This window comes from Lacerta agilis, chromosome 3 (genome assembly GCF_009819535.1).
Source record: "Lacerta agilis isolate rLacAgi1 chromosome 3, rLacAgi1.pri, whole genome shotgun sequence".
NCBI classification, from domain to species: Eukaryota; Metazoa; Chordata; class Lepidosauria; order Squamata; family Lacertidae; genus Lacerta; species Lacerta agilis.
Window position 1 is genome coordinate 79,547,603 of NC_046314.1, and position 143,428 is coordinate 79,691,030.

At 41.8% G+C, this 143,428-nt stretch overlaps 6 protein-coding genes and 2 long non-coding RNA genes across 8 annotated transcripts; 1 reads left to right on the plus strand and 7 right to left on the minus strand.

Annotated features, from left to right (window-relative positions):
• Positions 1-6,474: 6,474 nt before the first annotated feature.
• LOC117044632 (interferon-induced, double-stranded RNA-activated protein kinase-like) lies at positions 6,475-18,539 on the minus strand. The gene is made up of 11 exons (XM_033145440.1): positions 18,451-18,539; positions 15,784-15,880; positions 14,292-14,326; positions 13,825-13,896; positions 13,148-13,267; positions 12,762-12,890; positions 11,335-11,515; positions 10,384-10,518; positions 9,282-9,380; positions 7,518-7,580; positions 6,475-7,430 (listed from the first exon to the last, which is right to left on the minus strand). The coding sequence occupies exons 1-11, from the start codon at positions 18,537-18,539 to the stop codon at positions 7,323-7,325; spliced, it is 1,128 nt and encodes a 375-aa protein (XP_033001331.1). The 3' UTR covers positions 6,475-7,322.
• A 25,001-nt stretch (positions 18,540-43,540) lies between these two features.
• EIF2AK2 (eukaryotic translation initiation factor 2 alpha kinase 2) lies at positions 43,541-67,836 on the minus strand. The gene is made up of 16 exons (XM_033145441.1): positions 67,565-67,836; positions 65,097-65,237; positions 64,234-64,354; positions 62,463-62,644; positions 61,245-61,371; positions 60,744-60,826; positions 57,942-58,038; positions 55,790-55,913; positions 51,114-51,225; positions 50,438-50,557; positions 49,588-49,719; positions 48,116-48,296; positions 46,961-47,095; positions 45,862-45,960; positions 43,853-43,915; positions 43,541-43,765 (listed from the first exon to the last, which is right to left on the minus strand). Exons 2-16 carry the CDS (start codon positions 65,216-65,218, stop codon positions 43,658-43,660), a joined length of 1,806 nt encoding a protein of 601 aa, XP_033001332.1. The 5' UTR covers positions 65,219-65,237; positions 67,565-67,836; the 3' UTR covers positions 43,541-43,657.
• On the minus strand, positions 58,001-60,818 carry LOC117044071. Its single transcript, XR_004426265.1, has 3 exons — positions 60,744-60,818; positions 59,135-59,212; positions 58,001-58,038 (listed from the first exon to the last, which is right to left on the minus strand). It is a non-coding gene; the product is annotated as an uncharacterized LOC117044071 (long non-coding RNA).
• A 1,943-nt stretch (positions 67,837-69,779) lies between the features above and the next one.
• LOC117044073 (sulfotransferase 6B1-like) lies at positions 69,780-76,742 on the minus strand. The gene is made up of 7 exons (XM_033144462.1): positions 76,406-76,742; positions 74,336-74,454; positions 74,003-74,092; positions 72,932-73,058; positions 72,426-72,520; positions 71,692-71,848; positions 69,780-69,916 (listed from the first exon to the last, which is right to left on the minus strand). Exons 1-7 carry the CDS (start codon positions 76,602-76,604, stop codon positions 69,786-69,788), a joined length of 918 nt encoding a protein of 305 aa, XP_033000353.1. The 5' UTR covers positions 76,605-76,742; the 3' UTR covers positions 69,780-69,785.
• A 4,690-nt stretch (positions 76,743-81,432) lies between these two features.
• On the minus strand, positions 81,433-87,834 carry LOC117044074 (sulfotransferase 6B1-like). Its single transcript, XM_033144463.1, has 7 exons — positions 87,598-87,834; positions 86,492-86,610; positions 85,326-85,415; positions 84,869-84,995; positions 83,254-83,348; positions 82,008-82,164; positions 81,433-81,586 (listed from the first exon to the last, which is right to left on the minus strand). The coding sequence occupies exons 1-7, from the start codon at positions 87,797-87,799 to the stop codon at positions 81,456-81,458; spliced, it is 921 nt and encodes a 306-aa protein (XP_033000354.1). The 5' UTR covers positions 87,800-87,834; the 3' UTR covers positions 81,433-81,455.
• Positions 87,835-90,695: 2,861 nt separating this feature from the next.
• Positions 90,696-101,415, minus strand: RNF212 (ring finger protein 212). The gene is given in 12 exon segments (XM_033144464.1): positions 90,696-90,815; positions 92,248-92,447; positions 93,465-93,483; positions 93,486-93,536; positions 94,392-94,409; positions 94,412-94,454; positions 95,171-95,240; positions 95,933-96,000; positions 96,946-97,002; positions 98,341-98,415; positions 98,931-98,992; positions 101,162-101,415. Coding segments are annotated over 12 exon segments (843 nt in total). The 5' UTR covers positions 101,274-101,415; the 3' UTR covers positions 90,696-90,747.
• An 862-nt stretch (positions 101,416-102,277) lies between these two features.
• On the plus strand, positions 102,278-105,597 carry NANP (N-acetylneuraminic acid phosphatase). Its single transcript, XM_033144466.1, has 2 exons — positions 102,278-102,534; positions 104,648-105,597. Exons 1-2 carry the CDS (start codon positions 102,445-102,447, stop codon positions 105,368-105,370), a joined length of 813 nt encoding a protein of 270 aa, XP_033000357.1. The 5' UTR covers positions 102,278-102,444; the 3' UTR covers positions 105,371-105,597.
• Positions 105,598-127,492: 21,895 nt separating this feature from the next.
• Positions 127,493-131,903, minus strand: LOC117044077. Its single transcript, XR_004426266.1, has 2 exons — positions 131,822-131,903; positions 127,493-127,903 (listed from the first exon to the last, which is right to left on the minus strand). It is a non-coding gene; the product is annotated as an uncharacterized LOC117044077 (long non-coding RNA).
• Between the last annotated feature and the right edge of the window lie 11,525 nt (positions 131,904-143,428).

Genomic DNA, 143,428 nt, shown 5'->3' on the forward strand with positions numbered 1-143,428 from the left:
CTCAGAAGGGTAGTGGGAATGGGTGATAGGCTGATAAGTGTGGAAAACCTGTTGACGATTCTAAACGGCTGCAATTAGTCTTGCAGGGAAAGGTAAGGGGTGAGATGGCTAAAGATAGCTTTGTTATGTATAATGAGATAAGAATCCAATGTCTTTGTTCAAACCAGGTTTCTCCATGGTTTTAAGTTTGGTGATTAGTTGCAATTCAGCCACTTCTCTTTCCAGTCTATTTCTGAAATTTCTTTGTATTAAGACAGCTACTTTGAGATCTTTTATAGAATGTCCTGGGAGATTGAAGTGTTCTCCTACTGGTTTCTCTGTCTTGTGATTCCTGATATCAGATTTATGTCCATTTATCCTTTGGCGTAGGGTTTGGCCTGTTTGTCCAATATAGAGAGCTGAAGGGCACTGTTGGCATTTGATTGCATACACAATGTTGGAAGATGAGCAATTAAATAGTCCTGAGATGGTGTGTTTGATGTTGTTGGGATCAGTAATGGTGTTATCCGGGTTTATGTGGCAGCAAAGTTGGCATCTGGGTTTATTGCAGGCTCTGGTACCAGTGTCCATGTTGAGTCCTGTTTTTGTATTATTGTGGGTGAGGAGCTGTTTGAGATTGGGTGGCTGTTTGTGGGCGATGAAGGGTCTTCCTCCCAGAGCTTGAGAAAGAGAACTGTCATTGTCTAGGAGAGGTTGTAGATCTCTGATGATGCGTTGTACTGTTTTAACTTGGGAGCTGTATGTGATGACTAGTGGTGTTCTGTTATTTTCTTTTTTGGGTCTGTCTTGCAGCAAGTTCTCTCTGGGTATCAGTCTGGCTCTGTCGATCTGTTGTTTAACTTCATCAGGTGGATATTTTAGTTCTAAAAAGGTTTGCTGTAGATCTCTTAGGTGAGAGTCTCTGTCTGCAGAGTTGGAACAGATGCGGCTGTAACGTAGGGCCTGGCTATATACAATGGATTGTTTGGTATGTTTGGGATGGTAGCTAGAAGCATGTAGATATGTTTGTCGGTCAGTTGGTTTACGGTATAAGGTGGTGTCTATGTGTCCATCCTGTATTTTTATAGTAGTGTCCAAAAAGTGTATTTCTTGCATAGATTGGTTCATAGTTAGGTTGATGGTGGGGTGAAAGTCATTGAATGTCTTGTGGAAGGTGTCCTTACCCACAACAACTTCAAATTTGGTGAGGATCTGTTCCTTCAGATCAACGGCACAGCAATGGGCACCCGCATGGCCCCACAGTATGCCAACATCTTCATGGCAGATTTAGAACAACGTTTCCTAAACTCCTACCCACTCAAACCTCTCTTGTACCTGCGTTACATTGATGATATTTTTATTATCTGGACACATGGTCAACAGACCCTGGACACCTTCCACAAGACATTCAATGACTTTCACCCCACCATCAACCTAACTATGAACCAATCTATGCAAGAAATACACTTTTTGGACACTACTATAAAAATACAGGATGGACACATAGACACCACCTTATACCGTAAACCAACTGACCGACAAACATATCTACATGCTTCTAGCTACCATCCCAAACATACCAAACAATCCATTGTATATAGCCAGACCCTACGTTACAGCCGCATCTGTTCCAACTCTGCAGACAGAGACTCTCACCTAAGAGATCTACAGCAAACCTTTTTAGAACTAAAATATCCACCTGATGAAGTTAAACAACAGATCGACAGAGCCAGACTGATACCCAGAGAGAACTTGCTGCAAGACAGACCCAAAAAAGAAAATAACAGAACACCACTAGTCATCACATACAGCTCCCAAGTTAAAACAGTACAACGCATCATCAGAGATCTACAACCTCTCCTAGACAATGACAGTTCTCTTTCTCAAGCTCTGGGAGGAAGACCCTTCATCGCCCACAAACAGCCACCCAATCTCAAACAGCTCCTCACCCACAATAATACAAAAACAGGACTCAACATGGACACTGGTACCAGAGCCTGCAATAAACCCAGATGCCAACTTTGCTGCCACATAAACCCGGATAACACCATTACTGGTCCCAACAACATCAAACACACCATCTCAGGACTATTTAATTGCTCATCTTCCAACATTGTGTATGCAATCAAATGCCAACAGTGCCCTTCAGCTCTCTATATTGGACAAACAGGCCAAACCCTACGCCAAAGGATAAATGGACATAAATCTGATATCAGGAATCACAAGACAGAGAAACCAGTAGGAGAACACTTCAATCTCCCAGGACATTCTATAAAAGATCTCAAAGTAGCTGTCTTAATACAAAGAAATTTCAGAAATAGACTGGAAAGAGAAGTGGCTGAATTGCAACTAATCACCAAACTTAAAACCATGGAGAAACCTGGTTTGAACAAAGACATTGGATTCTTATCTCATTATACATAACAAAGCTATCTTTAGCCATCTCACCCCTTACCTTTCCCTGCAAGACTAATTGCAGCCGTTTAGAATCGTCAACAGGTTTTCCACACTTATCAGCCTATCACCCATTCCCACTACCCTTCTGAGTAATACCCCTCCCCACTCCCCCACTATATTTAAGGATCTGGTGACTTCTGTTTCAGTGTATCTGAAGAAGTGTGCATGCACACGAAAGCTCATACCAGGAACAAACTCAGTTGGTCTCTAAGGTGCTACTAGAAAGAATTTTCGATTTTGTATTGTAACACTGCAACTGTGCTGAAGTCCTGTTCATTTGGGAGTATGGATAGAAAGGAGCTACACACCAAGAAAATCTTATAGGAGCTGCATAATTGGCTGACTGTCAGCTGTGAACTTTTTTTAAAAAAAACCCACAAACAAATCTTTACACTCCAATCAATTATAGGAGTGGAATACTGATCTAGTGCAGAAAAGAGAACAGGAGGGCTGGAAAGGTCCAAAATGTGTATATAGAGGCCAAAAACAAGATCAGGACACTTGGATTAAAATCCTACATGTACTAATTTAGGAGTAAGTCCTGTTGACCTTGAGTGTAAATATTCTAAATATGCCTTTTACTGTTCACCAAACTGCTTAGTTTTGTAATTTTCGGTGTTTTATACCAAAGGTATTTCAATCCATTTTCCTAATGTCAGTGAAGGCTTAAAACAGTTAATGTTGAACTGTTCAGTAGCTATGGGTGTTTGTATCACTATTTACAGCTGTATACATTTGTTGTGTATGTATGTCTGCAAATTGGTTCAAATGTATAAATAATACACTAGGCACACTGAGAACCCCATACAGTTCTGAAAACAAAAATAACTAGCCCCACTGAAACAGGAGATGGCAACTGATGTTATTTTCCCTGGGCAGTTAGTTAGTTCATCTGATGTTGACTCCCTTTCTCCCTTTCTCTTCTGAGTTGGTTCTTTGGTTTAAAGGTTTTTTTAAAAATGCCTTTCTGGCTAAATTAGTTTATGGGCTTGAGTAGTTTCTATTTAAGGTTAATCCACTTTACTGCCCATGGAAAATGGCATGATCAAGCCAACATTAAGGTAAAGTGTGAACCAGGCCGCTAGCTTTACATGGAAGTAACCTCTAATGGACTCAGTAGCCCTTACACCCGAGTAAAAGTGTTGTATTTTTCAGTGGGGAAGTTTCAAGTAGATGAAATGCTCAATGGCTTGTCAAAGTGTTCGGTTTTGGCTAGATTGTGCCTCAAGTTATCAGGAGAAAGAACTTGTGACAGTACTAATGTAAGCAGAAGGGTAGCACATTAAAAAGGAAATAACATGTCTCCTTATAGTTTGATTCCTTTCCTTTATATACAATGTGATACACTGTACCTTCCTGGATAGTCTGAAAGTGGACTACCTGCCAGACTCTTATAATAATAATAATAATAATAATAATTTATTATTTATACCCCGCCCATCTGGCCGGGTCTCCCCAGCCACTCTGGGCGGCCTCCAACAAATATCAAAATACAATACAGAGTCACAAATTAAAAACTTCCCTAAACAGGGCTGCCTTTAGGTGTTTTCTGAATGTCAGGTAGTTGTTTATTCCCTTAACTTCTGACGGGAGGGCGTTCCACAGACTCTTATTAACAGTTGTATATATAGAACACATTTTTTTTAAATTTTTGCATTAAGCAGTCACAGTGTAGCACCCATAACTGGCTGCATTTGGCATTTTCATTACTAATTGTGCACAGGGCTAGATTTTACCAAGATTTGCACCCAAGAGGTGCCTCGGTTGAAGTTCATGGCCAAGATGCGCTTGAAGGGTAAGCAAACTCCATGCAGGCTAGTTCTAAGGGAAGCATTGCTGGCGAGATGTTTCCTACATACGTGTATGCCATGTAGCTTCTAAAAGAAGTGGGGACTTTTTAATGCACATGATTTATTAGGAAAGAGAAAGCAGCTATGGAACAGTAACATAAGCCATGCATACACAATAAAAACATTACAATTTCCCAAGATGTGAGAAATACATGCTTCGGTTGAAAAATTATATTGTAAAATGTGCTTCTCAATACTTTACCAGTGATTTAAAAACAAATTTAATATTCACTACAAAGTTCCATGAAAGAATTCAAGTTAACAATTTAGAATAGATTACGTTTCATCCAGAATCCTGTATGAATATTCTCCTCTAGTGTTGGATGATGGAACCGAAAAGCAGTTCCCTGTGAACTAGGTGCAATGGAATTTCTCAGGAGTGAGTTGACACAGCTGCAGCTTTTATGGTATAAAAAACTCATCAAATCCTAGCTGTTAGAAACATCCCTTTGCAATGAATTATTCACAGCACAAGCTACACAGATTTCACCATTCAAGTTATTTTCACATGGCTTGTAAAATCCAAATCAAGAGGCTATGAAAGCTTTGGACTGTTGCCTGGATGCACTTGTGGACTGGATGTGGTCAATAAAGTGTACATGAACCATGGCAAGACCGCGGCTCTTTGGAAGGGTGATTCCCACGTTTGGGAAGTCACTAGTTCTGGATGGGGTTGCATGTAGCTTGGGGATACTCCTGGATACATCTTTGTCACCGGAGATTCAAGCATCCTTTGTGGCTAGGAGTGCCTTTTACCAGCTTCATGTGGTTCACAAACTATGGCTATTCATGTACAGGAATAGCCTGACTACTGTAGCCCATGTGTTGGTAACCTCAAGGCTGGATTACTGTAATGCTGCTCTTTGTGGGGCTGACCTTGGGTTTGGTTCAGAAGCTCCAGCTGGGGCTCTGCTTGAGAACGCATTGTTAAACAACTGTACTGGCTTCCCATTACTGCTCGGGATTCTTGTGTGTTTACAAAATCCTGAACATCGGTCCAGGGCACCTCAGGGATTGCTTGGAACACTCTTATCCCAGCTCAATCACTTAGATCACCTGCAGGAGCATCTTTGGTTGTTCCCCAAGTTGGTGAGGCTCATTTGACAAGAAACCCCTTAGTCATCAGCCCAATCCTTTGGAATACCCTGCCAACTTTTAAACGCCTGCTGAAAAATGTTTCTGTTCCTCTCAGCCTATGAAGGCATTTAACAAGACATCCACCCACAATGGTTAGTTGATGTCTGTTTAACTTTTTATTGTATTATTATTTTTTGCTGTAAGCCACTTTGATATAGTGTGGTTCCTCAGTTTAAGAACAATTTGGTTTGCAAACTCCGCAAAACCGGAAAGAGTGTCTTGGTTTGAGAACTTTACCTCGGTCTAAGAATGGAAACCTAACTCTGGAAGGGCACCGGCGGCAGGAGGCCTCATTAGGGAAAGCGTGTCTCCATTTAAGAACAGTTTTGGTTTAAGAACGGACTTCTGGAACGGATTAAGTTCGTAAACTGAGGTACCCTCCCCCCCCTCTCTGTGTGTATGTGTGTAATGATGCAGTGGTATACAAATAATTTTTATGAATACAATCTATCCCGAATCATCATCATCATCATTATTTAAGTTCTGATTTCGATACCTTCCATTTTTTTCTAGGCTGTATTGCAGGAAAGGAATTAAGTATGACAGACAAACAGGTTTCCCTTTGTCATCCTTATGCTTGAAAGCCTAGGCTGGGAAAACATCACCTGACACCTTCAAGACTTGCTGCTCATCAGAGTAGACAATATTGATGAACCAAGGGGCCAAATGAGTATAAGGCAGCTTCCTATGTCTTACCAAACTGCAGCTAGGTTTTTAACACAGGCTTCCAAGCAGAGAGAGCTCCAAAACCCTGATTACTTCAAAAGCCTCATATTATGTCACTCTCATTATTTTCCTTTACTATTTATTACTAGTAATTGTTAAATGCATATGATGACCCATCAATAAAATAGGTGGAATTTTGTAAACAAACACTAAATCTTGCAGATAAAAAGTAAAGGAACTCTCCTGGCAGAAACCAAATAAAACAATTTGCAGCTCAGCTGAAAACCAGACCGTTGTTTTTTTTAAAACAAATATATATATATATACACCACTTGATTGTAAGAAAACCTCTAAGCAGTTTACCAAAAAATAAAAAATAAAATAAAACACTTTAAAATTCTCAATAAAAAGCACAGGTATTTAAAAATTGAAAAGTTGATTAAAATAACCCATTCCTAAAAAGAGAGAAAGCACATGCGGCTTCTACGTATCTCCCTAAACAAATGTGTTTTAAGCAGATGCCCCAAAGAATGTGATGAAAGCACCTGCCTGATGTCAACAGGCAGGGAGTTTCAAAGTGAAGGTGCCGCTGCAGTAAAGATTGATGTCTTATAAGTATTATGTGGCACCTGTAACAGTGCCGGTTAATGCAGATCGAAGCATTCTTGAAAGGCGATCTTTCCCCTAAGAGTAACACCTTGAACCTGGCCTGGTAGCAAATGGACAGCCAGTGCAGTTCTTTGAGCAAAGCTGTTCTGTGCAGAGGATCTTTTCTTGTGCACTAACAGCATATTGCGAATCAAGTTCAGGGGAAGCCCCCCAGAGTGCACTGCAGTAATCTAACCTTGAAGTCACCAATGCCTGAACCACTTGTGGTCAAGTTCTCTCAGTCCACGAATGACCATATCTGTCACAGCTTGTAAAATGGGGTTTTAGCTACTGAAGCTGAGCCTCACATGAGAGAGCAGGAGAGTTTTTTACAGACAACCACACATACAATGCACAGGTGTCTAGTTCTGGCTTCAGAGAAATTTTGCCTCCCCAAGAGCACCCTCCAGCTCCCCTCAAAGGCCACAGCGGAACATATAGGAACAGGCAATCCAGATTAAAATTTCCCAAGCAGTTGGTGGATCCATGTGCCACAGTTTTGATTCAGATGAGATTTTCAACATTAGCAACAGCAAAAGGAACCTTTAGACCAAAATTCTGCAGTTGTGTTTGGCCAGGTATTAGTTAACAAGTGTGTGGGCTATACTGCTTTTTCCTTAAAAAACGCAAAATGTCAGATGCCGATGGTCTCTGAGACGGCTCTTTTGAAAGGAGTTTCTTAATTAGGGATGCCTGCAAACAAAGGAGAGATTGTTATTCATTTGAAATTACAACAAGCATGGAAAAGACAACCTATAAAAATGTTTTGCCACAGTATACCTCTATTGGAAACTCCTTTGTAAATGGTTCTGGAAATTTGCCTTCTTTTATGTTCTTGAATATCTGAAAAACAATACGCAGTGTATTCAACTGTCACTTAAGAATACCTCGTGTGACGCTATTTTGACTGGCAAAGTTCAAAGCTGCCATTTTGACACAAACAGCTGCCCAACTTCCCAAACATGGAAAACTGAATTCCTTCCACATTTGTATGTAGGATAAAGGAACAGGAGTTGAGTGTGCATACACACTTCATTCTTCTTGCATGGAATGGAACATCCACTACCATGTAGTAATATAACTGATGCCAAAGAGGTTAAAGACTATTTCCAAAATGTAGCCTGGGTTCTTTTGGCAACAGGGACTCACAGCACTTACCGCAAACAGTATTTGAAGGTTCTGCATTTTATTACCCTGTTCTCCCTACAAACAAACAATGCCCCAAATTTCAAGGCAGTTGTAATAAAATTTGTAGCAGTGACACATGAAGGAGGCAACTCATGATTCAGTTGGGGTTCAACACATCTGGAATACTAAAACAGTTGAAGAACTTCCTAATGATTTAAGAGCCCTGAAAAAACCCTGATGTTTAGTGTCCAAAGACTTAAACATCCTTGTTCCACTTGTTTTGAAAACTATTGCTATTTCACTGTTACTTAGCTTAGTTTTAATAGAGAGAGAGAGAGAGCGCGCAAATTACTTTGAGATGTGTGAACTTATAAATAAAAAGCAGTATATAAAGGACTTAAATCAGGCTTCCTCAAACTCGGCCCTCCAGATGTTTTTGGCCTACAACTCCCATGATCCCTAGCTAGCAGGACCAATGGAGCACTGGCAGACTCTCAACGTCCTATGTCTCAATTCCATTTTCCAATTTAGTAAAACAACATTGCTTAAGGAACTGTTTGAAGGAAGGGGAGAATGGCTGGTTTGCATTTCCCATTCCTCAACAGGAGGAAAGGTTGGTACTGGGAGCTTAATAAATTTGGATTGAGGTTCCTTTTGCAAAAAGGCAAATGCCTCAGAAGCAGCCTCTTGAATTTCTGGAAGCAAACCTTTCCTTGAGCAGGTCAAGTTGGTGGCAATTCCTGAAAAGTTTTGGGTTTCTTTAGAAAGCAGTACTGGTTTTTTTTAAAATATAATTTGCTTGTCTTGCTAAAAACCGTGATGTTTGATGGGCTGGGGTGTAGTGGAGATTCTTGGTCTCAAATTGGGAAGGGGGAGGCAATGCATCTGCAACCCACTGCCTTTCACCCCCCTGCACAACAAGCTCTATCTGGCCTGCTGTCTCATGGTGTGTATCTGCGAGAGTGAGTGACAAGAGCAGCAGCAAGAAAGACAAGAGCAAAGCAACTTTTTGGCGACCTAGAATAGAAATGTACCATTTATACAAGCTGCATTTGTATCACGCAAAACAACTGCCAGCCTCAGTCTAAGGCAACAAACCTGCTTCCTGCGTGCTCTGTGCTAAGTGGATGGGGGAGGCAGTGGCCAGTTGGTTGTTCTCCCCAACAAAACTTCCCCTGTCCCCCTAAAAACTCTGCTGCTATTCCCCAGACTATGAAGGAAGGAGCGCCAAGAGGTCAGCTTTTCTAGACCACTGTCCATTAGCAAGAATGCATAGGCACATGAACATGCCCCTTCATCCTTCTGTCCTGCCCCTTTCATCCACTCCAACTGTTTGGAGCCCCAGTTGTGCATACATATTTTCTATACATTTCTGAGAAAAAAATATGTGACATTAAAAAAACTTTTCAGATTTACCTTGTGTTTCTCATGATCAGTTTGGAATGTGTAAAGCATTTCAAATAAAATTAATCCTAACGGAAAGATATCCACTTCCTTTCCGTAAGTGTTCCCCTCCTGTAGACAATGCAAACAAGAACACATTAGGTCATAAGAACATACTCTAACAGGAACTTCTCATAGAGCTTAATCATACAGGCCTTATGCACTTCAAAGCACATTTTGGCATATTATACTGAAAACTGAGTACAGGATCAAGGCAGTTGGTTCTTTCCCAAATCCTCACTCAGTCATTAAGCTAACAGAATGACTTGGAGATGGCCACTCCCTCTCAGTCTAACCTAACTTAGAGGGGTTGTTGTTGTAATAATGGGGTGGTGGTGATGATAAATGAATGAATGAATGAATGAATGTTTATTTGCATCAGCCATCAGCCATAGCAAAAGAACAACAATACGATACAAAAAGAATAGAAATAAAAAGTCAATTATATAAAATACATTTTAGGGTTTTGAATCAGTACAGTGGTACCTTAGGTTACATACTCTTCAGGTTACATATGCTGCTAACCCAGAAATAACGCTTCAGGTTAAGAACTTTGCTTCAGGATAAGAACAGAAATTGTGCTCTGGCAGCGCAGCAGCAGCGGGAGGTCCCATTAGCTAAAGTGGTGCTTCGGTTAAGAACAGTTTCAGGTTAAGAACGGACCTCCAGAATGAATTAAGTTCTTAACCCGAGGTACCACTGTAGTCAAATAGTGGATCTTATTCTGATTGCCCCAGCTAAAAACCTTGCAACCTTTGCTGTCACCTGCTCATCTTGATCTGCCAAGAGAAAGGACACTGTGGCAGTGGTTGGGCGACCCGGAATGGACAATAAAAGAGGGGTGGTAATCTCATTCCTCAAGTCATTATAAATAGCGTAAGCCAGAAGGGCATGCGCCACCGATTCGGTACTGCCATCTCCACAGGGGCATAAGCGTTTTTCGTGGGGGTGGTGATGATGATAATGATGGTGGTGACCACTATGAGTGTGTACTTGTGTACCCAGAACAAATTTACAACTGCCCTGGGAGAAAAGTGTCACTGCATACACATGGATCAAATATTAAAAGTATTACCTGTTCAGGAGCCATGTATTGTGGTGTTCCTCTCTTTTCTGTCCGCTGTAATGAAAGGTCATCTACACCTGTGGTTACCAGCCCAAAATCACCGATTTTTATTTTATTGTCTCTAGACATTAATATATTTATTGGCTGGGGGGGATAGAGAGAGAGAAACAAAAAACAAAATATTCAGATGTAAAAGTCATTCAGGGACATGAGTGGTGCTGTGGGTTAAATCACAGAGCCTAGGGCTTGCCGATCAGAAGGTCGGCGGTTAGAATTCCTGCGTCGGGGTGAGCTTCCGTTGCTCAGTCCCTGCTCCTAGCAGTTAGAAAGCACGCAGTCCAAGTAGATAAATAGGTACCGCTCCGGCAGGAAGGAAAACGGTGTTTCTGTGCACTGCTCTGGTTTGCCAGAAGTGGCTTAGTCATGCTAGCCACATGACCCAGAAGCTGTACGCCGGCTCCCTCAGCCAGTAAAGCAAGATGAGCACTGTAACCCCCGACTCATCCGCGACTGGACCTAACGATCAGGGGTCCCTTTACCTTTACCTTTAAAAGTCATTAAGCTCTGGATAAGTCACCATAGTCTACTCAACAGTTATCCCACAGAGTCTGAACCACCTCAGCTTATTTGCTTTTTAAAAAAAAATCTCTGCTTTTCAAGTACCCCTCCGGATGAAAACATCCACCTTGTACTCAAAGTATATTCCAGATTAAGCCCCACCCCCCCAATACAACTGAAATAATAAAATAAAATAAATGCATCAATTTATTTGGGATTGAAGAAGTGAAATCGTTTAAGATACTTTTTTTCTCCTGTGTTCTCCTTTATATGTACCCTCTCCCAAACACCTATGATAAGACTAGCTGAACTTTTCAGTAAGAATATTCCTAGCTAGCAGCTTCTGTTCATATTTCCATTTTATCATTCACACCCGATATTGAAATTGTCTCATCTGCATACCTTGAGATCTCGATGAATTAAGTTTTTAGAATGAATATATGCTACCCCTTCCACTATTTGCTGGAATTTAATTTTGACATCTTCACGATAGCTCTCCTTTGCATTTTCCTTACTAATCCAATTTTTAAGGGTTCCCTCTTCACAATATTCCATCACTATGAAAAGGCAGTCGGCTTCCACCCTGCAAAAAAATAAAACAGATGACTGATCCAAGCACCTTGATCACATCCTCGAGCTTTACTAACTCATCCAGCACAACAAGACTAAACAGTGCTCTGTAACTCTTTAGATTTGCCTGCTGTAACAGCAGAGTCATGATCCCAGTGGGTGCAAGCAATTTTATCCTCAAAACACTTTGCAAACAAGTCAGAGACAGCTACCATCAGTTTTGCCACCAGACTATAAGAGCCAGACTATAAGAGGCCCTGCACTACCCGGCAAAGCTATGCTGGATGACACAATGAGGATGCAAAATGGAAGCAGCAAAGCAGGGTGGATAAAAATTAATGATTAATTTTTTAAAAAATCAGATTTTTAAATTTTATTTTAATCGGGTTTTTAAAATAAAATGCTTTTGAAGGAAAAATATTTCTAAAAATAGTTTTTTATTTAAGTTACATTATAGTCCAAAGGCTATTCATCAGGAAATAAGGATTTGTTTTAAGTTTTTCACGTTTGCTCAAACTCAGTCTAAGTTGTTGTTTTTTTGTTTGTTTTTTTAATTGTTTAGCTGGTAAAATGTACACCTAGCCACTGAGGTCACTGAGCCAGAGTTGGATCCTAGCACCTTCATATTTCTTTATGGAAATTGGTTCTGGGACCAAGAGAATTTACCTACAGCTACAACTGTTCTTAAGAGTTAGGCAGTGAGCTGACAAGCAAAATATAATATAATATAATATAATATAATATAATATAATATAATATAATATAATATAATATAATATAATATAATATAATATAATATAATATAATATATAAATTAAAACATGCCAGTTCCTAAAGTGAAGCCACTGCCAAAATGCTGTTTATTATTTATTTCTTTAATTTGTCTCTAATTTTTTTTTTTAAAGGCCTCTAAGGGTCTTAGGGCAATAACATTCAACAATGCAAAATTTAGAATATGAACCCAATAAAAATGATCACCCACAAAAATAATAAACTTCAGCTAGTGGGAGGCAGTGGAGGAGAAAGCGAGTTGCCAGCCTTTGAGTGCTAAGCACCGGCCTGACAGCCAGCTGGCTCTAAGGCACTTCTGAACCCTATGCAAGTGATTCTGCCAGGTGGGCAAGATAACCCAATTATCAACATGTGATGTCACAAAGCTGATCTGGCCCATAAAGCCAAAATCTTATCCATCCCTGGTTTACACAAAAAACGACGATACATGGCACCTTAGAGAGGTTCTGAATACGCAGTGGAATTACCTCTGTTCACTATCACTATCCTCTGGCGATAGGATATTATCTTTCCCGATCCAACAATTATAATATCGAACAATATATTCATGATCAAGGTTTGCTAAGGCTTGTACTTCCTTTTCTGATTCTTCTCCTCTGGTTTGGGGAGGGGGAAGGGGGTCAGAAGGGGAAAAGAGTATTGTTAAAAATGTATGCAAAACAAACCCTAAATACATGCATTTAACCTGTGTGCATTCAGCTTTATGTGTGCTGCAAATTGAAATAAAAAATAAAAAGGGGGCAGGCAAAAGAGACTTTGGCAATGCCACCCACCATTGGATGCAATGCATTTTGACTATATGCGATTTTGGTTTTACATGTTATACCCAGAACGTAACACAAAGATAACTTACAGATGAAGCTTGACTCGTTTGACAGCTAATAATTGACGATCAATTAAATGTTTTGCCTTGAAAACGGTTCCATATCCACCAGATTTAATTTTCTGTATATCTTCAAAATCTTCCAGAAACCTGGTTCCAAAAATGAAGGCAAGTCTTAAGTGTTAAATGTCAAAATCCTTGAAAAGTGTTACAATGGCAATATAGCCACAACAATTATTAATTTAATGATGAAATAAAGGCACACAGCCAAGGTATCCAAGCAGACTAGGAGTGGGTATATTTGCTGTCATTCATGGAATGCACAAGGCAGCTATCAGTAATCAATAGTATAAAAAAAACAACCTAACACACAATATTAAAAACAACCACACACCACCACCATAGCTCACACAGAGAGAACAGCCACTCAATAAAACTACCAGCTTGTTAAAGGAGATCAGCTGTTGTAATTTGATCAGACCTTTTCACAACAGCAAATGGAAAGGTCTGTGTGAACTCGGACATGGACCAATGTTGTGTTAAAATCACCAGCTACCACTAACACGGACACAACTAGTTACATTTTTGTCAGTACTTCACAAACCATCTTTCCATGTAGTCTCAATTCAATTCAAACTTCAAAGGTATAAAAGGCGAAACTTATTAAAAATAAATAAATCAGCAGGACTTTTGAAGGCTACCCTTACTTTTCATTGATGGTGTACTTGCTTTGCTTTTGATTCAGCTTTGAAAAGTTCGGTGCCAGTGGCGTCTCTCTTCTTAGGAAATAAAAAAAAGTGGAAATGAAACTTTGTAACACTTAAGCACATCTGTAAGTTGTTGTTGTTCAGTCGTTCAGTCGTGTCCGACTCTTCGTGACCCCATGGACCAGAGTACGCCAGGCACGCCTATCCTTCACTGCCTCTCGCAGTTTGGCCAAACTCATGTTAGTAGCTTCAAGAACACTGTCCAACCATCTCATCCTCTGTCGTCCCCTTCTCCTTGTGCCCTCCATCTTTCCCAACATCAGGGTCTTTTCTAGGGATTCTTCTCTTCTCAAGCAAATGGGTACTTACATCTGTAAGTACCCATTTGCTTTGAGGTGTTAAACCATTTCCCCTAACCAATAAATCAACTGAATGAAGGGCATCCATTTCAAAAGATGAATACATACTTTTTAGGTCTCACAGCAGGACTTTTGGGACTTGCCTATGGCAAAATCAAGAAGAAACAATTAATGTTGAAGTTCTACCACAGTGCCAAATGCTTAAAACTTTAAAAAGACCACTCAAAATCAGAATGCAGTTATTGTCAGACATTAGAGTTCAAAAACAGGACCACTGCAGGTCATGAAAAGGTTTCCTGTTTCCTGAACCATACGAGGTCCTGGTTAGGCGGATGCTCCTCCTGGTTGGAACTCCACAGTCCTCAATTCAAATTTCCCTGATCTGAGGTGTTAAACAACCCAGGAAAATCAACCCCGTGCCACTAGCTGCTTTATAGCTTCTGCACTTTGCCCCTTAGCTAGGGATGTAGAAGTTCATTTGATCCATTTCTTGTAATGGACTGACTTGACCTGATGCTCCTGAATTTGAATGGAACAAAATACCCATTTGGATTACACACTTCTCCACCCTTTCGATGAAGTTTCGGTGTACAAAAATTGCACACGAGAATACCTATTTTATGCAAAAGATGTGTAGAAAATGCTATTTTAGAGGGGAATGGGGGCAATAGCATTGGAAAAACCATGTGTTTTACATTAAAAGTGTGCATTAAGGCAGACCATAGAAATACAGACTTTTTGTGTTATTCTTTTAAAAATTTCACACAAAGTGGAACCAAACAGACTACACTTGAGGGCCAGTAAACTGAAACTGGGGAAGGGCTGTAGCTGAGTGGCAGAGCATCATGCTTGGCAAGTGGAAGGTCCCAGATTCCACCTCCAGGTAGGACTGGGAACATCCCATCTGAAACCCTGGAGGGTTGCTGCCAGTCAATGTGCACAGCACTGAGCAAGATGGACCACTGGTCTAACTCATTATAAGGCAGGGGTCAGCAAACTTTTTCAGCAGGGGGCCGGTCCACTGTCCCTCAGACCTTGTGGTGGGCCGGACTGTATTTTGAAAAAAAATATGAACAAATTCCTATGCCCCACAAATAACCCAGAGATGCATTTTAAATAAAAGCACACATTCTACTCATGTAAAAACACCAGGCAGGCCCCACAAATAACCCAGAGATGCATTTTAAATAAAAGGACACATTCTACTCATGTAAAAACATGCTGATTCCCGGACCGTCCGCGGGCCGGATTTAGAAGGCGATTGGGCCGCACCTGGCCCCCGGGCCTTAGCTTGGGGACCCCTGTTATAAGGCATATTCTGATATTCCAATGGAATGGAATGAGCCCATCCCCTGATCATCACTGAGGGAAACAAGACTGTTGCCTGCCAGTTTTCCTTCTGTCTATTTCCTTGGTGTGCCACCTTAGGAGCCATTTGGCAGAAAGGCAGTATACTGTACTTAAAATTACATCAGACTGACCAATGTATTTCAATTCAGTACTGACCTATAAGAAATTATAGCGGGATTAATATTTTAGCACACACAAACAAGAACAAGTAGTTAATACTGTAATGGCAATAGAAAATAAGTTTTCATACCAGAGATGATGGAGGAGCTTCATTGAGCTGTATGGCATCAAGCTGATTAGCAAGTTTGTCAGCTGCATGGTTATAACTGGAATCACGATCTGTACCACTACAGAAATATTTTAAATGAATGTCAGCATTATGTGTTTAATTATCTGCCATTTATAGAGTGCTATCTTGAAGTGAAGTTTAGGGTGGGGAGGTAGCTCAGTTTTTTTTGTTTTGGTAAAGTATAAAAGCATTCCACCAAATAAAATATAGGCACATTTCTTGCATCAAAACCAGAAAGCATGCCCATTATGATGCCTGTGACCATAGCCTATTTACTTAAGCCTGCTCAACTATGCAAGCGAGACAAAGCATATGAAAAAACAAACCACAGTGTAACTTAGCATTAAAAAAGTATTTTCATTAAGGCCTCGGTTGTGCCCAGGCTCTCCTAGGTTATGTTTTTAGTTCACGTTTTTGGAAAAACTTGCTCTTTCACATTCAAAATCTCCTCTGCCTTAGGAGTGGGGACTGCTTTTCCATCTGAGGGCCGCATTCCCTACTGGGCAACCTTTGGAGGGCCACATGCCCATGGCCCGCAGCACCAGAGACAGAAGTTGGCAGATCAAGGAATGCAAATGTTACCTTGGTACAGGAAGCTAGTTTCTACCCACACATACATGCACCTCCATATCTTGCATCCAGACTAGTACAAGGCATCACCAGAGTTCAATGGTGTATTCCAGCCAGGCAGAAACACTGGGGGGGGGGGTGAAGCTGGGCCAATGTGGGATGTGGCCTGGGGAGATTTCCAAGAAGCCTGGAGGGGTGCATTTGATCCCCATGCCTGCTCTAGGTCATGCAAATAACCCAGGTCTTTCCTAATCTCGAACAACCAGAAATCCACTTCAGGGGCCATAAATGCTCTGAAGTCAAGAGAAGTCTGTTTGTATACTAGTGCAGGTCTTGCTAACTGGCCTTTGGGATCCTCTCCAGATGACACCCCTCACTAGCTCTGCTCCCAGTTCTTTTGCTTAGCTGAAATGTATCCTTGAACTACAGGAATCCTCATTTACCTGGACGCAAACCTTTTCATATGCTCCTCCTAATCCTTCCAAAAAGATGACAGAAACTGTAGACTAGATAAAGTCTGCAGACTCTCTCCTCAAGCACCATTTATTTCTCCACTTTTAAATTGCCAATGAAATGGTTCCTTACTTTGAATATATACCGGACCTCAGGAAAACTGCACTATCCGATTTGTTGGAAGCAACGTCCACAGCTTCTTGAGCAGACCTGAAATACAAGTTTCCAAACAGCAGATTTGAATTCTTTCAGTGTTTTCCTTCCTTTTGGTTTTAATTTATAACCAAAGGAAGAAAGGAACAAAAACAATTTAAGTAAAGAATAAATGATAAGAGTAAAACCAATTCTCAATGGTTGTCAAGTACACTTCAATACCTTTTAAGTTTCTATTTTAATAGTTTGGGTTATAAAGTTAATTAATTATTTTCCTTCACATCTGCATATCCTGTGGGGAAAACCATAGAGAGGATGAGGAGAGCATTCGCTTTACAGGGATAGATCATTTTCAGCAGATTGGTTTTCATAATTTCCATTATTCCTAAGGCTGATGAGCATACTGCCTGTCTTTTAGATTTCCATGCGATATCAATATATGACATATGATACAAAAACAATTTGGTTTGCCTGTTGTTGTTGTTCAGTCGTTCAGTCGTGTCCGACTTTTCATGACCCCATAGACCAGAGCACGCCAGGCACCCTATCCTCCACTGCCTCTCGCAGTTTGGCCAAACTCATGCCAGTCACTTCAAGAACACTGTCCAACCATCTCATCCTCTGTCGTCCCCTTCTCCTTGTGCCCTCCATCTTTCCCAACATCAGGGTCTTTTCCAAGGAGTCTTCTCTTCTCATGAGGTGGCCAAAGTACTGGAGCCTCAACTTCAGGATCTGTCCTTCTAGTGAGCACTCAGGGCTGATTTCTGTAAGAATGGATAGGTTTGATCTTCTTGCAGTCCATGGGACTCTCAAGAGTCTCCTCCAGCACCATAATTCAAAAGCATCAATTCTTTGGCGATCAGCCTTCTTCCCTAGCTTCCCTTTTATGTCCTATAAGGCTCCATTCACCAACCTTGTCCTCTCTATATGTTTTAGAGTACAATGCCCATCAACCCTGACAATCAGCCATGCTGCCTTGGGAGCCAGGGTCCAAAAACATCTGGAGAGCCACAAGTAAGCCATCCTACTAAATTAGATGCTGTTTTAAGCAGCTGTCAACAGTGCAGCTTCTAAGGATAGTTTGCTAACCTATCTGCAAGAGAGGGAAAACAAAGCAAAACAACACAGAAAATGCACTACTTTCTCCCACCCTTATAATTGGGATGGGAAACAAAAGCCTGGTCCTATGTTATGCTTTATCTCTTGAGTTGGAAAATCTTAGTGGACCAAGAAACTGAGGCGGTTAAGGAAGTGTTTCAATAGTACACAAGTAACTGGGCAGGACTTTACACAGGTGTGGGAAAAGGCTATCCAAGAAAACTGATCCTTTAATTTAGTTGCCATACCAATATTCCTGCCCTGTTTACTTTTTGCATAAAACACATCTGGAGGGCAGTGTGAATTTCTTCACTCCTCCCTGTCCCCACTTCCCAACATTCTTCATCCACTTACACAGGATTATGAGGTGGGCCAACAAAACCAAGATCCTTATAGTCCAATCGCAAATGGTTTCTCTGACAATACTCGTTAAGTTTCGCCATGTACATTCTTGGATTTCCTGTATCTTTCACTATCTCCCTCGCATTTTGCTTGCCTTCTCTCCCCCGCTATATGTAAGGCTTCATTGGACAGCCACTTTGCTTTCTTGCATTTCTTTTTCATTGGGATGGTTTTCGTTGCTGCTTCCTGTATAATGTTACGAGCCTCCATCCACAGTTCTTCAGGCACGCTATCCACCAAATCTAAATCCTTAAACCTGTTCTTCACTTCAACTGTGTATTCAAAAGGAATTTGATTTAGATTGTATCTTACTGGCCCAGTGGTTTTTCCTACTTTCTTCAGTTTAAGATGGAATTTTGCTATTAGAAGCTGAGGATCTGAGCCACAGTCAGCTCCAGGTCTTGTTTTTGCTGAGTGTATAGAGCTTCTCCATCTTTGGCTGCAGAAAATATAATCAATCTGATTTCGATGTTGCCCATCTGGTGATGTCCATGTGTAGAGTCGTCTCTTGTGTTGTTGGAAAAGAGTGTTTGTGATGATCAGCTTGTTCTCTTGACAGAACTCTATTATCCTTTGCCCTGCTTCATTTTGAACTCCAAGGCCAAACTTGCCAGTTGTTCCTTTTATCTCTTGACTCCCTACTTTAGCATTCCAATCCCCTATAATGAGAAGAACATCCTTCTTTGGTGTCATTTCTATAAGGTGTTGTAAGTCTTCACAGAATTGGTCAATTTCAGTTTCTTCAGCACCGGTAGTTGGTGCATAAACTTGGATTACTGTGATGTTAAAAGGTCTGCCTTGGATTCGTATCAAGATCATTCTATCATTTTTGAAATTGCAACCCAGTACAGCTTTCGCCACTCTTTTGTTGACTATGAGGGCCACTCCATTTCTTTTACGGGATTCCTGCCCACAGTAGTAGATATGATAGTCATCTGAACTGAATTCGCCCATTCCCGTCCATTTTAGTTCATTGATGCCTAGGATGTCAATGTTTATTCTTGCCATCTCGTTTTTGGTCACATCCAGCTTACCAAGGTTCATGGTTCTTACATTCCAGGTTCCTATGCAATACTTTTCTTTACACTGAAAAGAATCCAATTAAGAACTCTGGCCAGAAGTTTTAACCAAACAACATACGTTTACTCGTAAGTAAAACCAAATGTAATGTCAATTCTGTAAAGAATTACAGTCTTAAATCAAAATAGTTTCATATTGGAAATTTTCTTTAAGAGTCTTCTAGAAATAGATGTCAGAGCTTCTCCGATGCGTGTCAGATGTAAACCAGGGAGACCAGGACAGGGCCCCATTTCGGCATGGATGCCTTCTTCAGCTTATTTTATATAATAGAATTGTACGAAATGTATATGGTGTCTATTTCTTTGATTCCTAAGAGGATATAGCGTCTTAGAAGAAGTTTTCCTGTTTTCTGGCGTTAAGACTGTAATTCTTTACAGAATTGACATTACATTTGGTTTTACTTACGAGTAAACGTATGTTGTTTGGTTAAAACTTCTGGCCAGAGTTCTTAATTGGATTCTTTTCAGTGTATTTGGCAATAAGAACTCCAACCTCTTTTACGAATACTTTTCTTTACAGCATTGGACTTTCCTTTCGCTTCCAGGCATATCCGCAACTGAGCGACCTTTCGGCTTTGGCCCAGCCGCTTCATCAGCTCTGAATCTACTTGTACTTGTCCTCTGCTCTTCCCCAGTAGCATGTTGGACGCCTTCCGACCTGAGGGGCTCATCTTCCAGCGTCATATCTTTTATATGCCTGTTGTCTTTGTCCATGGAATTTTCTTGGCAGGGATACTGGAGTGGCTTGCCAGTTCTTCCTCCAGGTGGATCACGTTTGATCCAAACTCTCCACCATGACCTGTCCATAGCTTCCCTGAGCAATTCAAGCCCCTTCGCCACAAAAAGGCAGTGATCCATGAAGGGGTCCTGTGGCTTATTTAACTCAAAAAATTATTTTAATAATTCTTTTGCTTTTAACACTTTTTCATCATTCAGTATTCTCTCATTTAATCTCCATCTTCTGTTTTCTCTCTTTCTGTTCTCCAGCTCCAATGTTATCGGATTATGGTCTGAAATTGTCCAGGGTTGGATATTTGCTTTTTTAATTTTATTTACTAAATTAATGGAGATCCAAAATGCATCTATCCTTCCCGATGAATTTCTAGCCTCTGAATGATGTGTATTGTTTTTCTATTGGATTCCTATGTCTCCAAATGTCAATTAAATTTAGGATATCTACCATTTGAAAGAACGTGTGTGGCAATCTTCCTTTCTTAGTTTTTCTTTTTGTCCTATCCATTTCTAATGATGGCACCCCATTCAAGTCCCCCATAAGTATAATTTCTTCATTAAGATATTCTAGCAATCTTTCTTCCACTTGTTTATAAAAAATTGTTTTATTTCCATTGGGTGCATATAATCCTACTACTATTACCTGTTGTGTTCCCTTTGTTATCCTGACTCCTAAGATCCTCCCTTCATCATCTACATATATTACTATTCCCTTCTTTTTCTTTTTATCCAATGCTATGAATTCTTGTCCTAACCTTTTATTTATTAATATTCTCCTATGCCTTTTTGCCACATGTGTCTTTTGTAAACATCTTACATCCCACTTTAGCACATATTCAACCTTGTTCCTCTTAACCTTATCATTCAACCCATTAATATTCCAGGATATGATTTTCAGCTCCATTTGAGAATTTTTTATTTTATTTTATTAGTTATTTAAATGTGTGAGTGGTAGTGTACTTACCGTATATTCCGGCGTATAAGACGACTGGGCATATAAGACGTCGCCCAACTTTTCCAGTTAAAATGTAGAGTTAGTGATATACTCACCGTATAAGACAGCCCCTCTTACAACGCACACCAAATAAAAATTTGAAAAACATCAGATTTGATTTGATCCTCAGACTGCACGTGAAATCACCCTCTTCAGCAGGCCTTAAGCCTAGGGAAGCTCCAAGATTCCTTTATGAAGCACGTGCAGGCGGTGGAAGGGCTTCAGAGTGGACCAGTGGGTCTCCCTCCTCCTCCTCCCTCTCTCCCTGTGTGTTGTTGTGAGTTGCATTTTCCCCCCTCCCCCCTCCCTGTGTGTTGTTGTTTTTTCCCCCTCCCCTCCCTCCTCCCTCCCTGTATGTTGGTGTGTGTTGCGTTTCCCCCCTCCCCTCCTCCTCCCTCCCTGTGTGTTGTTGTGAGTTGCGTTTTTTCCATTCCCCTCCCTCCTCCTCCCTCCCTGTGTGTTGGCGTGTGTTGCGTTTTCCCCCCTCCCCTCCTCCTCCTCCTCCCTTCCTGTGTGTTGGTGTGAGTTGCGTTCCCCCCCCCCTCACCTCAGCTTTTTTGTAGATCAGCAGGAGCACGTTTGTGGGGCTTTTCTGGTGTTTTTTTCCCTTCCCCGCCAGCCCAGCGCCCAAGCGGCTCAGCCTTTTTTGTAGACCAGCAGGAGCACGTGTGGGGCTTTGCTGCTGTTCTTTCCCCTCCCCGCCGGCCGAGCGCCCAAGCAGCTCGGCCTTTTATGGAAAACCACCACCTCTCTGACACACCTCCTCTCTATTCCTTTTTATGTTTTTGCAAAAAAAAAATCATACTTCTTCCGATCTGATGGAATTCTTTTTGTCTTTGTATTTAAAGGTGATTCCCTCAGGGAATTCCCATCTGTATTTTACTGATTTTTTTGTTAATGCTTCAGTCAGTTCTTTGTAATTTTGTCTCTTTTTCAGGATCTGTTTGTGGAGTTCCCTAAAAATCCTCACATTTTTATTGTCCACAATCAACTTTGTTTGTCTTCTCTTAATGAGGATTTTATCTTTTAGTAATCTGGAATTAAGAAAAACCAGACAGTCCCCTGGTCCTTTAAACGTCTTGTTGCTTTCGTACCTTATTCTGAAGATTTTATCAATGTCCATCCACAGCGCCTCCTGTTGCACATCCAGCCAGGCTTGCGTTAGCTTTTGTTCTATGTTCTCATCTTGCGATTCCGGTAAACCTCTGAAGCGCAAAATCATCTCTTTTTGGTTCATCACAAGCAGAGCAATCTGGTCCAGCGAATTTTCTTGCAGCTCCTTCAGATCTTTGATTTTTTCGTTTACTGATTCTTGTGTCTTCCTTATTTCCTTGCATTCATTCATTAACTTTTTCAAAATATCTTCTTGTTTGCTGATTATGGTCTTAAGGTCTTGCACTGCTTTATCTGTTTCCTTGTGTTTCTTTGTTAAATCCTTAATTTGTTCTGAGAGTTCTTTGACCACCTTCACATTTTGTTCCATTTTGATGTCCATTGCATCTAATTTCTCATTTGAACTCTTGCCCACTGCATCTAATTTCTCATTTAAACGCTTGTCCATTTTAATTATCATCTCTTTTAAATCAGCCATCGGGTCCATTTCTGCTATTGATCGTCTTCTTGCTTGTAAGCCAGCTGTCGCTGTTATTGTGGTCTGTCCATTTCTCTGGCTCATATTGATTTAAGAACGTCTTAGTTTCCTTAAAATGTAAAAATAATAAAAAAGGTTCCTTAAACTTATGTGTTTGACTTTATATCCTTATGTCCTTATGTTGACTTCTTTGCTTTATGAACTGAATCTATTGTGCTGTGTTATCAATGGGAATCCCTGTGGGAACACCATTCAAAATTTCAATTCATTTCAACCTTATACAACCAAATCACTTCCCCCCCCTCTACAATTTCTTGCTTATCAGTTAGGATCACCCTGTTGTTATACTACTTCCTCCTCCTCTCTATACCACCTTAATCAGCACACTATATTTTTAATATATTCCCCCTTTACACACCTTAACTTAATACTTATTAAACTCTTCTCCTGTTATTTTATTCCCCCCCCCCAGATGGCGCACATATCCTATTCTTCTCTGTGGAGTTCAATTTTTCCCCTTTAGATGGCGCTCTTATCTTAAATTATTAAACCAGTCTCTCCCTCTTTCTCTTTCTCCACTTTCTCTTTGTCTTCTCTACCAGTTTCTTCTCATGCGGTGCTAAGTCTGCAACTGTCCTCCATTTTCTGTTGTTTCCTCCTTTGTCTATCTCTGTCTTTTGCTCTCCGTCTACCCGTTTTTGTGCTCTCTAGCTCTTCCCTTTTTTCACTTCCACCGCTCCCCGCTCAGCCGTTCTGAATCTTTCCGGACGCCTCGTTCTCACTCGCTCTCTCCTTCCCCCTTCTGCGCTCCCACGGCGTCCTGCTCTTCCCTCAGTGTCTTTCTTTCCCTTCCATTATCGCTCTATTCGACCCCCTTCTACTGGCTGTTGTCGGCACCTCTCCTGTTTCAGTTCTTAAAATATTCCTCTCCTTTTTTTCCTCCCTCCTTGCCGACTGGATGTTAGCTTATTCCTGTTTTGCCATCAACGAACAGGGTTTTATAAATGCATGACTTGTATCAATCAACGTACAGTGAGTCTCTCTCTTTTCTTCTTATACTTTAAATTCTGATTTTAATAAAAATATTTCCAGCCCTCCTTCCTGTTATAATTCTTTCCCCCCCCCTTGTTCCTTTAAAAACAGCGATTGTGCTGGGATCGCTCTACAGAACATCTATATGTCTGTTTTAATGGCTGAGGAGGGGTTGTGGTAGAGAGAAGGGTCGGCTGCAGTTCAAGGAAAAGGGATTTCCAGCCTCTGTTTGGGCTCAGGCCCCATTTCAAAATAAAAGCAAAGGAAGCCCTTGCAGGCAAGCCCCCCCCCATGTATTGCGTGGGTCTCCCTTTCCCCCCAACTTGTGCGATTAATCTTAGGCACTACCGCCGAGATCTTGTTCTCTACTTTAATGGCTATGGAAGCAAGGAGGAAGGAAGCAAGTGTTAAAAACAACAGTAACAGGGAAAGCCAATACAGCTCTACTCAAAAGTAAGCCCCATTAACAGCAGTGGGACTTGCTCCCAGGTAAGGATTGCAGCCTAAAGAACCTAGGGTGCTTTTTAAAAAAGGTGTGTTTTAATATACTGTCATTATCATTATGTTTTATTTTTAAGCTTCAAGTGATTTTTTTCCTTTGAAAACTCTTCTGACTTTTGCATCTAAAACAGAAGTTACATACACCCAAGGCTGTATTCAGAGCTTAGTCATCCGAAAGCAGAGAATTTGATTCTAAAAGAATAGTGTGGCTTGAGAGCATTAACCCCCCCCCCCCCAAAAAAACACCACCACCTTGAAGGATTGTATTTGCTATTTTCAATACTATTCTTGGAATGAATGATTCCCTGGCTCCCAGTGGCTCAGAAGGGCAGGGAAACCTGGTATATACCAGCCCCACAAGTCAGCCTTCAGGTGTTGTTCAGCTGCAACTCCCATCATCCCTGACTACTGATACTAGTAGCTAGGGACGATGGGAGTTGTGGTGCAACATCTGGGGATTCAAGTTTGAGAAAGGCACTGTCAGGTTTTCTGGGCATCTTAGAGTTAATAATGCAAGAGGCGTTCTGATCCTGGGAGTTTAGCCTTGCCCACTGTAATACGGGCACTTTTCCTTTGTCTAGAACAGTGTTTTTCAACCACTGTTCCGCGGCACACTAGTGTGCCGCGAGATGTTGCCTGGTGTGCCGTGGGAAAAATTGAAAAATTACTTCATATATAGTCCAGTGGTGGCGAACCTATGGCACGCGTGCCAGATTTGGCACACAGAGCCCTCACTGCTGGCACGCGCACCATCGGCCCACCCGCGCCGCTGTTGCCGCTTTCTCCCCAGGCTTGCGTCCACTGCCGAAGCCCTGAACTTTTTTTTTTTTTTTTTTTGCTAGTCGGCGGAGATTGTGTTCGGCGATTGATCTGCCCCTCAATCCGCCGCGTCAGCAGTCGTCTCCGACTGGGCACAACAGCGCTCGCTTCTTCAACCCCCAGGGCCGGTGTGGGGCCCCCGCGCGGGATGGAAGGCGAGGGCAGCCGGCTCCGGGCGGCATTCCCTTCTCCTGCCTTCTGCCCCCTTCCACTTCTGGCTGGGAGTCCGCTGAGGCGCCGCGACGGGCAAGGAAGCGGGGCTCGCCGGCTGGGGTCGCCTCAAGCTAGCGCGGCTCCGGGAGAGGAGAGGCCCGTGAGCTGACAAAGAGCAGCCGTCCTCGCTCGCCCGCCCGCCCGCTTGGCCTCCCCTTAGTCCGGAGCCCCCTCGGCTGCTCCCCTCTGCCCGCCTGAGGGCAATTAATAATGGGGCGAGGACAATGCGTCAGGCGCTGCCGTCACACACCCAAGCGCCCCGGCTGAATGGGCGAGGCTGGCACAAAAGGCGCCGCCGCGGAGGGAGCCGTCGGCGGCGCTGCTTCTCAAGGGCCCCGCCGGCCTCCCTCGCTCGGCCCCTGCGGCCCTCGCCTGCGAAGCGAGCCGCGCTTTGGTGTCTTTGTCGCCTTGGGAGCGGGGCGGCGGCGGCAGAGCAGGGCCGCTTCCCTTTTAACTGGCCGGCGCCACGCAGCCCCGGCCAGGTTGGCCCAGGCGAGGCGCGGGCGGAGGCTGCTTCCTTTCCAGGGTCCCCGCCGCCCGCCTGCCACTCTCCGGGCAGCTTGCAAACTCCCCGCTCCAAATAAGAACAGTTCAGGGGCGTGAGGACAACATGTGGCACAAGTCTTGTCTTTAAGCAGGTATCCGTATAAATATTGTTGTTATTAAAGGTGGGGCGGGAAATCGAGGCCTGGTTTTTAAGCCAGCTGGCCTGCATTCCCACGTAGTGTTCCTGTGCTTAGGGTGGATTAATTAATTAGTTAATTAATAATAGATGGGCGGCAGGCAGGGAAGGCTGGGGCTGACCGCTGTCTCCAGCTTGCAGGACCCGGCCAGGGCAACGGGATGGTCCAGCCCTGGGCAGCTCAGGGAGCAGTTTTCCTCCTTCATAGCAACTTCTTTACAGGCCAGGGGAAGTGTGATCTGCAGTGCCTCCTCAAACCCACAGTTGCCTTTTGCAGACCCTCCAAGTGAAATATGATTGGCCGGGGGGGGGGAGAAGGTCATCTCGCCTAGGGCGCAAAACACCCTAGCACCGGCCCTGCCCACTGCGCTGTGCGCGTGTCCCCCTGGTGCCCCGGCAGACGACGACGTCGGCGCTGCATGCCAACTCCAGCGAAGGTACCACCTGTCATCCACTTCTGTTCTCTCCCCCCCCCCAAAAAAAGCTCAGCAGAATTGGGGCGCCCACCCAAAAAAGCAAAGCAACCCCTGTGCGACCCCCCCAAAAAAGCTCCAAAACCTTGGTCGGCAGCTCCCCAAAAAAAGCTCAACAAGCTTGGGCACCCCGTGATAAACAAGTGGGTCCTGGTCTACAGTTTGGGCACTCGGTCTCCAAAAGGTTCGCCACCACTGATATAGTCAATATAGGCACAGAGTTAAATTTTTTAACATTTTCTAATGGTGGTGTGCCTCGTGATTTTTTTCATGAAACAAGTGTGCCTTTGCCCAAAAAAGGTTGAAAAACACTGGTCTAGAAAAGGGGAGGTTTGGTTTCACTTTCCCCTTCTCTGCTTCATTCTGCCTTATTGCTTTGTGTTACTGCTGAATGTTAGTTTGCTGCAAGCATGCAGCTCAAGTCTGTAGGATTTGTGTGTGTGCTACTAAATAAAGCCTAGTTTAGTTTAGTAGCACTGGCGTCTGTCAAGTTATTTCACGACGCCACGGAGAAGCAGACCTAAAAAGCCATCGTGACGCTGTGCTTAACTCTGCAATTGGAGAACGCTCGGGACGCAGCAGAAGTGTGCCTGGGCGCCATTGATGTCGGAGACGATCGTAAAGGTGATTGATTGCAGTGCCGGCCAGCAGCACTACTTGGGTCAAAGGTTTTATGACCCAATATCAACACTATTCAAAACAGGTTATGGCTTAATGGCTTAATTGCTTTATTGCCAAGAAGCTACGCTTTGATGGCGAGGCGTCCTGAGGAGATTGATTGCCAGGACGGGAGGTCTGCATGTCTGCGGGGCCGGCAGCCGATAGCCCAGCTGGAGGACTGTTTTGTGCCATGCTTTTGAGGCACAAAGCAGTGAAACCTCGCTGGTGAAGAGAAGCCGTTTTCCGGAGCTGGGAGCTGAGAGGCGAGTGCTGAGTTTGCAGCCACGTGAGTTACCTCAAGCCCCAGGGGGGAGATGGCGCAGTCCCATGAGAGTTTCGTGCCACCCTTTCCAAGGTTGGATGGGAGGAATTGGCAAGATTGGGCCAAGAAAATGGAGATTTTTCTGATTGCTAAAGATCTTTGGACTTGTACTCAGAGCCCACCAGTTCAAGCCCCTGCTGCTGAAGCTGCTGCAGCACTTAAGAAAGACCAGAGGGCTACTGCTCACATAGTCATGGGCATAGAGGAAGAGCTGATGGTGCACATAGACGCTGCCACTAATGCCCACCAAATTTGGGAGTGTCTTAAGCGTGTATTTCAAAGAACGTCAGCTGGTGCCAAACTTCATACAACTAGACAGCTGTTTGAGTTACGTTTGCAAGAAGGAGGCTGTGTGCGTCAACATGTGGCCAAAATGCTGGCACTCTTCAACAAGTTGAGACAGCTGAATGTTCCTTTCTCAGAGGAACAAAAGGTCTATATCCTTCTGAGCTCACTAGACCCCAGTTATGAGACTCTTTCCCTAACGCTGGAGTCCATGCCTGCAAGCCAGTTGAATCTGGACTATGTTACTGGGAGGCTGCAGGACGAACAGGACCGGAGGCAGAGAGAGAAAGGGAAAGCTGTTAAGGGGGGTTGCTTTTTGCCTAAGCCCAGGAGTGGAGAAAACGCTGAGAGCTCTGTTAAAGCTTTTGCAGCTAAGCGCTGTTATCTATGCAATTCTGATAACCATCTTCAGGCAGACTGCGATCAGGCTGACTTCAAAGATGGTTTCCATGGCAACCGGGAGATGAAAGGAAGACCACGTCGTGGGAGAAGAGGACCTTCCAGAGCAAGCAGAGGAGGGGCTGGAGCCCACTGCAAAGCAGCTGCATATGCCTTGGTTGGAAAGACAGTTGCTACCCCCAAGCTGCGTTGGTTAATAGACAGTGGTGCGGGGAGACATCTAGCGCCACCTAGCAGCCAGTTGCGGAACTGCAGGCCGATCCAAGATGCAACTGCAGTCACTCTGGCTGATTCAACCACAAGACCTGTTACCAAAACTGGTGTTATGTTCATGCCTTGTCTTAATGATGATATTGATGTGTATGTTTTAGATGGTATGAAATTTGGTTTACTTTCTGTTTCAGCTTTAGACAATGCAGGTTATCTGGTCAGTTTTGGGAACCAGGTATGCACCATCTCCAAAGATGGGAAACAATTGGTCCAGGTGAAAGGCCATGATGGGGTGTATATGCTGGAAACTGACAACAGCGCCACAGAGAGGGCGCAGGGTGCTGAAACAAGTAATGGCATCTCTGAGGAGACTCAAGCTCAGTATGCCAACTTACCCACGCATGATCAGTGTTTGCATTTATGGCATCGCAGATTCTCGCACGTGAATTGGAAATACGTGCGCAAACAGGTAGAGTGCACTGATGGTTGTAAAATGAAGGAGTGCTCCAAGTTTCTAGACTGTAGAGCTTGTAAAAGAGCCAAAGTGCATTCTTGCAGCTACCCATCGTCTGATAGGGTGACCAAGCAAGCTTTCGAGCTTGTGCATGCGGATCTCTGTGGTCCGATGGGGGTGCCAAGCATGGGTAATTCTCGTTATGTTCTTTGTCTCACTGATGATTTTAGTCGAGCAGGTTGGATTTTCACGCTCAAAGACAAGGGACAAACAGCGAAGGAGATTATAGAATGGGTGAAAGCAGTAGAGGTGGAGTTTGGAACCCGCGTGAAAGCGTTTCAGACAGACCGAGGCACAGAATTTACTGCATCTAAGCTGCAGGATTTCTTTCGTGCCAAAGGTATCAAGCATAGAAAAACTGCTCCTTATTCTCCTCAAGAGAATGGTGTTTCTGAGAGGAGGAATAGAACAATGCAGGAGGCAGTAGATGCTCTCTTGTTTGACTCAGGCTTGCCAAAATGCTATTGGGCTGAAGCCTGGAGAACTGTCTGCCACACTCTTAACAGGACATACAGTTCCGTGATAGGGACCACGCCCTACTTTCTACTTTATGGAAAGAAGCCCAAGGTCCACTATTTTCGGACTTTCGGGGCAGAAGCTTGGGTTCTTATCCCCAAACATTTACGTAGAAAGGGCAGTCCAAGATCACAAAAGTTGATTTTCTGTGGCTACGAGACAGGTTCGAAAGCATGGAGATTTGCTTTCCCAGATGGCGATCGTTCACGAGTCATAATCAGTAGGAGCGCTGAGTTTTGTGAGCAGCAAGGCTGGAAAAGGATTCACGGAAATCCTGAGGTGCTCACAGATCCGTTCAGCGATCTTGATTATGAAGATCAGCCAGTTACACCTGCTAGTCGTGCAGAAGGTGGTCAACCTGCTGGTGTTTCGGGCCGCATTCCCGAACACGACCAGGGTGCAGTGTCAGAGGGGGCAATCCCAAAGAGACAGGTGAAGACAGAACCAAGGAGTGCACCCACATCTCCAGAAGCAGCTAGGAGAGGCAAGCGAGGTAGGTCTCCAAGGTCCCCAACAGGGAAGCCCAGTCCAGGGGGACATAGCAAGCGCAGTAGGTCGCTTGGTGGTTCACCAGACGCCAGGGACTCCCAGGCTGAGTCTAGCACGTCTGGGTCAGGGGGCGAGTCACCGGTGGTGCCACGGCGTTCCAAGCGCACTACAAAGGGGAAACCTCCTGACAAGTTCCAAGCCACTAATGTTTGGGCCGGTTTTGCTCACTGCGAACCGGAAAGCTTCGCTGAGGTGCAGAGATTACCTCAGGCAGAATCCAGCAAGTGGCAACAAGCAATGGAGAAAGAACTTAGTGCCATGAAATCTCTTGGAGTTTTCACGCTGACCACTCTGCCAGCTGGACAGCAAGCTGTGAGCTGTCGCTGGGTCTATAGATTGAAACCCACTGCAAGTGGAGAGCCACAATATAAGGCTAGACTGGTGGCAAGAGGTTTCAGCCAGAGGCCAGGAGTGCATTACTCACAAGTCTATGCACCCACGTCCCGTAGTGAAACAATGAGATTGCTTCTTGCTGTAGCAGCGCAGAGAGGCGCAGAAGCTGCTCATTTTGATATTGATGTCGCCTACTTAAATGCACCGCTGCAGGAGGAAATCTATATGCTACCTCCTCCGGGTTTTGAGGGCGACAGGCCAGGTCTCGTATGGAGGCTACACCGCTCCATTTATGGTCTCAAACAGTCCGCGAGAAACTGGAATCAGTGTCTCGACCAAGCGCTGGAGAAGCTAGGCTTTAGGAAAAGCCATGCGGACAACTGTTTGTACATAAAAGGGAAAGGTCAGCAACAAGAATTGGCCCTGATCTTTGTCGACGACATTGTTCTAGTGGCCAACACAAACAAACAGGTGCAGGAGTTTGCAAGTAAGCTGAGGCAGCACTTCAAACTCAAGGAGTTGGGTCCTGTGAACATGTATCTAGGGGTTCAGATTCACAGAGACCAAGATGGCAGTTTTGTGTTGAACCAGAGTGCAAAGATTGATCAGTTACTCAGGAAATTCAATATGGCAGACTGCAAAGGTGCAAGGACACCAATGGAGACGAGTTTTGTAACTGATAACCAGTCTGTTGAAAAAAGAGAATTTGAGAACCAAGAGGTATATCAATCTGCTCTGGGAAGCCTGCTCTATCTCTCGCAGTGGAGCAGGCCCGATATCGCATTTGCAGTCAATCTGCTGAGCCAAGAGGCAGCAAAGCCCAGTGTGACGGCATGGAATGGGGTCAAAAGAGTCCTTAGATATTTGCAAGAGACCAAAGAGTTTAGCCTCACACTGACAGCCCAAGGTGATGAACAGCTTCAATGTTGGGTAGATGCTGATTGGGCCAGCGGCTCAGACAGAAAGTCAATTTCTGGAATAGTGGTAAAATTTGGAGGTTCTGTAATTGGCTGGAGATCAAAAAAGCAGAGTTTAATTGCTCTATCATCAACTGAGGCAGAGTTCAGTGCTCTTTCAGAAATGTGTCGAGAGCTTGAATTCTACAAGTGCCTAGTGCAGGAAGTGTGTGAGAAGTGTTACCTACCCATCACCATATGGGAGGATAACCAGCCATGCCTGAAGTTGGCTGAATCCGGTCAATTCAACGCACGAACCAAACATCTGGATATTCGGTTCAAAAATGTGCATGAGAGCGTTAGGACAAATGTGGTCACGCTGAAATATTGTCCTAGCGAAATGAATCTTGCCGATGGATTCACAAAGCCCTTGAGTTTCCAGAAACACGAAGTTTTCTGTGATGGGTTAAATGTTGGATGAAATGTATATATGCATATTCCCAGGATTGCGAACGAGAGGGGGTGTCAGGTTTTCTGGGCATCTTAGAGTTAATAATGCAAGAGGCGTTCTGATCCTGGGAGTTTAGCCTTGCCCACTGTAATACGGGCACTTTTCCTTTGTCTAGAAAAGGGGAGGTTTGGTTTCACTTTCCCCTTCTCTGCTTCATTCTGCCTTATTGCTTTGTGTTACTGCTGAATGTTAGTTTGCTGCAAGCATGCAGCTCAAGTCTGTAGGATTTGTGTGTGTGCTACTAAATAAAGCCTAGTTTAGTTTAGTAGCACTGGCGTCTGTCAAGTTATTTCACGACGCCACGGAGAAGCAGACCTAAAAAGCCATCGTGACGCTGTGCTTAACTCTGCAATTGGAGAACGCTCGGGACGCAGCAGAAGTGTGCCTGGGCGCCATTGATGTCGGAGACGATCGTAAAGGTGATTGATTGCAGTGCCGGCCAGCAGCACTACTTGGGTCAAAGGTTTTATGACCCAATATCAACACTATTCAAAACAGGCACACATCTGTATATGTACACACACATATATTCAGTTCTCTTTTCTGCCCCTGGTTAAAAACATTCTTATTTAGACAAACCAACCCAGATGTTTAGAAAGTTGAGGTAATTTTAATCAGTTTTAGTATTTTTACTTTTGTACATTTTAAAGTAGGGTTGTAATTTTTTCTTGCTTTTACTGGCTTGTCTTTTGTAAACCACTTTGGGTTTTTTTTACAATCAAGTGGTATATAAATTTTATAAAATAAATACACACACACACATGTAGTATAGTTTTTCATCATATCATAGAATGGTAGAGTTAGGAGGAATCCTGAGGGTCATCTAGTCCAGCCTCCTGCAATGGTGGTATGTGTGTGTGGAGAGAGAGAGAGAGAAAACGTAGTATTTCATCATAGATGCCTATTGTTTTAACCACTGTATGTAATTGTCAACTGGATATGAGTATATCTTACTCTTCTGCATAAGTAGGAATGCCAAGCAGAAACTAACAAGTATTATTCTTAATGATGTTTGATTGAACAAGCTCATTTTTAATCTAGAATGGAATACCTTATAGTTAATTCATTAATACAGTGGTACCTTGGGTTAAGTACTTAATTCATTCTGCAGTTAAGTAATTCGTTCTGGAGGTCCATTCTTAACCTGAAACTGTTCTTAACCAGAAGCACCACTTTAGCTAATGGGACCTCCCGCTGCCACTGCGCCGCCAGAGCACGATTTCTGTTCTTATCCTGAAGCAAAGTTCTTAACCTGAAGCGTTATTTCTGGGTTAGCTGAGTATGTAACCTGAAGTGTATGTAACCCGAGGTACCACTGTAGTATGAATGGAGGGGTGGGGTAGAGAGAAAAAGACCAAAACAATTTTCCAATCAAGTGGATGTCAACCCTATTTCAACCTTTTAACTCCCCTAATATTTACTTCCTTTGTTTTTATTTGATATAATATGCCTCACCCAAAGAGCGCCCCCCCCTTAAAAAAGGTTGACAACTCTGGGAAACAGGGGTGGGGGTGGGGGTGGCCAGAGGGACCTTTGCACCACGGCGCTGGGTATGCTTAAGATGGCCCTGCTTGCTGGGTTAGTTTTTAAATCAATTATTTCAGAAGGTCTAGTCCCTAAAAAAAGCTCAACAACTAAAAATGAACCGAACCCCTAAAAAACGGGGCATTCCTCATCCCCAAAAAAGGTCAACAACTTTGAGCTGAACCCCCCCCCCCAAAACGGGGGTAGATCACTGCCAGATTTTAATTCTGAAAGTAGATCACAGTCTCTTAGGAGTTGGCCACCCCTGGTATAAGACATGTAACTAGAATAAAAAAGTTAAAAAATTCAAGCAAATAATTGTAATAACTACCATAATAAAGCACTGTGAAAATTATATATAATTTTCCTAAAGTTTTCGTTTCATTCGCCTTTCCGTGCTGAAATGTCACAACCTGAACGACCATGGCTTGCCCCCCCCCCCCTGCTAGTTTTGATCCTGGGTACGCCCCTGGCTTGAGACTCATAATCTCAGGGTGGTGGGTTCAAGCCCCACGTTTGGCAAAAGGATTCTTGCATTGCAGGGAATTGGACTAGATGACCCTCGTGGTCCCTTCCAACTCGACAATTCTATCTATCCAGCCTAAGAGTTCAGATTAACTCAAACGTTGGTTCGCTTTTCTGTGACCTGGGACACCGTGAACCAACTGATAAGGAGCACAGCGCCCCGTGACTGGTGATGCTGTGGCCAAAACAAACTTCCAGGGGGAAAGCCAACCAGGGTCACCCGCGCCTTCCTCGGGACCCAGGCTGGCCAAAGCGGCCGCAATGCTCTTCACAGGAGGAGCACCTGCCCTGGGGCGCGCCCTTCTCCCTTCCTGCCCAAATCAAGGTGCGAGGCTGAAAAAAATATTGGGCAAAGAACCTTCCAGAAGTGCCTCTCGCCCTCCCTGTGGCAGCAAAAAGGTAACGGACCACACAGTAACTTCTTTTCTGCCCAGTCAACAAACGCTCCCCTCCGCGCGCCTATGCAAGGCCAGGTGTCGAGAGGGCGGCCACCTGCCTCTGCCCAAAGCCCACGTCCTCGGAAGAAGCCCCGCGGGAACGAAGACGAATCGGGTGGGATTCCTCCCGCCCCGGGGCGCCGACTTTGGGACGCCTCCCGTCAGCGGCTGCAGAACGGGGTCAGGAGTCAGGACCACCTCGGCGTACTCACCGGCGCCCCGGAGTGGTTGGTGGGCAGCGGCTTCTCCCTTCGGACAAGTCCGGGCAAAGAGCGGCGGAGCCTCCTCTGCAGGCGACTGGCTCCGAGCGGGAGACTCCTCCGTCTGCGGGAAGCACTGCTGCTCCGCTTTCGTTTCCTTGCAGCAAGCGGGCTCCGCTCCTTCCCCGGCACAGTCGGCCACCTCGGAGAATCGAAACTAAAACGCGCCGCTGGCGGTACCGGGAACGTGGCGCCGTTGGAGCTTCCGGCCCTTGTTTCCTCACCTCCCATCTTGGTCGCTAGGAGAGTCCTCCCCATCCTTGGTTGTTTTTTTATAACTTCTCTTCAAAAAGGGGTCAGAGACATATGGGGGGGGGCATACTTGACCGAATCATTGGTCATCCAACTTTATCTGACTCCCTTTCATAAAGTGTTATTTTGCAACGGTTATGGTAATGTCTTCGTTTAATTAAAGGTATGTTGCTTTGAAATCATGCTTTATAGCTTGACTTTCTAATGCAATGTTTTATTTTGCATTGTTTTCTTTGATGGTTTGATGTAGGTTGTAAACCTCTTGGAGATTTCTTCTTCTTCTCAGAGTTATAAAGAGGCATAGAAATGAATGGATGGATGTTTTGCCCAAACTGGCTTGAGTAATGGGATTATTAGGTGGTTTAATCTGGCATTGAGCAGACCCATTCCTCAATTTCAAGGCTCGACTAATGTGAATTATTATTATTTATTTGATTTATGCCCTGCCCTTCCTCCCAAAGGAGCCCAGGAATGCAGACACAGGGGAAGAAACAAAAAACTGCACCTGGGGTTCCCATGTGATCTCCTGTTCTGACGGTCGCACAGCTCAGTTTCCATAATGTCGCTGTTTCATGGGCCTTCAAATTCACACCCAAGACCATGAACAATGATTATCATGTATCAGTACAGCTCAAGCCACAGTCCTAACCCCAGTTAACCTGGGAGTAAGACTCATTGAAGTCAATGGGATGACAGACTAAACATGGTTAGAACTGTGCTTCACATTTTACCATATACATATCTGATACAAGCCTTGAAGGGTTGTAATGTACAGTATTGGAATGGCACTGTTAGCTCTAACTGCAAAGGAAGCTAGAAGAATGAGTCCCAGAATGTAATTGTGCTAGTAACTGGGTCAGTGAGAATTGGTTAATAAACCTGTCAGTGTCATCTAATAGCAAAGCCACATTGATACAAGGCTTACTTTAAGAAATGATTTACTAGAGGCTGAAATTTAATACGTTTATCATTTTTGAGCTGAGCTTGAAAGAGTGAAGTACAGAGAAGTGCCTCTGAGCATGCACAGAATGCCTTTATTTCCTACTTCAGGTGTGGGGGAATGTTTGGCTTTTCAGATGTTGCTGCAAGCACAGCCAATGGCTAGGGATGGTGGGAGCAACATCTGGAGGGTCAACGATTCCCCACACCTGCCATACTATCATAGCTGTCAACCTTCCCTTTTTTGCAGTGGGAAACAGCGCTGGAATAAGGGAATTTCCCGCAAAAAAAGGGAAAGTTGACAGCTATGCATACTATGCCATGGAAACTTTCTACATTTGTTGTTACTGTTCCCCTCAAAGAAGACCATTCAAACATTCAGGACCCTCATACACTGCCTGGTAAGCTTCTATCAGGAGTTATACCTTTGCCAGTTGCTGTGAGAATTAAATGCATCTGCGATTCTACATCCAGCCCATAGATTTAAAGCACATGGCTTCCTCTCAAAGAATCCTGGGAATTGCAGTTTGTTAAGGGTGCTGGGAATTGTAGTGTGGTGGGGTGTAAACTATAGTTTCCAGGGTTCTTTGGGGGAGCCATGTGCTTTAAATGTATGGCATGCATGTAGACAGTTGTGAGATGTGGGACTAGGATCGCTATCTTGGGGGGCTTGGCTCCACAATATGATTGAGAAGGTAAAGCACGTACAGCATATCTTCTGAAGTAGGACATAGCCATTAAAGAAGAGATCACCGCCCCAGAAGTATTTCATAGCAGATCTTCATGCTCTTCCCATTTAGTATGTTAGGAAATTGAGTACATGATTTTAAAGCAAGAAGACTGAGAACATTTTATTTATTTTCTGTTCATAAATGTCTCCAGCACTTAAACATTATTTTATTCTTTTCTAGTGGTTTCAGCCCGTTAAAATAACGGGCGCTAGAACATATGTCTACCACCCCCCGACCTCCCGCTAAAGCAGGCTTTGGCAGGGGGGCGGGGCGGGCAAGAAGCGGCTTCTCCGCGAAAGCAGAGAAGCCGCTTCTTGCCTCTCCACCCCCCCCCCCGACCTCCCGCTAAAGCAGTCCCCTGGAGGCCAAGTGGGTGGCACGAAGCCCGGCTGGTGATGGAGCCAAGCGCGGGAAGGTACAGCGGCGGCAGCAGCAGCGTGGCCTTCCTCCTCGGCCTCCCCAATCTTCTGGAGAGCCGACGTTCCATTTCAACGGCCCTGCTTCAACTGCCGCCGCTGCTCCCAGCCCGATGTCTCTCCGTCCAATCCCTGTGTCCCTGGGGCACATGCGCAGTAGCGCAAACCCAGAGACACACGGACTGGACGCAGAGACACTTGCATTTTATATATATAGATAAAAAGGCTCCAGATGATAACCTCCAAATCCAAGGTTTAAAATTTATTGGTCATATTTTAGTTTTGCACCCAGTTTAGTTCCTGCTAAGCACTCTTCAAATGTTGCATCCATTTCCCGACTCTGAGCCTCAGTGAACAAAGTCTTCCAATCACCCACAGCACCTATTAAGAAACAATGAAAAATGAATCTCACTATATATTACTTCCTATATAGAGGTTCACACATCGGATTTATGGTTTTGGAAAGTTGTAGCAGATGGGTGTATTGTCATGCTTCTCATCCTGCAAAGCTATGCACACTTTCTTGGGAGTAACCAAGGAAAAGAATTACTAGCATGCATCAGAATGGGCTGTGTGGAGATGAGAAGAGTGAGTGACAGAAACATTTGAGGGGTATTGAGTACGTTTCCGAGCACAATTCAAAGTGTTGGTCTCTAAGGTGCTACTGGAAGGAATTTTTATTTTGTTTTGTTTTGACTATGGCAGAACAACATGGCTACCTACCTGTAATTTGAGGGGTATATGTGCGCATGTGCGTGCAGTTGCAAGATTTTCTTTTTCAAATATTTCTGTTTCTTTTAACATCATCATCATCATCATTATTATTATTATTATTAAAACATAGCTTTTCCACCCAAGAAGCCTAAGAGATTTTTGAGAATTAAAAGAAGCACACACAGACAACCACGAAATATATTATATTACAAAGTTACTGACATGTTTTTAAGGCAAGATTTTAAAAATATCATTCTCACTTCCTTGTAATGCACCGGCTACTCTTCTAGTAGCTATATAAGAATTTAACATAATTATAATTTCAGTATATTCTAAACTTTTAGAACTCTCAAACCATCTCGCCTGCTGCAGATGTCTCCTATCTCTGCAGCAGGTGAAAAAACCTATTCTTTTTTTTTGGGGGGGGGGTGGAGTCTGACACCAGTCAAGAAAAATGCAAACACGAGGAGGAGTAGAAAAGCTTGCTTTGATCTGTGGATATTTTCTGTTGTCTTAAACCAATGGGAAAAGATAAACAAAATTGGAAGCTTATCCCTGTCAAAATGGTTCTGGTTAAAGAAACGTAATGTAGTAGTATTGTAAATAATAGTGTTGTTTAAATTACACAGTGAAGTAATTTATACTGTGGCTAATTTGTTTACAGTTAGGGCACTTAGGCATTATTTCTGTCCCAACCTACATGGAAATAAGCCCCACTGAATTCCAAGTATCCCAGTGTGCAGTCCTGTGCTTGTCTACTTAGAACCTTTTAAGTTCAATAGGATCACCAACTCCCTGATCACTTGGACCACTATTCACAAATTTAACTGTCTTGTTGATTACTGACATAACAAAACATGAGCTGCCCTGGGCTCATGGTTTTTATGCCTCTTACTCTACATCCGGCTTCCTCAAAACATCTGGAGGGCGAAGGTTGAGGAAGCCTGCTCTAAATAGTTGGATATCATTGGTAGGAGAGATTGCTCACCTAAAGGTACTCCACCTCTGCCATCTTTGGAAAAAGATAAAGACATTGATCTTGAGTTACTACAAGACTTGATGGAAGTTGATATTGATCCTTTAGATATTGACTTAGAGAAAGACCCCCTTGCAGCGAAAGTCTTCAAGGTATGGCATGCATGAGTTTTCAAAAAAGTTTATATCTTTAACACAGTGCAACTTTTCCCAAAGTTATCTCCTTAGTCTTGTATGTGTGATACAGAATGAACTGCCAGAGACAGAGAAAGTCTCAAGATGCTGATTAATTTTTATTAAATGCCCATGGTGTTTCTGCCAAAAGGCTGTCTTTTGGAGCTTCATCTACTTTCAGAGATTCCTGGAAACATAGTCCCTCATCATGATGTATTTGGATGCTTTCTTCTTCCTCTTCTTCTTCTTCTTCTTCTTCTTCTTCTTCTTCTTCTTCTTCTGTACTGTGACTTAATTTGAAAACACTTTAGAGGACACTACTGTCATTTGCTTCTCTGCAGTGCCTAGCAAAACACATTGCTATTCCAATTTATTATAACTTCTAAAGTACCATTTATAATCCTACTTCAAAATGTAGCAGTTGACTGTCAGCTGTGAACTTTAGGTACTCTTTTTTTAAAAAAACAACACAAACAAATCTTTACACGCCAATCAATTATAGAAGAAGTGGAATACTGATCTAGTGCAGAAAAGAGAACAGGAGGGCTGGAAAGGTCCAAAATGTGTATATAGAGGCCAAAAACAAGATCAGGACACTTGGATTAAAATCCTACATGTACTAATTTAGGAGTAAGTCCTGTTGACCTCGAGTGTAAATATTCTAAATATGCCTAAATATTCTAAATATTCTGAAGAAGTGTGCATGCACACGAAAGCTCATACCAGGAACAAACTCAGTTGGTCTCTAAGGTGCTACTAGAAAGAATTTTCGATTTTGTTCTAAATATGCCTTTTACTGTTCACCAAACTGCTTAGTTTTGTAATTTTCGGTGTTTTATACCAAAGGTATTTCAATCCATTTTCCTAATGTCAGTGAAGGCTTAAAACAGTTAATGTTGAACTGTTCAGTAGCTATGGGTGTTTGTATCACTATTTACAGCTGTATACAATTGTTGTGTATGTATATGTCTGCAAATTGGTTCAAATGTATAAATAATACACTAGGCACACTGAGAACCCCATACAGTTCTGAAAACAAAAATAACTAGCCCCACTGAAACAGGAGATGGCAACTGATGTTATTTTCCCTGGGCAGTTAGTTAGTTCATCTGATGTTGACTCTGCCAGCCTCCCTTTCTCTTCTGAGTTGGTTCTTTGGTTAAAAAGGTTTTTAAAAATGCCTTTCTGGCTAAATTAGTTGATGGGCTTGAGTAGTTTCTATTTAAGGTTAATCCACTTTACTGCCCATGGAAAATGGCATGATCAAGCCAACATTAAGGTAAAGTGTGAACCAGGCCGCTAGCTTTACATGGAAGTAACCTCTAATGGACTCAGTAGCCCTTACACCCGAGTAAAAGTGTTGTATTTTTCAGTGGGGACGTTTCAAGTAGATGAAATGCTCAATGGCTTGTCAAAGTGTTCAGTTTTGGCTAGATTGTGCCTCAAGTTATCAGGAGAAAGAACTTGTGACAGTACTAATGTAAGCAGAAGGGTAGCACATTAAAAAGGAAATAACATGTCTCCTTATAGTTTGATTCCTTTCCTTTATATACCATGTGATACACTGTACCTTCCTTAATAGTCTGAAAGTGGACCACCTGCCAGACTCTTATTAACAGTTGTATATATAGAACACATTTTTTTTTTAATTTTTGCTTTAAGCAGTCACAGTGTAGCACCCATAACTGGCTGCATTTGGCATTTTCATTACTAATTGTGCACAGGGCTAGATTTTACCAAGATTTGCACCCAAGAGGTGCCTCGGTTGAAGTTCATGGCCAAGATGCGCTTGAAGGGTAAGCAAACTCCATGCAGGCTAGTTCTAAGGGAAGCATTGCTGGCGAGATGTTTCCTACATACGTGTATGCCATGTAGCTTCTAAAAGAAGTGGGGACTTTTTAATGCACATGATTTATTAGGAAAGAGAAAGCAGCTATGGAACAGTAACATAAGCCATGCATACACAATAAAAACATTACAATTTCCCAAGATGTGAGAAATACATGCTTCGGTTGAAAAATTAATATTGTAAAATGTGCTTCTCAATACTTTACCAGTGATTTAAAAACAAATTTAATATTCACTACAAAGTTCCATGAAAGAATTCAAGTTAACAATTTAGAATAGATTACGTTTCATCCAGAATCCTGTATGAATATTCTCCTCTAGTGTTGGATGATGGAACCGAAAAGCAGTTCCCTGTGAACTAGGTGCAATGGAATTTCTCAGGAGTGAGTTGACACAGCTGCAGCTTTCATGGTATAAAAAACTCATCAAATCCTAGCTGTTAAAAAGATCCCTTTGCAATGAATTATTCACAGCACAAGCTACACAGATTTCACCATTCAAGTTATTTTCACATGGCTTGTAAAATCCAAATCAAGAGGCTATGAAAGCTTTGGACTGTTGCCTGGATGCACTTGTGGACTGGATGTGGTCAATAAAGTGTACATGAACCATGGCAAGACCGCGGCTCTTTGGAAGGGTGATTCCCACGTTTGGGAAGTCACTAGTTCTGGATGGGGTTGCATGTAGCTTGAGGATACTCCTGGATACATCTTCGTCACCAGAGATTCAAGCAGCCTTTGTGGCTAGGAGTGCCTTTTACCAGCTTCATGTGGTTCACAAACTATGGCTATTCATGTACAGGAATAGCCTGACTACTGTAGCCCATGTGTGATGGGCTTGGATTACTGTAATGCTGCTCTTTGTGGGGCTGACCTTGGGTTTGGTTCAGAAGCTCCAGCTGGGGCTCTGCTTGAGAACACACAACACGGCATTGTTAAACAACTGTATTGGCTTCCCATTACTACTCGGGATTCTTGTGTGTTTACAAAATCCTGAACAACATAGGTCCAGGGCACTTCAGGGATTACCTGGAACACTCTTATCCCAGCTCAATCACTTAGATCACCTGCAGGAGCATCTTTGGTTGTTCCCCAAGTTGGTGAGGCTCATTTGACAAGAAACCCCTTAGTCATCAGCCCAATCCTTTGGAATACCCTGCCAACTTTTAAACGCCTGCTGAAAAATGTTTCTGTTCCTCTCAGCCTATGAAGGCATTTAACAAGACATCCACCCACAATGGTTAGTTGATGTCTGTTTAACTTTTTATTGTATTATTATTTTTTGCTGTAAGCCACTTTGATATAGTGTGGTTCCTCAGTTTAAGAACAATTTGGTTTGCAAACTCCGCAAAACCGGAAAGAGTGTCTTGGTTTGAGAACTTTACCTCGGTCTAAGAATGGAAACCTAACTCTGGAAGGGCACCGGCGGCAGGAGGCCTCATTAGGGAAAGCGTGTCTCCATTTAAGAACAGTTTTGGTTTAAGAACGGACTTCTGGAACGGATTAAGTTCGTAAACTGAGGTACCCTCCCCCCCTCTCTTTGTGTGTATGTGTGTAATGATGCAGTGGTATACAAATAATTTTTATGAATACAATCTATCCCGAATCATCATCATCATCATTATTTAAGTTCTGATTTTGATACCTTCCATTTTTTTCTAGGCTGTATTGCAGGAAAGGAATTAAGTATGACAGACAAACAGGTTTCCCTTTGTCATCCTTATGCTTGAAAGCCTAGGCTGGGAAAACATCACCTGACACCTTCAAGACTTGCTGCTCATCAGAGTAGACAATATTGATGAACCAAGGGGCCAAATGAGTATAAGGCAGCTTCCTATGTCTTACCAAACTGCAGCTAGGTTTTTAACACAGGCTTCCAAGCAGAGAGAGCTCCAAAACCCTGATTACTTCAAAAGCCTCATATTATGTCACTCTCATTATTTTCCTTTACTATTTATTACTAGTAATTGTTAAATGCATATGATGACCCATCAATAAAATAGGTGGAATTTTGTAAACAAACACTAAATCTTGCAGATAAAAGTAAAGGAACTCTCCTGGCAGAAACCAAATAAAACAATTTGCAGCTCAGCTGAAAACCAGACCGTTGTTTTTTTTAAAACAAATATATATATATATACACCACTTGATTGTAAGAAAACCTCTAAGCAGTTTACCAAAAAATAAAAAATAAAATAAAACACTTTAAAATTCTCAATAAAAAGCACAGGTATTTAAAAATTGAAAAGTTGATTAAAATAACCCATTCCTAAAAGAGAGAAAGCACATGCGGCTTCTACGTATCTCCCTAAACAAATGTGTTTTAAGCAGATGCCCCAAAGAATGTGATGAAAGCACCTGCCTGATGTCAACAGGCAGGGAGTTTCAAAGTGAAGGTGACGCTGCAGTAAAGATTGATGTCTTATAAGTATTATGTGGCACCTGTAACAGTGCCGGTTAATGCAGATCGAAGCATTCTTGAAAGGCGATCTTTCCCCTAATAGTAACACCTTGAACCTGGCCTGGTAGCAAATGGACAACCAGTGCAGTTCTTTGAGCAAAGCTGTTCTGTGCAGAGGATCTTTTCTTGTGCACTAACAGCATATTGCGAATCAAGTTCAGGGGAAGCCCCCCAGAGTGCACTGCAGTAATCTAACCTTGAAGTCACCAATGCCTGAACCACTTGTGGTCAAGTTCTCTCAGTCCACGAATGACCATATCTGTCACAGCTTGTAAAATGGGGTTTTAGCTACTGAAGCTGAGCCTCACATGAGAGAGCAGGAGAGTTTTTTTTACAGACAACCACACATACAATGCACAGGTGTCTAGTTCTGGCTTCAGAGAAATTTTGCCTCCCCAAGAGCACCCTCCAGCTCCCCTCAAAGGCCACAGCGGAACATATAGGAACAGGCGATCCAGATTAAAATTTCCCAAGCAGTTGGTGGGTCCATGCGCCACAGTTTTGATTCAGATGAGATTTTCAACATTAGCAACAGCAAAAGGAACCACTACCTTTAGACCAAAATTCTGCAGTTGTGTTTGGCCAGGTATTAGTTAACAAGTGTGTGGGCTATACTGCTTTTTCCTTAAAAAACGCAAAATGTCAGATGCCGATGGTCTCTGAGACGGCTCTTTTGAAAGGAGTTTCTTAATTAGGGATGCCTGCAAACAAAGGAGAGATTGTTATTCATTTGAAATTACAACAAGCATGGAAAAGACAACCTATAAAAATGTTTTGCCACAGTATACCTCTATTGGAAACTCCTTTGTAAATTGTTCTGGAAATTTGCCTTCTTTTATGTTCTTTAATATCTGAAAAACAATACACAGTGTATTCAACTGTCACTTAAGAATACCTCGTGTGACGCTATTTTGACTGGCAAAGTTCAATGCTGCCATTTTGACACAAACAGCTGCCCAAGTTCCCAAACATGGAAAACTGAATTCCTTCCACATTTGTACGTAGGATAAAGGAACAGGAGTTGAGTGTGCATACACACTTCATTCTTCTTGCATGGAATGGAACATCCACTACCATGTAGTAATATAACTGATGCCAAAGAGGATAAAAGACTATTTCCAAAATGTAGCCTGGGTTCTTTTGGCAACAGGGACTCACAGCACTTAACGCAAACAGTATTTGAAGGTTCTGCATTTTATTACCCTGTTCTCCCTACAAACAAACAATGCCCCAAATTTCAAGGCAGTTTTAATAAAACTTTGTAGCAGTGATACATGAAGGAGGCAACTCATGATTCAGTTGGGGTTCAACACATCTGGAATACTAAAACAGTTAAAGAACTTCCTAATGATTTAAGTGCCCTGAAAAAACCCTGATGTTTGGTGTACAAAGACTTAAACATCCTTGTTCCACTTGTGTTGAAAACTATTGCTATTTCACTGTTACTTAGCTTAGTTTTAATAGAGAGAGAGAGAGAGCACAAATTACTTTGAGATGTGTGAACTTATAAATGAAAAGCAGTATATAAAGGACTTAAATCAGGCTTCCTCAAACTCGGCCCTCCAGATGTTTTTGGCCTACAACTCCCATGATCCCTAGCTAGCAGAGCCAATGGTTAGGGATGATGGGAATTGTAGTCTCAAAACATCTGGAGGGCCGAGTTTGAGGAAGCCTGTCTTAAATGAACAACTCCTTCATGCCACACATTAAGCCTGCCACTGACCCTTCATCACATTCATAAATCAAGTGAGAAAAATGCCTGAAGGGAGAGTTAATGATTACAACAAAAATGGGATATTTCTCATTTTCATTTTTAAAAAGTATTTGGGAGCAGAACGAGATACATTGGTAGGACTCCATAACAGCCAGAGCACTGGCACACTCTCAACGTCCTATGTCTCAATTCCATTTTCCAATTTAGTAAAACAACATTGCTTAAGGAACTGTTTGAAGGAAGGGGAGAATGGCTGGTTTGCATTTCCCATTCCTCAACAGGAGGAAAGGTTGGTACTGGGAGCTTAATAAATTTGGATTGAGGTTCCTTTTGCAAAAAGGCAAACGCCTCAGAAGCAGCCTCTTGAATTTATAGAAGCAAACCTTTCCTTGAGCAGGTCAAGTTGGTGGCAATTCCTGAAAAGTTTTGGGTTTCTTTAGAAAGCAGTACTGGTTTTTGTAAAATATAATTTGCTTGCTAAAAACCATGATGTTTGATGGGCTGGGTTGTAGTGGAGATTCTTGGTCTCAAATTGGGAAGGGGGAGGCAATGCATCTGCAACCCACTGCCCTTCACCCCCCTGCACAACAAGCTCTATCTGGCCTGCTCTCTCATGGTGTGTATCTGCGAGAGTGAGTGACAAGAGCAGGAGCAAGAAAGACAAGAGCAAAGCAACTTTCTGGCGACCTAGAATAGAAATGTACCATTTATACAAGCTGCATTTGTATCACGCAGAACAACTGCCAGCCTCTAAGGCAACAAACCTGCTTCCTGCGTGCTCTGTGCTAAGTGGATGGGGGAGGCAGTGGCCAGTTGGTTGTTCTCCCCAACAAAACTTCCCCTGTCCCCCTAACAACTCTGCTGCTATTCCCCAGACTATGAAGGAAGGAGCGCCAAGAGGTCAGCTTTTCTAGACCACTGTCCATTAGCAAGAATGCATAGGCACATGAACATGCCCCTTCATCCTTCTGTCCTGCCCCTTTCATCCACTCCAACTGTTTGGAGCCCCAGTGGTGCATACATATTTTCTATACATTTCTGAGAAAAAAATATGTGACATTAAAAAAAACTTTTCAGGTTTACCTTGTGTTTCTCATGATCAGTTTGGAATGTGTAAAGCATTTCGAATAAAATTAATCCTAACGGAAAGATATCCACTTCCTTTCCGTAAGTGTTCCCCTCCTGTAGACAATGCAAACAAGAACGCATTAGATCATAAGAACATACTCTAACAGGAACTTCTCATAGAGCTTAATCATACAGGCCTTATGCACTTCAAAGCACATTTTGGCATATTATTCTGAAAACTGAGTACAGGATCAAGGCAGTTGGTTCTTTCCCAAATCCTCACTCAGTCATTAAGCTAACAGAATGACTTGGAGATGTCCACTCCCTCTCAGTCTAACCTAACTTAGAGGGGTTGTTGTTGTAATAATGGGGTGGTGGTGGTGATAAATGAATGAATGAATGAATGTTTATTTGCATCAGCCATCAGCCATAGCAAAAGAACAACTATACGATACAAAAAGAATAGAAATAAAAAGTCATTTATATAAAATACATTTTAGGGTTTTGAATCAGTACAGTGGTACCTTAGGTTACATACGCTTCAGGTTACATATGCCGCTAACCCAGAAATAACGCTTCAGGTTAAGAACTTTGCTTCAGGATAAGAACTGAAATCGTGCTCTGGCAGCACAGCAGCAGCGGGAGGTCCCATTAGCTAAAGTGATGCTTCAGGTTAAGAACAGTTTCAGGTTAAGAACGGACCTCCGGAATGAATTAAGTTCTTAACCCAAGGTACCACTGTAGTCAAATAGTGGATCTTATTCTGATTGCCCCAGCTAAAAACCTTGCAACCTTTGCTGTCACCTGCTCATCTTGATCTGCCAAGAGAAAGGACACTGTGGCAGTGGTTGGGCGACCCGGAATGGACAATAAAAGAGGGGTGGTAATCTCATTCCTCAAGTCATTATAAATAGGGTAAGCCAGAAGGGCATGCGCCACCGATTCGGTACTGCCATCTCCACAGGGGCATAAGCGTTTTTCGTGGGGGTGGTGATGATGATAATGATGGTGGTGACCACTATGAGTGTGTACTTGTGTACCCAGAACAAATTCACAACTGCCCTGGGAGAAAAGTGTCACTGCATACACATGGATCAAATATTAAAAGTATTACCTGTTCAGGAGCCATGTATTGTGGTGTTCCTCTCTTTTCTGTCCGCTGTAATGAAAGGTCATCTACACCTGTGGTTACCAGCCCAAAATCACCGATTTTTATTTTATTGTCTCTAGACATTAATATATTTATTGGCTGGGGGGGGGATAGAGAGAGAGAAACAAAAAACAAAATATTCAGATGTAAAAGTCATTCAGGGACATGGGTGGTGCTGTGGGTTAAATCACAGAGCCTAGGGCTTGCCGATCAGAAGGTCGGCGGTTAGAATTCCTGCGTCGAGGTGAGCTTCCGTTGCTCAGTCCCTGCTCCTAGCAGTTAGAAAGCACGCAGTCCAAGTAGATAAATAGGTACTGCTCCGGCAGGAAGGAAAACGGCGTTTCTGTGCACTGCTCTGGTTTGCCAGAAGTGGCTTAGTCATGCTAGCCACATGACCCGGAAGCTGTATGCTGGCTCCCTCAGCCAGTAAAGCAAGATGAGCACTGTAACCCCCGAGTCATCCGCGACTGGACCTAACGGTCCTTTACCTTTAAAAGTCATTAAGCTCTGGATAAGTCACCATAGTCTACTCCAGTGTTTTTCAACCACTGTTCCGCGGCACACTAGTGTGCCGCGAGATGTTGCCTGGTGTGCCGTGGGGAAAATTGAAAAATTACTTTATATATAGTCAATATAGGCACAGAGTTAAATTTTTTAACATTTTCTAATGGTGGTGTGCCTCGTGATTTTTTTCATGAAACAAGTGTGCCTTTGCCCAAAAAAGGTTGAAAAACACTGGTCTACTCAACAGTTATCCCACAGAGTCTGAACCACCTCAGCTTCTTATTTGCTTTTTTTAAAAAAATCTCTGCTTTTCAAGTACCCCTCCGGATGAAAACATCCACCTTGTACTCAAAGTATATTCCAGATTAAGCCCCCCCCCCCAATACAACTGAAATAATAAAATAAAATAAATGCATCAATTTATTTGGGATTGAAGAAGTGAAATCATTTAAGATACTTTTTTTCTCCTGTGTTCTCCTTTATATGTACCCTCTCCCAAACACCTATGATAAGACTAGCTGAACTTTTCAGTAAGAATATTCCTAGCTAGCAGCTTCTGTTCATATTTCCATTTTATCATTCACACCCGATATTGAAATTGTCTCATCTGCATACCTTGAGATCTCGATGAATTAAGTTTTTAGAATGAATATATGCTACCCCTTCCACTATTTGCTGGAATTTAATTTTGACATCTTCACGATAGCTCTCCTTTGCATTTTCCTTACTAATCCAATTTTTAAGGGTTCCCTCTTCACAATATTCCATCACTATGAAAAGGCAGTCGGCTTCCACCCTGCAAAAAAATAAAACAGATGACTGATCCAAGCACCTTGTTCACATCCTCGAGCTTTACTAACTCATCCAGCACAACAAGACTAAACAGTGCTCTGTAACTCTTTAGATTTGCCTGCTGTAACAGCAGAGTCATGATCCCAGTGGGTGCAAGCAATTTTATCCTCAAAACACTTTGCAAACAAGTCAGAGACAGCTACCATCAGTTTTGCCACCTCCTTCGAGCCAGACTATAAGAGGCCCTGCACTACCCGGCAAAGCTATGCTGGATGACACAATGAGGATGCAATGGAAGCAGCAAAGCAGGGTGGATAAAAATTAATGATTAATTTAAAAAAAAAATCAGATTTTTAAATTTTATTTTAATCGGGTTTTTAAAATAAAATGCTTTTGAAGGAAAAATATTTCTAAAAATAGTTTTCTATTTAAGTTACATTATAGTCCAAAGGCTATTCATCAGGAAATAAGGATTTGTTTTAAGTTTTTCATGTTTGCTCAAACTCAGTCTAAGTTTTTGTTTTGTTTTGTTTTTTTAATTGTTTAGCTGGTAAAATGTACACCTAGCCACTGAGGTCACTTAGCCAGAGTTGGATCCTAGCACCTTCATATTTCTTTATGGAAATTGGTTCTGGGACCAAGAGAATTTACCTACAGCTACAACTGTTCTTAAGAGTTAGGCAGTGAGCTGACAAGCAAAATATAATATAATATAATATAATATAATATAATATAATATAATATAATATAATATAATATAATATAATATAATATAATATAATATAATATAATATAATATAATATAATATAATATAATATAATATAATATAATATAATATAATATATAAATAAAAACATGCCAGTTCCTAAAGTGAAGCCACTGCCAAAATGCTGTTTATTATTTATTTCTTTAATTTGTCTCTAAATTTTTTTTTCAAAAGGCCTCTAAGGGTCTTAGGGCAATAACATTCAACAATGCAAAATTTAGAATATGAACCCAATAAAAATGATCACCCACAAAAATAATAAACTTCAGCTAGTGGGAGGCAGTGGAGGAGAAAGCGAGTTGCCAGCCTTTGAGTGCTAAGCACCGGCCTGACAGCCAGCTGGCTCTAAGGCACTTCTGAACCCTATGCAAGTGATTCTGCCAGGTGGGCAAGATAACCCAATTATCAACATGTGATGTCACAAAGCTGATCTGGCCCATAAAGCCAAAATCTTATCCATCCCTGGTTTACACAAAAAACGACGATACATGGCACCTTAGAGAGGTTCTGAATACGCAGTGGAATTACCTCTGTTCACTATCACTATCCTCTGGCGATAGGATATTATCTTTCCCGATCCAACAATTATAATATCGAACAATATATTCATGATCAAGGTTTGCTAAGGCTTGTACTTCCTTTTCTGATTCTTCTTCTCCTCTGGTTTGGGGAGGGGGAAGGGGGTCAGAAGGGGAAAAGAGTATTGTTAAAAATGTATGCAAAACAAACCCTAAATACATGCATTTAACCTGTGTGCATTCAGCTTTATGTGTGCTGCAAATTGAAATAAAAAATAAAAAGGGGGCAGGCAAAAGAGACTTTGGCAATGCCACCCACCATTGGATGCAATGCATTTTGACTATATGCGATTTTGGTTTTACATGTTATACCCAGAACGTAACCCCAGCTTAAGTTGAGAGTGGCCTGTACCGTAAAGAAGAAAGAGGATTATTTTTAGACCACTTTAAAAAAGGGGGGCTTCTGATTTGGAATGCTTAGGTCGACTGAATAGAATTTACTTGGATACAACCATATTTATTCTAGAGCCCAGCAACAGAAAGGCAAATGGCATGTCCTTAACCCAGTCACTTGTTCATGAATTAGCACAGTGGTTGATGGACTTCAACTCCCATCAGCCCTGGTCATCCAGGGAAGATGGAAGCTGGGGTCCAACAACATCTGGATGGCACTACATTGACTACTCCTGCATAAGCAACTAAGCCACGGTTGAGCCTAACTCTTTTAAATGTTGATTTACAGTGCCCCACAATTCCTCTAAAATTAGTACTAAAATAACTTCACATGTGGAAAACAGCACAAATTGTTAAAACTTAAATTAGCTTAATTAAAATAATAAGCAAACACAAAGATAACTTACAGATGAAGCTTGACTCGTTTGACAGCTAATAATCGACCATCAATTAAATGTTTTGCCTTGAAAACGGTTCCATATCCACCAGATTTAATTTTCTGTATATCTTCAAAATCTTCCAGAAACCTGGTTCCAAAAATGAAGGCAAGTCTTAAGTGTTAAATGTCAAAATCCTTGAAAAGTGTTACAATGGCAATATAGCCACAACAATTATTAATTTAATGATGAAATAAAGGCACACAGCCAAGGTATCCAAGCAGACTAGGAGTGGGTATATTTGCTGTCATTCATGGAATGCACAAGGCAGCTATCAGTAATCAATAGTATAAAAAAACAACCTAACACACAATATTAAAAACAACCACACACCACCACCATAGCTCACACAGAGAGAACAGCCACTCAATAAAACTACCAGCTTGTTAAAGGAGATCAGCTGTTGTAATTTGATCAGACCTTTTCACAACAGCAAATGGAAAGGTCTGTGTGAACTCGGACATGGACCAATGTTGTGTTAAAATCACCAGCTACCACTAACACGGACACAACTAGTTACATTTTTGTCAGTACTTCACAAACCATCTTTCCATGTAGTCTCAATTCAATTCAAACTTCAAAGGTATAAAAGGCGAAACTTATTAAAAATAAATAAATCAGCGGGACTTTTGAAGGCTACCCTTACTTTTCATTGATGGTGTACTTGCTTTGCTTTCGATTCAGCTTTGAAAAGTTCGGTGCCAGTGGCGTCTCTCTTCTTAGGAAATAAAAAAAAGTGGAAATGAAACTTTGTAACACTTAAGCACATCTGTAAGTACCCATTTGCTTTGAGGTGTTAAACCATTTCCCCTAACCAATAAATCAACTGAATGAAGGGCATCCATTTCAAAAGATGAATACATACTTTTTAGGTCTCACAGCAGGACTTTTGGGACTTGCCTATGGCAAAATCAAGAAGAAACAATTAATGTTGAAGTTCTACCACAGTGCCAAATGCTTAAAACTTTAAAAAGACCACTCAAAATCAGAATGCAGTTATTGTCAGGCATTAGAGTTCAAAAACAGGACCACTGCAGGTCATGAAAAGGTTTCCTGTTTCCTGAACCATACGAGGTCCTGGTTAGGCGGATGCTCCTCCTGGTTGGAACTCCACAGTCCTCAATTCAAATTTCCCTGATCTGAGGTGTTAACCCAGGAAAATCAACCCCGTGCCACTAGCTGCTTTATAGCTTCTGCACTTTGCCCCTTAGCTAGGGATGTAGAAGTTCATTTGATCCATTTCTTGTAATGGACTGACTTGACCTGATGCTCCTGAATTTGAATGGAACAAAATACCCATTTGGATTACACACTTCTCCACCCTTTCGATGAAGTTTCGGTGTACAAAAATTGCACACGAGAATACCTATTTTATGCAAAAGATGTGTAGGAAATGCTATTTTAGAGGGGAATGGGTGCAATAGCATTGGAAAAACCATGTGTTTTACATTAAAAGTGTGCAATAAGGCAGACCATAGAAATACAGACTTTTTGTGTTATTCTTTTTAAAATTTCACACAAAGTGGAACCAAACAGACTACACTTGAGGGCCAGTAAACTGAAACTGGGGAAGGGCTGTAGCTGAGTGGCAGAGCATCATGCTTGGCAAGTGGAAGGTCCCAGATTCCACCTCCAGGTAGGACTGGGAACATCCCATCTGAAACCCTGGAGGGTTGCTGCCAGTCAATGTGCACAGCACTGAGCAAGATGGACCACTGGTCTAACTCATTATAAGGCAGGGGTCAGCAAACTTTTTCAGCAGGGGGCCAGTCCACTGTCCCTCAGACCTTGTGGTGGGCCGGACTATATTTTGAAAAAAAATATGAATGAATTCCCACAAATAACCCAGAGATGCATTATAAATAAAAGCACACATTCTACTCATGTAAAAACACGCTGATTCCCGGACCGTCCGCGGGCCGGATTTAGAAGGCGATTGGGCCGCACCTGGCCCCCGGGCCTTAGTTTGGGGACCCCTGTTATAAGGCATATTCTGATATTCCAATGGAATGGTGTAACGGACCAACCCTGTACCTGGGTGTGAGCAGGAGCCCAGCACGCGAAGTGTTAACACCCACTCTAGATGACTGGCAGCACAATCGCAGAGGCGGGTCTTTTCCACCTTTTAAAAAAGGGAGAATGGCAGTTGGGGCGGTTGGTTGGTGGTTGTGGGTCAGGGAGTGAGGGTGAGAGGGAGAGCGGGTTGGAGGTTAGGCTTAGGTTAGGAAAGGAAAACGTTTATTCCTGTTTAAAGTTGTATCCAAGCTGATGTACCTAATTGAAGAACATTGTAACCGCATTCTACCTTAACTTCCTTGATATTAATGTTACCTCAATAAACATATTTTGTTTGTTCAAACGTTCGTGGACTCTGGCAGTGCGTCAGTACCTCTAGAGGTGTGGTTGAGGGGAAAAGCACATAGAGGTTTCCTTGAGGAGAGGGGACGGGTGGCTTATTTTCCCTAACACACAGAGGACTGGGCAGGGAAGCCAAAGGTGCCACGCAGTTGCCAGTAGGAAAGGGCAAGCTGCAGCAGTTTGGGAACCCAGGGTGGGAGAATCCCAAGGTGGCAGGAGTTTCACTTTAAGAACGTGGAGAACTGAGGTACCCCGAGGACTTCTCTCATAACTTTCATTGTGGGGATTTCATTTTAGTCGTCGGTGAACCCTAGGGAGAGACACAGTCAGGGGAAACGTTTTACAGTTGTGAGGGCTCTTGGTGGGACACTGAAAGGGCTCGTCACAATTAATCGGTGGCAGCGTCGTGATTCGAAATTCAACACCCACACGCCTGTTTAGTTGAGAATCAGACGACTGTATTTTTTCTGTCAGAAAAATGGCTCACCTAAGGAAAGCTAGGGAAGCTAAGGGTGATGAGAGACCCGATGAGGCAGAAACCAGAGAGAATCCTAACGCAGAGTTAGAGATGATGAAAATGAAATTAGAGATGGCCAGAATTGAAGCCGAAAAAGAGAAAAATAAATTTGAAGCTGAAAAGGAACGAATCGCTTCAGAAGAACGGGTACAATTAGCTAAAGTAGAGGCCGAAAAGGAAAAAGAGAAAAATAAATTAGAAGCTGAAAAAGAGAAATTGGCTGCTGAGGAACGAATGCAGTCAGAGAAATTTAAAATTGATGCCGAAAGAGAACTTCAGTTACGTAGATTGCAGGTTGAGGAATTGAGAGTGAGGTCAGAATTGCCTCAAAGTCAAGCCTCAACTGACGTTGCTTCGGTTAACCAGAAACGTTTTCCTAAGTTTGTGAAAGGAGACGATGTCGAAGCCTTTCTTTTTAGTTTTGAAAGAGTGTGTGCTGAGTTCAAGATTAGTGAAAATAACTGGATGATGTACCTCAGACCACAATTATGTGGGATTCTAAGTGAAATCTACTCTGACATGAGGGAGGATGAGTTATCTGACTATGAGAAGTTTAAGCAATTGGTAAAAGTGAGATGTGGGTTAACGGCCGAACAAAGCCGAAGGGCGTTTCGTGAGGTAAAACGAAACCCTAAGGAAACATTCTCTCAGTTAGCCAGCCGACTCGATAGATTGCTGGACAGATGGATCCAGGGGAGTGGAGTAACAAAATTTGAGGAGCTCAGGCAGTTAATTTGCTTGGAACAATTTTTTAAACAGGTTCCAGCCAATTTACGTTGGTTTTTGAGGGACAAGAAGTTACGAACAGTCTCTCAAGCTGCCGAGGTTCTAGATGAACTAGAGGTCGATTTTAATGAAATACCTTACACAAAATCACCTCAGAAGTTCAAACCGTGGAAATCTGGTGAAGGCAAAAATAAACCAGAAAATTTTCCTGTCAGAGAAGTTGGTGTTGACAAGACAGGGAACAAAAAAATCGTTTGCTATCAGTGCAACAGGGAGGGGCACATTCGCTCCAAATGCCCTCTACTGGCCAAAGCGCAAAGTACACCATCTACAGCAAAGCCAGTAAAATTGTTAATGCAGGCAGAGCCTGGAAATGGCCCTCAGTCCGTTTCAGAGGAGGCGAGTAACTTGCCAGAGTCCGCCTCCAGAGTCATGCAGGTCTGGAGTGCAGAACCAAATACAACTCCAGATTATTTGGAGCCTATACGATTAAATGGCAAAGATATGTTTGGGTTGAGAGACACTGGCGCGCAGGTTTCTCTTGTCAAATCCCAATTTGTTGAACCTCATCAGTACTTACCAGGACAAAATTTCAGTCTGAGAGGAATATGGGGTCCTGAGTTCGAAGTCCCCACAGCAGAGGTTTTAGTTCAGTACAAGAATTATCAGGGCAAGTGGAAAGTGGGTGTATGGGATCGTTTGGAAAATCCAGTTTTGATTGGGAACGATCTGGCAAACCCCACACCACAAGTTAAGGTCATTACCAGAGCACAAGCTCAGGAAATGGCTAATCAACCACCTGCCTGTTCTGAGACACCTCTGAATGCTGAGGAGAGTGACACGCTATTGGAAATACCCATTGCTCAAGAACACAGTGCCCAGTTCTTAGAGGAGCAGAAAGAGGATGTTACCCTTAAAGAATTATGGGAGAAAGCCCAAACCTCAGACACAGAAGTATCCATTGAGAACCCCTGTGTTTTTAAAATTATCGAGGACAAGCTTTATAGGGTAGCCAAACGAAGGAAATCAGCTGCTAGGTGGGAGGAGCAAAAACAATTAGTGTTGCCCATGAAGTACAGGATGCAGGTACTTCAGATGGCGCATGATGCACCTACCGCGGCTCATTTGGGCATAAACAAGACCCGAGATCGAATCCAGGCAAGATTTTATTGGCCTCGGATGGGAAAGAACATCAAAGAATATTGCAGGTCCTGTTTGAACTGTCAACTAGCTGGGAAGAGAGGCGATAAAACAAAGGGTTTGTTGCAACCCATACCTGTGATACAGGAACCTTTTTCGCGTCTAGCAGTGGACATCATTGGTCCTCTGGCCAGAGCTACAAAGAGGGGTCATAGGTACATTTTATGTATTGTGGATTTTGCCTCAAGATTTCCGGAAGCAGTTCCTCTAAGGGACATTGAGTCAAAGACTGTTGCCAAGGCACTTTTATCAGTGTTCTCACGTCTAGGCTTTCCAAGGCAGATCTTAACTGATTTAGGATCATCCTTCACAGCCAAATTCATGGCTGATCTTCTGTCCCTGTGTGGTATAAAACACCTTAAAACGAGTGCTTACCATCCCCAGGGCAACGGCTTATGTGAGCGATTTAACTCTACTTTAAGCCGGATGTTGAGGACATTTTCGTGCAATCACCCAGCGGATTGGGACGAGCGTTTGCAACACTTTTTATTTGGCTATCGAGAGGTTCCCCAGGAAAGCACCGGCTTCAGTCCTTTCGAGCTGTTGTTCGGCAGACAACCGCGAGGACCTCTTGACCTGATGAAAGCAGCGTGGACCGGTGAGGAAGACATCCACAGCACCGACGTGGTTTCGTACGTCCAGGAGCTGCAAAGCGACCTAAAGGAGCTACAGGATCTGGCTGGAGACAACTTGCGGCAGGCCCAGCGGCGCCAGAAGCAGTGGTATGATGCGCATGCCAGGGATCGCACGTTTAAGCCAGGTGACAGCGTTTTAGTTCTCCGAACAAGGCGGCACAAGAAACTGGAAGCGTTTTGGGACGGCCCATTCAAGGTCATCGAGAAACTGTCCGCTGTTAACTATTTGGTGGAGCTGAACCATGAGGAGAATCGCTGCAAGGTTTTTCATGTAAATTTGTTGAAGCCCTATTTTGACAGGGAAAAGTTAATTTTAAAAGTAACTGGGGAAGTTAAAAGTGGGATTCAGTTGTCTGGGTGGGGGAAGCTGCAGTATGGAACCACAGTCACTGAGGTTTCCTTTGATGATGCTTTAACCCCTGAACAGAGGGAACAATTGAAACATGTGTTGGCCCAGTATGCCAAAATCTTCTCAAACATTCCGGGGAAGACAAATGGGGCAGTTCTTCGCATTGACACCGGGGAGCAGGCTGGCCTGATGTCAGAGGAGGTCAGGGAGATGCTCAGGTTGGGTTTGAGCGCACCATCTCATAGCCCATGGTCGTCACCTTTAATTTTGGTGAAAAAGGCTGACCATACTTTCAAGCCAAATCTACGGGGGAGACATTTTACTGTGTTCACTGAACACTCCCCACTGAAATGGCTTAACCAAATGAAAGGGACAAACAGCAAGCTAATAAGGTGGAGTCTCCAACTCCAGGACTACACGTTTGACATCAAGCACGTGCGTGGCAAGGATAATGTTATTGCTGATGCATTATCTCGTTTCTTTTAAAGAAGAAAGTTATTTGTTTGTGTATATTTCAGTTATAAAACAGGTATTTTGATCATTTGCTGGTTTAAAGATGGCAAAATCCTAAGGGTGAAAGTTTGTTTTCATTGTGTTTTTAAAGAAACCCTGTTATTGAGACTCTTTGCACCGGCATTACTATCCTTTAGGTAGTGAATGCCTATGCAAATTCTCAGAGGTGGGGAGAAATGTAACGGACCAACCCTGTACCTGGGTGTGAGCAGGAGCCCAGCACGCGAAGTGTTAACACCCACTCTAGATGACTGGCAGCACAATCGCAGAGGCGGGTCTTTTCCACCTTTTAAAAAAGGGAGAATGGCAGTTGGGGCGGTTGGTTGGTGGTTGTGGGTCAGGGAGTGAGGGTGAGAGGGAGAGCGGGTTGGAGGTTAGGCTTAGGTTAGGAAAGGAAAACGTTTATTCCTGTTTAAAGTTGTATCCAAGCTGATGTACCTAATTGAAGAACATTGTAACCGCATTCTACCTTAACTTCCTTGATATTAATGTTACCTCAATAAACATATTTTGTTTGTTCAAACGTTCGTGGACTCTGGCAGTGCGTCAGTACCTCTAGAGGTGTGGTTGAGGGGAAAAGCACATAGAGGTTTCCTTGAGGAGAGGGGACGGGTGGCTTATTTTCCCTAACACACAGAGGACTGGGCAGGGAAGCCAAAGGTGCCACGCAGTTGCCAGTAGGAAAGGGCAAGCTGCAGCAGTTTGGGAACCCAGGGTGGGAGAATCCCAAGGTGGCAGGAGTTTCACTTTAAGAACGTGGAGAACTGAGGTACCCCGAGGACTTCTCTCATAACTTTCATTGTGGGGATTTCATTTTAGTCGTCGGTGAACCCTAGGGAGAGACACAGTCAGGGGAAACGTTTTACAGTTGTGAGGGCTCTTGGTGGGACACTGAAAGGGCTCGTCACAAATGGAATGAGCCCACCCCCTGATCATCACTGAGGGAAACAAGACTGTTGCCTGCCAGTTTTCCTTCTGTCTATTTCCTTGGTGTGCCACCTTAGGAGCCATTTGGCAGAAAGGCAGAATACTGTACTTAAAATTACATCAGACTGACCAACGTATTTCAATTCAGTACTGACCTATAAGAAATTATGGCAGGATTAATATTTTAGCGCACACAAACAAGAATAAGTAGTTAATACTGTAATGGCAATAGAAAATAAGTTTTCATACCAGAGATGATGGAGGAGCTTCATTGAGCTGTATGGCACCAAGCTGATTAGCAAGTTTGTCAGCTGCTTGGTTACCATTGGAATCACGGTCTGTACCACTACAGAAATATTTGAAATGAATGTCAGCATTATGTGTTTAATTATCTGCCATTTATAGAGTGCTATCTTGAAGTGAAGTTTAGGGTGGGGAGGTAGCTCAGGTTTTTTTGTTTTGGTAAAGTATAAAAGCATTCCACCAAATAAAATATAGGCACATTTATTGTATCAAAACCAGAAAGCATGCCCATTATGATGCCTGTGACCATAGCCTATTTACTTAAGCCTGCTCAACTATGCAAGCGAGACAAAGCATATGAAAAAAAAAACCACAGTGTAACAGCATTAAAAAAGTATTTTCATTAAGGCCTCGGTTGTGCCCAGGCTCTCCTAGGTTATGTTTTTAGTTCACGTTTTTGGAAAAACTTGCTCTTTCACATTCAAAATCTCCTCTGCCTTAGGAGTGGGGACTGCTTTTCCATCTGAGGGCCGCATTCCCTACTGGGCAACCTTTGGAGGGCCACATGCCCATGGCCCGCAGCGCCAGAGGCAGAAGTTGGCAGATCAAGGAATGCAAATGTTACCTTGGTACAGGAAGCTAGTTTCTACCCACACATACATGCACCTCCATATCCTGCATCCAGACTAGTACAAGGCACCACCAGAGTTCAATGGTGTATTCCAGCCAGGCAGAAACACTGGGGGGTGGGTGTGAAGCTGGGCCAATGTGGGATGTGGCCTGGGGAGATTTCCAAGAAGCCTGGAGGGGTGCATTTGATCCCCATGCCTGCTCTAGGTCATGCAAATAACCCAGGTCTTTCCTAATCTCGAACAACCAGAAATCCACTTCAGGGGCCATAAATGCTCTGAAGCCAAGAGAAGTCTGTTTGTATACTAGTGCAGGTCTTGCTAACTGGCCTTTGGGATCCTCTCCAGATGACACCCCTCACTAGCTCTGCTCCCAGTTCTTTTGCTTAGCTGAAATGTATCCTTGAACTACAGGAATCCTCATTTACCTGGACGCAAACCTTTTCATATGCTCCTCCTAATCCTTCCAAAAAGATGACAGAAATTGTAGACTAGATAAAGTCTGCAGACTCTCTCCTCAAGCACCATTTATTTCTCCACTTTTAAATTGCCAATGAAATGGTTCCTTACTTTGAATATATACCGGAGCTCTGGAAAACTACACTATCCGATTTGTTGGAAGCAACGTCCACAGCTTCTTGAGCAGACCTGAAATACAAATTTCCAAACAGCAGTTTTGAATTCTTTCAGTGTTTTCCTTCCTTTTGGTTTTAATTTATAACCAAAGGAAGAAAGGAACAAAAACAATTTAAGTAAAGAATAACTGATAAGAGTAAAACCAATTCTCAATGGTTCTCAAGTACACTTCAATACCGTTTGAGTTTCTATTTTAATAGTTTGGGTTATAAAGTTAATTAATTATTTTCCTTCACATCTGCATATCCTGTGGGGAAAACCATAGAGAGGATGAGGAGAGCATTCGCTTTACAGGGATGGATCAAGGCAAAAATCATTTTCAGCAGACTGGTTTTCATAATTTTCATTATTCCTAAGGCTGATGAGCATACTGCCTGTCTTTAGATTTCCATGCGATATCAATATATGACATATTATACAAAAACAATTTTGTTTGCCTGTACATTTCAATAATTTCATTTCAGACATTACTTTTTCAGCAACTGCAATCTTCCAGAGGTTCCTGTGCTGCAACACTGTATTTTATTCTCCAAGAGATTTCTATTTTTGCACAGAGGATGATTTTGCTGCTATAATTTTTTTTTAAAAAAGCAACTCCATTTAATGTCTGAATCAAAACCTTCAGGCAGGGATAACAACATTAACTGGGGTGTATAATGAGCAGGTTTTTCTAAGCTTGTTTAAATATTTTCAGCTGCAACATACTTCCAAAAAACAGACAACTCAAAAGATTTGGCAGGTATAAAATCCATTTGAAGAACTTTTAACTACTGCATAAAGCGAAAGAGCAGCCCAGTTCACACACTAGACCATGGTTTGGTGCTACATGCACAATCTAGAATGAGCTAGAATCATTCCAAACAAAGCCTTGGGCTCATGAGCAGCCCCAATGGCCTCTCCTGTTTCAAAGCCAAACCCTTTTTCTTTCAGTCTCTCAGAAAAATGTTCAGTTTCAGAAGAAGCAAACTTCAACCCAAGGGTCTTGAAGCTGGCTTGTTTTAACTAACCAGAGTTGGTTTTAAATTGTGATCTCTGTAACATGCAGCAGGGGTGTTGTGAACCCCAGATTAAACACTAGCAAAGTCCTTCTCTTAGTTGGGGAGAGCAGAGGAAGGCATGCACGAGACTAAAGCTTTGCTAGGGATTGTTCCAGCTGATGAATGTTGTAAACTTTTTGTTTTTATTTTGTTTTTAAAAGCCCACTTACGTACTGCTTTTAAGGCCTAGAAAGGGCCCCAAGGCTTGAAATAAAAGAGATCCACATGCAGGCAAGATTAAAATACATTAGAAGTTCACAAAATAAATAAGAGGACAATCTAACCTCCTGTGGGAAGGAGGGCCACAGCTGTGATACTAACATTAAAAAAGCACTATTTCAACTGCTATCAATCACACCTTCCTTGCCATTTACAAGGCTACGTTATACGTAAGTGTCCCTTTTGCTCATTTTGGAATGCTATATTGTACAGCATCATTATTAAATCAACAACAAAAAATTAAAATAAGAGTACTTTAAAGAGACATCATTAAATGTTTAACTTACGTCCCAGATGCCTCTGGTGACGATTCTTGGGAATTACTGTGTGATGGATTTCTAGAACTATTTGTAGAACTATTTCTTTCTGCCTGAAAAACAATTCAGAATTATACCTTAACCGTGGATTTAAAAAATCTACTGCAACAAAAAGTAACAATGGCAACAAAATGAAAGGGATTAAACCAGCCTTGGCAAACTCAGTGCACTCCAGATGTTCCGGACTAAACTCTCAGTCAGTAGACCCTAATCCCAGGGTCTTGGGTTCAAGCCCCACACTGGGCAAAAGATTCCTGCATTGCAGGGGTTTGGACTACATGACCCTCGTGGTAGCTTTCAACTCTACAATTCTATGACTCTATGATTCTCATCACCCCCATCGAGTATCACATTGCTGGCAGGGGGTAGTGAGAGCTGGCAAAACCGTTCATAGGACACTTCCTGCAAAGAAAATGGCTACACTGACAATTAAACACAGTCTGTTGTTTTACTCTAAAATGCAATACATACCCTGGAAGTAGCTTGGTCATTCAACTTTTCATACGCTTGCCTGGCTGCAATCCGTTTTGCGGTTTGTTTATTATTTCCTGTTCCCTCACCAAAATCTTTACCATCAATTTTACAGACACAGTGAAAACTAGAAGGCATAACAGAATGGAGGGGGGAAATAAGTTAGCATTGAATGTTGTAGACGAAGGCAGCAATCCTACAGACCTTGGGCAGGAACCCTTTCTCCATACCAAGTTCTAATAACCCTCAAGCAAAACTTTTTGGTGTCCATGTTACAAAAGTGTGCATATAGTCAAGAGTCAGAAATTGGATGGCCAGAGCAGAGTCCACACAGGCATAGTGGCACTTCCATTTTCTCTCCACCCTGTACAAGCTCAAAAAATCTCTGAAGGGTCCTCCATTTTGAGGGCATGTGGGAAGCTGCAGGGGAGTGGAGGGAAATAAAAAGCCTTGCAGTAGGACCTCAAGCCTTTCTTTGGCTATGGAAAACTACAAACTCACTGACACCTGTCTCACATACCATTTTCATACATTTTATTTTATTTAGGCCAGGGTATCCCAAAGTGGTAGACAAATGACGGGAAGTATATAAATTTAGTCAATAATAATAGTAGTGATAGTAGTAAGGTAAAGGTAAAGGACCCCTGGACAGTTAAGTCCAGTAAAAGGCGACTACGGGGTTGTGGTGCTCATCTCACTTTCAGGCCAAGGGAGCCGGTGTTTGTCCACAGACAGCTTTCGGGGTCATGTGGCCAGCATGACTAAACCAATTCTGGCGCAACGGGAATCTGTGATGGAAGCCAGAGCGCACGGAAACACTGTTTACCTTTCCGTCACAGTGGTACCTATCTATCTACTCACACTGGTGTGCTTTCGAACTGCTAGGTTGTCAGAAGCTGGGACAGAGCAACAGGAGCTCACCCCGTCATGGGGATTCGAACTGCAAACCTTCTGATCGGCAAGCACAAGAGGCTCAGTGGATTAGACCACAGCGCCACCCACATCCCAGTAGTAGTTGTAGTAGTAGTGGTGAAATTACTAAACGTCACAGACCATTCCCAAAAGCCTGAGTTAAAAAGCCACATTATTAGCTGGTACCCAAATACCACAAAGGACATCTACTATTATCTACAAATCACTAAGAGCTTTAGGTTTAGCCAAAAAAAGTTGTCAAGAATAGTAGTCAACAACAAAAATCAATTATTACTGACAACTTACTTTGGCATGTGATCCAGGCCAGATTTAGAAACCAAAACATATTGAACCACCACTTTGTTCCTCGTTGAATATTCATTGAGCAAGGCAAGATAGTTACGTTGTGCAACTGGCTCAGGTGACCGAGATGGAGATGATGACAGAGGAGGCAGCGGCTGCTGTGGTGGTCTTAAAACAGGATCTGCCTGAAAACAATAGGTATAAGTCAGTCTGTTTGAACAGTGAGCGGTTTCTCACTGAATTCCTCCTTATGACATGGTATGGTGAGGTCTGTACTTAGCTTGGGTTTCATGTTCAAAGTTGGCAGCAGGCCACACAAAATACTGTTCTTATTTAGCAGTGTTACATGGCAACAACAATACACATCCAAGGCAAAGGCCAGAAGGCTAGGCCTGATACAGGATAGGTGTGTGTCATTCCTAGTTCTGACCTGGTACTGGGTATATATGAACCCAACTCCCCATAGACTGAAGACCTAGGGGAGCAAGTAGCGTTCCTTGGAATTGTCACCGAGGATCTCCTTGAGGGACCCTCCACAGAAAGACTTGCAGAAGAACACTAAGTGTTTTCAAAGGAGGTGGTGACACCACCCACAACCTGCAAGAACGCTGACACCAAAAATGTCCAGGTCAAAGAGAAACAACATAGTATGCATCTACAGACCCAGAATCATTGTACAACTTAAGGGGCGGCACTGCTTCCTGAAAGACCTTCATCACCATCAGCTGTGCAAGAAGGACATGGGTTCTCAAACTCTAGTATGTGGACCACCAATAGTCCACAAGCTACATTCAGGTGGTCCATAGCATACTCACATTAAATACTGATTTTTAATTGCATTTTTTTGCTTATTTTACTTCTTACGTTGCATTTTATTGTAATGCAATTTGAATTATAGGACATTCTGTGTATGTAATATAACACACCAGTTGAAATTTCCAAACCATCTTCAAAGGCAGCCCCTGGAAGTAGTAGTGTAGTCTAGATAAACTCTTTCCTGTTCCACAAACATTATACACTTCCTTGACTTTACAGAGGCAGGTTTGCCAATCTCCTATTCTCTGCAGCACTCAGCCAATCCTGATCCAAAAACATAGCTATGGCAAAGAGGTCCCTCCCATGAGTCTCAAAGCAGAAAAACTGTTATGACTAATAGAAGCAAATCTGAGTCACAAGCAGTTCCAGAGTATTTTCCAGAAACGCTGCATGGATCTGCTTTCAACAAGCTCCCCCACCCCCACAGGGGCATATCTTAAATGCACAGAAATGGAGCAAAATCCTATCAGTATTATTTATACTTTGTTCTTTTGTGAGTTTCTCAGTAAATTTCTAAAATGAAGAGTTTTGCTTCTAGATATGAAGCCACACCCTTCCACAAACTTGGAATATATTTCCTCAAAGCTCAGACATAATAGAAGTTGATTCAAAAATTTATCACGTGTGGTATCGCTGAATTTCTAAATAAGATGTATGAAATCAATTTTGTCTGAAAATCGTACTTGGAATACTTTTCCCCTATCCATAGATAATAACTGGGGTTGTTGTTTTTTAAGAGAGGAGGAGACAATGGCACTCTGCACATGTGCAATGACACAATTTCCTAAATCCTATAGTGATGGAAACAGCAAGGTTAAAAAGTGCAGCCATATCAGCTCACAATGTTACCAGCTACCCCTGGTATTTTTTATTTTTAGCATACCTCAAGATCAAAGGCTCTTTTCTGTTTTCTAGATTATTTGTATGCCTTGACATGTATCCTTTATGGTCTACTTACTGGCAGTCTTCGTTCAATGGACTCCCAAGCTAACAATGCTGCATGATCTTTTGCCTCCTTCTTGCTTTTACCTGTTGCTTGGCTATATTGATTTCCATCTATTTCAACTGCTACAGTGAATCTGCAATGAAAAAAAGAACAGTTTTAAAAAACCCAGTCTGCAAAATATGCTTGCAGATTGAACTTTACACTTTAAGTTTGGGATGCTGTATAAACAGAAATGGGAACTATCTGGATAGTTTGCTGCTGTAAATCTCTCATTCCTATTATCTGTAAAGTGTGCCTAATGCTAGCTTCCCTTTTATGTCCTATAAGGCTCCATTCACCAACCTTGTCCTCTCTCTATGTTTTAGAGTACAATGCCCATCAACCCTGACAATCAGCCATGCTGCCTTGGGAGCCAGGGTCCAAAAACATCTGGAGAGCCACAAGTAAGCCATCCTACTAAATTAGATGCTGTTTTAAGCAGCTGTCAACAGTGCAGCTTCTAAGGATAGTTTGCTAACCTATCTGCAAGAGAGGGAAAACAAAGCAAAACAACACAGAAAATGCACTACTTTCTCCCACCCTTATAATTGGGATGGGAAACAAAAGCCTGGTCCTATGTTATGCTTTATCCCTTGAGTTGGAAAATCTTAGTGGACCAAGAAACTGAGGCGGTTAAGGGAGTGTTTCAATAGTACACAAGTAACTGGGTAGGACTTTACACAGGTGTGGGAAAAGGCTATCCAAAAAAACGGATCCTTTAATTTAGTTGCCATACCAATATTCCTGCCCTGTTTACTTTTTGCATAAAACACATCTGGAGGGCAGTGTGAATTTCTTCACTCCTCCCTACTTCCCAACATTCTTCATCCACTTACACAGGATTATGAGGTGGGCCATCGAAACCAAGATCCTTATAGTCCAATCGCAAACGGTTTCTCTGACAATACTCGTTAAGTTTCGCCATGTACATTCTTGGAACAGCTTGGTTGTCTGCCATTTTGGTACGGGCTAGGAAACTGAAATAAATTCAAAGAAGGAACACTGCATTATTAACAACACTCCCCCACCCCCCTTATGTTACAAGTACTACAGAAACAAAGGAAAAAACCAGAGCACTTTGGGAAAGAGGGATCCCTCTTTTAACACCCCCCCCCATTCATACCATGGCAGTGGCGGTACACAACAGTGGTTTCCATCACCACTTCCCCAGGAGGCCCAACACAAACACACAGAATCGTAGAATCAAAGAATTGCACAACTGGAAGCTGCTCAGAAGCGTTCCCACTGGGAAACTGGGAGTGGAAGCAAAGGCATTTCCCCAAGAAAAGAAATGAACAGCGACTCTCACACTTCTTTTGTCCCAACACCACCCAGACTAGCACCAATCTGCTAGTCTGTGTGGTGGGGCCAAAAGGGGCATGAGAGTGGCTCTCTCTGTTCCCTCTAAACATAACATCATGGGAGCCCCCACAACACTCTCCCTTTTCCCCTATCAGAAAGCTTGTCAGCAGCTCTATAGGGAGAATACAGAAAAGACCTTAAATGCCAAGAAGAAAAATTCTATTACAAACTTCTCAATAGACAATTTTCAACCTTCCCTTTCCTTATTACTGAGCAGCCACAGGCAAAGCTCAGCCAGTAGAGCATGAGACATGGGCGTACCCGGGGAGGGCAGGGGGGCAGCTGCCTAGAAGCAAAAAAATAAATAAATGGTTATTGGCAGCCTAAAAGGGAAAAAAAGCTCTCCTCCCAAAAAAAGCTCAACTACTGGTCTTTCTCCCCCTCCCAAAATCTCAATAACAATTGAGCTCTTGCGCCGTGTGTGTTGCGCCGGCTGATCGATGCAAGGGAGCTTGGGAAAGTGAGTTCCCTTGCATGGTGAGTAGTTCCTTTGCGAGGGACTATTTGGGGCTTTCTGTTTGGGGGGGAAAGTTTTTCTGTTTTTTGAAGCTGTTTTTGTTTACATAACGTGGTCAGTAATCAAATAATTCAGGATTTAGTGTGCTCTTGCTAAAGTTTCCAGTGCTACTGCTTAGAAAATTAAATAAAAGGAATATTTTTTTAAAAAAAAAATCATTGTGCATTTTAAGTTATTAAAGAGGGTAATTGAGTTTGTGTGCAGCTTTGGTTGTGCAGTTGCAGGGGAATACAGCTTTTGTTTTAAGTTCAGTTCTGAGGTACCTCAAAGGTTGTCACACTTTACAAAGCAGGCAGTCTTCTGTCTTGCTGAGTTAGTTTTTAAATCAATTATTGCAGAAGGTCTAGTCCCTAAAAAAAGCTCAACAACTAAAAATGAACCGAACCCCTAAAAAACGGGGCATTCCTCATCCCCAAAAAAGGTCAACAACTTTGAGCTGAACCCCAGAAAATGGGGGTAGATCACTGCCAGATTTTAATTCTGAAAGTAGATCACAGTCTCTTGGGAGTTGGCCACCCCTGGTATAAGACATGTAACTAGAATAAAAAAGTTAAAAAAATTCAAGCAAATAATTGTAATAACTACCGTAATAAAGCACTGTGAAAATTATATATAATTTTCCTAAAGTTTTCGTTTCATTCGCCTTTCCGTGCTGAAATGTCACAACCTGAACGACCATGGCTTGCCCCCCCCCCCTGCTAGTTTTGATCCTGGGTACGCCCCTGGCTTGAGACTCATAATCTCAGGGTGGTGGGTTCAAGCCCCACGTTGGGCAAAAGGATTCTTGCATTGCAGGGAATTGGACTAGATGACCCTCGTGGTCCCTTCCAACTCGACAATTCTATCTATCCAGCCTAAGAGCTCAGATTAACTCAAACGTTGGTTCGCTTTTCTGTGACCTGGGACACCGTGAACCAACTGATAAGGAGCACAGCGCCCCGTGACTGGTGATGCTGTGGCCAAAACAAACTTCCAGGGGGAAAGCCAACCAGGGTCACCCGCGCCTTCCTCGGGACCCAGGCTGGCCAAAGCGGCCGCAATGCTCTTCACAGGAGAAGCACCTGCCCTGGGGCGCGCCCTTCTCCCTTCCTGCCCAAATCAAGGTGCGAGGCAGAAAAAAATATTGGGCAAAGAACCTTCCAGAAGTGCCTCTCGCCCTCCCTGGCAGCAAAAAGGCAACGGACCACACAGTAACTTCTTTTCTGCCTGGCCAAGAAACGCCCCCCTCCGCGCGCCTATGCAAGGCCAGGTGTCGAGAGGGCGGCCACCTGCCTCTGCCCAAAGCCCACGTCCTCGGAAGAAGCCCCGCGGGAACTAAGAGGAATCGGGTGGGATTCCTCCCGCCCCGGGGCGCCGACTTTCGGACGCCTCCCGTCAGCGGCTGCAGAACGGGGTCAGGAGTCAGGACCACCTCGGCGTACTCACCGGCGCCCCGGAGTGGTTGGTGGGCAGCGGCTTCTCCCTTCGGACAAGTCCGGGCAAAGAGCGGCGGAGCCTCCGGTGCAGACGACTGGCTCCGAGCGGGAGACTCCTCCGTCTGCGGGAAGCACTGCTGCTCCGCTTTCGTTTCCTTGCAGCAAGTGGGCTCCGCTCCTTCCCCGGCACAGTCGGCCACCCCGGAGAATCGAAACTAAAACGCGCCGCTGGCGGTACCGGGAACGTGGCGGCGTTGGAGCTTCCGGCCCTTGTTTCCTCACCTCCCATCTTGGTCGCTAGGAGAGTCCTCCCCATCCTTGGTTGTTTTTTTATAACTGCTCTTCAAAAGGGGTTCAGAGACATATGGGGGGGGGCATACTTGACCGAATCATTGGTCATCCAACTTTATCTGACTCCCTTTCATAAAGTGTTATTTTGCAACGGTTATGGTAATGTCTTCGTTTAATTAAAGGTATGTTGCTTTGAAATCATGCTTTATAGCTTGACTTTCTAATGCAATGTTTTATTTTGCATTGTTTTCTTTGATGATTTGATGTAGGCTGTAAACCTCTTGGAGATTTCTTCTTCTTCTTAGAGTTATAAAGCGGCATAGAAATGAATGGATGGATGTTTTGCCCAAACTGGCTTGAGTAATGGGACATTAGGGATCCTAGCTGTCTTCCATCTCAGCACGCATTAGGTGGCTTAATCTGGTATTGAGCAGACCCATTCCTCAATTTCAAGGCTCGACTAATGTGAATTATTATTATTTATTTGATTTATGCCCTGCCCTTCCTCCCAAAGGAGCCCAGGAATGCAGACACAGGGGAAGAAACAAAAAACTGCACCTGGGGTTCCCTGGTGATCTCCTGTTCTGACGGTCGCACATCTCAGTTTCCATAATGTCGCTGTTTCATGGGCCTTCAAATTCACACCCAAGACCATGAACAATGATTATCATGTATCAGTACAGCTCAAGCCACAGTCCTAACCCCAGTTAACCTGGGAGTAAGACTCATTGAAGTCAATGGGATGACAGACTAAACATGGTTAGAACTGTGCTTCAAGTTTTACCATATACAGTACATATCTGATACAAGCCTTGAAGGGTTGTAATGTACAGTATTGGAATGGCACTGTTAGCTCAAACTGCAAAGGAAGCTAGAAGAATCAGTCCCAGAATGTAATTGTGCTAGTAACTGGGTCAGTGAGAATTGGTTAATAAACCTGTCAGTGTCATCTAATAGCAAAGCCACATTGATACAAGGCTTACTTTAAGAAATGATTTACTAGAGGCTGAAATTTAATACGTTTATCATTTTTGAGCTGAGCTTGAAAGAGTGAAGTACAGAGAAGTGCCTCTGAGCATGCACAGAATGCCTTTATTTCCTACTTCAGGTGTGGGGAATGTTTGGCTTTTCAGATGTTGCTGCAAGCACAGCCAATGGCTAGGGATGGTGGGAGCAACATCTGGAGGGTCAACGATTCCCCACACCTGCCATACTATCATAGCTGTCAACCTTCCCTTTTTTTGCAGTGGGAAACAGCGCTGGAATAAGGGAATTTCCCGCAAAAAGGGAAAGTTGACAGCTATGCATACTATGCCATGGAAACTTTCTACATTTGTTGTTACTGTTCCCCTCAAAGAAGACCATTCAAACATTCAGGACCCTCATACACTGCCTGGTAAGCTTCTATCAGGAGTTATGCCTTTGCCAGTTGCTGTGAGAATTAAATGCATCTGCGATTCTACATCCAGCCCATAGATTTAAAGCACATGGCTTCCTCTCAAAGAATCCTGGGAATTGCAGTTTGTTAAGGGTGCTGGGAATTGTAGTGTGGTGGGGTGTGAACTATAGTTTCCAGGGTTCTTTGGGGGAGCCATGTGCTTTAAATGTATGGCATGCATGTAGACAGTTGTGAGATGTGGGACTAGGATCGCTATCTTGGGGGGCTTGGCTCCACAATATGATTGAGAAGGTAAAACACGTACAGCATATCTTCTGAAGTAGGACATAGCCATTAAAGAAGAGATCACCGCCCCAGAAGTATTTCATAGCAGATCTTCATGCTCTTCCCATTTAGTATGTTAGGAAATTGAGTACATGATTTTAAAGCAAGAAAGACTGAGAACATTTTATTTATTTTCTGTTCATAAATGTCTCCAGCACTTAAACATTATTTTATTCTTTATAAAAAGGCTCCAGATGATAACCTCCAAATCCAAGGTTTAAAATTTACAATATTGGTCATATTTTAGTTTTGCACCCAGTTTAGTTCCTGCTAAGCACTCTTCAAATTTTGCATCCATTTCCCGACTCTGAGCCTCAGTGAACAAAGTCTTCCAATCACCCACAGCACCTATTAAGAAACAATGAAAAATGAATCTCACTATATATTACTTCCTATATAGAGGTTCACACATCGGATTTATGGTTTTGGAATGTTGTAGCAGATGGGTGTATTGTCATGCTTCTCATCCTGCAGCCCTATGCACACTTTCTTGGGAGTAACCAAGGAAGAGAATTACTAGCATGCATCAGAATGGGCTGTGTGGAGATGAGAAGAGTGAGTGACAGAAACATTTGAGGGGTATTGAGTACGTTTCCGAGCACAATTCAAAGTGTTGGTCTCTAAGGTGCTACTGGAAGGAATTTTTATTTTGTTTTGTTTTGACTATGGCAGAACAACATGGCTACCTACCTGTAATTTGAGGGGTATATGTGTGCATGTGCGTGCAGTTGCAAGATTTTCTTTTTCAAATATTTCTGTTTCTTTTAACATTATTATTATTATTATTATTATTATTATTATTATTATTATTATTATAACACAGCTTTTCCACCAAAGAGAAGCCTAAGAGATTTTTGAGAATTAAAAGAAGCACACACAGACAACCATGAAATATATTATATTACAATGTTACTGACATGTTTTTAAGGAAAGATTTTAAAAATATCGTTCTAACTTCCTTGTAAGGCGCTGGCTACTCTTCTAGTAGCTATATCAGAATTTAACATAATTATAATTTCAGTGTATTGTAGAACTCTCAAACCATCGTGCCTGCTGCAGATGTCTCCTAACTTTGCAGCAGGTGAAAAAAACCTATTCTTTTTTTTGGGGGGGGGGGGGTTGACACCAGTCAAGAAAAATGCAAACATGGGGAAGAGTAGAGAACCTTGCTTTGATCTGTAGAAATATTCTGTTGTCTTAAACCAATGGGAAAAGATAAACAGAATTGGAAGCTTATCCCTGTCAAAATGGTTCTGGTTAAAGAAACGTAATGTAGTAGCATTGTAAATAATAGTGTTGTTTAAATTACACAGTGAAGTAATTTATACTGTGGCTAATTTGTTTACAGTTAGGGCACTTAGGCATTATTTCTGTCCCAACCTACATGGAAATAAGCCCCACTGAATTCCAACTATCCCAGTGTGCAGTCCTGTGCTTGTCTACTTAGAACCTTTCAAGTTCAATAGGATCACCAACTCCCTGATCACTTGGACCACTATTCACAAATTTAACTGTCTTGTTTGATTACTGACATAACAAAACATGAGCTGCCCTGAGCTCGTGGTTTTTATGCCTCTTACTCTACATCAGGCTTCCTCAACCTCGGCCCTCCAGATGTTTTTGGCCTACAGCTCCCATGATCCCTAGCTAGCAGGACCAGTGGTCAAGGATGATGGGAATTGTAGTCTCAAAACATCTGGAGGGCCAAGGTTGAGGAAGCCTGCTCTACATAGTTGGATATCATTGGTAGGAGAGAATGCAGAAAACTGTGATGTCACAGCACAAGTAGCTTCCACTTTTGCAGACTAATTTGGCCTATTTAAAGTATGACATGTGTAAACTATTCTGGACCATAAGACGTCCTTGTTTTAATGATATCAAGAATATTAGAATGGTCTTACAGCGGCTTTATAAGAGTTCTTAGTGTTTTTGAACTTTGGTTCTATATGTGGGAATGGGAGTGAGGAAGAGGGAAATGGATCAAAACTATTTTCAAGATATTGACAAAACAATGTTTAGTTGGCTCCCCCCATAAATGGCACCACTAGAGGGCGCTTGTGTTACTGGAAGAAAGGGGATTCAGTGTAAACTACTGGCATAAAATCAACACTGTACTGCAGTACCTTTCCTGAAAAGGACAGGAGCGAACCGACCGTGTGTTTCTTCAGATTTACCGCTCATTGCTTGGAAGGTAGAGCTCTCTGCAACAGACTTAATCATTTCATCAGACAGAGGTAGATCATAAAAGTCAGCTATTCGCTTCACTCCTTCGTGAAGATTCTGGAAAATAACAATAAAGTTAGTTATGACTTCATAAATATATTTGCTACTGGGGTAGATTTCTAAGTTAGAATCTGCCTTAAGACTCAATAATTGGGCAGGCTAAACATCTGAATAAATATATTCATAAATGTATATGCTTTACTGCCCTAAAAAGCTGCACCTGATATTAGCAAAATAAGTGCAGCGTGAAAGGCGGCACAGAAACATTTTCACAGCAAAGGTGCATCATTTATAACTTTTTATTTGCTTCTGTAACTTATATTCCTTGAAAAGCATCTCCCCCCCCAATATATGCTATCCATTTTTTTCCATTTCCAGTGTGCCATGTTCAATCATCTATATTCCTTTTAACTCAGAAATGTTTGAAATGATTAAAAGTTTGGAAAATGACTTCTGATAATATTAGCCTGTGAACGAGAATGCCCAGAGAGTTTACACCACAATCAGACTGGCATATTGGTGTGCTTAGTATTTAATGAACTGCAGGATCGTAATTTATTTTTTTAATTTTAAAACATTTAAAATATCCAAACTGTACAACAAAATCATTATCTCAATTTCTAAGAATGCTCACTTCTTTCAGCTCTTCAAATGTGATGATCATGACATTTTCGTCATCCATATGTTTGTCCCAAGCAAGAGCATGGTCAAAGTAGGATTTCCAACAAACTGAAATGAAATGCAAACAGCATTTTGAGGAATACAAAATGACACCATTTGCTGGCAAACGCTGCACATATCATACAATGAGAATGCAACACTTAGTTCATTCTGTTTAACCCAACACTGATAAACACCAGCCATTTTTATGACATGTAAAATCTGTACACAAATCATCAGGTGTTAAAAAGATGCCTAAATTCATATTACCCATCAGTGATGAGTCTGGCTATCCACCGCTGGCTGAAGGACATCTACTGATGATGCAAGTCTGAATAAAAGAATTATCGACTGTGGGCTTTCCCCTGCAATCAAGAGTCCTGGTGATCTGAAACTTGTTTGCCTTTCATCTGAACAGGAGCTCTACACAAATACTTTGTGGGAAGTTTCAGAAATACAGAAAGAGAACTTCAAACCTACCTTCGCCACTCATGAACATTTGAAAAAATTCATCCCAAGAACTGACATTTGGAAGAAAAGGATTTTTGTTGTAAAAATGGTAATAGGATACAGCGGCATCTTTGGGATTTCGAAATACTACCAACATCTATTTAAAAAGAAATAAAGAGATATTAGATTTTGTTGGAACCTCCCCTGTGCAAACATATCTAACTTTCTGGAGCTGGCAAATCAAGGAGGCCATTCACCCCTGCGTAAGGCGGAGAGCTTTTAATCTCTGTGCCTTGCTCTGGAAGGGAGCCTCTCAGACAAGCTCTACGAGGCTCCCACAATTTCTCCCAGGACCCATATGCGAGATCTTCCCAGAGCCCAATAAGAAAGGCTGCGAGCTTAAAATCTCTTTCTGTGACAGGAAAAGTGCTTTAGAGCTCTCTGACTTGTGTGCGTTTAATTTGTGCCATTGCATGCTGGCCAGCCACCAAACAAGTAAAGCTGCGATTGTGCAAGTTAAACGCAGACAAGTTGCAAGCCAACAGTATTTATATAGATTAAGCCTGCAACTTGAGCTCATTTTGCTTTACGCAAGTGGTAATTTAAAAAAAAAAAAAGAGGGCAGGGATCTGGGGGAAATGACTTTGGCAGTCCCAACTACCATTGAACTCAATGTGTTTTGACTATATGCAATTTTGGCATTACGTGTGATCCCCAGAACATAGGTTGCAGACATAGTGTACTGAAAGTAACATATCAGTGCGAACTGAAATTGAAATGTTGAAAAAGCTGGTGCCTTAAAATGTTGTCTGTTCTTGCCCATCTTGCTTAAACTGGTTGCGGGGAGAGACTTGTGTTTCTGGGATATAACAGACTGCCACAACAAAAGGCAGGAAGTTTAGCAAAAGTAGATATCACTTCCAATAAAGGGAGGGTTGGAATGCTCTGTTAGCCTAGATTCAGGCCAACTGTTGTAGAATTTGCTTTGACAATATGACAAGAGCTGTCAAATTAAGATACATATATTAAGTACTCAGTATTGTGATTAAATGCTGTTAAGAGTATTAGGCAGTCATAATATTAGTGAAGCTAGTCACTTACCTTCACCTTATTCTCAAAAAAAGATTTGGGAATATTATCATAATGAGAATGTGTAGAAAAAATACGTGGAGAAGGCTGCTTGTCCATGTCCTAGAATAAAAATTAGAGGAATGTTACCCTGATGTTGTTTCAGGATCTAGAGGGGTTGTTTCCCCCCTTCTTTTAATTGAGCTTTATAATTGGAGGAAAGCACACATTTGAGTTACATATTGACAGAAGAAGAATAACAAACTAAACAAAGGGGTTTGGAGTAGATGAACAGTTGGGTCTCTTCAAGTTGTACAATTCTTTGATACTAGGTATTCACTTCTCTCCCTCCCACCTTTACCCTACCTGAACTTTTGCGGGCAGTCCGAATTCAAGCATTTGTAAGTTTTCTGGTGGTGGTAAGTCCTTGTAACTTGGGATTGCAGCTACCATGTCATTTACCATTTGGAGCACCCAGTTAGTACCTGCAACATAAAAGCAAATGAGACATATATGAATCACAAGAGCATAAGTTACACAACCAAATTTTGTTTTAACCAAATGCACAGCCATGTTCATATACAGCAGTCAGCTTAAATCGTAGGTCTTCCACCAGTGGGTTGGGACCTGCAGGTGGGTCACAAGGTGACACCAGCGAAGTCACGACAAAGCTGTTGCCACCATGCAAGCTGTAAACGAACTGTAAACAGTCAATACTTTGAAAATGAAGGGGAGAAATTCTTTTGGAACAAAAACTTCATTGTGTGGAGAATCCGAGGAGCTTCTTCACATTTCATCCAACAAAGGGCCAACAAAGAGCAGTTGCCACTTACATTAGATTCTAAGGGTGAGGAACCTTTTCAATGAATCCTGTTTGTTTTCAGACAAGTTGACATTAGGCGGGAACAAGAGTCACAGAGGAGTGAATTAAAATGGCAGAGAAAGTGGCACAAGGTGGAAGAAAGTGAACAAAGTACAAAAGAAAGTGAGAGGGAGACAGAAAGACAATACCAGCAGATAAAAGGAAGTAAAAGAAGGTGAAAAGGGGGCACAAATGTTTGAGAAAGTAAGAAGAAGAAGAAGAAGAAGAAGAAGAAGAAGAAGAAGAAGAAGAAGAAGAAGAAGAAGAAGAAGAAGAAGAAGAGTTTGGATTTGATATCCCGCTTTTCACTACCTGAAGGAGTCTCAAAGCGGCTAACATTCTCCTTTCCCTTCCTCCCCCACAACAAACACTCTGTGAGGTGAGTGGGGCTGAGAGACTTCAGAGAAGTGTGACTAGCCCAAGGTCACCCAGCAGCTGCATGCGGAGGAGTGGAGACGCGAACCCGGTTCCCCAGATTACGAGCCTTCCGTTCTTAACCACTACACCACGCTGGCTCTTCTCCCACAAAGTTGCTTCTCCCACAAAGGGGCAACAAATAGCAGAAAACCCTCACCGATACTTTGTTTGCCCCTTCAGAAGTGACTCCCCCCTGATTAAAAAAGGAACAACACAGGTTTGTTTGCTCTAACTGCAACAGAAGGTACTTCCAAATAAAAGCTTATTCATTGTGGGCGCAGGTACTCTTGCATGCAGGTTTTGCACGGCATCCAAAGTCCCCATTTACCATTTCTGATAAGCACAACTAAACATGGAAATGATAAATCCAGATTAAATGGCTGTCGCCACCATGCCAGCCCCTTGGCTGGCCCTGGAGACTGCAGTCTTTTATTCCCTCTTCTTATGTGAGAGAGCTTCCTCCCCACTTGGGCCCAGCCTAGCCTTGCCACAGCCTGCTCCCCACCTGCTGTTGGTAACATGTTGCCTGGCTTTGGAAGAGACTATCCTTTCCATTTCAGAGGCCTCTTTGAGCCACATGGAGGGTGGGTTGTAGCCAAGGACTTATGAGGCACACATCTCCTCTCCACATAAAAGACAACCTTGAATTGCTGCTCATGGCTGTTGTGGAGTGCTCAGCCACTGAGGGAACAGTGAATCCAGGCACCCCAAAACGTATTCACCTGGGACCCATTTCAGTTCATTTTGGGTATCAAATAAACACTGGTTTCCTTTTTCAAACTTTAATAGAAAGCACTTCCACATGACAGCATATTCATTGTGGAGTCAGCTGCTCAGGTTTGCAGGTTTTGCGTACAAAATCCCCATTTACCATTTATGAAAAGCACAACAAAATATGGAATCTGTAAATCAGGCATAGGCAAATTCAGCCCTCCAGATGTTTTGGGACTACAATTCCCATCATCCCTGACCATTGGTCCTGTTAGCTAGGGGTGATGGGATTTGTATTCCCAAAACATCTGGAGGGCCGAGTTTGACTATGCCTGTTGTAAGTCCAGATTACATGGGGAAAATAAACATATGAATCGTATGTGGACAGATAGCAATTGGTAACCAAATCCATTCCCCTTTAATTCCATTAAAAACTCTATACTCACCACATTTTGGATAAGCAACAATCAGCCTATCGTCCTTCCTAGCTTCCATGGCTGCCACTGCTTCAAAGGTCCCAGGACTACAAAGTTTTGGATATAGCACTCCTCTGTATGTAAACAGCAGCTCCCCATTCTCCTCTACTTGAATCTTAGCTAAAAGATTCTCTATTTTTTCTGCAAGACTTGTCTTTTTCTGGGCCATCTTGTTGACTGCCTCAATCTTGTCGCAACCCCTTTTAAAAGGCAGGTTTTCTTCTGCGTGACCAGAAGTTGTACAATAAAAGTATATAGCAGAAGAGGAAGCAATTCTGACTCGCAAGCACTTGCACGCTATGCTCTCATTGACCTCCGAGAGTTGGCAAACAACTCTGTTCTCATTTGCCTCTGAGTTGGAACAGCCCCATTTTCTGGATATGTAAATTACACACTATTTGAAGGGCTGGGCTTTCTCACTGGAAAAATCACTTGACATTGCAACACCGGAGGCCCTGCAGGGGGGAAAAAGCAGACTGAGACCATTCTGACAGTTTAAGTAGCTAATGATATTAGTGTGCATCCTTTCTTCTTTTAGGATTCTTTGGGAATTCTGTGACACAAACTTTATAGGTCTAAAAAGTCTGGACTTTTTTCATTTTCTCAAGAATTTGAAAGTGCATTAAAAATGGTGAAAAACACAAAGTGAAATTAGTTCTTTTACGGCTCAATCCTAGACGCATTTACTTGGAACTAAACTTGGAAAAGTCAGAGAACTTAAATTCTTATTTTTAAAAACATGTTTGCCAATCCTGTAGCCACTTACCCGTATTCAAACATGATGCAACTAAAAAGGCCCAGATTTGAGGGGCTTTCAAGGAGAGGAGCGAGAGAAAGTTGCCTTTGTGCTTATAAGAGTTGTTCTGTGGGTGCAATTTTTTGGTCTGAAGCAGCTCACTAAGGGTTGATAGTTTGTTTCCAATTGCAATCAGACCCAGTTGTTTCCCCCTCTCTGTTTTTGCCAAACAGGACAAATTAGTCGTGGCTGCATTATTTTACTTTCCAGATTGGATAAAACTAACTGTTTGTTCAGACATTTGGGATTTCTTAATACAAAATAGCTAAACCCCTGTCTCTCAGAACTTTGGTAGGTACACATAAAAAAGTCAATCTTTCACAATTAAAAACATTAACCATGCTCCCTACATATATAGTACAGTGGTACCTCGGGTTAAGAACTTAATTCGTTCTGGAGGTCTGTAACCTGAAACATCTGTAACCCAAGGTACCACTCTATATGACTCCCAGAAGTAAGCCCTATTGCGCTCAATGTTACTTACTCCCTGGTAAAGGAGTGCCTCAGAGTAAGACATATACACTAAGTATGACCTACATCTGGGTGGGTTGCCATGTACTGTACATTTACAAACTTTTATTATGGTAACAAGTCTGCATAGTTAAATAGTATTTGCAAAAGGAGAAGTCTGACAGTATATATCAAACTGGCAAGGCCATAACAGCATCCAGTCACTTAAAAAAAATGTTTGCTTTACAGCTGAAGTTCTCAGCATATCAAAAAGCTTTAATATAACAGGATTACCAAATAGCAGGTCACTAAGATTTTCTCAAGGAAACCAAACCTCCTCTGAAACTGGCCAAGTTCTGCATTTTCATTCATCAGGTTAATCTTTTAAAGGTTTTGTTAAGTCGCCTTTTAGGACAAAAGATAGGATTTTTTAAACCCCTGTTCTATGAACTTGATGTTAGATACAAAGGTGTTGTGAAGTAGTGTTAATTTGTAAAAATATATCCCAGCAGAGATGGGTGGGGGGTTAGGTGGCCTAATCCAGCTAAACTTTAACCCATTCCCAACAGGGCAGTTAGTGGTCAACAGGGCCGTCTTATCCATAGGGGCTACTGGCGTGGCGCGCCAGGGCGCCGGCCCCCCAGGGGCGCCCCCGCGATCCCGCCGGTATACCGTGCGCCCCCTCCCCAACCTGCCCCCGCCCCCACGGATGGACGGGCGCTTGTGTGCCGCCGGCGCAGCCACTGCCGCGCATACCGCTCCCGGGCGGGCTGCGAGCCGGCCACCCTCGCCTCCCATCCCGCGCAGGGAGCCCCAGCTGGTGCGTTGGAAGGGCGCACAGAGTCCCGCGCTGCTCCAGCGCCACGCCCCTCATCCCCCGCTCGCCCACCCCCCCTCCCGAGGGGCGGCCAGCGCGGGAGGGAGGTGGCCCCAGAGGCGGAGAGGCAGCACATCAGGGGCGCCGGAGGGATCGCCGCGCCACGGCGGACGATCTGCCTAAGACGGCCCTGGTGGTCAATGTCCCTGTGGGAAGTGCATTGCTATATTTCAGGGGTGGCCAACTCCCAAGAGACTGTGATCTACTTACAGAATTAAAAAATGGCAGTGATCTACCCCCTTTTGGGGGGTTTAGGTCAAAGTTGTTGAGCTTTTTTGGGGAGGAGGAAAGCCCCGTTTTTTAGGCATTCAGGCCAAAGTTGTTGCTGAGCTTTTTTTAGGGAGAAGGAAAGCCCTGTTTTGGGGGGGTGCAGGGCAAAAAAAATTAGCTTTTTTAGGGGAGCCAAAGTTGTTGAGCTTCTTTGGGGGAGCCAGTGATCTACCAGTGATTTACCACAGGTGTCCAGTGATCTGCCGGTAGATCACAATCTACCTGTTGGATGTGCCTGCTATATTTTAATGTTGTGATTTTATTCATGCTGCTGCTTTTTTTCTCATAACCAATGAAGTTACCTTTTTGTTTTCTGAGCAAAAGCTGAAAACTAGTTAATGATTACTTATACCTAAATTATCCCGTAGCTATTTTCTACTCACCATTATTACACTTTTAACTTGGCAGAGGTGTTTCTCAGACAACCGCGCTGATTTCCTCTTCACACATATTCTTCTTCATCATCATCGTAATAATTATTATTATTTATACCCTGCCCATCTGGCTGGGTTTCCCCAGAAACCCTGGGTGGCTCGCAATAGAATATTAAAAACACAATTAAAAACACATATTATCTGGTGAGACTTTCTGCTATGCTAGCTAATATGTCGGACTGGCCTGCAGCTAACTGTGGGTCTTCTCAGGCTCTTATATCTGAAGAGTCTACACACAATAGAATTCAATATTGCACTCTTTAGATTGTTCCATCAGCACAAGCATTTCAGTTTGCCAGACAGAACAATCCCTGCTCTCATTCCCCCATATGCTGTTCTGGGGGTTTACCTTGTTAGAGATTTCAGAGTTGCCTACGTGCAGAAATGCAGCTGTCTATCTCCAAGCAATTAGCAGTTGGCAGAAAGCCCAGATCTGCTCTCTCTCAGACCCTTAGCAACTACCTGTGATTGGTCAATGAGTTCCTAAAGACTGAGCTCTGTGTGAGAGCTTTGTGGTTAGTGTGTGGTCAGGTGTTGGTGTGGAGAAAGTGGTCAGTGTAGAGAGAGAGAGAGACAGAGAGGAAAAGATTTTATGTTTTGTTTCTTTTATTTTGTAAAGTCTGTAAATAGTAACTTATGGATGCTAGTTGCTTCAATCAATAAATACTGTATATCCAGTGAGTTGCTGAGTTCCTGCGTTGTGCTGTCCAGTCAATTTCACAACAGCCAGAAGCTTCCAGAAAAGTCTGCGTCTAACTCTGCGGTGTCCAGGAATACGTTATACTCCTGACACTAAATCTTAAGATACCTGGTTCTCCCCCACAACAAATTTTGGAAAGGGCATGGGGGTGCGCAGGATGAGGAGAGAGCGGAAAGCCTTGCTTTGCAGGCAGAAGTCATTGCACAGGGCTTCCACTGGTGGGATTTTTTAGGTGAATATCGCCCAACAAGAAAAACCAGTTCCATCGTTGGAGCTTCCAGTCTGGCAGAGTATGACTCTCCCCGCCCCCCTTGGTTGTTTTTTATAACTGCGCCTCAAAAGGGGTTCTGGTTCAAAGGCATGGGGGGGGGCCATACCTGACCAAATCTTTGGTCATCCAACTTTATCTGACTCCCTTTCATAAAGTGTTATTTTGCAACGGTTATGGTAATGTCTTCGTTTAATTACAGGTATGTTGCTTTGAAATCATGCTTTATAGCTTGACTTTCTAATGCAATGTTTTATTTTGCATTGCTTTCTTTGATGGTTTGATGTAGGCTGTAAACCTCTTGGAGATTTTCTTCTTCTTAAAATTATAAAGCGGCATAGAAATGAATGAATGAATGAATGTTTTGCCGAAACTGGCTTGAGTACTGGGATTTAGGGATCCAAGCTGTCTTCCATCTCAGCAGCACACCTAGGGCATTAGGTGGCTTAATCTGCCATTACTTCAGGTGTGGGGGAATGTTTGGCTTTTCAGATGTTGCTGGCAGCACAGCCAATGGCTAGGGATGGTGGGAGCAACATCTGGAGGGGCAACGATTCCCCACACCTGCCATACTTTGCCATGGAAACTTTCTACATTTGTTGTTACTGTGAAGACCATTCAGGACCCTCATGCACTGCCTGGTAAGCTTCTATCAGGAGTTATTGGGTACATGATTTTAAAGCAAAAAAGACTGCAAGTAAACAGCAGCTCCTCATTCTTCACTTGAATTGTAGCTAAAAGATTCTCTATTTTTTCCACAAATCTTGACTTTTTCTTGTTGGCTGCCTCAGTCTTGTCTTTTAAAAGGCAGATTTGCTTCTGCATGACCAGAAGTTACACAAGGTATATAGCAAAAGAGGAAGCAATTCTGACTCACAAACACTCACACACTATGCTCTCATTTACCTCTGAGAGTTCGCAAACTCTGTTCTCATTAGCCTCTGACTTGGTACAGCCCCATTTTCTGGAAATGTAAATTACACAATATTTGAGGGGCTGGGCAGGGCGCTTTCTCAGGGGGGGGGGCGGGAATTGCCCCAGAAATATTTCACAGCAGATCTTCATGCTCTTCCCATTTAGTATGTTAAGAATTTGATTACATGATTTTAAAGCAAAAAAGATTGTGAGCATTTTATTTATTTTCTGTGCATAGATGTATCTAACACTTAAACATCATTTTATTCTTAACTGAAAGACTTCAGATAATAACCTCCAAATCCAAGGTTTATAATTTACAATATTGGTGATATTTTAGCTTTGCTCCCAGTTTAGTTCCTGCTAAGCACTCTTCAAATTTTGCATCCATTTCCCGACTCTGAGCCTCAGTGAACAAAGTCTTCCAATCACCCACAGCACCTATTAAAAAACAATGAAAAATGAATCTCATTATATATTATTTCCTATATAGAGGTTCACACATCATTGGTAGGAGAGAATGCAGAAAACTGTGATATCACAGCACAAGTAAATTCTACTTTTGCAGACTTATTTGGCCTATTTAAAATATGACATATGCAAACTCTTCTGTACCAGAAGACTTCCTTATTCTAATTATAGCAGAATGGACTTACAGAGGCTTTTTAGGGGTTCTTGGTGATTTTGAACTTTGGTTCTATATGTGGGATGGGAGTGAGGAAGAGGGAAATGGATCAAAACTATTTTCAAGATATTGACAAAACATAATGTTTAGTTGGCCCCCATAAATGGCACCACTAGAGGGCGCTTGTGTTACTAGAAGAAATAATATTCAGTGTAAATCAACACTGTACTGCAGTACCTTTCCTGAAAATGATAGGAGCGAACCGACCGTGTGTTTCTTCAGATTTACTGCTCATTGCTTGGAAGGTAGAGCTCTCTGCAACAGACTTAATCATTTCATCAGACAGAGGTAGTTCATAAAAGTCAGCTATTCGCTTCACTCCTTCGTGAAGATTCTGGAAAATAACAATAAAGTTAGTTATGACTTCATAAATATATTTGCTACTGGGGTAGATTTCTAAGTTAGAATCTGCCTTAAGACTCAATAATTGGGCAGGCTAAACATCTGAATAAATATATAAATGTATGTGCTATAGCTATGCTAAAGAGGTGCATCTGATATTAGCAAAATAAGTGCAGCGTGAAAGGAAGCACAGAACCATTGTCACAGCAAAGGTTGTTGTTCAGTCGTTCAGTCGTGTCCGACTCTTTGTGACCCATGGACCAGAGCACGCCAGGACCCCTATCTTTCACTGCCTCCCGCAGTTTGGCCAAACTCATGCTAGTCGCTTCCAGAACACTGTCTAACCATCTCATCCTCTGCCGTCCCCTTCTCCTTGTGCCCTCAATCTTTCCCAACATCAGGGTCTTTTCCAGGGAGTCTTCTCTTCTCATGAGGTGGCCAAAGTACTGGAGCCTCAACTTCAGGATCTGTCCTTCCAGTGAGCACTCAGGGCTGCACTCAGAGCACTCAAGAGTCTCCTTCAGCACCACCATAATTAAAAAGCATCAATTATTCGGCAATCAACCTTCTTTATGGTCCACCTCTCACTTCCATACACAGCAAAGGTACCATCATTTTATTTTCTATTTGCTTCTGTAACTTAGATTCCTTGAAAAGCTTTTTTTAAAATCTCTTTTCCATTTCCAGTGTGTCATATATTCAATCAACCATATTCCTTTTAATTAAAAAATAAACTTAGTTATTCAAAGTCCCAAATAAACTATAAAAAACCACATATAAATGAAGTGCAAGCCTATGAATAACCACACTTGAAAGAGTTTACACCACAAAACTTAATCACATTGGCATTGTGGTGTGCTTAGTATTTAATGAACTGCAGGACCATAATTTTTTAATTTATTTTAAGACATTTAAATATCCAAACCTGCTAACTAGATAGATAGATAGATAGATAGATAGATAGATAGATACACACACACACACACACACACACACACACACACAATAAAATACTCATACTTAAAAGTAACCACGACAGAAGAAAAGTCAAATCATTATCTCAGTTTCTAAGAATGCTCACTTCTTTCAGCTCTTCATATGTGATGATCATAACATTTTCTTCATCCACATGTTTGTCCCAAGCAAGGATATAGTCAAAGTAGGATTTCCAGCAAACTGAAATGAATTGCAAACAGCATATTTCAAAGCCGGGGGGGGGGGAATAACACCAGTTTCTGACAAAAGCTCCACATATCATACAATGAGAATACAGTTGTACCTTGGTTCTTGAATGTCTTGTGACTCAATTGTTTTGGCTCCCGAACGCCACAAACCTGGAAGTGAGTGTTCCGGTTTGTGAACGTGTTTTTTTTTTTTTGTTTTTGTTTTGGTATGTCGAACGTCCAACACAGCTTCCAACTGAGTGAAGGAAGCTCCTGCAGCCAATTGGAAGCCGCACCTTGGTTTGCGAACGTTTTCAGAAGTCGAACGGATTCCATTCGAGAACCAAGGTACAGCACTTCATTCATTCACTTTAACCCAACACTGGAGCTATTTTCATGACATGTAAAATCTGTACACAAATCATCAGAAATTGAAATCCACTTTGGCATTTATGACTGGCAGTGAATCGCCAGGGTTTCGGACGGGCTCTTCCACAAGCAAACCTGGAGGTGCTGGGGATTAAACCTGGAACCTTCTGCTTACGAAACAGATGCTACCAGAAAAAAGGGTGAGGGGAGTGTCTTTTACCATATGTGACCTGTCTGCGGGGCTATTTAAAACTGTTGCTGCTCATATAAATGAACATAATATTCATTCTTATGACTGAACCATGCAATTGAAGAATTGGAAAGGGACACGAGGGTCATCTATACCTATTATACTAATGGGTTGGTATAAAATGCCTTTGGTTAATGTCTCAAGAAAAGGGATATTATACATGTAGAAGAGGGCACGTGCAGCCAGAGTTTTGCTTGCTGAGGTTGTTGACTATTTTTAAATTGTCCAGTTATTGAGACCAGCGTGCGTGTGCCTCTTGAAATGGACAGTCACAAAACAAAGGTGGTTGTGCCTATTTAGAATTTGCCATTTGTTTAGCTCTTAGAACAAATGATATGATTGCTGCAGAAGTCCTGATGTCATGGGAAAAATCCTGCATAAGTATGTTCAGCATTGACTAATCTGAAATTAGAAAAAATAAAATGGGGGAAAAAATCAGCCCGAGCTCTAATATTCCTTCAAATTAATTGGGTTCCTCCTTTGTGGTAGGCAATAGCCCTGTGTGCCACTGTAAGATTCCAGTTTTTTATATAATATGAACCGCCCTAAGACCTTGTGATGAAGGGCAATATATAATCTAATAAATAACAACAACAACAACAACAACAACAACAATAACACAATCTCATTATCAACTGATGATGCAAGTCTGAGTAAAAGAATCACCGACTGTGGGCTTTTCCCTGCAATCAAGAACCCTGCTCATTTGAAACCCGTTTCCCTTTCATCTGAAAATACATTGTACACTAATACTTTGTGGGAAGTTACAGGTAGGTAGCCGTGTTGGTCTGCCATAGTCAAAACAAAACAAAATTTAAAAAACCCCTTTCAGTAGCACCTTAGAGACCAACTAAGTTTGTTCTTTGTGGCAAGTTTCAGAAATACAGAAAGTGAGAACTTCTAACAAGATATACCTTCGCCACTCATGAACTTTTGAAAAAAATCATCCCAAGAACCGACATCTGGAAGAATAGGGTTTTTGTTGTAAAAATGGTAATAGGATACAGCAGCATCTTTGGGATTTCGGAATACGACCAGCATCTATTTAAAAAGAAAGAAAGAGATATTAGATTTTAAAGCAAGTTATGTCATCTGGTGATATGAACTACAGTCAAGTAGCAACTTGCACAGGGGTTAGGTTCCAAGAATTGCATGTGAAGCTGAAATCTTGTGTAGCCACAACAACCCCATAATCTCCCCTTTGTAAACACCCCTAACCTTCCAGGGCTGGAGCATCAAGCAGGCCATTGGCCCCCATGCAAGGCAGAGAGCTGTTATGCTCTCAGTCTTGCTTGCTGGGCTCTGGGAGAGAGCCTCTCACACAGGTTTTAGGAGACTCCTTCAATATCTCATAGAAGCCTAGTCACTTACCTTCACCTTTTTCTCAAGAAAAGATTTGGGAATGTTATCATAATGGAGATGTGTAGAAATAATACGCGGAGAAGGCTGCTTTTCCAGCTCCTGGAATGAGAATTAAAGGAATGTTGATTTGTTGTAGTCGTTTCAGGATCTAGGGAAGTTGTTATTTCCTCCTTTTTATTGATTCATACAATTGGGGGGGGGATTAGTACTTTGAGTTACATAATGAAAATAGAAAATAACAAAGTAAACAATGGGTTTGGGGTAGTACAACTATACAAATCTATGATTCTAAATACTCATTCCTACCCCCATTTTACCTCATAAACTTATTAAATGTCATTTCCCCCCATCATGGAAGCACAGGAATATTAGTAGCAAGGATTCCCAGTGTAATAGCCGTGTTAGCCTTTCACAGCAAAAATGATGACTCATCATAATTATCATCATAATTTATTAATACCTGGCCCATCGAGCTGGGTTTCCCCAGCCACACTGGGTGGCTCCCAACAGAATATTAAAAACACAATAAAACATCAAACATTAAAAACTTCCCTATCACAACTTAAAGACTAACAGATTTTAGCATTTTAGGTATCTGAAGATTTTAGGTATCTGAAGAAGTGTGCATGCACACGAAAGCTCATACCAGGAACAAACTCAGTTGGTCTCTAAGGTGCTACTAGAAAGAATTTTCGATTTAGATTTTAGCATGAGTTTTGTGGACTATGATCCATTTCATCAGATACATTGTTATCCTGAGTTGCAATCATATTTACAGTATACATTCTTGAGCGGCATGGCTGTAAAAAGCTGTGTCAGGGGGAAATGAAATGCAGAAAGTACAGCTATTAGGGATAAGTCACTGTTTTTGAGAAGCACCTCCATCAAGTAAATGGTTATATCCTCTCAGGAACATAGGATGACATGCATATTCTATTTTGCTTCCCATTTGTAAATTGGTTTGTGATTTTTAATGAAAAGAGGTATATTAAAATTTGATATAAATGAAGTATCTTTTCTGTGTTTATCGAAAATTGGCTTCAATGTTCAACAAATCTAACTCTAACTCTTACGTATGCTACACAGTCACATATAATAGCTGCAAAGTGTCCGCCTTCTGTGTGCCACATGTAAGCACTGATCATTTGCTAGAGTAACTTGGAAGTCATGCCAACCTGAAGTTTTGTGGGCGGTCCGAATTCAAGTATCGGGCAGTTTTCTAGTGGCGGTAAGTTCTTGTAACTTGGAATCACAGCTATCATGTCATTTACTATTTTGAGCATCCAGTTAGTACCTACAACATAAAAGCAATTGAGACATATATGGTTCGCAGGAGCGTAAGTTACGCAACCAAATGCAAAGTTATGTTCATATACAGTATGCCAGTCAACTTAAATCACAGATTTTCAACCAGTGGGTTGGGACCCGCAGGTGGGTCACAAGACCACACCAGGTGTCACAACAAAGCCGTCGTAGACACCATGCAAGGTTTGTTTGTCAAATTGCAACAGAAGGTACTTCCAAATAAAAGCTGAGTCATTGTGGGCGCAGGTACTCTTGCATGCAGGTTTTGCACGGCATCCAAAGTCCCCATTTACCATTTCTGATAAGCACAACAAAACATGGAAATAATAAATCCAGATTAAATGGTTGCCGCCACCATGCAAGCCCCTTGGCTAGCCCTGGAGACTGCAGTCTTTTATTCCCTCTTATGTGAGAGAGCTTCCTCCCCACTTGGGCCCAGCCTAGCCTTGCCACAGCCTCCTCCCCACCTGCTGTTGGTAACATGTTGCCTGGCTTTGGAAGAGACTATCCTTTCCATTTCAGAGGCCTCACTGAGCCACATGCAGGATGGGTTGTAGCCAAGGACTTATGAGGCTCACATCTCCTCTCCACATAAAAGAGGGCCTTGAATTGCTGCTCACGGCTGTTGTGGAGTGCTCAGCCACTGAGGGAACAGTGAATCCAGGCACCCCAAAACGTATTCACCTGGGACCCATTTCAGTTCATTTTGGGTATCAAATAAACACTGGTTTCCTTTTTCAAACTTTAATAGAAGGCACTTCCACACGACAGCTTATTCATTGTGGAGTCAGCTGCTCAGGTTTGCAGGTTTTGCGTACAAAATCTCCATTTACCATTTATGAAAAGCACAACAAAACATGGAAACTGTAAATCCAGATTACATGGGGGGAAATAAACATATGAATCGTATGCGGTCAGATAGCACTTGGTAACTGAATCCATTCCCCTTTAATTCCATTCAAAGCTGGATACTCACCACATTTTGGATAAGCAACAATCAGCCTATCGTCCTTCCTCGCTTCCATGGCTGCCACTGCTTCAAAGGTCTCAAGACTACAAAGGCGTTTTGGATACAGCACTCCTCTGAATGTAAACAGCAGCTCCTCATTCTCCTTTGTTTGAGTTGTAGCTAAAATGTTGTCTATATTTTCCACAAAACGTGGCTTTTTCTTGGCCATGTTTTACTCTTGTAGACTGCCTCAGTCTTGTCACATTCCCTTTAAAGAGACAGACTTGGTTCTGCATGACCAGTAGTTGTACTATAAAGATATATTGGAAGACGTAGCAATTCTGAATCAAAGGATCTTGTACACTATGTTCCCATTTACGCCTCTGACTTGGAATAGTACCATTTTATGGAAATGTGAATTACCCAATATTGGCTGAGCTGGGCACTTTCTCAGGGGAAAAATCACTTGGAAATGACATTGTAACACTGGAGGCTTTGTAGAGGGAAAAAAACAACCTGAAACCATTCCAACAGGTTAAGTAGCTCCTTGTCTCTTTATGTAATTATAGCAGAGTGCATCCTTTCTTCTTTTGGGGTTCTTTGGGAACTCTGTGAAACAAGCATTATAGAGCTTAAGAATGTGCTCTACTATTTGAAAGTGTATCAGGTGGGATATGAAACAGGTTTCTGGCATTCATCTATCCACTTATTGGATTCCCACAGAAAGCTTCATTTCCGATTATATGGGATGGGGTGAAAATGCAGGCTCTTATTTTGTTGCCAATGGCATCATTTGGTTCCTGAAAGAAACTTGGATGCACAAGGAGAACCCTAACCATCCATCTGGAAGCACCCTTTGTTAACCACTCTGGGAAGTATATTGGAGGGGTGGGAAGCTATATATCCTACTAAAGAAATAACTATTGTGTGTTTAGGATTACAGCCATAGTGTGCCAGTAACGCCAACCATAACTTTGTGTTACCGGTAACTGTTGTTGCCTTATTGTCAGGAATGATCCATATGGATGGGGGTCAATGCTTTAGGCAAGAGCAGAGCTGCAATAGTTTGGAACTATGCTCACTGTTTTGGGCTCTTTTTATGGATGGGGCATGGAAGATTTGGAGAAGTTAAATTAGTCTTTAATAGCTATTATATTATTCCTTCTTAAAATGTGTTTGCCAATCCTGCAGCACTTTACTCACATTCAGAACTAATGGAATTAAAAAGGCCCAAATTTGAGGGGCATTTTACGGAACAGGATAAATTAGACATGGCTGCTTTATTTTTCTTTTAGATAGGATAAAATCAATGATTGTTCAGACATTAAGGATTTCTTAATACAAAATATTTATGTACACAAAAAAAGTTCATCTTTCACAATTAAAAACATCAATGCTGCTTCCTACATATAGTATACAGTATATGACTCCCAGAAATAAACTTGAGCTCAATGTGATTTACTCCCAGGTAAGGAATGCCTCAGATTAAGACATACAAACTCATATTGCTTACTTCTGAGTAGACACGGGTTGCAATGTATGTTTACAAACTTTTATGATGGTAACAAGTCTGCATACTTTGCAGTGTTAAATAACTTTTGCAAAGGAGAAGTCTGAAGGTAACTATATATCAAACCGGCGAGGCCGTAACAGCATCCAGTCACTTAAAAAAAACATGTTTGCTTTACAGCTGAAGTTCTCAGCATATCAAAAAGCTTTAATATAACAGGATTAGCAAATAGCAGGTCACTAAATTTCTCAAGGAAACCAAACGTCCTCTGAAACTGGCCACGTTCTGCATTTTCATTCACCAGGTTAACCTTTTAAAGGTTTTGCTAACCCCCACCCCACCCCTTTAGGACAAACATTCTAATCTGCAAGTAAGTTCAGATGGAGATCTTGTATTTAAACTAATTTGATAGAAATGTCCAAATTCACACTTCTTTTTCATCCTGGGTGGAAAAAAAAATGTGAATTAACTACAATATTCATGATTGCTGACAATTAAACTAGCCCAGAGCTTTCCAAGCTGTGTGTTGTGATACATTAGTGTATCGGCTGCAGTGTGCAGATGTGTCAAGCAAACTCTCCCTGGGCTGGAAAGGAATTAGTTTACCGGTAACTTCTGGTTTGCTAGTAAAACTGAATTACTGTGTCGCGAAATGATGCATGTCTAAAAAGCATGCCACCACCATTAAGTTTGTAAAGCTTAACAGGTCCACTCAAAAATGTTATGTTGTAATAATAAGTTGTGAAGTAGTTAATTTTTTTAAAAATATATCATAGCAAAGATTGGGAGGGAGGGCAAAGGCGACATCAGAGCCAATTCCAGCTAATCTTTAACCCTTTTCCACACCAGAAGGATCCTGATGAATATTTTAATGTGATTTCATTCATGTATCTTTCTTACCTCTAAGCCGCCTTGTAAGGACTTCCATCCTGAAAAGGTAAGGTCTGAGCTCTGCCTTCAAGCGGCACCTTCCAGAGCCTGGCCAGACACATCCAGCTTAATGGAAGCTTTCTGCTTTGTTTCTCCACTTTTACCAGGGGTGCAAGCAAAGCAGGAGCAACAAGCATCAGCATACTGTTCAAGCCTGATCAATAAACCAGCAAGCCTGACTTAGTATGATATGTGAACATACCTTCTTATTATTAAAATAAATGATGATGGGCAGTCATCTGTGACTGCAATGATAATGTTCACTTACATAGGAATAAGACCCATTGAATTCAGTAAAATTGATTGGGGTGCGAGGAGCAAGAATGACTCACTTCTCTCTTTTCCAGTGAGGGGTGAGTTACTGGAGCTGCTTTGCCATGGTGGTGGAGAGAGTTTGCAGGGTCTGGAGAAGGAAGAGGGGACACTCTTTCACTTACCTGCTCTCCCTCCTCTCAAGGAAATGTTAAAATATTTCCAGCCTACTTAGCAAGTCTTCTTGAGGAACTTTAACCAGTGAAGAAGAGCAAGGTCTCAGGAATGGAATAAAGCACTTCAAGGTAGCAAAATACTGTAGTTTTGTTTTCTCCGAAAGAAAACAATAAAAAGCACAATAGCACAATAATAGCACAATAAAATAGCACAATAAAAAGCAATGACAAAAAAGCAACTTTTTAATCAAGCCAGATACTGTACAGTGGTATGAGTCTTTATATACTTTTATATACATTTTAAAATATTCAGTGGATGAGTTCTCTGTTGAATGGCGTTTGTAGGTGTAATGAATGTCCTGGGAGACTAGTGGAACCTATAAAAGGAGAGATGTAAAACTAGAATAAATTTCAATACCCAAAATTAAATGCATTATTTATACATATTATCAAAATAGCAAATAAATAAACTGAAAATGGAAGAAATCATACTGAGCTACAAATTCTTAAAAACTCGCTTTCAACCTAAAAACAGGAAGGTTCACATTTTATAGCATCAATTCTGCATGTGGCCAATGCCAGATATAATTCTGACATCATAAAATGTCATTTAATATATATTTCTCCAAATACTGTAGTCATATTGCATGTTGGTCAACTGTAATGTAATGTTCTGCGAACTACATTTTTAAAAGCAGGTACTTTATTTAAGGAATGACATGCAGTAGTTATTTCCATGTAAGACAGCAACTTGTCTTAAATAAAGAAAACACCTACAATTGGAGTTCCTTATAACAAGACCTTATCATGCAGTAGTTTTTACATGTGCACATACAAAGTAATGTATGCACATGACAAACACATTGGCAGTATGTGTGTTATATAGGTTCTGACCAGTGATGGGTGTTGTTGTTGTTGTTGTTGTTGTTATATTGGGTAATAAACTGAATATAAAGTATTATGGTGGCTGCAGGCTTGTGAAGATGCTAGATAGGGTTCTTTGAGATGCAGAGCAGAGCAGCAATCCTATGGTGTGGGAGGAGGAGAATCCAAAGTTTACACCAGCAGTACAAGAGGTAGATGGGGTGCTTTTCTGCTTTTCTTCTTCCTCCACTAGATGTGAGAGTTGTTTTGGATTTCCCCTCCCATTATCTTCTCCTGCCTATGGAAGTTCTGGTGCCTACTGAAGACTTTAGTTGTTGTTGCAGCAGCAGGTATTTTCACCATAGTTTTGATTGTTTTCTTTTTTTCTTTACTGGATGGTGTTATTTATCTATACACCACTTTGTGACTTTTACAATTAAGTGGTGTATAAACTGTTGAACTTAATTAATTAATTAATTGGCAGAAAAATAAGTACTCTATCTCCAAGGCTATTGTGTATCTCTTCCCTATTAAGGTTGTATTAGGGTATCAAGGGATCTAGAAAATCCAAAACCTCCACCTAATCCACCCATGGTATCCCCCTTTTTTGCTGCTGCCACCATAGGAGCACTAGTGGTAATGCATCATGGGTAGCAGAGGTCCTGCACTTGCCACGAGGCTTGCCAGGATGGACCTTCTCCTCTGCCCATGGGCCTCTCCTGATGACATACAGAGAGGGAGCGGTGTTCTATCCTTTGGGCTCTAGGTTGCCCCCACGCCAGGGACCATAGGATGGTAGCCTAGCTTATATTATTTCCCGAAGGCAATTGCTTGCCAGGCTCACACAGTGGTATTACTGCCCCAACAAATCAATACAGGGCACTTTACACTAAATAAATTTAATTTCTGATATGGTCATTTCTGTCACTCACTAACCTTGCTTACCTAAATTCTGCCTTTGTAAAAGATTGGGAAGGCTGATTGGATGTCTTGTCACTGATGAGAGGGAAGGCGTGGGTGTGCATCGATAATGCTGCATAGTTCTTTGTCCAAATCCATCTGGCGTTTGATCTCTATTATTTTGTGTTGAACCGAATGGTGACATATAAGAAGTCTCCCTATTTGGCATTCTTAAGGACAATGACCTAAAAAGTAGAAGGACAAGACTGTGTCTATATCGTATATTGAGAAGGTAGGCCTATTGTAGAATCAATTCTAGCAATATGTACTGTACATTTTTGTTTAGCAGAGGCATGGCTTTTATTATTTATTTGGTGCATTTATAGACTGTTAAACATTTAGTAAACTTTGTGTATTGTGGAAATGACAAAACAGAAAAGTGATAAATGTGGCTGGTGGAGCCCTGAAGAATACTACTGCTAAGAGATACCCCGCAAGAGAAAAAAAATTACAAAGGTACATTCCATGTATTTGGTGAATGTATTCTTGGAAGTTTTATTCCGTCAGAATAAAAAAAGAATGGAGATACTAGATTAGGACTCAGTTTTCAACGAAGTAAACATTTTATTAATATTTAACATAATAAATAAAAATTTCACAAATAAAAATTTCAACCAGGATATATTTGAAAACGGAGGCCAGTTTGAATGATACTTTTTTCTTTGGAGAAACAAAATTCCTAGATGTGAACCGCCCTGAGATCTTATGATGAAAGGTGTTAAATAAATAAATAAATAAATAAATCTGCCATCCAAATTGTTCACCGCTGCTTGGCCAGAGCTATTGATGCACCCACCGCTGGCCACTCACAGATAGTGAGTGGCAGGCAGATTGGGTCTGATCCCAGGGCCTGCTTCAGGCTGGTGAAGCAATAGGGCCAAGATCAGGCCCAATGCCATCCAGCACTGGCTGTGAGAGTAGCTTGGGGTCCTGGGCAGGTGACACCCTGTCCCCACCCTGTCCTCAGAACACCCCATTTTCGGGCCAACCACCAGGCTCTCTCGATGTGGATACTGTGGGCAGGCAGAAGGGAGAGGCTTGCACCACTGGCTGGCAAAATTGAGTGGAGGGATGCCTCCACTCAATCCAATGCCCCACATTCACAGTTCTGCATAAGGGGGTATGGGTTGCAGCCCAAAGTGGGAAAACCACGCCCCTCGCGTTTCAAAAGTGACTCTTACTGCTAAGTTGGTTTTAGTTACCTTACAGAGCCTGATGACTATTTTGAGAAGAAGACATTCCAGACAACTGAGAACTTCTCCATGTAACACTACCTGTAAATAACATTACTGAATATATTAGAACATTAAAGAATTTAGATGGTATACTACATTATTTTGAAAGTACATATCCAGAAATACATAAATATAATATACCTCTTGAATCCTTTGGATTACTCAAAATTATTTACTACGTTTGAAGCCAGCAAGATGATTGACAGTACTGTAAAACTTCGCAACCATGTTTTTACCATTACAAATGGGTCATGGGTTTCGGATAAAGCTAAAAATCCAATGATAACATACAAAACCATTATTTACTCCTATATGATTTTTCTGTAATTTGGGTTTTTAGTATCTTCCTAACCATCTATATGTTCTTCTGGACCTTGCCTATATACTGATGGATCAATTTGTAAAAAATACTTCTACATACAGTATGATGAAAATAAAAACAGTCCTTCTTCCACAACAATTAGAAACTGAAATCTACGTAGTCCAAAGCACTATATTTATTAGAAAAGTCTGAAAACTTTTCACCTCTATGAATTTTAGTATCTAAAGGCTGACATATATGATATAAAGTTTACCTAAGTATTGAGCAGACTAGCCAAGCTACCTTTGAACAGAATGTAGGTTGTTAGACATTTATTCGAGAGCTGGGTGAACAAGTGTTTTGCATGATTCTCTAAAGGAATTGGCTTCTTCAAGTATTCAGTCTGAATTCCTGAAAACCCTCAAGGAATTTTGAGTGTTTAGAAATATCTCCTTGGCTACCTTCTACCTTGTCCCATCCTCAATGGTGCAGAGCAGTGGTAGGCATGCATGAACAAAACCATTATCAGGGTGCAAGCCAAATGATACCTATTCCTACTCAGCTTTAAAAATTGGTCATGATATCTTCGTTACCCATGTGCCCATTCTGTGTGGGCTTATCAATGATATCCTGGTTGGTCCAGCAGCTGTTTCAGTCTAGATGTATTCAGAAAAATTGACAGTATAATATGTAAAAACAAGAAAATAATAATTTCAGTTTTTAAAAACTGCTGCTGTATCATGGACATTTTAGCTTGCCAGTAATTTGATTGCTTCTTGACAAGGAGAGATTATTAACTTGTACTACTGAAATTCAATAAAGTGATTTATTAACATATTGTGTATTTACTAAAATAATTTGTTAACCAGCTTCCAAGAGGCTCAAGCTATCATGCAAAAAGTAAAACAAATAAAATAAAAAATTGCAAAAAATTGCGAAAAAAACAAACAGAATAAACAGCACTAACCAAAACAATTAGCCAGCAGAATGGAAGACAGAATGGAAGGGAAGGGTTTTAAACCCTCCAGAAGAAGAGCAATTACAAAGCTCATTTCACAGTCTCAGTGTAACATTTGTTTCTTACTGCTACTAAGGTGACACGCCCCTTCCTGAATGTTAACAATCCAAGTGCAAATGGGATCAGGAGAAGAAGATTGCAATATGTAAGGTAATGTAAACAGACCCGCATGGAGAAAACCTATTCCACAGTGTCATCCCCCAGCACAAATCCATACGTTGCTATTGCCTAAATTGAGTATCCCCTCATATTGAAGTCACTCTCCCTGCTGACACATGACTTTATCTATCTGGGAATTAGAGTGGATGGTTCTTAATTACACCTATTTGATACAAAAAAGAGAGGGACACTTACTTTCCTCACTGAAGACGGCACATAATCTGTTTCCATTGGCGAAGACCTACCGATTTGAGATTGCAAGCTGCTAAATGTTAAAATAAAATAATGCCATTAAATATTTTTTAAACCACTAAGCTTGCCATGTTATATTTAAATTGTTTAGTTATAAACAATAGAATATTGCAGCATCTCTATGTAAAACTATACCCTATTAAAGCTTTTTTGGAGTGAACGTCTATCTTATATGAAGCTATATAAGATCTCATGCCATTTGTCCTCTTTCTAACAAGCTACAGCCATATCTGCACTCTTCAAATACCTTTATGAATAATTCAGTGGTCAATAATTCCTTTAGAGATTTACAGTACAATCTTTTACATGCCTACTTAGAAGTGTGCCTACTGAGTTCAATGGTGCTTACGGTTAAGTGGATGCGGGATTGCAACTTTTAAATTTGCTATCATCAGTAAGCAAACAATTCCATCAGATCACAAATATATATCTTATCTGGATTCCAATGAAGCAATTTTGCAGTTGACTTTGAAAACTGCACACAAAAAATTAAACTATCATGAGACTGTACTTGAATGTTGACGGGATTTAATACATTTCTTTTCCATTTAAGAATACATTATTTCTGTTGTATCATACCAAAGTTCCATCCAATCCAGTGTAATATTTTCTATAATGAAATATTTTCCAAGAAGTACACAAAACGGCTTTACCCCATACTATCAACAATTAAGTGGTCAGTCTAATAATTAAAATGTTGCTTACTGTTGCACTTGCTGTTTATGTTGCATTTGTTGTGTTGCTTTCTTAAGATATCCTTCCAATTTTGTAATCTGTATAGAATAATGTATTTCAATAATTTAACCTTCATGATTTATGTTGTCATCCACAACCCACTGCAAATGTCCGATGGTCTTTAACGAGATTGAGAGTAAGTGGCTTGCTGCTCATAGTCATAACATTCTGACTAGTAGAGGAAACAAAGGGCTGGACTGGACAATCGTCTCTCTAAAACAAGAACCCACTGCACCTATCCCACCTCTTGACATGTACCGTATTGGCCTGAATATAAGCCACACCCACAAATAAGCTGCACCTTTAAAACTGAAGAGGGAAAAAGAAAAAAAAAGACAATACCTGGGCTGCTTCGGGAGGGGGGGAGCTGTGCCGCTTTGCCGGCAGCATAAGGTTGTGAATATAAGCCACACAGTCAGAATTTGGGAAAAAAGTGCAGCTTATATTCAGGCCAATACAGTAATGTAATATTAATAACATTAATGTGTTAGTCAATCTGTTGCATTTTAGTAGTATAATATAAAACTATAAATATAACTTCCCCTAACCTCCCTCCAGTATTTCAAATCAACTAGAGTTCAAGGTACCTTTGAGGAAGACCCTTCTCTCAGTCCCGCCACCCTCACAGGCACACTTGGTAGGGATGTGGGAGAGGGCCTTCTCGGTGGCTGCTCCCAAACTTTGGAACCCCCTTCCCTAGGGAAGCTAGACTGGCTCCCTCCTTGCTGTCCTTCCGCTAGCAAGTGAAGACTATCTTGATACAACAGGCTTTGGAGAATTGTCTGCTTTTAATAAAAGGGCTGAGGCCATGCTGTTTTTATTGTAATTGTGGACATGTATATATGTATATCGTTTTAATCAGTGTTCAATTGCATTTTAATGATTTATTTTTCTATGTTTTGAGTAGTTCTTGTTTTTATCTGTAAGTTGCTTTGAGTCCCGTCAGGGAAAAAGAAGGGGTATAAATATATACATAACAATACCTTTCCTTTGTAGTTTGCTAATAGCCGTCTTCTGTGTTTTTCTTGGAAATGGGCAATCTAGAAAGGAAGGAAAACAGGATTACATGTCATTTAATTATGTTGCCATGATGAACGACAAGATGAACAACAATTAAAAAACCCTGAAATTATATACCTAATGCTAATTATTATATCCTTTCTTTTAAAACAGCAGCACGTATTCATACTTTTCCAGAGCCAGTTCACTGTAAGGCCACTATTCTGTTCTCTCCAAGCAAGAAACTTAAGTTGCAGAAGGACTCTTCAATGGCATCCAGCATGATGTTGCCATGCCATTGACCTGCTCATCTCAAGGCCTCCACTTGTGGCAGCACTCAAGTGTCTGCTGAAAATATTGTGTGTGCATGCACATTAAGAACTGTGAAGAAAGTGAACTGATTAAAAAATATTGCTTGAATTTGTTTGGAGATTAGGGTTTAAGTTGTTGGCTGTCTCACAGCTTTGCCCATCTGAAAAAACAAGTTGATAGATGTCACTTTTTAATTAGAAAAGTTTGTCATAATTAAACCCTGTCTATCAAGGACAATGGCCATTGTTTCTTTGAAGCCTTTGTACTGCAATACAAATCAAAGACATCTGCAGGCTATAATTACTGGTACTCAGGAACTTCTTTGAGATTCAGATTCAAGGAGGAGCAAGACAAAAGGACACACTGCCATGCAGGAGGGAAATGAATCAATACAAGTCTCTATGCAAGAAAATTACAGCATACAACTGTAAATTTGATCAAAATACTGGATGCAGTTAAACCTAGTTTTCTTTTCTGTACCTTTCCTCCTATTTGGGGAAGTGCCTTGTGTGTATGAAACCTTTTGTTCACTCCTTTATCTTAAGAACCATTTAAAAAATCCTTTTAGGAAACTTTTTCATGATCCCTGATAATATCTAAAGGTCAAGTTCCAAACTAGTTTGAATTCTTCTTGAGGGACACCAAAGAAATTTTTAATTGCGGGATCAAATTATGAAGGCCACTTCATAATTACTGGATTACATATAATTTCAAGTTCTTATTTTAACTACATTTTTATTAAAATATTTTAAATTTTGCAACAAACCATTAATGTAAGAAATGAAATAAACTCTAAAATTATTCAGATGAGAATAACTGTGTTAATTTTTCACTTAAAGCTAAATTAAAGTTCTCACACCTATCTCTATACCAAAATGCAATTTTATTGCATAAAATATTACATTATAAGTAATTTCTAATAACTATTTGATGTATTCTAGATTCACTGGCAAAACCAAATCCATTAAAGAATTTCTTCCTCTGGGCTGGTGACAATTTGATGGTGAAAATCATCTCTACCATGTTCCTGATGAAAAATCACTCCAACAGATAACAAAACAACTCACTTGTGTGATTTCTTTGGAATATGTTTTGCATAATCCATCTATTTCCATAAACAGCAACTGGATATTTGAATTCACCTGCAGAGAAACATATTACACATGACCAAAAAAAATTCTAAGCATATCATTGTTTTTGAAATATACAAAAATAAGCTGCTTTGCAAAACAAAAACACTCAAGTCTTGCATACAGCACAGAACATAAAGGGCAATCTCAAGTGCTACCACGATACTAATACTGAATCTAGGCTCTAGTCTCAGTGCCAGCACAACTTTGGAATTACACTAGCAATTTCAACCCTGAGTACTCCACTGCACATTTATTTGTTTTTGCATGTTTCTTTCGTGAACCACTAAGAGATTTTTTTACAGTAACTGGTTTGTAAGTCATATAAATAATAAAAAAATAGTTACAGAATAGTTACAGAACTAGGTAGTTGGTTCAAAATCAAAATAAACTTTTTAAAAAATTATGTTCCAGTGGAATCATCAGGACAAAGTAACTAAGTTTTAAGATAGCAATAAAAATATTTATGCTACTAAGCATTTGTAAATCACCAGACATTGTAGTTGCAAGCAACTGTTTTTCTATACCTTTTTGGAAAGGACTATTGTACGACAAGGAGCTCTGCAAATCACACACTCATCTTTTTTACCTATAAAATAAAGATCAATGCATAGTAAATGTTATTTTGATTAGCAAATGTGTGTTGTAACCTTTGATGAATATAAATACACTAGAGACTCCTGTTGCACCTTAAAGATAAACAAATCTATTAAGGCATAACATATATTAGTCTTTAAGGTAAGGTTACCAGACGTCCCTGTTTCCCGGGGACAGTTCCTGGATTTACAAATCAGTCCCCATACAAAATTCATTGAAGTTGAAAAGTGTCCCCAGATTCATTGAAAAAAATCTGGTTACCTTACTTTAAGGTGCTACCAGACTCTTGTTGGTTTTGCTGCTAAAAGTCACCTCACTTGCCAACAAGACACCCTGTGAGCAGAATTCTGCAGATGGGATGTTTTTGCATCGCAAATGGAGAATTCAGGATTCATGCCAGAATGTTAAGGCTGCAGTCTATAACTATTTAGCTGGGAGTAAGCACCATTGGGAGTTACTTTTGAGTAGACATGTACAGGATTGTATTTTAAGTCTAGATATTGCAATACTCCCACTGAAGTCTGCCTGACTTAAAATACGGAGAATGTTGGTGTTACTCTTAAAATGTGACAGGTGCACATAAATTACAAATAAAATGGTTTTAATTTATTTTGTATGTGCTAATACTAAAAATTGAGTGGGATAAGTAAATAATGGTTATTGTAATAACTGATGCCCCTAAGCGATATCTTCATGACTTTTCAGCCACAGGAAAGAAACAACAGTTTATTTGTTTCTCAGAGTACAGAGCTGGGATGGAGGTTGTTAAGGCCATGCAACTCTACCCACTTATTAGATACATTTATTTACAGTATAAAATTATTTATAGATTAACACTTCACGCAAAATCTGAGGGTGGGATTCACGATGAGATAAAATACTATTAAAAACAATACAGAACAATAATTAAAAGGACTGACTCATCTTAAAAGCTTAATACTATTGGACACAACAGACAAGCTTGTTGACACAAAAAGGAGACATTTTAAGGTTAGAAGTGAGGATGCCCAAGATTGAGAGTGGCATATGCCAGTTTGCATTGCTGCAGCTACTTCGGGGCGAGTTTGTAGGATCAATTTTTATGTAAGACCCACCCTCCAATAACTGCCAGTACCCTGTGCCATGAACGGCCTTGAGAATTAAAAGGTAGACTTGGGTTCACACTGAGGTTCTGCCTTTGACCTATCACTTGAGGTTCCTTAACATAATATTCCTCTAGAGCAGCTGTGGGGCCAGTATGGTGTAGTGGTTAAGAGTGGCAGACTCGTAATCTGGTGACGCAGGTCCGTGTCTCCGCCCTCCACATGCAGCTGCTGGGTGACCTTGGGCTAGTCACACTTCTCTGAAGTCTCTCAGCCCCACTCACCTCACAGAGTGTTTGTTGTGGGGGAGGAAGGGAAAGGAGAATGTTAGCCGCTTTGAGACTCCTTCGGGTAATGATAAAGCGGGATATCAAATCCAAACTCTTCTTCTTCCATGGTTGTTGAACTACAACTCCCATCATCCCTGGCCGTTGGCTATGCTTACTGAGGCTGATGGGTGCTGTAGTCCAGCAACAGCTGCAGGGCCAAAGGCTCAGCACACCTGTCCTAAGAGGCAAGACTCCCCCAATTCATGGATGTTCTTGCAAAAGTAGCTGTTTGAATAGGGAGGCTGTAGGGAGGACTGAGAGGCAGTGAAAGATAGGCGTGCCTGGCGTGCTCTAGTCCATGGGGTCACGAAGAGTCGGACATGACTGAACAACTGAACAACAGGGAGGACTGAAAGAAGACTGATCACCTAATTGATGCTTTTGAATTATGGTGGTGCTGGAGGAGACTCTTGAGAGTCTCATGGACTGCAAAAAGATCAAACATATCCATTCTTAAAGAAATCAGCCCTGGGTGCTCACTGGAAGGGCAGGCAGATCCTGAAGTTGAGGCTCCAGTACTTTGGCCACCTCATGAGAAGAGAAGACTCCCTGGAAAAGACCCTGTTGGGAAAGATGGAGGGCACAAGGAGAAGGGGACGACAGAGGACGAGATGGTTGGACAGTGTTCTCGAAGCTACTAACATGAGTCTGACCAAACTACGGGAGGCAGTGGAAGATAGGCGTGCCTGGCGTGCTCTGGTCCATGGGGTCACGAAGAGTCGGACACGACTGAACAACAAGGGAGGCTACCTTTCCGGAGGCACTGCTCACAGACAACATGACCGCAGTTGGTCAGGCAGAACTTTTGGGCGGCTCTTTGGGGCTTCTGGAAGCAAGCATTGCAGAACACCAGGGCAGCCATGAAGGGAAGGGAGGCGGGAGGGCGAGCGGGTTTTATCTACAACCCGTCGACCGAGCCACGGCCAGGAAGACACCTGCGCTGCCCCTTAGGTCATTCAAATGAAAAGGGTTTTTCCGGCCCCTCCCGAGGCGCCCAGGAGACCCGCCGCCTCCTCCTCGCGGGCGAGGCAGCGCGCCTGAGGTAGAAAGGAAGAGCCGCCTTCGTCCCCCGCAAGAATGAGCAGCGCCGCTGCACCCCTCCCCCATCAGACCGGGGGAGCGCTGAGTCAGGAAGGGGGCGGGGAAGAGGCAACGGGGACGCGGAAGGTTTGGCTCCTCCCTCCGCTTCCGACAACCTTTGTTGGTGAAGGGAGGCCGCAGAGATACGGAATTAAAATGATAGAGTGGCTCTGTCACTGCTGCAATAGGTCGTTTCTGGGTCCAGATGGGGGGGGGACAAAGCATTTTTTCAATGCCCACCCTTGCGGAACTGAGAGCTGCTACGTGTTAATCGATGGAGAAATGTGATGTGCATCCTCGCCTGAAGCAACAGGGAGGAGTAAATAAAGTTCCCCGCCCCTCTTTTAACACAAGGTCACGCCGTGTGGAAAATAATCGTCGTTTCTTTTATTGCATTTTTTAAATTTTTTAGTGCTCTGCCTGTCCAAATCCGGTCCCAACAGTTCTGGTCCCTGTATCGCCCTGGAGTGCAGTGTGAAAGCTGAGAGAAGCTTACAAAATCATAGCCTTGCAATGTGATCCATTGACCATATTGTAAGGCGGGGGGGGGGAGGTCAGGCTGAGATTAAGCAACCTTTAATGGACCACCGTTAAGGGGCTTGAGGCTGCCTTACATCTCCAGCTGAAAACGGAGCCCAATGCAAACACTCCCCAAAAACGCAACCCGGAAGGACCCGGAAATTGGCTGTGTGGGTTGCTCTAAACTTACAAGTCTATACGCCTGGGTCTATCTGTGAATCCCACAGCGATGGGAGTTCCAACGGGCATGTCCTCCCGCATCCCTTTCAGAGCGGTCTCGCTTTTTCTCGGGCGTTGCCAGTTCTCGCGAGACACAAGCAAATGAATCGGCCCGCTGAGCTTGCATAGCTGGAGAGGCGGACGCGGCTGTTTCCTCCACCTGCGAGACCCGCTGCGACTTCAGTGGGGCTTCTGCTTCTGCCGCTGCTGCTGCTATGGGGCTGCAAGGGGTCAAGGCTGTTTTCTTTGACTTGGACAACACGCTGATCGACACCGCCGCCGCAGGCAGGAGAGCCATTGAGGAGGTACCGGTTGCGCCCAGCTCCTCCCTTCTGGTCTAAAAAAAACACAGCGACTAGGAAGTGCAAGTGCAAGTATAATAAGCTATTATTGCCAGACAGTTCCTGCTCTGAATCTGTTGTGGCTTTTAAGGGTACTTTGCAACTCCCATCTCCCGGACACCTTCTGCTAAGGGGACCCAGTGCTGAATCAATATTGCCTTTAGTTAATTAAACTATCTATATGGCCTTTAAAACGGGGGCGGGGGCGCAGAGGCCCTGTGTTATGTATTTTTTGTGTTTGTATATTGTCAACTACCCTGTGATCCTCGAATGAAGGGCAGTATAGAAATTTAATAGATAATAATAAATAATAATAATGTGATGATGATGAATGCAGCAATGCCACACAGTCAGCATTCACTCCCAGACACGACTTTCAAGAGCACAAATTCTATTGGATTTTCCTTTACATCTCTTTCAGTCATTACTGTTGGATGTTTCATCTGTCTCACTATGGATCTCTTTCTTGAAGATTTTCAAGGAAAGGCCCTGTTGCTCCTTGTAGGGGAGGAAGCACTGTGGGTATTTTGCATGTCCTCTCTTAGGGCATCTTTGTACCTGAATGGCTCACGTCTGAGGGCCATGTGAAGAATGCTGACAAGTTTGTGTGTGCTACCTTATACTGGTGTGCTACCTTATACTGAATCTGACCATTGGTCTATCTAGCTTAATCCATATTCACTACACTGACTGGCGGGTGACTCTCCAGTTAGTGGTCTCTTTCAGGCTGACCTGAAGGTGCTGGAACCTTCTACAGTACATGCAAAGCACAAGCACTGAGCCACAGCCCTTAATGTATTAAGTACTCATAAGTAACAGCAAGTAATCAGAGGATAGTTATTTGTTCTTGGCCATTGGCCAATTAATCCAGAAGAAGAGAATGTACCTTGACACTTTATGTACTTTATGCACAGTAGGATAAAGGCTTTGCCTTTAAAAAAAAATTGCAGTGTGTGAGAGAGAGTAGTTTGGAATTCACATGAAGAACTTGAAAATAGTGTCGCCCCTTGGATATGCAGCATAATTGTATTTCACAAAATATGCCATGATTTGATTGTGGCATTCTAAATAAAAATGCTTACTGGGGTTAATGTCATTTACATGGGCTCTATTATGGTAGTGGTTAAAAGGCTTTGTGTCCTTGCATAGAGAAAGCTCTAGTGTTCCAACATCCCACCTTGCAGAAATTAACTCATGTTGTAACAAAAGGAGAGCTCTTGTGTAAATGTAGAATAGAATGGATAGCAGCACTGCTGTTTCAGGATGTGGATTAGAGGACTGCAGGTGCAGTATCCTTTAATTTAGTTTTTGCTGCTTTTGCTGACTTGGTTGGACAAAATAAGAGGACAACTGAGAACTTGTAGGTATGGGCTGTAGCAATTTCTAAATAATGTATAAGTTGTTATGGCTGAAACTCTTGAATTTCTTGATGTGTGTTACACTGTAGATTATCCCTGGAATTGATGAAGCATCCAAAAGTAATAGGAGTTGTGCTCTTGAAAATGGTGTCTGTGAGGTGAATGCGGGCTGTGTGGCATTGCTGCATTCATCGTCATTATTATTTAGTATTAAGTATTAAATTTCTATACTGTCCTTCATCTGAGGGTCACAGGGCGGTTTACAATATAAAAGCACAACAACGGCCAACATAATAACAAACAAAACAAACAACCCCCCCCCCCAAGTTTAGAAGGCCATAGATTGTTTAATTAGCCAAAGATCTGCAAGAAGAGGAATGCTTTTTGCCTGGCACCTAAAGATATGTAATGAAGGTGCCTGGCAAGCCTCCCTAGGGAAATCATTCCACAAATGGAGAACCAGTGCATGTTGCCACCCTCCAGAATCCCTCGTGCAGGAGGCACATGAATAAGGCCCTCAGATGATGATTGCAGGGTCTGGGTCAGTAATTATGGAGGCGGTCCTTGAGGTATTGCGTTCCATGTGGCAGGTTATTGGATCCATGCTGTTGCACCTTCTGGTGGAACATCTGTTAGAAATAAGCTGTTGTCCAGTACAGAGCAAACCAGTAGAATCTTCACCAAACTGATCCTGTTTTGTTTTAACTTTCACTTCATAGGTGATAAATGTATTGCAGTCAGAGCATCATTGTGATGAAAAAGAAGCTCGCCTGATTTGTGATCAAGTCCAAGCCAAACTCCTCAAAGAGTGCCACGATCCTTCTAAGATGTGTATTACTGACTTAAGGATTCAGCACTGGGAAGAAGCTATACAAGAAATAAAGGGAGGAACAGCCAACCGCAATCTAGCTACAGAATGTTATTTCCTTTGGAAAACTACCCGCCTGCAACATCTGACCTTGGCAGAAGAGACACGGGGGATGCTCAGCAACCTTAGAAAATATGTCCGTTTGCTTCTACTGACAAATGGAGACACTCAGACACAAAGAGAAAAAATTGAAGCCTGTGCTTGCCAGCCATACTTTGATGCCATTGTTGTGGGGGGAGAGCAAAAAGAAGAGAAACCAGCCTCATCTATATTTCGTCACTGTTGTGAACTTCTAGGGGTTCAGCCTGAGGATTGTGTGATGGTTGGTGACTCTTTAGATACAGACATTCAAGGAGGCCTGAATGCAGGTTTTAAAGCAACAGTTTGGATAAATAAAACTGTCACGCCCCCAAAAGACATTTCTCCAGTCCCTCACTATATTATTTCTTCTGTTCTTGATCTTCCAGGACTTTTACAAAACAAAGGAGATGCTAACTTAGAAATTAACAAGTTGGCTGGTATTTGTAACGTGTGCGATAGTTCCACTGAGGAACCTAGGACTTTAACCTGCTAGGGTTCATTTTAAAGGGCATTTTTACGTGTGACGCTTGAATCAGCTTGTTACTAAGTAAAATACCTACATTGGCTACAATGTACATTTGATTTCTACATTGTTACAGTAGGAGTATTTGCATGTAGCACAAACAGAATGAAAAGCATCTCAGTTACATGCAGAAATGTAGAAGGCAGTATAAAGATCTGTTTTATGATTGTGGAATTAAATCCTAATTCTCAAAACCCCATTTGTCCTCTTATATATTCTTGTAATTCTGGGTTCTTTTGTTCATTTTTACTGTGTTTTGCAGTGATTGTTCTCCAATAAAATGGTCCCAACATCTACAGTGAAATGGTTCCTGCCCTCAAATATGTATGCAGACCCATTTATCAGAGATATTAAATAATCTGCTTTTTGTGAGATAATGTATTTACATTGACTTTAACACTAGCATTTCAAAGCATTGTGGTGATGACATCCCTATGCAATATAATCCGAGAGGACGTGCCTTCCTTGGCTTGCTCAAACTTCCTCAGATGTGTGGCTCTTTGGAGTCCAGCTTATTCCACCTTATGATGACAATTTTGTGTGCCATCTATGTCTGTGATGCTTTACAAAGAACATAGGTGCGGCAGCTCACTGCTGCAAGGGGCTTGAAGTCTAAAACAAGCACAGGGTGGCCCCAAAAGAATGGAGTACTAGGACGTATGGGTAAGGCAGGGACAGAGTACAGTATATTATTACATCACTTACACATACTTCTGCTTAGTTATAATACCATTGTAGCATTCATTGCTTTGAGACTATGCCATGTTTCAGAAAATACCTATATACTTGAGTATAAGCCTAGTTTTTCAGCACATTTTTTGTGCTGAAAAAGCTGCCCTCGGCTTATACTTGAGTGAGGCAGGCGGTGGGGGCGGCGAGAAAGAAGCCCTTTCTCTCCGCTTGTGGTGCCACCCGCTCTCCCCAGTCCACCATTCCTTAAGAAGTGTACAAGAACAGCAGTTCTTTACTCTCCCCAGGCATCTTGTTCCATTCCTGAACTGCTCGCATAAATGCAAACTTGCCAAAGGAGGAAGAGGAAGGAGCAGCCCAAAGGGCTGCTTTCGGGCTGCTCGTTCCTCCTCCTCCACAGCGGCAAAGGTGAACCGGCTTATACTTGAGTCAATAAGCTTTCCCAGGTTTTTGTGGGAAAATTAGGTGCCTCGGTTTATATTTGGGTCGGCTTATATTCGGGTATATACGGTAATGTGGTGAGACGGGAATGTGGGGCCCTTCAAATGTTGAACTCCAATTCCCACCAGTCCTAGCCAGCATAGCTACCAGTCAGAGCTAATTGGAATTCAATGCAATACTATCTGAGAGATAGAGAGCCAGCATGGTGTAGTGTTTAAGAGTGGTAGACTCGTAATCTGGGGAACTGGGTTCGCGTCTCCGCTCCTCCACATGCAGCTGCTGGGTGACCTTGGGCTAGTCACACTTCTCTGAAGTTTCTCAGCCCCACTCACCTCACAGAGTGTTTGTTGTGGGGGAGGAAGGGAAAGGAGAATGTTAGCCGCTTTGAGACTCCTTAGGGTAGTGATAAAGCGGGATATCAAATCCAAACTCCTCTTGTTCTAACTGGAGGGCCACAGGCATAAAGAGTAAGGTACTAAAGCAAGGATAGACCATTCCAGGTGATTTAGCAACCTTCCATACATATGGAGTATAAGGCAAGGCAAGGCCATATGTTTTTAGCTGTAAGAAATGCTTTTCATTAGCTTTGTCCAAGAATAGGCTAAAGGATACAAACCTAGTGATGGTAGCCAAATGGTGCATTATACTGTTTAAATCCAGGGAATACAGCACAGAAGAGGGTAAAGGGAAGAGAAAACACATCTTGCAATGGCATAAACCATGAGGAATATCCATATGGCTCTCCGTATCCCACAAATGTGTGGATTACTTGCATATGGGTACAGCAGCACACCTGCTGAGGGTTCTCTGGGTTGAAATCAGATCCAGCCAAATTCTTCGGCAGGGTGAAGTGACTTACCCTCGAGTCAACAGCTGGGAAGCTACTTCAAGACAGTCAATTATCTAGTTTATTGTTACATCATTTGTATCGCCATGGATGGGTGATATTTAGATTTGGTTCTCTCAGACTGTTTTTTGGTGAGGGCTTGGGCTTACCAACAAATACCTGCAATTGATTCCATGGAGTCCTTCAAGGACTGTGCTGTTCTTTCTTTTGAGAAATGGGGGTGGAAAATCTGGGGCTGCCCATCTTTGTTGGACTTCTAACTCTCATCAGCTCCAGGGAACATGGCTGATGGGCAGGGTTGTGGGGAGCTGTACTTCAAAAACATCTGGAGGACCACAGGTTCCCTAGCCTAGAAAAAGAATGGCACCAACCTTCATTCAAATCTGATTTACAAGTGACTGCCAGGAAATGTAGAGGGGAGGGCACAAGGAGAAGGGGACGACAGAGGATGAGATGGTTGGACAGTGTTCTCGAAGCTACTAACATGAGTTTGGCCAGACGGCGAGAGGCGGTGAAGGATAGGCGTGCCTGGCGTGCTCTGGTCCATGGGGTCACGAGGAGTCGGACACGACTGAACGACTGAACAACAACAACAAAACAAATCTGTAAAGTAACCTAGTTTCCCTGAGGTACCAAGATTGCAGGAAGCAATGGGAGACAGAAATTTCCCAGAATAATTGCTAGATATTCCACTCTTCCTCATGTCACCAATAACCCATTAATCCTAATCAATGCTATTTTTCTAGAAAAAGAGGTGCTGGGTGAACACCTGCCTTGTTTTCTTAGAATGGCAATGGCACCCACCTGAGAGGTGCCAGAACTAGAGTTCCAATGAGTTCCAGCTGGGGGGGAAGCCCTGATCCTAACCATACTGAATAACCCATTAGTCCTACCCATACTGTGTCAGCTCAATTGAACACTGTGCTTTAATTTTCCGTGAGTGTGCTGATGACCATGCCACAACGTATCTGATAGATTTTACAGTATTTGTATACTGCTTTGCAACCAGAATGGTTCTAGGAGGTTGCAGACAGGAAAGGTTAAATGAAGATGCAATCATACCTGCCATTCTGTAGGTGAGGGATAGGAAACGGTCTACCTTCAGGTGTTGCTGGACTATGGTTCCCATTATCCCCGTTCATTTGCCATACTGGTTGGGGCTGGTGGGAGGTGGAGTCCAACAAGATCTGAAGGGCCAGCGTTGCCCCACCCCTGCTGTAGGTGGAAATTGTGACGTTGGTTGACAACCACAGTTGAGGGTTTCCATGCTTCAGTTCTGGTTCCCTCTTGTAATAAGGAAAAGAAAGAATCCAATCAGGTTTAGAAGAACCCGAAGCTGTTCCATTATTGGATACTGCAATTCTCACTGTGTCGTTGCCGAGTTGTGCTTCTCTCCAGTAGAATCCTGCGTGCAGCTTATCATCTTTCAATGCAATTGGTACTGTAGCTGAGCGTTCAAAATTTAAATGACATTAAAAAGGCAAGCACTCTTTCACCCCATCATCAACAAATTTAAATCTATTCCACATTCCCGTTATGGTGCATCTATACACATGGCAAGGTATCAGGGCTGCATGCATGTATCTAACCCCACTATGAACTGTATACAGCATCATACATGGGCACCTAGTCAGATATGTCTGCCTTTTAATTGTTATATTCCTTTTATTCCCGTTTTAGGTGGTGGTGGATGACAGCAGGGCTTGCATGTGCAGCTGCATGTGTACACAACCCATAGGCTTGGTATGTGGAAGGCACAGGAAGGGCACACAAGGGTGATGCCGATGCCCCTTTGTGCATATGAAATCACTTGGGAGTATTTGAAGTTGCCCGTATGTGCATAATAACCCATGGCATGGAAAGTCCAGAGAGGATACACATTCAATACTCTGATAATATCAGAACACATCACTAGGATGTCTGTCTGTTTATTTAAACTTTTACTTTCCATGAGCATTACTCTTTAAAAAGAATTTGGAGTGAGTGTTTCTCCCCCCCCCCGCTACAGTTCTAGTATTTAACTTTTCATACTTTCTAAATTAACTATTATGGTACCTTAATTATTGTTCCCTTATGCTTCTAACATGACTTCTTTTTCATGATTATATATATAGGCTTTCTTGCCAGGGTTAGGGATGTAGAGTGATTGCCACAAACATGTTTCAAGCTTTTGTTTTCCAAACTGTTGATGTTTTTCACTGTCTTTTTGCGGGCATTTTACTGAGAAGGGTCCTGAATATTCTTTTTTTGCTTTCAGTATGAAAATGCATCATCAACAGAAGTGACCAGCTTCTTTCCTGCCTGCAACTGGATGAAACAACCACACTGTTTGCTTCTATTCTAAACTTAAATCTCAGTTACTTTGAAAGTATCTGATTTGTCTACCTGTATATCTGAGTCACAGATGCATTTTCGAATGCATTTGTACATTGTTTAAAACCTTTCAATAATTCTGTTGTGAAATGTTGTTTCAGTATTGTAGTATTAACCATTTCTTGCTAAAATCTTTTCGTTTGTAATAAAGCAGCAAAAGTGTTCTGTATCCAGTTTTTTTTTTCTGTCAGCATTTAAAATTAGGGTGAACTATTAAAAAATAATCTGAGTGGAATTCAACCAAGTTATACTCAAGTTAGACCCACTGAAATTAAGTCATGTCCATGCCAAGCAAAACTTAATTAAATACTGCACTCTTTGCCAAACCAAACTTTCTCTGAATGATTCTCTGCCATCACCAAAACCCCAGCATGTCAGATTGTCTTTTGGCTGTGAATCAATTTCAGCTTTCCATGTAGCATAGACTTACCAGGTCCTGCCATTAGGTACTGTGAGGCAGCCACCAGGCATGGCAGATGCTGGTAGAGGGCAGAGAGTGGCAGTGAGGTATTCAGGGGCAGAGTTGTGTGTACCATGTAGCACATCTGCACTCCCTAGATTAGTATCCTTAAGCTGCATTAAAGGGTGCTTTCCTGTTGTGGGTGTTGAAGTAAGTCTATTTGCCTTCTGTATAAATGGAGGAACATTTTGGGGTTTTTTTTGCCTCAGGCGGTAAAATATCCTAGGCAGGCTCCAGATTTGCTTAGGTTATGAAGTATATTTCTCATTCTATTGATACTAACAACACAGTACACCTTGCTCTTTATTTCATGGTTCCCTCCAAATGTTTTGAACTAGTAGACTGTTGGCAAATTTCCAGTGGACCACCTAACTGGAATCCTTGTATAGAATTGTGGTCCCTGATTTGATCTCATAAGATATTTGTGTTCTTAAGTAAGAGCCTTAAGCATACTCAGGATTACTTAACATAGTTTAATTATGATGTCCACCCCATCTCAGTGTTGCCCCAAACCCTTTAAATGTGTGGTTTTCTTCCTGATTTTGGCTGTTTTGGACTTTCCAAGGATTGGAAATAATTGGGTATGGTGTGGGGTAGGGGTTGCCAAAAAGCAGACCTATGTGATAAAGCATAATGTTATTGGACACGATTCATTGCAATCCTATGTAAACTGCCCTGTAATCCTCAGGTGAAGGATGGTATTGAAATTTACTAAACAAATAAAATGCAGGTTTGCTCACTGTGCTCAATGGGACTTGTTCCAGGAAAAGTGTGTATAAGGGTGCAACCTTCACGGTTAATTGGAATACTCTCTCTTAACCCTTTTCTGCCAGTTGCTCTGGGATATATAAACTATAAAATATTCAAAAGCGTGAAATATCCTTTTGGGATTCAGCATACCCACTACTGTAACATGCTTCAGTAACTCCGAAATGTTCAGATAACTTAATTTTTCATCCGAGGCAGATGCATGCAGATTTTGGATGCAGAGTTTCATTAATCATGATTTTTATTGCAATGGAGATAATATACAGCAGGTGGCGTATACAGACTTCTGCATGCTTCTCGTTCTTTGGTGCTAGCAGTGACTAGCCTTTCTCTTTTGTGGGATTTATCAGGCCCATATCTAAAGCAGCCAAATGGAGTTAGGTTTGAAGGCAAGAAGAGAGAAGATGAAAATTCTACATTCAGGTATACTTCTGGGGATCCAATGCAAGTGCCAAACAGTAGAGATTGTGCATCATCGTCATGTTCTGCTTATGAATTTCCAGAAGCATGTGTGATTAGTTGGTCACTGTTGGACCTATTTGCAAAAACACATGACAAGACAAAACCATTTGCATCCCTTCTATCCCGGGGTCTACAGTTTTCGCAGAATTGTCCCATGGGAACCTCATGCTACCACAGTTGCTTGGCTGAATTTGTTTTGGTGGCCTGGAGATGTGGATTTTTTATTTATTTTTATTTTTTTGCAACAAGCTCTAGAACCTTGTTTTGCTTGCTGGGTTAATGTATGTCTGAAAGAAAAGATGGTTCTACCAAGGCCCTTGAAAAAGGCCACTATAAGACCTTCAGTGAATAAGCTGTATCTAGATTTCTTTAACCAAGCTAAGTTCAAATATTCTCTTCACATGCAATGTGGTAGGGTGGGTTGTAACAGGTCAGGTCCAGGTTGTCTTGAAGAGAACTGATAAACTGGACACTAACTTTAGCCAGATTTGGGACCAGGAACCACCTTGGTTCTGCTGGCTGAAAAACTTTAGTCAGCAAAAAGATAGGGAGAGTGTGTCCTGTCAATTGCTTCAGGCTTCTCAGCAACTTTTAATACCATTAATCCTTTTGGCTAAACTAGAAATGTTAGCAAAGTCACTAAAATAATGCATATGGAGTCAAGAGACAAACGTTCTGATTACACTTTTCTGAGGAAAACTGAAAACAGAAACAAACAGAGTAATTTTGTCTTTCTTACTTCAGGTCTCATACATAGCAGGGAGACATTCAACCAAGCATGCAGAGGAAAACTCCTTCAAAACTATATACAGTAGTCAGTCAGGGCATGTGCTACCTCAGCAAAGATCATACCACTCTGCCTGGTTGCTAAGAACACCTCCACTCATCCACCTCTTGGCTAGTTGACTTATACACACAACAGAATTAAGTTGCACATGGAATGATCTCTGCTGTTTCACTTCCAACAGGATAGGAATGTAGTGGTTCTGATCCGAGCTGTTTTCAGAAGATGGTTACATTCCACAAGAACTGTCTTTTCAGGTGCTGTGAGGTACCATCTTGTCCCTATGCTCATTCCATGGGAGGGTTGTGTAAGTTCAGTGCCATCACTGAAGGTGCCTGTGCACTCCTTTCCCCCAGTAAGGTGGTGGAGAATCTGAATCAGCACCAGTTCTGATGGAAATAAAATGGGAGAGAAAGGGACAGAATTCATATCCTGACTAGAGACCTCAGTTTGCGATGCAGCCTGGCAATTCAGTCACAACTGTGAGACGAACCATTGTTTGCAATGCTTACTCAGTCTAAGCTTTCATTCAAATAGTTTTACAACGTAATCAGATCGATGCATTGTAGCCCATGTACTCATTCAGTTTCTCTCACGGTCTCACTATATAGGCACCAAAACCTCATATAAACAATGAGATATTCAGTTACAGGTGGGTAGCCGTGTTGGTCTGCCATAGTCAAAACAAAATCGAAAATTCTTTCTAGTAGCACCTTAGAGACCAACTGAGTTTGTTCCTGGTATGAGCTTTCGTGTGCATGCACACTTCTTCAGAGATATTCAGTTACAGGTAGGTAGCTGTGTTCGTCTGCCATAGTCGAAACAAAATAAAAAATAAAAAATTTCTTCCAGTAGCACCTTAGAGACCAACTAATTTTGTTCTTGGTATGAGCTTTCGTGTGCATGCACACTTCTTCGGAAGCTCAAACCAAGAACAAACTTAGGTGGTCTCTAAGGTGCTACTGGAAGGAATTTTATTTATTGTTTTATTTGTTTCGAGATATTCAGTGTTTTTCTTACATACTGTATTTCATTACAGTATGAAGAACCCCATTCAATTCATTTCTTTGTATGTGGTGTAAAGACCTTATGTAATTGCAAGGGAGAAAGCTGTTCTACATGCCATTTGGTGGCATTTTGTTCACAGCTAGATTTTTTGTTTGTCTGAAACCGTGCCAAGCTCTGCTTTAATCTTTCTGAGCACATTTTAGTTTGAAGAACAGCCAACCACACCCATCTTGACAGACCTAAATAATGTGTTCCCTTAACAAAAGGGAAAACCAAAATTAAGCTATCTTTTCTGAGATGTTATTTCCGGCATATGAAGTAAATGATGTATTTGACATAATTTTTAATCCTTCAAGGGATATATTAAGAGCCAAGTATCAGTGGGACTTTAAAGTAGGTTCTTTCTAGTAAATCTAGATGGGGGAAAGTGCTTCATTCTGCATGTTCATATTAAATAACCCACATTCCTGACTCTGAAACAATCTGGCTTTGTAAATAATTGCAAAACATCAACCAAAAGATCCCAAATGACTTTTATAGTCTACCTACTCAGAATTGCTGGAGTAGCAAATCTGGAAATCCACGTGCCCAAAACAAATGGTTTATTTGGCTCATGCAAGTAGGTGTTAGGCTGTCTTAATTTAGGGCTGTGTTGCTACTGCATTCATTTTTTTAAGGGTGTGGGAGAAAGTTTGCATAACTAACAGCGCAAGGCTAACCATCTCTACACAGAAGTAAGTCCTATTGAATTCAATGGGATTTACTAACTTCAGAGTATGTCTAGGATTATAGCCTAGGGCGACATGTAATCCCATATCCGCTTCTCTGTAATTAGGGATGGGGGGAGAAATTTGATTCCATTAACAATTAAAGGCAAATATACCTAATTTGCACTTTCTGAAACAAATATACCGGTATGAAGTGAAAAACACAAATCCTTCAAAATTCACCCTTCTACAATGGACTAATAACTTGGAAGGATTCAATCCATAAAGGATTAATTTGGAAGGATGTGGTGCAAACACCGCCTTGCTGGTACACTCTCACCCCGCAAAACACAACAAGAAGTGTCTCTCTGGGAGAAGTGAGATGGGCATCCTTAACTTCTCTCAAGGGCAAATGCTGGAAAGGAGAAACACTTTCCTCTCTTTCGGACTTTGGTACTCTTCATTTGTGCTATAATCCAGCAAATCACTTCAGTCCGCCTGAAAACCCACAGCGTGCTCGGCGCAAACAGTTATCACATGGCCATATCCTGTGGCTTTCAGTTGCTGAAATGATAAGGAAGCCACTTTATTTGCCAACAACTCATGCGTGCAAGAACTTAATAAGAATGCATTTCTGCTCTACGAGTCCAATGTGTTGACACAGGGGAACAAAAACAAAACAAAACAAGAAACCCGCTTCCAGTCTGCCAAACCACATATGTTGGCAGCTTACAGCCTAATAGATAACAAAAGCCTATTCAAAAGACTTGGCAGTTTCTGGCAGGCTACTACACCTTGAGTTTATCACGCCAGTCACGCTATGCTGGCTATGTGGTTTAGCTTAGTATAGCATCACCTTTCAGAACTCGGGCCCCGATTTTTGTCTTTCGCATCTCTAAGACTTCAGAAGTTTGGGGAAAATGTGGCAGCAGACTGTGACCATTAATGTAGGGATGAATTCTTTTTGAAGCTTATTATGTATTCTTTAGCAAGGCATCGTTCACACACTGCATAGTTTGGGATGCTGTGCTCTGCTGATCTTTACTGGGGACTTGTTGAAGAACCGTGCCCTTAATCAAAACAAAATAAAAAAATAAAAAAAATTCCTTCCAGTAGAACCTTACAGACCAACTAAGTTTGTTCTTGGTATGAGCTTTCGTGTGCATGCACACTTCTTCAGATGCACACAAAAGCTCATACCAAGAACAAACTTAGTTGGCCTCTAAGGTGCTACTGGAAGGATTTTTTTTAATTTTTTATTTTGTTTTGACTATGGCAGACCAACACGGCTACCTACCTGTGACTGTGCCCTTAATGTTTAGTTTTCTATTCAGGCCAATTTTTGCAGGATATGAGGGCAATGATTTCACAATGCTATTGCCATCACGACTAGTAGTCATTGATAATCTATCCTCTGTGAATTTGTCTAGCTGCCAAAGGCAGATATATTGGCCCCTACTCCAATTGCATCGTGCTATTTGTTCTCATTTTTACAATTAAGTAGTCTTGTGTGGTTTAAAAATAGCTATTTATATGCCACAAGAAACGTAGTTTAAAAAACAAGAAAGGGTGTGTTTTTGCCTTTAGAGTATAACTCATTTATAACTTTACCTGTGTGGCAGTTCATGCATTAATGAGTTCATTATTTTATGCACCTTTGCATTGGAACATACTTCAAAATCAAAATGGAATTTGTCTCTAGGCTCAAAAGGTGTTGCTTAAATAGTATATTAAAAGTTGGTTTAACACCACAAGACTGTGGTTAACATTTTATAAGTATACCCTAGCAGTAGGCTGATGTTATATAGCAAACATAGTATGTTGCACTGATAATGAGGCAGATGTTTCGCTCGAACAAACATTATGAATCTATTTAACCCATATCCTACTGATGAATGTGCAGTGAAGACAAACTCATCTGCTTGGATTTCCTTAGGAAGTACTGTATCATGAATGGAAGAAATTACAAAGAAGGATCATCAGAGATTGTGGGTATTGTTTTAGAAACATTATACCAAAACAATTTTTCAAAAGCAAGGGAGGACACAAAATATTTTAACAAAGAGTCAGAATGATATTGGAGGGTGGAGGGAAAGTGTTGGACTAGGATGAAGAGACCCAGGTTCAAATCCACATTCAGCCATGACACTTACAGGGTGGACCTGGGCCTCAGTTTAACTCCCGCACAGGGTTGATGTGAGGATAAAATGTGAGTAGGGGAGAACCACATACGCTGCCTTCATATGCTTGGATGAAAGACATTGCCCTGTGGAATGCCCTCCCATCAGATGTCATGGAGATAAACAACTACGCGACTTTTAGAAGGCATCTGAAGGCAGCCCTGTATAGGGAAGTTTTTAATGTATGTCTTACTGTGTTTTTATTTTGTTGGAAGCCCCCAAGAGTGACTCGGTTAACCCTGTCAGTTGGGCAAAGTACAAATAATAAAATTCTTGTTGCTAATAACAATAATAATATTGTTAACAACAACAACGAAGTACTTACAACCAGTGCTATTTTTCTAGAAGAAGAGTTGCCAGAACTCACCATGAACTCACCTTGTGTTCTTAGAATGGCAATAGCGCACACCTGAGAGGTGCCGGAACTGAATTCCAGTAAGTTCTGGCTGAAAAGAAATACAACTTTGCAAAAAAGAAAAAAAAGAAAAGGTCAGTTGTTTAGCTTTTAAAGTATGGATTCAGATTCTGCCACTTTTCTCTCTTTTCAATGCCACTGGTAATCCCTGGTGTAGGTTCCACTACAAAGCCCCAGCCTCTAGATGTCACAAGGATTGTCGCTCGGCTTGTACACTGAATGGGATGGGTTTTACCCAATGCAAATAGCAGGCACAGGGTTCCCAATCTGAATTCGGACCATAGTGGAGAACAGGGGTTAAAGCCCAACTACCTCAAATACTTGGCTCCCAGTTCAGATCATGTCCCCTACACTGGTGATTTGTGTAAAAACAAAACCCTGAAATTAGCCATGATCCTGGGATTCCAGCAACTGCTTGAAGATGCTAAATTGTGGTGCAGAGTCTATGGCAGAATCATTCACACACAGCTCCGAGCCACACATGGAAGTATATCGTGTAAAAAACAAACAAACAATAAACTTCCATTCAGCTAGAGTCTGCAGCTGACAGCAGCAGCAGAATTATACTTGAATTGCACTTTCTTAAACCACCTTCACTCAAGGAATTTATTTGGCTTTCTGCTTTCCTTCAGGGGGAAATTTTAATACCCAAACAATAAGAGTAGTCTGTCTCTTTGTTTGATTTCTAACTAGCCATGAAAAACATGGGTCCAGGTTGCAGTTTTGGCTTTTTGTGTGTGTGCAGATGTGCAATTAGTTCTGGGTTTCAAGCAACACTGACTGAGCTTCAGATTCTGATGTTTAATTTTATGGCTTTGAAGTGGAACATGCAGATACAACTGGGTGGTTCATTGGAACAGCATGGATCTAGATCCAGACAATACCCCCATGTTTCTCCTCAGAGAAATTTATTGGTCATGAAATTATCTGAACCAAACCAACAAAGCAAGAGTTTTTGTAAAATTGCTCAAAAAACCAAAGCAGATTTTGGCCCTGCGGACTATGCAGGTGGCTAGGCCATTTACCCCTTTAACTATCACCAGCTACCAACTCAAAAAGGTATTGTGCATTAAATCAGATGAGCAGTATTAAACTAAATCTTGTGCTAGCTAGGGTTGGGGGGTGGGAAACCCAGAACAGATTTAGGGTGTGTGCAGGGGCAGGAGAGGAGAACACCCCAAAGAACAAGACTGCTACCACAAGGATCACAACAAAGACTGGGGCCAGTATATGGTTTCAATGCCAACACAGGGGAAGCAGAAGTCAAAGAAACTGTACTTAAAATTCCTCTGTATTTTTTAAAAAAATGATTTGCAGCTTAGCAGAAGGTTGGGTTGAGGAAAACTGTGCGAGATCAAAAGCGACCAAAAATAGTATATAATCTCCAGTAGGTGTGTCAGGCCTTTCTGGATTATGGCCAATGTGTTTAGAATTGGGGTGTAAAACATTGTTACTTACTTGGCAGCCTTAAAGATAGCTTAAAAAGAACAAGTAGTAAACTGGAGACTGAGCACAATTATCTCTTACCTGACCAACTTGTGCAACTACCCAAGCCTTTGAGTTTCACAAAACTTCCAGCACACATGATGTCTGTGAAACTTGGTGCTTTCACAGCAGCATAAATTGGTCTAAAGCAAGGCACCCAGTTGTGTCTGTCTGCCAGCAGAATGGACTTCCACAAGTGTCCCAAAGTGGCTTCCGAGAGGAGACGATCCAGAGCAGAACTGGTGGCATGTGAAGCAGGAGAGGAAAAGGAAGTCCCATTGAACAAGTGGACTTCTGCTTGCAGGATGTTGGCTATCACCCATAAGCACATAAGGAGATCCCTGCTGGAACAGACCAAAGGCCTATCTAGTCCAGCATCCTGTTCTCATGGTGGGCACCCAGATGATTAAGAACAGAGGCCCTCAGGCAGAATCTGCATTCAAGAGCACTCCTCCCAGTGTGGTGTAGTGGTTAAGAGTGGTATACTTGTAATCTGGGGAACCGGGTTCGTGTCTCCACTCCTCCACATGCAGCTGCTGGGTGACCTTGGGCTAGTCACACTTCTTTGAAGTCTCTCAGCCCCACTCACGTCACAGAGTGTTTGTTGTGGGGGAGGAAGGGAAAGGAGAATGTTAGCTGCTTTGAGACTCCTTCGGGTAGTGAAAAGCGGGATATCAAATCCAAACTCCTCCTCCTCCTCCTCCTCCTCCTCCTCCTCCTCTCTCCTCTCTCTTCTTCTTCTTCTTTTCTTCTTCTTCTTCTTCTTCTTCTTCTTCTTCTTCTTCCCACTGTGTGAGTGTCTGGAGGCGGTTGGAGGATGGATGGCGGATAACAGATTGAGGTTGAATCCTGACAATACAGAAGTACTGTTTTGGGGGGACAGGAGGCGGGCAGGTGTGGAGGACTCCCTGGGATAACCGTGCCCCTGAAGGACCAGGTGCGCAGCCTGGAAGTCATTTTGGACTCGCAGCTGTCCATGTAGGCGCAGGTTAATTCTGTGTCCAGGGCAGCTGTCTACCAGCTCCATCTGGTACGCAGGCTGAGACCCTACTGCCGGGGTTCGGTGCTGGAGCCTCGTGCGTAAGCTTAAGCTGCCCATGCACGAGGTACCAGTAGCGGGGGAAAGCGGCCAGCGTTCCACGTGCTTATGAGCACGGGCGCCGGCCAAGTCTCACAATCTGAAGGAAGCTGAGTAAGACGGAAAATGACTCCGAAGGTGTGTGAGTTCTTGAATGCCTTCTAACTAAAATAATGCCTCGAAAACTAATGGATGCCTCGAAAACCAATGGATGCCCTGAATCTGAACCAGGAAAACCAAACCAAGGACGTTATCTAAGTTTTGGTTAAAATCAAAAAAAATCTTTAGACCTTTTCCCCTTTTCCCCAAAGGACGACAGACACCGAGTATATTTTTAGTGGCTTTGGCAAAACCTGCGTAGGCTCGTTTCTTGCCCTAAGCTAAGTTTCCCTAAGCTCTCAGTCCCTGCGAACCCAATCTTCCGCGATACTAAACTAAATAATACTAAACCGAAATATCTTCCGCAAATCTAGCCCTAGGCTAAACCTAAAAGCCTAACTAAAGCTAAACCGAATATCTTCCGCGAACTAAACCTAACTAAAAGAAAAACCCATCCAACCCATCCAGCCCGCTCCCAAAACCCCTTAAACTAAACTTGACTTCAACTGAACATAAAAGACCCCAAAAGAACAAAACGTAAAGAACGATTGACTAACCCAAACTGAACGAACGTACGTGCCTAAGCGGGGAGCCTCAGCCTTTTATTTAGGAACAGATGTGACATCACGATCGATGCCTCAACCAATAAAACCACTGTTGCTGCCCTCCAAAAAGGCGGGAAGCAGGGTTAACGCTCATTGATAACTTTGAAACATTACCGGGACTATAAATTAAAGGCGGATTAATCTTATTGGCAAACCGACTGTTCATTCTTACTTTCACTTTCACTTTTACGCGTAAGGATACAAAAGTAGTTCTCAATAACCATTAAAATAAACAATTAACCGCGGATCTTTTAACGGATCCACGCAGTGTATTCCGACACCTACCTGCCCGCAGACTGTCTCGCCAGAGTGGTGTATGCTCTAGTTATCTCCCGCTTGGACTACTGCAATGCGCTCTACGTGGGGCTACCTTTGAAGGTGACTCGGAAACTACAACTAATCCAGAATGCGACAGCTAGACTGGTGACTGGGAGCGGCCGCCGAGACCACATAACACCGGTCTTGAAAGATCTACATTGGCTCCCAGTATGTTTCCGAGCACAATTCCAAGTGTTGGTGCTGACCTTTAAAGCCCTAAAAGGCCTCAGTCCAGTATATCTGAAGGAGTGTCTCCACCCCCATCGATCTACCCAGACACTGAGGTCCAGCACCGAGGGCCTTCTTGCAGTTCCCTCATTACGAGAAGCCAAGCTACAGGGAACCAGACAGAGGGCCTTCTCGGCAGTGGGCACCCGCCCTGTGGAATACCCTCCCACCAGATGTCAAATTGAACAACAACTACCAGACTTTTAGAAGACATCTTAAGGCAGCCCTGTTTAGGGAAACTTTTAATGTCTGATGAATTATTGTATTTTAATATTGTGTTGGAAGCCGCCCAGAGTGGCTGGGGAGGCCCAGCCAGATGGGCGGGGTATAAATAAGTAAATAAATAAATAAATAAATATTATTATTATTATTATTATTATTATTATTATAGCAAGTGGTATACCTCTGATAGTGGAGGTATCTTGAAGCACAGATATGATGGCTAGTAGATATCAATAGCCTCATCCTCCATGAATTCAATGCCATTTCAGTTGGTGCTCATCACTACCTCTTGTGAGAGTGATTTTCATAGTTTAACTAAGGTAAAAGGTAAAGGACCCCTAGACGGTTAAGTCCAGTCAAAGGCGACTCTGGGGTTGCGGTGCTCATCTCGCTTTCAGGCCGAGGAAGCTGGTGTTTGTCCACAGACAGTTTTCTGGGTCATGTGGCCAGCATGACTAAACTGCTACTGGCGCATGGAGGACCGTGACCAGTGCCAGAGGGCATGGAAATGCCGTTTACCTTCCCACCACAGCCCTTAGATTCACTTTCTTCTGTCAGCATTCAGTTTTATTGGATGGTGCAGGTTCTAATATTACGAGAGAGGGAGAAAAACTGCTCCCTATCCACTTCATGCACCTCTATCATGCCTCCCCTTACCCACTTTCCCCCTAAACTAAAAAGCCCCTAAAAACATTCATTTACTGTTTCCTTTTCGTTTTAATGACTTTCATTTGACTGGTGTTATTGTGCTGCTGTGATCTCTGCTTTTATTGGGCTGGATGCTGTTTTCATCTTATCACTGGCCGTGGCTGTTGATTTTATTGTGTGTTTTATTTTATGTGTTTTAGTTTGATTTTATGTGTGTTTTTTAATTATGATTTTTTTAAAATAATTCTGCAATTTATGTATTATTGTAAGCAAGCTTTCCCCCCCTAAAATGCAGGATATAAATATATTCAGTTAAGCATAAGTAAATGTGGATTAAAAAAAAGAGGGTTGATGAAATATGAATTAATTTTGACAAACTTTCAACTTAATAGGCAGGGGTAGGGGAAAAATATGTTTCCAGAATGACCAGTACCTGATATATTTGCCTCCTTTGTGAGAGCCGTAATTCATCAAGGCCTTTTATGCAAAGAACAAATCCACTACTGAATACTAGAACTGCCGATCTTCATTATCCAGCAAAAGCGGAAACAAAGACTGCAGAACAGCAGAGCAGAAGCTCAGCTGTCTCCAAAGAAAATTTGACCCACAGCCTTGGATGTGGGTGACTAGCAGCGAATGAAGAAAAGTCAAGCTCCAGTAACTTTTAATGACAGATCTTGTTAGGGTTAAAAAAACAGCACTGCCCTCATGCTGTGATTAAATGTGAACAGGAACTCATCATCTCAACCATTCCAGGTTGCAGCATTGTGAACAGGCTTGTTTCCATCTAAATTAATCATTCTAAGCTACTCAACAACAGGGGCCTGGGTACACAAAGCAGCGTGAGACAGAAAACTCACTGCAGGCTGCCAAATTGTAGCATAATAAATTATTGCTGCTTTGCCATTTTGGCCTGCCTGCTGAATCCAGCCTGCTCTGTCCAGTTCCCTTTTTGCTCCAAAGAATGGAATCCAAACTGGGTCAAGCCAGGAAATGATATGCCCCTATAATTTATTTATTTTATTAGTTTTCCAATATACCCGCAATAATAGCCAAATTATAATAACAATTAATTCCCAAATTATAACAATAACAATTAATTCCCAAATTATACAGTTATCAGAATGCCAATCAACTTCCAATTAATACATTTTAGTTAAAGTAGCTCCCCGCCTGATGGTTTTTGGGTGCATTTCCGATCTTACATCACTGCGTTCCATAATCTTAATTAATGTCAGTTACATTTCAGTTATAATAATAATCTGTCAACAGCTAATTAATGATTTCCATTCATGATGTTGCAATATATAAATTTATAAAGCTTCAAGTGAGGAACTCAAACAATTATCTTTATTCTGTTCTGCATGTGAAAACTGATATTAATGGAGATTCCTTCTGTCCATATACGGTGTTGTCTCTTTCACTTCCTAGCTGTTGTTTTCTCCCATCATGGCTTGGGGTAGAACTGAATCTGGAAGTTTCTCTGTCCCTTGCTTCGATATATCAGACCAGGAGACAGTCTGCTAGAAACCATTCTGTCTCACTAGTAAAACATGTCACAGATCAATGCCATTTTTCCCTCAGCCTAGGAAAAAGTGGACAGTTTCAAATGTGCTGAAGATTTAATACTCCTTTCCAACTCCCAGAATCTCTGAAGCATTCTTATCACAGCCCTCAAATTCTTTTCCTTCCAGGAAGCAATTTATAGCCCAATTAAACTTTATCTTAGATTACATTCCGTCTGTAGCACACAAATCTGTCTCTTTTTCCTTGTCTGTTGTTTTTAAACGGAGGTGAGGGGAATTACTCTGTCTTTCCAACATAGTCATACTTGATCTTCTCCTCCCCCTCCTTTCTTCATTTCAGATCACACACAGTTTCCATTTTTGCTTGTTAATATCAATATTACTCCAACGTCCCTTCCTCACTAGTAAATATCTTTTTATCTTATATTCCGTAGAGGGTTGCCAAATCATAAATATATAAAAGAAACTTAGAATAAACAAACTGTGGGCTTCCTCCTCCCCAACCAACTCTCACGCCGAAGAAAATCTTATCTCAATTCAAACCTTTGATCCATGTAGCTGGTATATTTGGCAGTATGTTGTTTCAACCCTTTCCCATCACACGCCAGTTCTTTAAAGCCAATTAAGGATCCAATTAAATGGAAAACTTCTACTTCTTAATGGCGGCGTAGCAGGGGTTTTGCCAGGCAAAGTGCTTTTACAACTCAGTGCCTCCCCCTCCCACATTCCATGCCAAAGCAAGAGCCAGGTACTGAGATGAACTGTGAGTGAAGCCCATCCCTGGGGGGAAGTTGCAAGGATGATTTACCCTCTCTCATCCCTGTTTTTCATTCACCAATGATCCTGCTGTTGTGGGGGCTGCTTCCATTAAGGCGGTGGGACCGGAAGCCCGGAAATGATATGCCTCAAACTGGCAAAAGCACTGCAAACAAAACATTCCTCCACTAACTCAAATACTTAAAAAGCCAGTGTGACCCAATATATACTAACTTGGTGGGAGTTGTTGTTGTTGTTCAGTCGTTCAGTCATGGACTCTTCGTGACCCCATGGACCAGAGCATGCCAGGCACGCCTATCCTTCACTGCCTCTCGCAGTTTGGCCGGGAGGCCAGAGTTCAAATCCCAGTTCACTCTAGGATTCATCATGTGGACTTAGAAAAACCTTTGTCTTGCTGGTGCAGGGCTGTAGCACTTCAGTTGTAATATGGAATAATGATGACTTTCCTCCTTCCAAAGGCTATTGTGAGGGGTGAATGTGATAGGAATGGCAAAGTGCTTTGCACACAGAGAGCCAATTCATACACTAGGAAGACAACATGTTAGCCACTGGCGCAGGGGAGGGGTGGGCTTCCATGATTGCAGCAGTAATATTTGCAAGTATCCATCATTTTGATTGGCTGGACCATGAGGCTCAATATGTCACTGCCTTAGAAAGTAATCACTTACTGCTGCAGTGTAGAGCTTTTGACTTGCACACAGCAGGAGTGTTTGGCTGGGTCTCATCATGCTTAAGAACTTGACCTTCATTCTCTCACCTGGACATATAAAGGCAGTTCTTCCACCCTTGTGGTTTCCCAAAGTTTAGACATTTCTCTGGGGTTGGCCCTAAATTAACCTACATTCCAAGCACATTAGACATTGAAAAGATTGTGCAAATCTTTGCCTTTGGGTTTGGAGTTGATTAATCTCTATCTAGAGAGAAAGCAAGTTCTGAAGCTGCTGACGAGCCACCAAAAATAAGTTCTGGTATCTTGTTTATGCTGACCATATCTTATGAATACAAAGCACTACCCAAAGGTCATTGTTGGTTGTGCAGCAGTGAACTTAGTGCAATATTGTTGAAGCAAGTCTGTTATATATTGATAAGTGTAAACTCTTCAATTATTATTTTCTGATGTTCAATTTTACTGTTTACTATTAGATTTTAGTGGATTATTGAATATTACTTCATTTGATATAAGTTGTTTATTTTATTGTGACTTTTTATTTTGGATCAGATTGTTACTAGTAATGTTTGCTATTTTATTATGTTTTTATATGTATTGGAAACTGCCCAGAGTGCGGGGTATGTATAAATATAATAATAATAATAATAATATAATAAAATAATAATAATAATAATAATGGAGTCAACAACAAAGGGTTCACTCTAGAGCTAATAAATCAATTTAATTAATTTAACAAGTATGTTAATCACCTAAAGGCATAATCCTATACACACTTGCCTGTGAGTAAGTCCCCTTGAACTCAGTGAGATTTGCTTCTAACACAGGATTGTACCATTAAGTATTTAATCAACCTAAATTAGTCAGATTAACTACAGATTAAAATTTGTCTCCATAGGAGAATGCCTTATACTGAGTCAGAACAATGGTCACTTTAGTACAACATTGTCTATAATACTTTTGGGGAACATTTCCACTGCTACCTGGAGATGCTAGGAATTGAACCTGTAACCTTCTGGGTGCAAAGCAGGTTCTCTGCCACTGAATTACAGCCCTTCCCCCTTAATCTTTGGTGTCATGACTGAGCAACATAGCATTGTGCAGCCCACATAGTATCCAGTTTGTAATTTGAATTAGGTAATATTTCAGGACAGAACTACTGTGGGTTTCCTTCCAACTATATGAACTATGCATATTTTATTTATTTATTTTTCAAACTTGAATGGCCGCCTGTGAAACGGCCTCCCTTCAGATGTCAAAGAGATAAATAAAAATACAATTTACCATAGACATCTGATGGTATCTCTGTATCAGGAGGCTTTTAATGTTGTTTTTTATTATTATTAAATACTATATTAAAATGCATGGCTATGATTAAAGTTCTAGATAAAAACTGGAAAATGCAGCCAGAAAAAGTTTCCTTTCTAGCAGCAGAAAAATAAAACCAATTGGCAGCTCAGATTATAACCTGAAGCATAATTTAGAAAACTTTTTTTAAAGTGGCAAGCTGTACAAAAGATTATTAAAAGGTCTGGGTCATTAAATGGTTTTCACTTGTTACCTAAAAGACCACAGGCAAAGTGTGAGGCTCTTAATGTTCTGCTAGGTATATGTGGAAGAAGGCAGTTTTCCAGGTAACCTGGTATCAAGTCCTGAAAGGTTTTGAAGGTTAAAGCTAGCACTTCAAATTGGTCTCAGAAACATCACTGACAATTGATTTTTAGTTACAGGTAGGTAGCCGTGTTGGTCTGCCATAGTCAAAACAAAATAAAATAAAAAATTCCTTCCAGTAGCACCTTAGAGACCAACTAAGTTTGTTCTTGGTATGAGCTTTCGTGTGCATGCACACTTCTTCAGATACTTCTTCAGAAGTGTGCATGCACACAAAAGCTCATACCAAGAACTAACTTAGTTGGTCTCTAAGGTGCTACTGGAAGGAATTGGTTTTTAGTTCATTTTTACCCTGGTATGTTACTGTAATGATGTCTATTCCCAATTCCCAAAACGATCAAAGAGAAAACATTAAAGAGACTCTTTCCTTCTACAATGAGCAGTTAATTTCATTTAACAATTTGTAAGTTATTTCACATTTTAAGGGAAATAACTCTAGTCCTACAATATTCTCCAAAAGACTGATTATTGATATGTTGGCAATATGTACATTTAAATTTAACTGATGAATCAAAATCAGATTAAAATACAATACAAAACTTCTAACTTGCTACATTTTGCTACTTAAAAAATAAATAAATCAAAGTTTTCATTGTTTTTGCTATGTTGTCAGGAAGCAAGTTAGCACTGTTTCAAAAACAGCTCACTCTGGATGAAACTGACAAATTTCTGAATATAACAAATGTTCAGGACCAGCTTTTAGAAACCCACTCCTTTCAATACAATAGATGAATAAGCACAAACCTTTTAATTACATCTGCACTTCTATAAAAGGCTATATTACATAAAAGATATGTCGCTCAAATTATATAACCAGGCAATATGTCAGTTGCCTGATTATATAATCCAGGCAATGATTATATCCAGGGTTGTGGCACCTGGAACTTTTGTAAGATGGCTATCAGGCAGAATTAAAAAAAAAAAAATCAACGTGGAAAGACCCATTCAAACACTGAAACTCAACAAACATGGTATGAAAGGGTGATTTCCTAAAATTCCCTGACATTATGGTTTATGTTTAGGTTGCATTCTTCATACAGCTTACTTCAGTGTAGGGATGAAAAGAGCTGCCAAATTTTGTTCTCTCAGTTTCTCACTTCTCCACATTTTGCAGCAATTCTGAAAAAAACAAATCCTCATGAAAATTCATCAGCATTTTAGTGTGACTTTTTCCTAATTAACTTTTTTTTTAACTGATGCACACATTTTTTGCAAGCAATTTCCCTGGATATCATGCAGTTTTTGTATGTTATTTTCACTAACATCCATTTCTATGCACACTTTCTCCCAATATATGCATTTTTTTTGTAAACATCACAAAATTCAGGTGTGAATTTTAAAGGATAGCTGTTTTGGTTCTCATATTGTTTCAGAACTTGCAAATTTAATAAATTCAGCTTTTAATGTATACTGAATAAAATTTATCCTTCATCAGTGACTAAATATGTTCATATGTGTACAAAATCTGATCAATAATAATGGTTTTGAATGCTATTAAAATTGTATCATTGCAAAGACATCTCTCACAAATATCCCATCATTTCAACCTCTACAATCTCCCCTTATGATAATACTACACTACCCACAAGTCTTCACAGTACACCACAAACCTTGAGAGCAATAACAAAAAGTCTCAGTGTTATATGTTTAATGGTTTAATTTTTCACACACACCCATAACTAATACTTCATCTAAGGTTCAACAAACAGTTGCTATCATACCACAGGTTTCAAAATTATTTTAAATTGAGAAAAAGGCCCACATTTATCTTCTTGGATGGTGTTTTAATTACTGAGTCCATCCCACATCGCAGTGGCTGGCCTTTTGTTATTAAAAAAAGAGAAAAGAAATGGCTTAATTGTTTTCTGAAGCCCTCATGGAACCCATACATATAAAGCGCTTTTCTTTGGACTTTCAAGACCTACATTTGGAGTTGGCTCGCTACCAGCGCACTCAAGCAGATAGTCACGTAGGTAGCAGCCAGGCCAACGTTGATGAAGTAATCATAGTTGACTGTCTCACTTGCGCTATCCCACAAACATGTCTGCAAACAAAACAAAAAAGAAATGGGGTGAGCATATTGGTTTTGATTCTGAATTCATTCAGATCGGCCATAGCTGTGTTGGAAAGCAGAGAGACACCTTCACGGACTGTTGCCTACGCCTCGGCACAGCTTTGCAAGAGTCTGTTAGACAAAAACAGAGTCTGATCCAGATACCTTAATAAGCATCCCATCTGTGAGGCCATTGGGATATTTCAAACGACTTTCAGCTCTCATTAGTTTAGAAGTTTCCACAGCTAGGTCCTTATATTTTGTAACTTCTACAGCCAAACCTCATGGGAAAGTCCTGAACTGGGTGTGACACTTTTACCCATGGGTCAGCCTTCAGATGAGGCCCCAACTGATGGGTCTTTTGCACTTTTCGGCAGTATAGTTTGTTATAACCTTTTGCATTGTGATTTCCCCCTTTTATCCTGGTAATACCCTGGCTTCTGCCATGCAAATCTCATTATTTCTAATAGGCTGCAATTAGGGTCTTCAGGCTGGTGTTCACAGCCATTCAGAACTGTTCCAGCATCAGAGGTTCCCCCCGCCACCCCACCCCACCCCCATAGTAATGAAATGCATACACTTGGATAAATATTATTTCTATTACATTTTCAGTTCCTAAATTTTCAATCCCTTTAAAACTTTCTTTAAAACATAATCAATGAACATTGTGCGCAATTGTTTCGTGCATAGCCAGTTACACAGAGAACAAGATGTGTTAGAAGCATATTGATTTAAGAAATTGTGGTTAATTTTCATTATATGGTGAAATGTTTAATGGTATTTTGCACAAGTTGGATAAACAAAGTTACTTTCCTGTTAGATAGCCCCAAGCAAAACCACATGAAGTAAGTGAATATTTTTTAAGAGACAAATAAAGCAATTGTATAAATGTGATTTATAGTAGCGCATTCCTAGATGTGTCTACTCAAAACAACTGGCAGTCTAGTCTCGGCTCTTGGATCACCTATGGGCAAGGTATGGGGATGATCCAGCCCAAAAATATTTGTTTGATTGGGAAACAACTAATGTGGGTGGCCAACTATATAACAGAAATCACAGAATCCTGAGAGTTGAAACTTGCATTATTCAAACTGAGTAATTGTGACATGGCAGGCTGATTAAAAAAATGGAACGGATGTAAAAAGGATTGCTCAAATTAATTAGATAACTGGGGGCTGTGCTCTAACGAAACCAAGCATCAAAATCTGGGGAAGAAAGGAAAGATTACTAGCAAGCTACTCTCAGGCTGTATGCATTGATAACAGAAAGATAACAATGTTGTCATCAAAAACAGAAAAGATAAAAGAAAGGCAAATAAAAAAATGGGGGTTTCTCAGAATCCATTTAAAATGCCTCTGAGATATCACAATGTAATTTCAGAAGAATAATTAGAAGTATGTTTGAACAAGAAAGAAAGAAAGAAAGAAAGAAAGATTCCACAAGTGTTTAGTTTAGTGTTTAGCCTCTTGTTTTGTAGATTTGGAAGTGTTAATGCAGAGCAGCCTGATATATAATAAAACACATTATATTAAAGTGATACTTGCACCCTGCTTCCATAATCTAAGTATCTTATAAAGATGGAGTCCCTTTATTTCCCTCATGGAAATGTGCAAGCTGTACCCATATTGGCAACACAATATTGCCCATCAGGGAGATGTACAAATTAATTCTTCATGCAGTACCAAGTTTTATGGAGAGAGCATGTCTCTGTTATAATGTGCATGTCTTAATAGTATTGGATTGAGCCCAAGCACCCAATTCTAAACTACAAATTTTATTGGCCACTAATAAAATAGACCCAAGAAAATTCCTAAACATTGGTCCCAATCATTCCATTAACTTTTTAAGTTATTCCCCCAGGAGTTTGTTATCTTTCCTCCATTGTCTTCTTCATCTAGTCCACCTGTAAACTAATGCTTTGAATACTGCTTCTTTGAACTGCTAAATTCAGGGGGGGGGGTATGAAAAGTGGTATTATATACAGTCTCCTGATATCAGGGTTTGCTTGCTTTTAATCACCTTGGACATTTCTTCTGGCAAAATGTGTCTGGGACACCACCATAGGTCCTTGCTTGCTGAGGTCACACATCATAATTAATTATTTGCTCTTTTAATTAGGTCTGCACCATACAATAATTTACTGACAAGCAGCTGAACTCATGAATGGATTGCACTGAAATCTATTGCATTTGAGATGGTGTGGTGCAAATACAGAACACCATGGCTCTGGTGTCTGATCTATGATGGCAATTTCACTCATACATGCCATGGGTAGGCAAACTAAGGCTCGGGGGCTGGATCTCGGGGGCCAATTGCCTTCTAAATGTGGCCCACAGATGGTCAGGGAATCAGCGTGTTGTTACATGAGTAGAATGTGCCCTTTTATTTAAAATGCATCTCTGGGTTATTTGTGGGGCCTGTCTGGTGTTTTTACATGACTAGAATGTGTGCTTTTATTTAAAATGCATCTCTGGGTTATTTGTGGGGCATAGGAATTCATTCATATATTTTTTCAAGTCTGGCCTGAGGTCTGAGGGACAGTGGACCAGCCCCCTGCTGAAAAAGTTTGCTGACCCCTGATTACATACTATCACTTCATGTTGCAGATACTGGGAAAAGAATATGCATGTAGGAACTAACTGAAAGTGGTTAGATTTCTTTTTATGTTTTAACTATACAAATGCCAATGCAAATTTTAAAAAATCCCAGTTTATGGTCAGTGATATTCGTGTGCCCGTTTTGTCACATTTTCTTTTAGGCTGTAATCCTAGGCACATTTACTTGAGAGTAAAGGTCCATATAGTTAAAGCTATGGTTTTCCCAGTAGTGATGTATGGAAGTGAGATCTGGACCATAAAGAAGGCTGATCGCCAAAGAATTGATGCTTTTGCATTATGGTGCTGGAGGAGACTCTTGAGAGTCTCATGGACTGCAAGAAGATCAAACCTATCCATTCTGAAGGAAATCAGCCCTGAGTGCTCACTGGAAGGACAGATCCTGAAGCTGAGGCTCCAATAGTTTGGCCACCTCATGAGAAGAGAAGACTCCCTGGAAAAGACCCTGATGTTGGGAAAGATGGAGGGCACAAGGAGAAGGGGACGACGGAGGATGAGATGGTTGGACAGGATGAGATGGTTGGACAGTACTCGAAGCTACCAACATGAGTTTGACCAAACTTCGGGAGGCAGTGGAAGACAGGAGTGCCTGGCGTGCTCTGGTCCATGGGGTCACGAAGAGTCGGATACGACTAAACGACTAAAACAACAACATAATCCAGTTAAACTCAATTTAGCTTACTTCTGCAGAGTAAACAAGCCTAGGAAACCCAGTCAGATGGGTGGGGTACAAATAATAAATTGTTGTTGTTGTTGTTGTTAGATTGTACTATTAATGTTGTATCTATGATATTCACTCTGCCAGTGCCATTTTATTTTAAAGAGAATGATCTGACTATATAGAGTTAATCTGAATACTTTTAACATTCAATTTTGAAGTGTTTGCATCTTATCTGAACACACATCCAGAAGCCTTTGAATTCTGATTATATTTTTAGATTGCAAATAATATAGAAGCTATCAAATGCTATTAATTTGATCCCGCTCACATCTTGGCTTGCTCAAGATTTCACATTAAACCCAACTGAATCAGTTAAGCAATATTCAAGCGGGGGGAGGTTGGGGAACTGGAAGGACTGAATGTCAGTGTCATGGGAAACAAGAAACATTCCAGTTTCCCCATGTCTAAAAGAAAGGCCCCTTTCCTCATATAACACCAGCATCTGCCATTATTCATTATTTATGTGAGCAGATCAGGAAGCCAAATTTCTCAACACTCTTTGTACAAAGATATATCTATGGATATAAAGTCTTTGTCTCTTTCACCAAAATTCTGCCAGATGCCTGAGCTTACCTCAAATCCCAGCCAGTTCCTTTGTACAGTCTGTTCAGCACCAGTTGAAACGCCCCCTCTGCGGCCTCCTGCCTTTCTCATTCATCATCCTGTTCTCAGAACTGCTTCTGTGTGAATGGCTGAGAATGCAGCCTCTCAGGCAGAGGGGTCTCAAAAAATTCTACTCAACCTCTGGGTGCCAAAGGGGGGGGGGAGAGAAAGGAAAGAAAGAAAAAGAAAGAAAGAAAGAAAGAAAGAAGAAAGAAAGAAGAAGAAAAGAAAAAAAAAAAAAAAAAAAAAAAAGAAAAGAAAAAAAGAAAAAGAAAGAAAGAAAAGAAGAAAGAAAGAAAGAAAGAAAGAATTCCCTCAATTATCTATCCCTTTTCTTTTATATTAAAAATACTATTTTACTCTTTCTTCAAGATATAATTATTTTGCTTAGCATCTTTAAAATCTTCCAGTGAGGTGGGAGTGGGAAATGGAGACACAGTTCACAGATTCCTAATAACAAGTAAAGAAGAGGGTGATCCTCTTCAAATAATGGGGTTAGGTCTACATCTGCACCTTTCAATGCTCCGAACTGCGCTGCCACCTACTACAGTACATAATGTTGTAACTGTGATGGTGATTAATGCTTTCCCTACAGATATACCTACATAAAATACTGCGCAGCAATGATCCCCATATGACCCTGAAAGTGTGTCAAAATGTGCACTGATGACATGCAAGGCAGTGACATGGTCATCATGTGCTCGTCGGTTTACTCTGCCCCTCTTTGACCTAAAAAACAACAACTAGTTTCCCTATAAAGTAACTCATAAACTACAAAAACAGTTGTGCAAGTGGAAAGTCAGCAGGGCTCTGAGGGTGTTTTGCGCTGTCTGTCATGTGCCTATTGGACAGAAGTTGTGGGTGTATCTTTGGTGCAATGAGTTCCTGGCTTTCCGGGAACAAATTTGTTCTCTTGAGGCCAAGGTGGCTGACCTGGAAAAGCTGAGAAAGGCAGAGAGGTTAGCACATGAGGGCACAGGGAATGTTATAGCTGTGTCCCAGTCCCAACATAATAGCTCCCAGACAATAATCTATGCATCTCATTAGACTTAACTACAGCTAGCATTGTACACTTATGCCATACGTTTTCATTGGGTAGAGTCCACTTCATGAGGTGCACGAAAATGTTTTGGTCTGTAATGTACCCAAATACAGATTTAAGATGTACACTTTCATAGAGGAGGTTCCACTTCATCAGAAGATATGGCAACTGACAAGTGAATTGCCACAGAAGCTAACATTGGATACCACCCAAAGCTTTCTGGTGAGCAGTAGACTCCACCTACTAATTGAGAAAATTTTCAAGCACTTGTGGAAACTTTTTATGTGTCAGCTTAATGGACCTTAAACTAGATGTTGCAGTTGTGAATATCTTGGTTTTAAAGCCAGTAACCAAAAGGCTGAGCTGAATGGAATGTTTGCATTCATACTTTTGTTCCATTGTTTAAACAGGATAAATGGATTTCAGTTTTGCCAAATATTTTACACAGTATAAATCACTCTAAGCCATGGAAGATTTTGCTGAAAGAATTAATTTCTGCATGACAACACTTGTCAACACTTTCCCATTGATTTTTTTTTTTAAGAAGGCACTTAAGACTGCTGTTGTGGGATAGGTTATGGTGTAGTTTATGAAGTGAAGAGAAACTGAGCTTCCTATAAACTATGTGTAGCTTAATTTGTGGGTAAGATGGTTTAAGAGAGTTCTCCTTCACTTCCCTACCTGCTTATCTATCCATATGACAGTAGGTTGCTACCTTGACAGTTAGTTGCTATCTATCTATCTGTGACAGTAGGTTGCTATATCTATATCTATCATCTATCTGTCTGTCTGTCTGTCGATCTGTGATCTATATCTATATCTATCTATCTGTCTATCTAGCTAGCTAGCTAGCTATCTCTATCTCTATCTGTGGTTTCTTTGTCGTTTTGGTTATTTTTCAAATAACCTCTTAACTTACTTCATTCTGATTTGTTCACATGCTAAGAGGGTGAATAAGAGGTTGAAAAGGGTTGAAAAACAATAATCAACTGTAAGGCCAGACACTCGCTCATCTTAATTCACTTCCCTTTCGCCTTGAGACAGGGAATCGTAACACAACAGGAAGATTGCTATCTCTGATGCCTTAAAGTCGCATTTTCATAAGGACACAAATAGCGATTTGCAAAAATATCCGAGGCAGTGGGGAATATAGCACCTGTGTCTCCCCAAATCTGCTCCTGAGGGTTGGGAGACCTTCCTGGGCATATTTAAGGATGTGTCAGAGACTGCAAGGGGAAAACGAGGAAGAGAAAGTCTTATTGTGCGCATGCAATATTGGGTTTTATTTATTTATGTAAGAAATATATGCCCTCCTTTTCAGTTTTTATCTCAAAGCAGCTTACAGGGGAAAAAATACAGCACACAATAGACAAGATTTAAAAGGTAGAATAAAACATGAGCACAACATTCACAAGCAAAGGCCTCCTGAAATAAAACCGAAACTTAGCAAGGACGATGCCTGCCTCAATTCTAATGGGAAGGGGCAGGAGATGACCAGGGGTGTGGTCTGTGTGCAAGCAGGACTGCAGAAAAGGAGGTGGAGGCATGGACATTGGAATGAAGGTGAAAGCGGGTGTAAAGAAAGCCTGCAGAGTAGATGAGAGAAATACCTTCATAAATGAGGTTGCAAAGGGGGAAAGGGAGCTTAGTAGTTGCATGGGGTGGGAAGGAAAAGCTCTGGCGGGGGCAGGGGGTTGGCAAGCAGTGAGCAGAGGTGCAGCCCCAAGTAAACAATAACAATAACAATTTAAACAGGCACCACCATGTATAGTCAATGGCTTCATGCTAGAGAACAGAAACCACAGATTTTAAAGATATTTGTACCAAAAGCTGAATTAGAAACAGATTTCAGGCTTTATTTTCGGTTGTGTAAAACAATTGAAGAATTCACTTACATGATCATGTCCAGGCTATTAATTCACTTTCTAATAAAGGAATATTTATAAAGAATCATTACGTCAAATAAAACGGATATTCAGCTTCATCAGTTCAATCAATAGGAACCAAATCACAGCTACACTAGTTCTGGAGGGAAGGGAAGAAAGAAACCCTCAGGTGTGGGCTGAAGTCATTAATAACTTTGCCTGAACCACTGTGCCAGAGCTTCATAAATCTTGTAACATGGAATATAATCAGAATGAAGGAGGTATGCTATTATGGTATAGATATTTTGCAGTGGAATCCCATGTATGTCTGTTCAGAATGAAGTATGCCCCATTGTATTCAATGGGATTCATTCCAAGGTGTGTGTGTGTGGGATTTTGGCCAGCAGCAGAGAGTGTGGTGGGGCCCTGCAGCTCACCTGACCTCCAGTTGGTTGTGTCACTGCTGCTTACTGGGACGCAGAGGGGTGGGACAAGGCAGTGACAAATGTACCAGTGGAGCATCAGATTGGCCCCGCCAGTGCCTCTTCTGCATTCTGTACTCGCCACCACCTCACCCCTCCACCTCTTTCTTCAGGTAAGCAGCAATGGCATGTGCTGCCCAGAGTTCAGGTGAGCAATGGCAGTCCATCATGCCATCTACTACTTACTACAGCATTAAAGATCTATTGTATGTATAATGTAGGGGCATACAAGAATATAGCACTTAACTTAGCAAGTTTATTGTGCATCTGTATTCTACATATAGCATCTATCATCAGTACCATGTATGCTTTATCGTTTCCGTGATGCTAGTTTAGCTTTCAGAACTAGTATGTTCTAGGAAAGAAATCAAATTGTTTCAAATGAATGCCTCTAGCTACATTAGAAAATCATTTACTTTCACACCTTTCATTTCTCCACTTTGAAAAGCAGGGAGTGAATTTGTGACTCTTAGGCTTTCGTGGGTAATTCCAGTTCTCAGGTGCCAATCAGCATTAAAGCCAAAAAATATCTCAGTTGTCAATGGAAGAATCATGTAGTTTTTGGACAGCCCCAAAGGTCAGTCATCACCTAGAGCTCTGCTTAGGCATTCCTTTTTGTGAGGGGGTTGGGTTGCAGATAGGGATGGAGGGAATCAGGGTGCACCCACTGTGCTTTATATGCACATAGGTACATAGGTCTAAACCACAGAGACTAGGGCTTGCTGATCAGAAGGTCGGCAGTTCGAATCCCTGTGATAGGGTGAGCTCCAGTAGCTCGGTCCCTGCTCCTTACAACCTTGCAGTTCAAAAGCACATCAAAGTGCAAGTAGATAAATAGGTACCGCTCTGACGGGAAGGTAAACGGCATTTCCGTGCACTGCTCTGGTTTGCTAGAAGCGGCTTTCTCATGCTGGCCACATGACCCGGAAGCTGTATGCCGGCTCCCTCAGCCAGTAAAGCGAGATAAGTGTCGCAACCCCAGAGTCGTCCACAACTGGACCTATCGGTCAGGGGTCCCTTTACCTTTACATCAATGTACCCAATGCACATACACAACTATGCATAGGCTCTCATAATTCATCCTATTTTAAAAAATGAAGGCTGCAGATCAAGCATAGGAGTCAACAGATGCTTGGTTGTCTATGTATCGGCACAATGCACCCAGGACCCACCCTTAAAAACATTGAGGTCAAGGGCATGACCGCTGGGCACAACCCAGTGTGCTCCTCTGCTTTGTATACATGTGAGGGCTCATGTGATGTGCATGTATTAAGGTAATTTATACATGATAACTAAATCAGGTAGAAAGGCTGTGAAAGACTTGTGCTCAGTGGTGGTTCTCACAGTCACCTGAAATTCCGCGCCCCCCCCCCAAGCATAACACTTTCTTTTCCCTTCATTTGGGATGCCTGCTCCACATAAAAAAATAAAAATTAAAAGCTGAACAACATTCATTAAGAATAAATGGATGGTGGGATGTATAACACAGCTGCAGGCATCTTTATTTGCTCTCATTTTCATCAAGAGTCTCTCACACAAAGGTTAGCAAATCCCCTTTATTCCTTTTTATTTTGTAAAAGGGTAAATGTAGTTAACTGGGGAAACTGAATAAATGAATCAACAAATCACACACCAGGGCCCACTGCTTTCCTCCTTCCAATCGGGCCAGTACTTTTGCCGTGGACTATGGAAACCAAGGAATCCAGCTTTTGCTGCCAAAAGTTTAGACTGACTCTATGAAAAGGTTCCGTCTTGCCAAATTCAGAGAACACAAAGGCCTGTATTGGTTCACATGGAAGCAGGTGAGTGCCACAGATTCTATGCTGATTAGCACAGCAGATAAGCTGTTGTTTGCGACCAGCTTTTAAAAAACACGAGATAGGACTAATTTAGAGATGGAATTTTCTGAATACCTTGATGCCTTGCTTATCAATATCCTTGATCTTAATGAGAAGCAATTTTTTTAAAAAAAAAAAAATTCTCAAAAAATACAAACAACTATAGCATATTATATGCATTACTATACATATAATATTATATACATATTATAGGCATGTACTACTCCAGTTTTCCTAAGGTAAAGGTAAAGGTAAATGGACCCCTGACCGTTAGGTCCAGTTGCAGACAACTCTGGGGTTGCGGCGCTCATCTCACATTACTGGCCGAGGGAGCCGGCCTACAGCTTCCGTGTCATGTGGCCAGCATGACTAAGCCGCTTCTGGCAAACCAGAGCAGTGTTACAACCTAAGTTAACCAGCACATAAATAAATGTAACAAGTATAAAAATACTTACAGATCAATACTTATACACCCATGTTGCAGCAATACACAACCAAATGGACTTGACTCTTGTGTATGTATAATACATATAATAGACAAATGTTTAGTGTAGAATTTTGCACATAGTCAGGTTTTTTTAAAGGGTGGGGGCAATCCACAGGGGGTTCAGACACAAGCAGGCACATAGTGCAGGATGCAGTTTGATGTGGAAAAGGTCAGTTCCATTGTAATGGCCAAATTCTGTTTAAACTCTTCTTCAACCCTAGACTAATAATACTGGTTCTCCCCCCCACCCCTCTTTTTGCTCAATTATTCAGCAAGCATTCCACCTTTTTGTGTTTTCTTACTAGTTATGGTCAGTGTCTCTATATCTTTCTTTCAACCTTTCGTGGCTTCCTGCTTAAACCACAGCTTCTGAAACATACTACCTTTGTACAATTGGAGGGTGGCTGCTAATCTCTTTATTTTTTATTAGCCTTTACCAGCATTATTCACAACCTGCGTGCAACGTACGATGGTCTGATGATATCGGCTTCATCTAACTCCAGGCAAATTCAAGCCACAGCAGGTATATCTTCAAGATGAAGATAAATTACTTCAATGAACTTTGCTCCGAGGTATTTCTTTCTTTTCTTTTTCTTTTTTCTTTCACAGATCCTAGCTGGTTAGGACAATGTTTGTTCCACTATACTTATGTAATTACAGCTATTGCTTGCAGATCCTACATATATTCCTATGTGTGCGCACTGTTTCAAGCTCACATGCAATTCACATGCAATTGGTACCTCAAAGAGTGAACAAGCAATCCAGGTTGCATAATGAGCTGTGGTAGGTGTGGCAAACAAGACGTAGTGCTCCCTGTTTCCACAAAAACCCTTCCTACAAGTGAGGTTTGTTTTGGCCCCAGGCATAGGCAAACTCGGCCCCTCCAGATGTTTTGGGACTACAATTCCCATCATCCCTGACTACTTGTCCTGTTAGCTAGGGATCATGGGAGTTGTAGTCCCAAAACATCTGGAGGGCCGAGTCTGCCTATGCCTGTTTTGGCCCTTGTTAGTTGCTGCTTCCTTGCTTGTTTTCCCTGGAAACATGGCCATTCCTAGACTTAGGCTGTTTTTTTAACAGGGGCTCCTAGTACTACCTGATCATTGCTACATGTAGAATTGCAATTGGCTTTCTAACCCTGTTGCAATCCCACCCCACCACCGCCCCCCGCTATATGCGCATCCTGCAATATTCTGTCCCACCAGCAGGCATGGCATAGCTGCTGTGGGCGGGAACATTTGCAGCTCAACAGACAGTCACTATAATTTGGTGAGTGCCATTTTATCACCGTGTTTCTATTTTGTTTTTGAATTTCTCTAAAACACTGTTTCCTTGGTTGTTTAAATGAGAGAAAGATACAGCACTATAATGCTATATGCTGTTGTGCTTTTTGTCAGCCAGAACTCACTACAACTCAGTTCTGGCACCTCTCAGGTAGGTGCCATTGCCATTATAAGAGAACAAAGGGGGTGTTCATAGTGAGTTCCAGCACTTCTTTTTCTAGAATATAGCACTGGCTGTAACATTACTGTATATTATAATAAGGCTATGACAGATTGATGTTATAAAACTGTTTCTCCCTGCGTGTGTGTGTGTGTGTGTGTGTGTGTGTGTGTGTGTGTGTGAGAGAGAGAGAGAGAGAGAGAGAGAGAGAGATAGATAGATAGATATAGAGATATAGATATAGATAGATATAGATATATATAGATATATCTGGAAAAGCATTGGAGCCTCAGCTTCAGGATCTGTCCTTCCAGTGAGCACTCAGGGCTGATTTCCTTCAGAATGGATAGGTTTGATCTTCTTGCAGTCCATGGGACCTCAAGAGTCTCCTCCAGCACCATAATTCAAAAAGCACCAATTCTTCAGCGATCAGCATTTAGCAATAATTAAAAGATGGCACCCATCACAAACGTTAGAATGAACATATGCTGAACCATGTCAAAGCACCTGTGCTTGGGATTTCAAGGGCTTATAATATGTGGGTATGTTAAAGGGTGATCATAAGGAGGGAAGTTTAACCCCACAGCAGGGTGGCGGAAAAGCCAATGAAACTTTTAGGTACTGCTACTACCACATATGTAGCACACAGTTCCAGATCATTCAAGCTGGAGGCCTCCTATTGACACTGTATGTTGTCGGGAAACATGAGAGGACCTGGTTGTATGTATTTAGTTTGCTGTCTGCAAGCTGTATATTGTAGAATTAATCAGAATGAATCCCACAGTTCTCTGACGTAATAATGTAATTCCAAAAGTAATTATGTAATGCTTTAATGAAACAAATCTCCAAATCTGCAGTGGAGCCATAATTTCAGTTTGAAAACCTTAGTTCTAGTTTCAATAGTTTTGTAGGCAGTAGGGCAAAGGTTTAATCCAGAGTTAAAATCCTTAAGGGTCAAGGAATGAATAAGTTGCTCTTAGCTCATATTTTTCTGCTCTTGTGGTATTGAGTTATTATTGTTATTACTGCTGGGGCAATTAACTGCCCTCCCCCCTCCACTGCAGTTAAGAGCCAGCGTGGTGTAGTGGTTAAGAGCGGGAGACTCGTAATCTGGTGAATCGGTGTTCGTGTCTCCGCCCTCCACATGCAGCTGCTGGGTGACCTTGGGCTAGTCACACTTCTCTGAAGTCCTCTCAGCCTCACTCACCTCACAGAGTTTTTGTTTGTGGGGAGGAAGGGAAAGGAGAATGTTAGCCGCTTTGAGACTCCTTCAGGTAGTGATAAAGCTGGATGTCAAATCCAAACTCCTCCTCCTCCTCCTCCTCTTCTTCTTCTTTGCTTGACTGCCCAACTGCTCTTTAATGTAGCAAGTGCTTCTCCTTCTTTAAACATTAGTTACATTCCCCCTCTCTGAGCTTCTCTGGGATGCTGCTTTATGCCATATTTTTAAGCATTTCTGTTGCAAGAGCAAATTTGGGGCGTGACTGTATGATTTTTAAAAAACCTAATAGTTGAAATGCATAATTGCCTCTCATCCCAGTGACTAACTTTCCAAATGAGAGCTGGGACATACATACATTTTCCCTTCACAGATTTCAGTAGCTCAAGAGGGGAGACATCTGAGATTGGATGACTGTAGGAATTTCCTTTATGGCCACTAGGTATTTATCTATATTTGTAAAATGCAAGCTGTGTTTACTAGTCAATATGTATAAACAATGCAGCACTAAGCATTTTTAATCATAGAATATACAATATTTCAATATTCCCATTCAGGTTCCCTGGTAAAATGGCAACAGAGAAAAGGGGATGTTTGCAAGTATAATTTTTTCATAATAATGTGAATGCATAGCAGACCCTTTTGTAGACCCACCAGGTTCAATCCCTGGCATCTCCCTGGAAAACTACTGCCAGTCAATGTTGGCAGTGCTGAAATAGATGGACCAATAAGCCTGACTCTTTGTAAGGCAGCTTCCTATGTTATTAGGACCTTGTTGGTTTTTAGACATCTTTTAAATACCTCTTTTGTGTCAATAGACTTTTAGTGGGCAATTTTAAATTTGATGCTTTTAAAGGCTTTCTGTCTGAGGCTTTGAAATGTTAAGATTTTATTTGACTTTTGTGCTGCTGTCTGCTTGCATGTTTTGATTTAGAATTCTTTCACTGTAGTTGTATCAATAGTGTATATATGCTTTTTAATTCTGCGCGTCTCTTTGTTTAATTTTTCAGAAGAGGAAGAGGAAGAAGGTGTGTCAACGTATATGAATTTAAGCTCGTGAAAACCACTGTGATCCTGAAACTATATACAGTACTGAAAGTAAGCATTACAGTATTTTATGGAGGGGTGTGAAAGTACAGCCAGGTGAGCTGCTCTTAGGTATTTGCAAAAGCCTTTTCTGCCTTCAGTGCCAGGATAATAGTACCATTCTGTATTATTACACCATTACTGTTGGGAATATTTTGTCCCTAGGGAACAGGTGCCAGCAGTGTGCAGCCCTCTGGAGCGGACTGTAAATCATGCCGCTTTATTCTGAGAGCCCACAAGAGGTTCCTCCTTCCAACTCACAGCAAGTCACACTGGAAACCAGGCTGGAGCATCCTGTTCCTTAAGACCCTCTAGTGGCAGGTGCTTACAGACTTCCCTGTAACTGCAGCGACATGTCTCTGTCTAGAATGATCACCTTGGGGAACTGTCTCTCATTTACTTTATGAGATTATTCCTGTCATCTTTATTAGGGGAAGTGGTGAATCTCCTGTGTTAATTACTTTTGGGTGCCCCCAGGGGCCTGGCTTCAGCGGGGACGGCTTTCTTAGGAATGTAGGAAGTTTAGAATTCACTCCATCCTTCATCAAAACCCTCCATCCTTCTGATCAGTTATCTTGCTGATTCTTGAATGCATTCGATCATCTTGTTAATTAATACCTCTACGGTGTGATATTCCACTGTTCCCCAGTACTGGGAAAGACCCTTTAGCTCACCTGTATGCTGGATGAGTTTGATGCAAGGTATGGCAAGCTTCACGAGCTTCGCCAAGCTGTGCTTCAGCTTACACAAGTTGAGGGATATGCATCTTGCCCCCAGGTCAGAGCTCCTGGTCTTCACCCACTGTGTGACTGGCAGAAATCCAAAATGTGGAAGAAGGAGAAGAAGAAGAAGAAGAAGAAGAGAAGAAGAAGAAGCAAGAAGAAGAAGAAGAAGAAGAAGAAGAAGAAGAAGATTCATCTACCTTCAAAACTTTTGTTTCAATTGGCATTACCATTTTTTAGTGCAAGAGATATTTGGCTTGTTGGCTGTATATTCAAAAACACATAATAAAAATCAAGACATTTAACATTTTATAGATGATGTTTATTACTTTGAGTTATAAAGAATTAAAAACTAAGACTGGTGCCAGTCACAAAATGGCCACTGAGTACGACTGGACAAGCCACTGTAGTTATATGTTGTTCCTGTATTTACATGAAAACCACTGTGGGGTGTGTAGCGTAATACATAGTGTGTGCCATGGTGGTGTGTGTGTGGCATAGCACAAAATGAGAGAGAAGAGAGTCATCACTACTTGCCCCCCCATGCTTACTTCATGCTTACTATGGGAAGACTGTGGTATATGCTACTGGTCCTGTTTGCGGCATTCACACAATACTGATTTTCTTCACATGCCTGCTGGGTCCTCTTGTTGTTTAATAGCAACAGGGGCCTTTCCCCAGTACCAGGAAAATATACAAGGTGGCCAACTACATTCTTTTTTTGCACATGCACACACATGCACACAGTCCTGTCTCTCCCCTTCTCACACACAAACTTCACATTTGCAAATATATGTTGTGGCGGAATAATGCCTGCTGATGATTCAGGTTCATCATGGGCTAACCTATCACTCCCATTTTAGGTAGGTGTTCCCTGGGAGGCGGAGCTAGTTGGCATTGTAAAAGGAGGGGGAACAACCCGTTAAAAGGCAGTTGTGGGTTTGGCAGTTAGGTTAGGCTTTGGGGAATGGGAGGAAAGGTCATTGCCATTGCTAAAGGGATGCAGGAAATATTATAACAAAGCTGAATTACATGAGAAGAAGATTTGTACCAGTAATAACCCGAGACATCCATGTTTTCAAGTTACCTAATAAAGTTAAATGTGCTTAACCGTTCATTGACTCTGGCAGTGTATCAGTAGCTTAAGAGGTGTGACTAAGAGGAGAGAACAAAGCTTTCCTGGGGAAGAGGAAACTGTTTGCTTATTCTCCTGTCATACAGAGGGCTGGACAGTGAAGCCAAGTGTGCCACTTATTTGCCTAAAGGGGAGGCAAACTGCAGTAGTTGAGAACCCTGGTAGGGAGATCCCATAGGTGGCAAAAGGTTTTCAACCGTAGAGCCCTGAGGTACCCTAGAGACAACTCCCATATGAACACTGAAGGATTCATCCTAG

Bases quoted from the DNA above. Each gene is read 5' to 3' on its own strand.
- LOC117044632 (XM_033145440.1), bottom strand. From the start codon at position 18,539: ATGGCGAAACTTAACGAGTATTGTCAGAGAAACCATTTGCGATTGGAC. The intron at 14,327-15,783 runs GTATGAAAACTT...ATTTTGCCATAG, and splicing joins AAGCTCCTCCATCATCTCTG to GCAAGTCCCAAAAGTCCTGC. The intron at 12,891-13,147 runs GTAAGTTATCTT...TCCCCAAACCAG, and splicing joins AAACGAGTCAAGCTTCATCT to AGGAGAAGAATCAGAAAAGG.
- EIF2AK2 (XM_033145441.1), bottom strand. From the start codon at position 65,218: ATGGCAGACAACCAAGCTGTTCCAAGAATGTACATGGCGAAACTTAAC. The intron at 55,914-57,941 runs GTATGAAAACTT...GTCGCTTTGCAG, and splicing joins AAGCTCCTCCATCATCTCTG to CTCCTGGACGTACGAAACCA. The intron at 48,297-49,587 runs GTAATTCCACTG...ATTTTTTTGCAG, and splicing joins GATAGTGATAGTGAACAGAG to GGTGGAAGCCGACTGCCTTT.
- LOC117044073 (XM_033144462.1), bottom strand. From the start codon at position 76,604: ATGGCCCAGAAAAAGACAAGTCTTGCAGAAAAAATAGAGAATCTTTTA. The intron at 74,093-74,335 runs GTAGGGTAAAGG...TTTTTATTCTAG, and splicing joins GACTGCCCGCAAAAGTTCAG to GACATGGACAAGCAGCCTTC. The intron at 69,917-71,691 runs GTACTGCAGTAC...GTTTCTTAATAG, and splicing joins TCCTGTCCTTTTCAGGAAAG to GTGCTGTGGGTGATTGGAAG.
- LOC117044074 (XM_033144463.1), bottom strand. From the start codon at position 87,799: ATGGCCAAGAAAAAGCCACGTTTTGTGGAAAATATAGACAACATTTTA. The intron at 85,416-86,491 runs GTTGGCATGACT...TTCTCATTCCAG, and splicing joins GACCGCCCACAAAACTTCAG to GAGCTGGAAAAGCAGCCTTC. The intron at 84,996-85,325 runs GTAAGTGACTAG...CTTTTTAAATAG, and splicing joins TTCTTGAGAAAAAGGTGAAG to ATGCTGGTCGTATTCCGAAA.
- NANP (XM_033144466.1), top strand. From the start codon at position 102,445: ATGGGGCTGCAAGGGGTCAAGGCTGTTTTCTTTGACTTGGACAACACG. The intron at 102,535-104,647 runs GTACCGGTTGCG...TTCACTTCATAG, and splicing joins GCAGGAGAGCCATTGAGGAG to GTGATAAATGTATTGCAGTC.